The following is a 137,942-nucleotide window of genomic DNA, read 5'->3' on the forward strand; positions in this document are numbered from 1 at the left end:
GAAATATTGCACTGCTTTGCAAATACAATTTCAAGACAGGTCCTCCAGCCCTGCCCGCATCCACCAGATTGCCACCCGTAAGGCCCTCTCCCATTTAGAAAGTCCTCAGCTACTGTTGGGAAAAACTAATATCTGGGTGTCCAGTTACTACAAAATGGAATTCCATGCACCCTAAATGCTAGTAATTCATACCGTAATGCTAACCATGGTTAATCATCTAAATTGGCTTGAGTTTCACCTACTGATACTCCCTTGTGGTGAGTCCAGTTGTAGCTTGTAATTTTTTTCTCAGGTACTCATCTTCATGCTTGTTATTTCTGGGGAGTCCCCTGTGCCCTGGGGTGGGGAAGTGTTCCCAAAGAGACTATGCTTATTCTCAGGCCCCAGAGATTCAAGAGTCTTTGTGAGCTCATTTCTCAGTTTAGGATCAATATTCCAATCAGGTAATTTACAACTAAACCTGCATCCACAGGGCACAGGCTTGGGATTTACATTTCTCACAGGAGACTTTTTTTTCCACACTCATATACCAGACCCCAGACTCATAAGCCCAGTTGCATCCTGGACAGTTCCACCTGGGTGTGTCACAGGTTTCTCAAATTCATCTTGAGCCCCCAGGAATTCCCTGGCGGTCCAGTGGTTAGGACTCCACGCTTTCACTGCCCAGGGCCCGGGTTCAATCCCTGGTTGGGGAACTAAGATTCCTCAAGCCTCGCAGTGCTGCCAAAAAAAAAAAAAAGAGCTCCCCCTAGAAAACCTATACTTCTCCAGCATTCCTTATTTCAAGGGATAGCACAGGACTGGCGTGTATGGTTGTGTAAAGGGTTCATTGCATAAGGGAAAAATGGGGGCACTTTTCACAAGCTAGTGAAATCTAGCTTGCACACTGCTCACCAGGCGATGCGTCCACGGGACTGTGTCCACCAAGAAAGCATCTTTCTCTAGGTGTATGAAGCCACCACATGGGCTAGACACTACATGTTGCCCTGGCAACAGCACCACCATCCACCTATTGCTACTTTTCCTTCCCCCATACTTTCCTCCCACCCACATCCAAGTCATTCCAGAGTCTTGCCAATTTTATCTCCTAGGTAGCCCTCCAATCCACCTCCTTTGTCCACCTCTGCTGTAAGTTTCCAGATCTAGCAAATTAAAATACCAGTTAAATCCCAGTTAAATTTGAATTTCAAATAAACAGCAAGTGAATTTTAGTATAATTGTGACTTATGCATTCCTTCTGTCCTCCCTTTCCTAGAGAACCCTGGTTTTTCCTCCAGCCCACACTGCGCTCAGCCAATAGAACACATTTCTAGCCAGATGATCACTCCCATGCTCACACCATCACCACTGGAAGGTGCCCTCACACCCTCTCCGTACTTGGTAGAAACATACACATTTCCTCAGAAAACAAGCCATTGGGATTTTTGACTTCTTTTTTGATATGAGGCAGGGTCCCTCCATGTGCACCAAGAAACGTTTAATTTGCATGTATTTCTTACAAAGTCCAGGTTTGGGAGCCTCAGTGTTGACTCTTCAAGTCAGTAGTGGCCGCCCCACCCCCCAGGGAGGCTCAGGCCACAACCTCTCCTGGAGTTCCCCAGCGTTGAAGGACAGAAGGCATCTCAAATGGGCTCCCAGTCCTTCCCCAGAGTCCACTGGGAATTTGGCCAGTAGATGTGCTAAATCAGGGTAAGAGCTCCTTACTGCAAGGGATGGGGGTCTTCAGTGCGTTTCAGGCCCAGACGGGAAGAAAAGTCACAGGGCATAAAGATGTGAGAGGGGCCAAAGCAGGGGGCAATGTGTGGCCAAACCAGCCAAAGGCTGGTCAAGGGAGAGGGAATGAGTCCAAAGACCCCGTGGAGGCGGCAGCCCTGGTCTCATCAGGGGCTGGTCAGGACCAAGTGGTGCCCTGCACTCAGAGGGGCACTCCTAGATGTCCCAGATGTCAGCCCCGCACAGCTATCAGGTTCTCAGTGAACCACAAGATTACCCTTGACCTTAGGAGATACCTACTTAAGTATATAGGTATGTAGGAGTAAAGGGTTATGATGTCTGCCGCTCACTCTCAAATAATTGAGAAGGGACTTCCCTGGTGGCGCAGTGGTTAAGAATCCACCTGCCAATGCAGGGGACACGGGTTTGAGCCCTGGTCTGGGAAGATCCCACATGACGCAGAGCAACTATGCCCGTGCGCCACAACTACTGAGCCTGCACTCTAGAGCCCATGAGCCACAACTACTGAGCCCGCGTGCTACAACTACTGAAGCCCGTGTGCCTAGAGCCCGTGCTCCGCAACAAGAGAAGCCACCGCAATGAGAAGCCCGGGCACCGCGACGAAGAGCAGCCCCCGCTCCACACAACTAGAGAAAGCCCGCGCGCAGCAACGAAGACCCAACGCAGCCAAAAATAAATAAATAAATAAATTTATCAAAAATGATAGTAATAATTGAGCAAAATAATAATAGTAATAATATGAGAAAAAGAGAATGTGTACAACTTTGGACAAATGTTAATTGTAGACTCTAGGTGAAGAATATGTAGGTGTCTGTTTGTTGTACGATTCTCGCAACTTTTCTATCAGTTTGAAAGTTTTCAAAATATAAACTTAAGGGAATTCCCTGGCGGTCCAGTGGTTAGGACTCTGCACTTTCACTGCGGAGGGCCCGGGTTCAATCCCTGGTCGGGAAACTAAGATCCCACAAGCCGTGCAGCGCGGCCAATAAAAAAAAGTTAAAAGAGGCAAAACACAGTGATTCTGCATCCAAGTCAAACATTTGATTTAGAACAGTCGCACTAACAGAATCAATTAACAGGAAAAGGCTCTCCAGAGGACAGTCAGTGCCTGCTTCCTGGACCTGTTCCTGTTCAAGATTCTCTTGGAAAGTCCAAAGAACCTGTGGATAGAGGCACGGAGTTAAAGGCTGTGCTCCATTACAAGACTAACAGTTCTCAACCACACACGGTGACACACGACCATGACATCTGCCCAAGGGCCATCTCGGGGCAAAGGGCACCATCCACTCTGGAAGAGGCTCTCTGCCTCTCTCGTCTCCATTGCGAAGCCTCTCAAAAGCCTGCTCTTCTGGGCTTGCCTCCAGTTTTTATGCTACTTTTTGAAGGTTCTTTGACCCACCAGCAGGTAGCAAACTCTGTAGCAAGGGGACCGCTGGCTGCCAACTGTCAAGCTCTTCAACTTCTCTTATCTCATTCTTCAGCTCGTTGGCCTTCTCCTTCACCCAGAAAGGCAAGCTGTGGGAAGAAAACAATACCCTGAGTTAAGTTCGTCTGATGCAAAATTTACAAACACCTTCAGCAGACAAGGCACTACATCCTCCAAAAGTAAGAAGGCCTCCCATGTTGGAGACAAAGTATCAAAATCAAACACCGTGTTAGTCTTCACCATTTGCCCCTGCCCCAAACCCAGATCTCTTTTGTGTCCCTCTCTACCCAAGAAGTTGACCCCAGTAGCCTGCATCACCTTGACTCCTCCCTGCCCCCACCTTTGAGCTGGGCTTGGCTAATGCGAGGCACCAACAGGAGATCAGAAGGTGGAAAGACAGAGGTTGGGGTATGTCTTATTGAGCTCCTCGGCTCCCGCCCTATCTCCTGAGGTATCCCAGTTCTGGAGCCACTGTATTCTCCTCTGCCGCAGGTCCTTTCAGACAGCCCTTCTCCATCTCCTGCTGCTCTGTGAACCATGGGCCCTCCTCCTGCTGTTCAGACCTAGGAGTAGTAAGAGCTTCCCACTGGTGGGAGCCCCTGGGTGCTTCACCCTCCCATGTGAGTTTCCTCAACCTGCCCACACACTGGTAAACAGTCCTTTCATTAAACTGTCTTCAGAATCCCACCCGAGTGTGCCTTCTGCTTTCTGCTGGGACCTCAGCTAATACAGACACCCAGCGTCCTCCCAGGTCTGTTGAGATTTGAAAGGGCATATGCTGGGCTGCAGTGTGTGGGTTCCGAGAGGTACCAGGAAATGAGGTTCCTGGGATGAGTCAGAGCAGGAAGACGAAGAATGTTTTCATCTTTTGGCAGCTAAAATTTTCGTATTTTTAGGGAGAAATGCATCATGATTGAGAAAATACCCTGATAAACCTGCTGGAGTTTCCTGTAAGAAGGAAGAGGAGGATTACCACACATAGTAATAGGTGGGAGTAATGGTTATCATTTAAAGCTGACAACCCAATAGTAGAAGCCCAAGCAAGAAAAGCAGGACGACAGACTTCCCTGGCGATCTAGTGATTAAGACTCTGTGCTTTTACTGCAGGGGGCACAGGTTCAATCCCTGGTCAGGGAACTAAGGATCTCGCATGCTGTGAGGCAGTGGCCAAAAAGAAAAAACAGAAAAGCAGGACGAAGAGCAATATAGAAAGATATTAGCATAAAGAACCAGCAGGATAAGAACACAAGCATTCCTAAACATCAGAAGAAATAATTTTTTAACTTTGGTGAAATAATCAAAGAAAACAGTGAAAGACTCCGGGTAAATATAATACACATAATACATGTAGCATAAACTATTATGATAGAATTGAAATCAAATCTGTCAAATCAATAAATGCAAATGGCCCTAATTCACCCCTTAAAGAAAAAAATTTTCAAGTTGGCTCACAAAGCAAAATCCAATTCTTTGTCTGAGAGAAAGACCTAAAACAAAGTGATTCGAAAGTCTAAGAATGGGCAAAGGCATGTTAGTCAAATGCAAACAAAACAAAGTAAGAGTTGTAATCTTAATATCTGGCTAGGTATAACATAGGACAAATGCATTAAATGAGAAAAAGAAAGATATTTTTATAATGCTAATGGCTACAATTAACAATAAAGATAGGGCTTCCCTGGTGGCACAGCGTTTGGGAGTCCGCCTGCCAATGCAGGGGACACGGGTTCGAGCCCTGTTCTGGGAAGATCCCACATGCCGCGGAGAAGCTAAGCCGGTGCACCACAACTAGTGAGTGCGCTCTCGAGCCCGCGAGCCACAACTCCTGAAGCCCGCGTGCCTAGGCCCGTGCTCCGCAACAAGAGAAGCCACCGCAACAAGAAGCCTGCACACTGCAACAAAGAGTAGCCCCCGCTCTCTGTAACTAGAGAAAGCCCACGTGCAGCAACGAAGACCCAGCGTAGCCAAAAATAAATAAATAAATTTATTTTTTTAAGAAAAGAAATCTATTTAAAAAATAAAGATAGAAACACACTAATATTTGGACATTATAACACACCAACTCTTGGTCCGAGTGGACAAAAATGAGTAAGAAAATATAGGGACTAAACAGAATAATCAATAAGATAAATCTTCTGGGTATGTATCTAACTTCGCATCCTGATGAAATAGAATGTACTTTCAAATGCATGTGGAGAGAGTCCCAAAATCGAACGTATATTAGATCACAGGGAAAATTTTGATAAGTTCCATAAAATAAAAATAATAAAAACAATATTTTCTGATCACGAGGTGATAAAAGTAAAAATGAATTACAAAATAAAAACCAAAAAGCTCTCCTACCTGGAAATTCAGAATCTCTCTATTAAGGAATTTTTTAGTCAAAAGGAAACTACCTATGCGAAATGCAGAATTCTTCAAAAAATAAGGATAACCTACATATCAAAATGTATAAGGTTCAGAATGGAGCTGAGCTAACATATAAGATCAGAGGAATGATACTTCCCTCAAATACAGAAATACTCCAATAGCTTGCTCTCTGCCTCTTCAAACTCTAACCGTCCTCCCTGGCTGCACTCATTTAAGCATATGTCTTTCTTTTCTTTTTTTTTTTAATAAATTTATTTATTTATTTACTTATTTTTGGCTGCATTAGGTCTTCATTGCTGTGCGCGGGCTTTCTCTAATTGCGGTGAGAAGGGGCTACCCTTCGTTGCGGTGTGCAGGCTTCTCATTGCGGTGGCTTCTCTTGTTGCAGAGCACGGGCTCTAGGTGCGCGGGCTTCAGTAGTTGTGGCTCTCGGGCTCTAGAACGCAGGCTCAGTAGTTGTGGCACACGGGCTTAGTTGCTCCGTGGCATGTGGGATCTTCCCAGACCAGGGCTCGAACCCGTGTCCCCTGCATTGGCAGGCGGACTCTCAACCACTGCCCCACCAGGGAAAGCCCTGTCTTTTCTAACAAACTCTTATGTTTTGGAAAGCAGGGACCCTGACTTTTTGCTCCACATAAAACCCCTCACAGTGCACACCTAGGACTACACATGGCATCTGGTATTTGTCAAGCATATCTGTTGAAGATGTGAGCAGCCCAGCTGCCAGACTCCACAGACACTTGACCTTCAAAACCAAAAACCCTCCATTCAAACTGCTTCACCCACCTGCTGGGATTCAAAAGGTCCCTATGTGTTAGGTGTCTATGAGCTCCTCCATAGGAGAAAATAAACAATTGATATTTTCATAAAGATGGGATAATATGAAACATGCTGAGAGAACTCACTTGGGAATTTGTGGAAGAGGCTCAAGTGGAATAAATGTATCAAATATCTTTTCATAAGGCATTCTGAAAAACAGAAAAGGCAACCATAAGATTGGTATGGTTTCTATGGCAAAGAGATCAATACATCATTGTGTTCAATAAAATGTCTTATTTTCTGGTTTAAATTGTTACGTGTGGGCTTCAAAACTGTTAAGGGCCATAATTCTTATTATTTTTTTACCATTTTTAGTAAACATCATTAAAACAAACGATTAATTTTTACTGAGGTATAGTTGATTTACAGTATGTTTAAGGTGTATACATAGTGATTCACAATTTTTAAGGGTTATACTCCATTTGTAGTTCTAATAAAATGTCAGTTATATTCCCTGTACTGTACAATATGTCCTTGTAGCTTATTTATTTTATACATAGTAGTTTGTATCTCTTAACCCCCACCTCTGTCTTGCCCCTCCCACTCCCACTAGTAACTACTAGTTTTTTCTCTATATCTGTGAGTCTGTTTCTGTTTTGTTATATTTACTAGTTTGTTTTACTTTTTAGATTCCACATATAAGTGATATCATACAGTATTTGTCTTTCTCTGTCTGACTTATTTCACTAAGCATAATACCCTCCAAGTTCATCCATGTTGTTGCAAATGGCAAAAATTTCGTTCTTTTTTATGGCCGAGTAATATTCCATTGTATACATACACCACATCTTCTTTATCCATTCATCTCGTGATGGACACTTAGGTTGCTTCCATACCTTGGCTATTGTAAATAATGCTGCTATGAACATTGGGGTGCATGTATCTTTTCAAATTAGTGGTTTTGTTTTCTTTGGAACATGATTGATTTTTTAAAATATTTTTAATGTACTATACCAACTGTTTTTTCTTTTAATTTAATGACCCTCCCTTTCTCCTCAATGCTTAGTTGCAAGTACAAGTCAATCCAAATAGTAGTCACTAACCAACAATCTGATTCAGTATGAAAATTGAAGTCTTCATATTTGTTGATAATAACAGGAACAAAATTAACAACCACCTTTTTGTAGTCAAGATGCTGTGTATGATTTCAATTACACACATGTACATGTGCATACACTAAGGAACTAGGTACAGATTTTTTTAGAAATTCTCACCAAATATGTCTTGTTGAGATTCACCCCTTGTAAAATATAATTTATATGTAGTAGAAAGAAATACAATTCCTTTAAAGTTAACTAAATAACCCTAGTATTAACATACACTTACATTGAAAAATTCCCTGGTGGGAGAGTTGATCCTGCTTTGTGGAAGCCTTTACTCTGTTCTGGATACATATATGGATTATCTCCTGGAGTTACCTTTGGGATTCCATTCCTGGGGTCAATGACTGTGAATGGTGTTTGAAAACAAAATCATAAAAAGGGCTGAAGATGATCCACAGATTTGCTGTAAGAATTGACATGACGGGCTTCCCTGGTGGCGCAGTGGTTGGGAATCTGCCTGCCAATGTAGGGGACACGGGTTCGAGCCCTGGTCTGGGAGGATCCCACATGCCGTGGAGCAACTAGGCCCGTGAGCCACAACTACTGAGCCTGCGCGTCTGGAGCCTGTGCTCCGCAACAAGAGAGGCCGCGACAGTGAGAGGCCCGCGCGCTCGCCGCAACCAGAGAAAGCCCTCGCACAGAAACGAAGACCCAACACAGCCAAAAATAAATTAAATAAATAAATAAATTTATTTAAAAAAAAAAAAAGAATTGACATGACAATGGAAACAGGATAATTTAGTGTTTTACTATGAGGTGCATGTAGGTATCTTAATGTTCTGTTTGTGATTGTCTCGCCTTGAGGAGATGAAAAGTGTGAGCCTAAAATAAAATAAAATAAAAATTAAAAATAAATTTTAATAAAACAGATTAAAAAAAACAAACAAAGTGCGAGCCTATGTTTGAGACGTTTTTTAAAAGGTGTTGTTATGATTACCTCACCCTGGGAGAGAAGAATAGCTTAGGTTTGGATGGGATGTTTTGGTTTAAAATGAATGGTGAATGAAAAGTATCTGAAATGATCAGCATGAACTCTGACTTGAGATCTTTTCATTCCTGAACATTAGTGCACTTTGAATCCCTGAATCCCTCCGGGATTAGAGGCAGCTCTAATTGGGGCTCTGCCTCTCCGACTGGGTCTCAGGAGGAAATCAACTAATAAGGGTTCTGCTACTCTTTCTGACTCAAAGACTAGGGTAGTGTAGCAGTAGGAGGTGGCCTTCCTGGTGAAGAGGAGTCACGAAAAAGTCTACTGATGCTGAGCAAACACCGCTTCCTCAGCCCATGCTCTGACACCCAACCCAGCCGCTTCCAATGCCCCAGGAACAAGTAACTAACCACATGGAGTCAGCCTGGTACAGGATGGTTGTTTAAACCTGCACCTCTTACACCAGATGCATCTCCTAAGGGAATAATCCTGGACTGCAAGACTAACCACCTTGGGATCAGAAGCAAGGATGCATGGCTGGAAGCACAACCTGCTTCTTTGCTCACACACCCAATGAACAGGACCCTCTTTTTAATTTTTAAATGCTTGTTTTGATATTGCTCCATTCACCTGTACCCACAAGATGCAAGCCAAAGGGAGAGCTGGGGAAGATTTTTAATAAGCTGTTTCCTACCTGCCCAAATTTCTCTAGCTAACTCAGAAAAGCCATCTGCACAATTGGTGGAAGTACTTGAGTTACTGGAGTACTTGATTTTTTAATTTTCTATTTCTTACTCTTTCAAAACCCTTTTCAATAGCTAAGACTCTTCAGCTAAACTTTTTATTAGCTCTTAAGTGCAGGGAAATAACATCAACTACAACTGTGCATTGAGTGCTTCCTGAGGATGAAATGCTGAGGATTCAAAGCAAGGAGGGTGGAGTGACCCTATCTTTGGAAACCCAAACCAGGGTACTGACAAGTAAAGGTCAGGTGACAGCAAGAAGTGGTGAGAAGGGCTTGAACTGTGAAATCAGTCACGCCTGAGTCCAAATTCAGCTCTGCAATTTCTAGTTCTGTGCCCTTGAGCAGTTTAACTTCCCTAAGCCTTAGAATCCTCATTTATAAACTGTTTATTTCAAATGTCTACTTTGCATAGCTATCATGAGTACTGAATGAGAATAATCTGGACACATAATCAGCACTCAAGAAATGGTAGCACCCTGTTTGGGGAAAGTATCCTAGGAACTTGTTTGGAAAACCGGGGCTTTTTGAAGAATGCACTAACCATTCTGTCTCTAGACTGCTCTTCTAATCTATAGATCCTGGACTTGAGCTGTAGCATTTCCAGCATCCAGGCAACCTTTCAGACTGGCCCCCACAATCTGAATTAGCAAGAGCCAATTCCTTAATATCTACCCAGTTGCTACTGTTTGTCCTGAATTCAGTGGGTTTTGTATATTGACAGACTCCTTGGTTTGTCTCAAGTCTGAAGTCAAGGGGAGATTCTGTCAGCAACCAAGGACCTCTCTGTTCAGTCCTGAACAGGTTTTTCCTTCAATTGCATGGCTTATCCCTATACTTGTGCTACTAAATGTATAAAGATATAATCTAAGTTGTTTAATATATATTGTGCAATGTTTAGTATGTTGCACCCTTAAAGCTATCCGTCCATTTATCTTTATTTCAAAAATCTGAACATAGGGCCAGCATATACTTCTGTTCCATGTTTAATGGTGAAATTTAAACGTCAATAAATAAAAATAGTATACCCACGTAATGCTTAAAAAAAAGAAATGGGGACTTCCCTAGCGGTCCAGTGGTTAAGACTCTGCGTTTCCACTGCAGGGGGCTCGGGTTCGATCCCTGGTCAGGTAACTAAGATCCCACGTGCCACACGGCGTGGCCAAAAAAAAAAAAAAAGAAATGGTAGCAGTTGTTATTATTATTTGAAATCAGGACTAGGCTAATACCACCCACATCCCAATTTTTTTTTTTTTTTAATCTGGAAAATTCAAGGTTAGAGAATAGGGAATCTTATCTAGTTGGGGAGACAAGACAATAAAAACAGTAAAGGGAAGGAAGGAAGGGAGGGAGGGAGGGAGGGAGGGAGGAAGGAAAAGGAATAATAAACACAAAATTCAGGACAATGTTTACTTTCGAGTTAGGAGGGAAGTGATGGGTTAAGGTTAGGATTTGGATCATCATGAAAATCTCATTTACTTTTGATACGTACTTGCAGTTGGCCCAGTTCTGGCCAGTGAGACACGAGTGGAAGGAAGTCTCCCAAGGACCATATGGGAAAACTTTTCCTTCCTTCTAAAAGGGGAAGGCAACAAGAGATTTTCCTCTTTTTCATGTCTTGAATATAAAAATGATTCTTGGAACTGCAACAGTTATCTTGTGACCATAAGGTGACAAGCATCAAGACAAGAAAATCCAACACTACAAAGAATGGTAACACACACACACAAAAAATGAAACGAGCCTACATCTTTGATGACATCACTGGGCAACCAGACTATATAGGTCACCTAGATGTCAAAGCTTCTTGTTAATTACATAATAAATATCTTATGATTTAAGTCTCTGATAATTTGATTTTTCTCTTACTTGTAGCCAAGAGCATGCCTAAGCAATAGAAAGCTAAACTTAATCCCTTCTTGATTTTTCTCAGTTGTTTTCAGACATAAACCAGTTAAATAAATCCTTCCTGGGAATTCCCTGGCGGTCCGGTGGTTAGGACTGCGCTTTCACTGCTGTGGCCCAGGTTCAATCCCTAGCTGGGGAACTAAGATCCCACAAGCCGCGCAGTGTGGCCAAAATAAATTAATTAATTAAAATTAAAATTAAAAAATAAATCCTTCCTGTTCTACCCTATGGCTGCATCTCAATTAGGAGTGGGAAGTCGGGGTGTGCACAACAGGCTTACATGACATCAAGGCTTTAGTGGAAGGCTTTGGGTCCTGGGTCACTGTCTGCAAACCACATGGGTATCTGCTACTCTCTGAGAGTTGGCATCTATTTCTGTTGTCTGCTAAAATGGGTCGTCTAGTCTGATCCTTCAGAAGCCATCCCCCTCCACAATGCATCAGGTGAGGCACACATTTATTCTCAGATGACCCCTGGCTTGATGGTCGAAAGTGCACCGTACAGTGGCCTCCGGGATTCCAGCTGTAAGACCAGCTCTCCTAGCTTGCTCTCTCTCTCTCTCTCTCTCTCTCTCTCTCTCTCTCTCTCCCTCTCTCTCTCTGTCCTAACCTCCACAGTCTTTACAAGGCACAGAAATGCTGCTATTCTTCCACATCTCCTGGCTGGATGAGACCCTGAGGCTGGCTTTCCACCCAAACATTGCCCATAGCTATCACCACTCTCCTGCTCAGAGTCAGGCCAGATGCCACTTCACCTTGAAGCTCGAGGTCTTCCCGTAGCCACCCTGTGAGGCAGAAGCCCCAGCTAGATTCGCATCCGATCACCCACTAGCTTTTGATCTCAGGAGTTGGGCAGGACACAGGACTCCTCTAAGTCCCCATATCAGTGACTACTTTAGTCTGGCTTTTGGTGTATTCTCTATCCAAACAGAAGCCTTGGTCTTTTGTCTCTGCTACGAGTTTAAAAGTCTACTTTAAAACTCAAAAATGAGAGCTTTCCATTTCTTTCTCTTTGTATTCCTACTACAGCAATCTTATTCTTCCCTGAAGCAATGGCTGAATCCTGTAGGGGTATTTCTATAGAAGCATGTGCCATAAATGGTCCCTTAGTATTCAGAAACTCTTTAGGGTCTTTCAGTAAATCCACGATGGCTAGGTTGGGACAGAGGACTCACCAAGTTAAAGCTGAGGAGAGATGTATATAACTCCTCATCTCAACTACCTTTTATTAAATCAGCTGCAAAATAACAACACGTGCTTCAGGCTAAGGTTTACAGGATGTTTTTCTTGTAAAGAATCTAAAGTACGGGGACTTCCCTGGTGGCGCAGTGGTGAAGAATCTGCCTGCCAATGCGGGGGACACGGGTTCAAGCCCTGGTCCAGGAAGATCCCACACGCCGCGGAGCAACTAAGCCTGTATGCCACAACTACTGAGCCTGCGCTCTAAAGCCTGCGAGCCACAACTACTGAGCCCACGTGCCACAACTACTGAGCCCACGTACTGCAACTACTGAAGCCCGGGCACCTGGCACCCATGCTCTGCAACAAGAGAAGCCACCGCAATGAGAAGCCCGCGCACCGCAACGAAGAGTAGCCCCCGCTCGCCGCAACTAGAGAAAGCGCACGCACAGCAACGAAGACCCAACGCAGCCGAAATATAAATTAACTAATTAATTTTTTAAAAAAAGAATGCACTTTAAAAAAAAAGAGAATCTAAAGTACGATTTAAATGCATATGACAGGCAGCATTTAATTAAAACATGAATTATTTTCCTCGGACTTCAGTGGAGGTTTCTATTAATAAGTATCTGAGAGAACTTATCTGATGACTTAAATGTCACATTAGCATTTCATGAAATCCAGAGAAAAACAAAAATGTAGATCAGCATATGTTGTGAGTTCTATGCCAAAAAGTGCAGTCTGCCAACCATCCCCTTCGCTTTCCTATCTTCCTGGCTGCACTTGGGTGACCTGGTGACCCCGCAGGGCTGCCCCCAGCCACGTGATGCTGGGCCTGCAGAATCATGACTCAGGAGTATTTTTGAACATTGCACAATTAAGGTCCAGGAGGAAAACATTACCATACTTCTTCCTCCCAAAGCACTTGTCCATCGTCCTCTCTGATAGAGACCTCCTGTTGCCGAGGAAGACCCCGTTAAAGAAACATTGCTTTCCAACATGGTAGGTGTGGATGTTGCTGCTAAGCCTTGGGTAAAATGTCCACTCAGGACGCTGCCCATCTTCTGCAAGACATCAGAAATCCTTCCATCAGCACTGCTCCCAGCGTCACAATGTAGTTGGATGACAAAACACTGTGAAAACCCCCCCAGGCACTATCTGGCTATACAGCCTTTATTAACGTGTATAATTCCTTGGTTCTACATCGAGGGCAGTGTCAGACTCTGTGGAACTAGGCACAAAAGGCAGGGAAGTAGGAAGAAAGCTATCTAAGAGGGCTCTCTTTTTTTCCCTTTTTACCCTCCCCTTCAAAAATAAAGCCAGTTTTATGGTTGGAAGTGATGTAGGGGTTAGGAAGCTCAGAGACAGTTTTACAAGCACCTACAATCCAACTTTTCTCTAATAAGTGTGTAGGAAGAACAGAATGCCCATCAACCAGGGAAGGGCTGGAACACCTATGGCACCTTAACCGGATGATACATGGTGTTGGCAGCAACAGTGGCACATGCATGCACTACAGTGACACGGGGAAATGTGTACATACGATTATGACCAAGGAGAAAGTCTGCTGTGAGACCTTAGGCTAGTTACTGGACCTCTCAGTGTCTCTGTTTCCTCATTTGACCCTTTTCCTGTAAAATGGCTAAAGTGATTTTAAACAATAAAAGATCTCCTGACAGCTCTAGGGTTGCTTAAGAAACTCTTGTGCTCTTTGGTGGCCGAGAAGGAACACAGGCTTTGGAGGCAAGCAAGATTGGGTTCTAATCCCATCCCTCCATTTCCTAGGTTCGTGTACTTGTATGGGTGACTGAATCTCTCCAAGCCTCAGTTTCCTTCTGTGTAAAATGGGTAGGTCTGTATTAGCCATATAGGTCTATATGTGTTGACAAAGAAAGAGGTCCATGATCTATTTACTCTGAGTGAAAATAATTTGTGTACTATTTTCTACTAGTGAAAATATGGTGGTATATTACAAGCAATAAATATATATATACAAACATACATATATATAAACGTATACATACATATACATTTCAAAATTCTCAATGAATATATATCAGACTCTTCACAGCTATGGGGCAGAATGGGAAGATTATTGGAGAATATTGGGGTGTGGGTTTTTATACTCTACATACTTATTTATTGGTTTAGTATTTTGCTACAGTACATTTATGGTTTTTACATAAAAGCATTTTATTTTTGCAAAACACATGAAAATAGTTGCCCAGCAGAGTTGTTGTGAGAATTAGAGATGAAGTGTGTTGAATGCCTGGCACCTAATGGGCCTTCAGTGAATGGCACCCAACAGTATGGCAGCCTTCTGCAAAGACCCTGGGAGTGGAGGAGGACCTATGACTTACTCACTTGTCTGCAACTTAAGCAGGCTGAATTCCTGGGGATAGTTATCCTTTCGGGCTTCAGGCAGTGAGGTTTCAGAGGAGTGATCAGAATGTGAGGAGGAGGATTTCAGATCCAAATCTGCAGCAGGGCTGGAAAGGAAGCAGAAGGGTTAGATTCTTCAATGTGCTTAAACTGGAAGTTAGAAGCTGATCTTACACTAGAATTCCCCTCATGTATGAGAACTAAGACTACTCCTCGATAAAACTCCATGAGCATATAATTTATATATTCACAATTTGAGGGGACTGAAATATATTCAAAAGGTGCATGCTTAAAAAGTTTAGTGTCCAAAAGTTAAATATAGAATTATCGGGGAACTTCCCTGGTGGTCCAGTGGTTAAAAATCCACCTTCCAATGCAGAGGACGTGGGTTCGATCCCTGATGAGGGAACTAAGATCCCACATGCTGTGGGGCAACTAAGCCCGTGCGGCGCAACTAGAGAAGCGCATGCGCCGCAACAAAGAGCCCATGCGCTGCAACGAAAAAAAAGATCCTGCATGCTGCAACAAAGATCCCACGTGCTGCAACTAAGACCCAACGCAGCCAAATAAATAAATATTTTTTAAAAATTATCATATAACCCAGCAATTCCACTCCTGGCATATACTCAAAAGAACTGAAAACAGACCCTCAAACAGATACTTATACAAGAATGTCCATTGCACCATTACTCATAATAGCCAAAAGGTGGAAATAACCCAAATGTCCATTGATAGATGAATGGATAAATAAAATGTAGCATATACATGCAATGGAATATTATTCAGACATAAAAAGGAATGAAGCTCTGATATATTCTACGACATGGAAGAATCTTGAAAACATTATGCTAAGTGAAATAAGCCAAACACAAAAGGACAAATATTGTATTATTCCACTTATATGAAATATCTAGAATAGGTAAATTCATAGAGACAGAAAGTAGATTAGATTAGATTAGAGTAGAGTACCAGGAAATGGGGAGAGGGGAGAATGGAGAATCATTGCTTAATGGGCACAGAGTTTTCTGTTTGGGGTGATGAAAATATTTTGAAAATAGATAGTAGTGATAGTTGCACAACAGTGTGAGTATAACTTAATGCCACTGAATTGTACGCTTAAAGTGGATAAAATGGCAAATGTTCTGTTACATATTTTTTACCACAATTTTTAAAAAAATGAATGATGTGAATTCCCTGGCAGTCCAGTGGTTCGGACTCTGTGCTCTCACTGCCGAGGGCCCAGGTTCGATCTCTGGTCAGGGAACTAAGATCCCACAAGCCATGCGGTGTGGCCAAATAAATAAATATAAAAATTAAAATTAAAAATGCATGATATACTGATACATGTTACAACATGAATGAACATTGAAAACATTAGGCTGAATAAAAGAAGCCAGACACCAAAGACCAGATACTGGTGATTCCATTTATATGAAACATCCAGAACAGGTAAATCCATAGAGATAAAATATAGATTAGTGGTTTCCAGGGCTGGGGGGATAGGGGACATGGGGGTGACTGCTAAAGGGTACAGGATTCTTTTGGGGGTGACAAAAATGTTCTAAAATTGACTGTGGTAATGATTGCACAACTCTGTGAATACACTAAAAACCATTGACTTGTACACTTTAAACCGGTAAATTATATGGTATGTGAATTATGCTTCAAATAAAACTGTTACCAAAAAAGATACGTGTTCAATTAAACCATTGACTGGAAAGAAAAAATCAGTCAGTATAAAGAGAAGAGGCAGAAATAAACAAAAACAAACCTAGACTGAAATGGCTGTAATAACAGAGCATTATGTTTAGTGCCGAACTTCTTGGCAGTTAAAAAGGCCTACAGCAAACTATTGTAAGTGTCAACAGAAAAAGCAATCACTTCTGGTCTAAGTGGCCTTGCATTTGATAGATGGCCTTGGACAATGCTTTCAGATGTAGTTATGTTATCAAGTCATAGGATCTTTTTTCATAATATTACATCACTCAGATATTTGAATCGTTTCAAACCAACTTCCTACTGATAGTCTTGTTTGCTTCCTACAAACATCCTGTGATATAGGTGGGGCCAATAGAATCATTTCCATTTGCAAAGGAAATGGGCCCTCAAGGCAGCTAACGATAAAACACACCCTAGACAGAGGCAGAGCTGGATCTCCAGGTTAACTCTAGACTATGTTGCCTAAAAGTCATAAAGAACCCAAGTTCCATAACTCACAAGTCTTGTATAGCTCGATCTCTAGTTTTTTTTTTTAATTTATTTATTTTATTATTATCATTACTGTTTTTAATTTATTTTTGGCTACGTTGGGTCTTCGCTGCTGTGCACGGGCTTTCTCTAGTTGCGGCGAGCGGGGGCTACTCTTCGTTGTGGTGTGCAGGCTTCTCATTGCGGTGGCTTCTCGTTGCGAAGCACAGGCTCTAGGCACGCCGGCTTCAGTAGTTGTGGTGCGCGGGCTCAGTAGTTGCATCTCGCCGGTTCTAGAGTGCAGGCTCAGTAGTTGTGGCACACGGGCTTAGCTGCTCCGCGGCATGTGGGATCTTCCCGGACCAGGACTCGAACCCGTGTCTCCTGCATTGGCAGGCGGATTCTTTTTTTTTTTTTTAATTTTTTTTTTTAAATTAATTTATTTATTTATGGCTGTGTTGGGTCTTCGTTTCTGTGCGAGGGCTTTCTCTAGTTGCGGCGAGCGGGGGCCAATCTTCATCGCGGTGCGCAGGTCTCTCACTATCGCGGCCTCTCTTGTTGCGGAGCACAGGCTCCAGACGCGCAGGCTCAGTAATTGTGGCTCACGGGCCTAGTTGCTCCGCGGCATGTGGGATCTTCCCAGACCAGGGCTCGAACCCGTGTCTCCTGCATTGGCAGGCAGATTCTCAACCACTGCGCCACCAGGGAAGCCCTTTTTAACATCTTTATTGGAGTATAATTGCTTTACAATGGTGTGTTAGTTTCTGCTTTATAACAAAGTGAATCAGCTATACATATACATATATCCCCATATCTCCTCCCTCTTGCATCTCCCTCCCACCCTCCCTAACCCACCCCTCTAGGTGGTCACAAAGCACCGAGCTGATCTCCCTGCGCTATGTGGGGCTGCTTTCCACTAGCTATCTATTTTACATTTGGTAGTATATATAAGTCCATGCAGGGGGATTCTTAACCACTGCACCACCATGGAAGTCCTCGATCTCTAGTTTTTAATAAACATATCTACACTAATAACTGTGAACTTTTGTAGTGTGCAGATAGAGCAAAAATGCAACAACTCAGAGTCCCCCTCCCAGTTCAAAACGTATGATAATTTTGACACTGGGGTGAAATATGTCTCTTCTAAATATTTTTTATATATTTGTGTTTGCCGAACAAACTGTGTAGAAAAGATTGCAAGGATAAAGGAAACTTTCCAAAAGAACTTTAGAAATGTCCACCTACTTTGTTTTACTCAACAAACATTTATCTGAGTACATTTTGTGGCAGGCATTGCTCTAGACACTGGGGATCCAAACAGTCCCTACTCTCAGGAGCTTAGGATCAAGGGGAAGAGGACATGGACAGATAAACAGATGATTGTGGAAGAGTGGGTAAATGCAGAGTTGGAGAAAGCAGGTTTTGCAAAAAAGTAGTATAATATGATATTAATTGTGAAAAATAAATACATATTTCTATGCATAAGAAAGAAATCGATTTTTTCTCATGCATATAAAAAAATAAAATGTTAACATTGATTCTCTAAGAGATAAGATTATTGTGATTGTTATTTTTAATACTGTTTTTTATATTTTCAAAATTTCTACAACGAACTTAAATTACTTTCTTTATAACAAAAATTGTTAGAAAAAGGTTTTCAAAACATTTGACCATAAAAGAAATATAAACAGAGCAAAGTACAGAATACTTTTTTTCTAAACACAGTTTTACAAATAATTTTAAAGCCAACATCCAGGAGAAGAAATAAAGCATGGCCAGCCCTTTCCTCCCATTCCCCAAAAACCATCTGTGTGTCCCTTTCCCAGAGAGGTAACCACTATCCTGACTCTGACTGTTATGGTAATCATTTCTTTGATTTTCTTTAAGATTTACCACCTGTGTATGTATGTATGTATTCCCAAAAAGTATGTAGTTTAATTTCACCTTCATAATAGCCAGCACTTGCACAGCCTGTATTGTATGCCAGGGAGTCCTCTAATCTCTTTACAGTATATGTATTACCTCATTTAATCCTCACAACTGTGAAGTACTACCCCCATTTTGCAGATAAGAAAGCTTCACCAGGGAGGTGAAGTATTTGCCCAAATTCACTCAGATGCCAAGTGACAGAGTAAGATTTGAACCCAGTCTGGCTCCAGAATCCATGCTCTTACCAAATATGTCACACTACCTCTCAGACTGTTGGCCGCCTGGTCAGAATTGACCCCAACGTTTACAGCGCTTCCCTGGACCCTTACTTACTCTGGGTGAACAGACCCTCTGCCGGGGCTGAAAGGCCCACTGACGCTTAGACCTGTTTCAATAGAAGATGAGGGGCTGACACTTCTGCCAGAGGACATTGTGTTGGCAAAGCATCCCTTAGATTCCAGAAAATCATTGAGTTTAGTACCTGCAACACATAGATATCACCATTTGATTACATTCATGAAAATACTTCCCACTTTATCTTGTTCCCTAGATGATAAATAATTTCTTTTTAAAAAATAACATTTGTGGGAATTCCCTGGCGGTCCAGTGGTTAGGACTCAGCACTTTTACCGCCATGGCCCGGGGTCAATCCCTGGTCAGGGAACTAACATCCCACAGGCTGCATGGCGTAGCCAAAAAAAAAGTTTGAGCATTTACTGTATACTTGAGATTGTGTTAACATCTTCACACATTATCTCATTTAATTCTCATAACAATGCTCAGACAGAAGTATTACTTATCCTTCCATTTTACAGATGAGAAAACTGAGGCTCAGAATGTTGAGCAACCAAGACCACATAGAAAATAAACATGTTGGCCCAGGTTGGATCACAGCTCCTGTAACACTAAAGTCTAAAAATGCTAACTTCTGTGTTAGATTGCTTGCCACCCGGCCACATAGTTCACCTACTCTAAACTAAGTGGAAGAAAGAAGGTCTGAATTGAGCTATATATCACTGTACATTGTATTGAGCATCTCAAGAAAATTCCCCAAAGGATTTATTCATAGAAAGACTAGCGAGTATAGCTGGTGATCACAATCCAAAGAACTGTCTGCAGAACGTCTATGGGTTCCCCTCCCACTGCATCATTCTTTTATATAACATCTTCTCCACCAGACTGTGTCTTATTCATCTTAGTAGCACTTGGAGCAGTGCTTGGCACAAATAGATATTCAATAAATGCTTGAGTGAATAAATGGCAAAGCATTATAACTCCCCAACCAGCCACCGTTACAAGTCCTGAAACCCAAGGACAGTCAGATAGAGAAGCACACCCACTGTCTTCACTCTGCTGTACAATGACTCCTGTGCGAAAGTCAATCTGTTCTCTCGTCATTTTATATAGGTGTGTGCATTGTCCAGTCACTTAAAAAAAAATCAGATGACTGGATATTGCACTTCTTTATGCACACCTTCAGAGAGCACAGACGCTCCATAGATAAAATGTAAGCTCTCAGTTATAGGAAAATTTTAAGAAACAAGAGTCGGACTTCTCTGACTCTGGAGTACATTTTTAGACTGACTGCTGTTCCACCTACACAGTATCATGATTCACATGTATGTGGCATATGCCAGGCACCTGGGCAAATTCCCACCATCTGTCAGAGGAACTGACCCTTAGCCAATTCTTTATTCGTTTCCTATCAACTCCCTCTCAAATTCATCCACCAAGTAAATCATATTTTTTCCGCCTTTGTCAAGTCCCAACCCTACCACCAAACCCTTTACTCTTAAGAGGACTTTGCCTGTGACTCTACAAAGTTTAAAGGCCAGCTGAGCTACTTCCTCCCCTCACAATACCCCCATCCTGGGGTTTCTCAGGGTAAGGACTGTTGCATACAGAGTTAACAAAAAAAAAGAGGGGGGTGGGGGAAGGAAGATAAAAACAAAAACAAAATAACAAAAAATATAATAAATAATTTAAAAATACAGATTCCCAAATCCTATTACAGACCCATCAAACTGGAATCTCAAGTGGTGAAGCCTGGGAACCCACATTTTTAATAAGTCTCCCTCTACCTCTTAGGCCCATGCTTGGCAGTAAACTTCCTCCTCTTCAAGCCCAGCTCCATCACTGCCCTGCATTCTATCCTGTCCCTCTTCCTGACTCCCTATATGTGTCCAGTCATGAAAATCACCTTGAGGCACTTGTTCAACATGCAGATTCCAGGGCTCTGACCCAGACCTACAGGGGACAACCCGAGAATCAGTATGTTTAAGAAGCACCTCAGGGGACTTCCCTGGTGGCACAGTGGATAAGACTCTGCGCTCCCAATGCAGGGGGTCCGGGTTCAATCCCTGGTCAGGGAACTAGATCCCACATGTGTCCCGCAACTAAGAGTTAGCATGCCACAACTAAGGAGCCTGCGTGGCCCAACCAAGACCTGGTGCAACCAAATAAACAAATAAATATTTTAAAAAATAAAAAGAAGCACCTCAGGTGATTTTCAGAGCCAGCCAAGTGTGGGAAGAGCTGCTCTGGAACATGGCACAGAGCCTAGAGCAACCCTCGGTACATGAGGGCCAACTGGGTGCTTGAGGGGTGAGTAGCTGGGATGCAGTGGAGCCCAGTGGAGGGCAAAGCTGTGAAGAGAGAGCACAGGTCCGCAGCAGCCCTGGACACGGAACCACAAATGTGGTGTCAACAAATATAACACAGACCACACTCTCTGACCACAATGCAATACTATTAGAAATCCATAATAAAAAGACAGCCAGAAAACATCCATAAGCTTGGAAACTCAAACCACACCTCTAAATATTTCATATGATAGAAGAAAACATAACGGAACTCATGAGGTACTTAATGATCAAAGACATATGTACAATATATCAAAACTGTGGGATTCAACTAAAGCAGTAATCAGAACCTAGAACCTTAAATGCATAAACTGTATTTTACTGAATGTAAGACATTGTAATAATATTACTATTCTATGTACCACAAAGAACAGAGGCTGCCAATTAAATTACGACACACGCTTTATCACTTAGGACTTTTATTTAATACTTATTGAAATACTTATTTCAGACTTACTTAGATATAGATTTTAATCACATATCACTCATGTGCATATTTAAAGAAGGAAAATATAAGCAAAATAAATTGGTTAAGGCATTCTTAAACCTTACATTCAAAAGTCTGATTACTGAATCACTTTTCAACTCAACCCCTAATGGTCACATTTTCCACCTAAATTGACCTCACACCTGCATTATTCAGTGCTCATCCAGCAAAGTTTATGACAACTACTTCACATGGGCTACTGGGCCCACAGCACTGGTAAGACCAATCCAATTTCAGAGACACAAACTGTGAAAAATATCCATCTTACAAGTAACAGGTTATAGTGTTAAAAAACAAAGATTCCAAAATTAATGACCTAAGCTTTCAATTCAAGGGATAAGGGGCAAAAAGGCAAACATCTCAAAATGATAAGGAAAGAAATCATAAAATAAAAGCAGAAATGAATGAAATAAAGAAGATTATCAGAATTATGGCTTCATGGAAAAACTAATAATGTAGATAAAGTTCAAGAAAAAAATCTTAATACAAGTAAACAGTATAAGAAATGAAAAAGAAGCCATAATTACAAACAAAATAGAAATAACTTTACCCATAAAGAAATTGAGTACCAGAAATATCAAATAACTTGCTCAAGGTTACAGAGCAATGGAGTATAATTTATAAAATGTAGTTTAATGTTACTGACACAAACCCTGACAGATAAATCAATAGAACAAATAGCAAATGTAGATAGAATAAAATTTTATGTGATAACAGTGGCATCTTATCTCAGTGAAGAAAGGATAGATCATTCAAAAAAGATTGCTGGAACAACTAATTAATCATTTGGCATGAAAATAAAATTAAATCTCTCTTATCCCAAAATAAATTCCAAATGAATTATAAATTTGAATATAAAAATTAAAAGATATACCTGAAAAATGATAAGTGAATGTTTACATAATGTCAGAGTGGGGAAGTTATTTCTAAGAAAGATATCAAATACAGGCAAAATAAAAGAAAGATGCATAGATTTAAATACATATACATTTAAAACTTCCATAGCAAACTCTAAACTGGGAGGAAATTTATAACATACACGATAAGAAAAAGAGTTAATAATCATGACAAAGTATGAGTTTTTTAAAATTTGTAAGATGAAAATAAATACCCAAGAGAAAAAAATGGGCAAAAGACATGATTAGGTAATTCATTAAACACACACACACAAATAGCCTATGTACGTTTGGAAAAAAAGTTCATCCTTACATTAGTAAAAGAGCTGAACTTAAAATGAGATACTATTATTCACTATCACTTTGCAAATACCCACAGCTGGCACAGCTTGGAGAAATGGCATTCTTGTACATTGCTGCTAAAAATATCTCCATCTCACTGAAGAGCAATTTGGCCATTTATGTCCTCCAAAGCCTATGAGAAGTGCCCTTTTCATCCAAGGTTCTACTTCTAGAAACACATCTATGGAAAAGGTGTGAAATGTATGTATAAGGATGCAGAAGGGACCCACACATGTAGAGAAAAAATAAGATCAAGGGCAGAGATGTCTTCTAGGTTGAGACTTGTATGTCAGTTCTGAGTTACTTATCATAGCATTTACTTATGATAGTATTTGCCCAGAGGTTTTACGAGGGGCTGCCTTTTCATAGCCTGGAAATATTTTACATTGTATATTGTATCGGCCACTAGAGGACAGGAGAGCTCACCAAAGCAGGGATTGGCTGCTAGGGATGGTATCAGAGGGGGCCCCTCACAAGATTTTTGGGTTTGTTTTTTTAATTTGTGGGGCAAAATGTAAATGTATTATGCAACCTTGAGTAGCACACAGTGAAATCACATCTACAAATGTAGCCTATTTCTTTGTTTGCTTAAGAAGTTTCGTGCTGGCAACACTCTAGAAAGTGGCCTGTGGTTGCTATAAGAGCAGACTTGTCTGACCAGCCAGGGCGGGAAGAGCAGTCTCTCTGCTCAAATGGCACATTCTCCAGACCCAGCTGACTTCCGGGTCTTCCTAGCAGTAATTCAGCCTCATACTCGACCTAGAGACACTTAAGCATGACCTCAGGCTGCCCCTCCACATCTCCTCAGGTAGGAGAAGAGGACTGGAAATGCAAGTCTGAACCCACCCATTCTGATACTGATGTTCTCACTGCGTAGAGTAACACTGAGTTACTTTCAGCAAGTCAATGACCTGTCGTGCCCAGCTCCCAATGCGTATCCCACCTCTCTATCTAGCACTGTAGGCTGGGGTGAGGCACTGTAAGCTAAGGAACGTCCTTCTCGAAAGGGTCACCATTCATCTTGATAATTGTTACTCAAATGCAATAAAAATCCAGTGAGCCATAAGATAGAAAATCCTAACAAGTCGCTAAAACTCTATGAAATACGAAAAGATGGTCCAACCTTAAGGACCAAGAGAAGGTTCTGATGACTAGAAAGGAATCAGAAAAGAAAAAGAAGAAAAAGAAGAAGTTTAGAAGAAAGTCTGTTTCTGGGACTTCCTTGGTGGTGCAGTGGTTAAGAATCCACCTGCCAATGCAGGGGACACAGGTTCGAGCCCTGCTCCGGGAAGATCCCACATGCCGTGGAGCAACTAAGCCTGTGTGCCACATCTACTGAAGCCCGCGTGCCTAGAGCCCGTGCTCCGCACAACAAGAGAAGCCACTGCAATGAGAAGCCCACGCACCGCAACAGAGAGTAGCCCCCGCGCGCCAGAGTAGCCCCTGCTCACCGCAACTAGAGAAAGCCCGTGCGCAGCAAAGAAGACCCAACATAGCCAAAAATTAATTAATTAATTTTTTAAAAAAAGATAGAAAGTCTGTTTCTTCGTAACATCTGTGGAATTCACGATAATTATTTCCATTTCTTTAGGCAGGAATAACACCTTACATAACCAAGGCACTTTCACACAATTGTCATCTCAGCAGATTTACACCATAGCACTGTCTGGTGGGGAGAAAATAATACAGCAAGCCAAGTTAGCTTAATGTGGATACTCTTTAACCAAACACTCAGTTTCCCATCCCTGCTTATCTGCTCAACAAACAAACTAAAGATCTAGGATGGTGGTTTTTAACCCTTTTTTTGGATCACAGACTCCCCCAAGAATTAATGAAAGCAGTGGGCCCTCTCTGCTGGATAAATGCATATATCCCCACAGTTATGCATTCAGCCTCAGCTGGTTCATGGAGCCCCTTTCCTTCCTGAAACCCGTGGGCTCCATGTGAAGCTGAGCTCAGATGTGGTCTCCTGAGTAGACACACCTACCCAGCAGAAAAAGAAGCCATGGATCTTTGGTTAATGTGGTCTGGAGATCTCAGATGCTGGTGCCCTTCCAGTACCCCTAACTCAGAAACCTGAAGCCCCTCCACCCACCCTTAAAACAGCAGGTCCCTCCTTTATCCCTGGTCAACCTGAAAACTGCAGAAAGGTCTGGAGCTTAAAGCTAGAATCCCAGAACCTTTTTCTCCTTGCTGAACTAGCCACGTTGGGCAATGAATGGCTCAAACTCCTACTGCTCTACTGGCACCCGCTTGTAGGTGGGTAGTAAATCATACCTCCATCCTCTCCCGGCACTTACAGATTAAGAGATTACAGACCTGGAGTACAGGAGACCAGAGACCAAGCTCAGATCTGATGGGGCAGAGACAGAGCATTCTACAATCCCTTTTTGCAGCACGAAGGCCACCCACCTATATGTACTCACTCAGAGGTTTTCTGAGAGACTGGGGCTGTTCTGCTCCATGGCACTGTTCTCTGAAGGCAAATGCGCTCCCAAACATCCTCCTCAGCCTTAAGAACCAATCATGCCATCCATTATTTAATTTAAACCTCTCACTAAAGTGTTCATAATTTCCACCTGAGTTGTCCCATCCAATAAACAACGCCACAAATCTAATATATGAGCAAAGAAAAAAACAAAAAAGAAGAAGAAGAAGAAAGGGCCTGGGCTTTGCAGACCATAAGACTCATGTCAAATCCCAGTTTCATCGTTTATTGACTGAAGCACTGGGCAGGTCAAACCTCTGGCCCCCATTACTCTTTGTAATATACCTCTTGGCTGTTAGCAGATCTGGGGAGGTCATTTATGAAAGCTCTGCTTTGATGCTGCTCTCTGCCTTATCAGATCTTGAATTTGATGCTGCTCTCTGCCTTATCAGATCTTGAATTTGATGCTGCTCTCTGCCTTATCAGATCTTGGGTTAATACAGACAGTATTAGTACAAGTAGTTCTTTTTACATGCTCCCAAACTAGCCTCCTTTTAAACTTCAACAATGCCTTCTTGGGCTTCCCTGGTGGCGCAGTGGTTAAGAATCCACCTGCCAATGCAGGGAACATGGGTTCAAGCCCTGGCCCAGGAAGATCCCACATGCCGCAGAGCAACTAAGCCTGTGCGCCACAACTACTGAGCCTGCTCTCTAGAGCCCACGAGCCACAACTACTGACGCCCGCGGGCCTAGAGCCTGTGCTCCGCAACAAGAGAAGCCACCGCAATGAGAAGCCCGCGCACTGCAATGAAGAGGAGGCCCCTCTCACCACAACTAGAGAAAGCCCACGCAGCAACGAAGACCCAACGCAGCCAAAAATCAATAAATAAAATTAATTAATTAATTTTTAAAAAATGCTTTCTCACTCTAGTGTACTTGGATAGGGCAACCAAATCCCACCCAGCCCTCCTGATTTCTTAAACTCAACTGTATCTCCTCTCTCCTGTGGTCATGCCAGAGTCTCCTTTCTCTTGAACCTTCTCCAGCTCACTGCTGCAGATCGCTGTGTAGATGCGGGGGAGATGACAGCCCCGTGGACAGTTTCCAGTGTCCATGGACGCAGCTATGCATGTGTCGGTTTTAAATATTAAAAGCAACCTGGAGACAAAGAAAAGACCTTTTTAAGAAAGGCATCAGTCAAAGCAAACAGAAACTCCACGGGCCATTGAAAGTCAAGAGGGCAGGGTTGGCCTCTTAATCAGAGCTTCCCTCCCTCCCTCTGATTGGGCGTTTCCCGATTTGGATGCCCGCCGAGCTCCCCTGGGCTCTCGCCCCGCCCACCGAGATGCGCCTTCCACCCCTTCCCCCAGGGGAGGCCTGGCTCTACGCTCGGAGACCTCCAAGGAGGATGCAGCCGACATCAACGCACCAACCCCAACCGGCAGCCGAACTGTCGAACGACAGGCCGAGGAACCAAGAGCCAAGGGCAAGAGGGACGCCGCCGCCACCTGCTCCTCCAGCTGCGGCGCGTTCCGGGGTTGCCAGGACACCCGCCCAGCAACGCGCGGCAGCCGCCTCCGGCCAGGCGGGGCTTCCCGGTCCTCCTCTCTCTGTATCCCGGGGCTCTCTGGGCCTCCGCACGTGATGGAGTCATTTGAAGCGGCAGAACTAGAGTCTCCAGCCTTGGTGGGGCATCATGGGCAAGGACCGCTGGAAAAGCGGCTTAGTGTTTCTGGATTTTTTTTTCTTTTTAAGAGTTGTGGTTCTTCTCCAGATGATTTTCATTATCGGGACTGTAGCCTCTGGTGGCAGTGAAGGATAAGCCCTCCACAGAGCTTGCAGATGCCCGCTTATAATTGGCATGGATTAGACAAGATCACCTGCCACTTCAGAGTGCCTTTTCTGGGCCAGGCTCCCTGGTGGATGTTATCTTCCTTAAGCAGCCAGCTGCATTTTTCAAAATAGAAAGCTGAATTTGAGCAAGGGCTTGCTCAAGGTCACCCAGAAAGCTGAGTTTCATTTCCAAGTTTTCTTATTCCAAATCTACCACTCTCTCCATCATACCAACTTAAACTTATCGTACTAATACTTACCAGCATGTAATCAATAGTGCAGGCAAAGCTTTTCTCCAAGTCTGGTTTAAGTCCCTCAGTTCAAATTCTGGCCTAATTTCTCCCTTGGTGAAGTGAAAAAAAAAAAAATTAGACTGTGTTTTTATTTTTAATAATTTTTTAGTGACTATAAAAAATTTTTTTACTGATTATTACAAAAAAGCGGTCATTGTAGAAATCTTGAAAAATATTTAAAAATATTGTTAATACTCATAATCCCACAATCTAGATAAAACACTTATTTCTGGATATCTATTTCTGTATAACAAATTGCCCCCAAATTGCTTTAAACAACAACAATCATTATTATCTCCTGATTCTGGGGGTTGGCTAGGCTAAGCTAGGCTATTTCCATTTGGGGTCATGTGGTTGCAGTCAGAAGGTGGCTGGACTTTTCTCACTCATATGTCTGGTGACTTGTGTTGACCATAAGCTGGGACCTCAGCTGGGGCTTTAGCCATATCAGCTACGCATGGCTTTTCCATGTACTTCTTCACAGCATGGTGTCTGGGTTCCAAATAGGAGCATCCCAGGAGAATCAGGCAGAAGCATCCATAGCCATGGATGTAAGGAGAGGGAACTTTGACTACACCTCTCACTGGGAGAATCCAGGTCACATTGTATGAAGAGCCTAGGGGGTGGGGGACCTTGTTGTAACCATCTTAGAAAATACAACCTGCCACACCACTACTAATATTTAGGAGTTATTTTCTCCCTGTCCTTTTTTCTATGCACCTAAGTGTTTCTGTTTTTGTTTTTGTTTTTGTTGGGGTTGTTTGTTTGTTTGTTTTTGGCTTCGACGTGCGGCTCTGCAGGATCTTAATTCCCCGACCTGGGTTGGAACCCCGGCTGGGGCAGTGAAAGCTGAGTCCTACTGGACCACCAGGGAATTCCCAACATATATGTTAACATAAGTGGAATTTAACTACATATACAACTTTCTAGCATGCTTTTTAAAATTTCACATTATATCCTGATCATTTCCTCTTATTAAAGTTTTTTTTTAAACCACATTTTATCTGTTTAATTATCCCACGGTAGAAGAGGTAACATTTCTAATAGAAATGTTAGCTGGGCAACAGCGTAGTTATTAAAATGCTGTAATGCCAAGAAGGCAGAGATTTTTGTCTGTTTTGTTCACTGCTACATACCAAGCACCTAGCACAGTGCCTAGCACATATAGACACTCAATAACCATGTTTAATGAATGCATAAATGGGTGGATGGATTGTTGATTTAAATGGCCTGAGCTGAGCCCCTCTCCTATTTGCATCCTCCTGGAAAGAAAGAGACCAGGCCTCTAACCTGCATCACCAGGTTTCAAAACATCAAGACCTGTTGGTCCGGAGATTGTGGGGCAGGCGGGTAGATCGCAGAGCCGAAACAGTCTCTCATCCTAGGTGTCCTGCGTACTGCGGGCTCGTAAACCTTCCGTTACTCTGCAGATTTAAAGCCTCCCGGGCCACTATGCATTCATCCCTTGGGCAAGTTTTAGATGCTTCCTGCGCCTGGCCGAGGTCTGGCAGGGCACGGGAGTCACCTAAGGGGTTCTCCGGACGGCGGAGCCCCGGAAGCCTCCCACGTGCGCAGCTGGGCTGCCCGGGTTCAGCAGCAGAGGTGAGGGTTTGGGGTGCTCGATGCGTCCAGAAGCCCGAGACCTCCTGAAGCTCCCGGAAAAGCCTGCTGGTACAGCCTGGAGGGCGAGCACCATCCGGCAAGACGGGCTTCTCCAGGGTCTCCCACTGGCGTCTCCTCATTTGGCTGCGCCCCCCAAACCAAGCACGGCGTGGAGGTCACCGCGGGACCCGCGTGGGAACAGAGGGTTGACGCAGGAAGTGGGGCCGATCCCAGGCCCCCGAAATCAACTCGACCTTCTTTCAGGCTGTAGGGCCCTCCTTGCTGCTCTGCAGTCTGGGATCCTTCCGTGTCGTGAGCTGGGTCTGAATGAGACGGGGGAACTTGGGACTCCGCGGCCACCACTAGCAGAAGTAGGGTTTACGTGTCTAAGCATGATGTTTTTCTGTTCTTGTTTTTGTTTCTGTTTTGAAATTGCTGTTTTTGAGGGTCACAAGTGGTTGCATATCGGCAGTTTCAGGATCCAACCTAATCGTAGAAGGCAAACGCTTCTAGCAGGTTCCATGGCGAGGTGAGAGGAAGGTGAGCTGGACCTTAGCCCCACCGACCCCTCTGCCCTGCGGAACCCCCCTTCGCGTTTACTGATTATGGGCTCAGCTCTGAGAAGGGACAGCAGAGTGAGGCAGGTGGTGGAAGCAGGTGGACCCCGCGGGTATTGCAGGCACCGAATCGGGAGGGTCCGTTCTCGTTCTTGCTTGGCCTGCTGCGATCCCAGACCCTTTAGAGCACAGGGTGAGGCAACTGTAAGAACTAGGTGTCCGGGGATTAGAGGAAACCAGGCAGCAGAGGGCGAGTGATATCAAATAAACTCTACTCCTGTTCCTTTCGGGTCTTAACGGAACAGTGGCGAGAAACTTTGAGCCTAGAAGGATGGCATTGTTTGATAGCCGGCAGTCAGGGACACCGGTAAAAAGCCTCTTGTGTCTGGTAAACCTCAAGAGTTTCAACCTAAATTGGGGGGAGGGGGTCTTAAACATTACCTCTCCCCCCAGCTGCACTGCAAACAGCTCAAGTATGGGAGCCTCTCTTCCCCAAAGTCAAGAGTCACCACAAACCCTCATTTGACATGCTGTCCCATAAGCACACACCAGAGGGCAGTGTAATCCAGGACATGGGAAATAAAATGTGATGGTAGATTCTCTACTGATGCCTTCAGGCGGAGGCATCACAAGCCTCCTACAAAGAGGGCGCTGGGGAAATGGGTGTTGAGTGGATTACTGATGCACCATCGTCTTTGAAAACCATCAGTGGTAGGCAGAGGGGGCCTGGCAACGATGGACAAGAGGGAGCATTAGTACCTCAGAACCTGTTACCACCACCAGCTCGCAAATGCTCAAAGGGCCGCACCATCAGTTCAGGTCAGGAAACAGTTACCAAGCACCTCCTATGTGCCAGGCACTGTGCTAGGGGCAGGGATTCAAAGGTGAGTAAAACCCAGTCCCTTCCCCAGTTGAGCGCCTATGATGTGCCAATCTCTTTACATTCATTATCCCATTTAACTCTTACAATGGTAAAGTGTTGTAAGAATCATCCCCATTTTACAGATGATGAAAAACAGACTCAGAGGGGTAAAGTACTAGTCCCATTAGTAACTGGCAAAGATGGAGTTTAAACCAGCTCTCTCTAGATTCAGAGCCAGGGCCCTCACTACTGTGAGCATTCTTAGTATGTGCTCTCGCAAGGTTATTGAGAGGATTAATGAATAAACACATGTAAAGCGCTTAGCATGACATGCACGCGTTAAGAAGCCACTAAGTATGTTCTTTTGTTAAGTGCATTTCCTTCTATAACTGATTTCTCTAACTACGAAGTACCAGCTCAAATCAGATGCAAGAGGAGCTGAACAGCATCTGGCCTGTTCTGTTGTCCCCGGGAAGGGGTGAGGAGAGAAAACGGTAGATGCAATGTTCACTTTTGCAAGTTGTTGAAGAGCCAGAGACCTTTGGGAAGGGGTCAGGTCATCCCCCCTACCCTGCTCACCCTGCACTCTGTGAGGAGGGCTGCTAAACCCCCTCATGTCCCACTCCCACTCAGGTGTTGAACCAGGACCAGGGAAAAAGAACCTTCTGAAGGACCAGCTTTAGGATGCAAATGGGGAAGACTTCCTCCCGGGGTGGATGGGCTCCTCCACACAAACTCAAAGAAAAATGTAAAAATGGCTGGGTAGGGAATCCAGGCAAATCTAGGAAATTCTCCCCAGGAAAAGGAGGGTGCAAGACAGAACTGGAGCAAATGTACACAGTAAACTCGGAAAATAAATTCAAGTTAGCGTTCAGAGGGACTTCCCTGGTGGTCCAGTGGTAAAGAGTCCACCTTCCAATGCAGGGGACGCAGGTTCGATCCCTGGTTGGGGAACTACAATCCCACATGCTGCGGGGCAACTAAGCCCGCATACCACAACTACTGAGCTTGCGCGCCTCAATGAGAGAGCCCACGCGCCACAATTAGAGAGAGAAAACCTGCACGTCACAACTAGAGAGAAGCCCGTGTGTGGCAACAAAGAGACCGCGTGCCGCAATAAAGACCCGACACAGCCAAAAACAAAATAAAGATAAAAATAAATAAAATAAATATTTTTTAAAAAGAATTTAGAAGAGAAAAATCTTAAAAAAAAAAAAAAGTTAGTGTTCAGAGACCAGTGTGAGGAAAAGTACCCCAGCTGAAGTTGTGATAAAGGTCATGTGATCCATTTTATAAAACATAGGTGTGACAGAGAGGTCACCTAGCTCATGGTGGAAAAGCCAGCTAGAAAATAGTACAGCCACAGCCCAAGCTGGTGGTGAGATGGGGTGTCCTGCTCAGCTCTGCCCTCTGCTCCTTCAGGTCCACCTTTTTTTCCCTACAAGCGTAAGAATGAACAGACTTCCCTGAGAAACAGAGAAAAAATGAAAACAAAAGCTGGGAGATGGGCTGACGTGGTCTGAGGAAGAAGGTAACCAAAGGTGGGAGGGTTACTTTCTGCTTAGAGGATTGCCAGGGAGAGTCCAGGGCTTGGTCAGGTATCGTCCATTTGGTGGGACTCCTACCTTTACCAAATATCTGGGCTCAAGGAAAACAAGATATGTCCATTTCTTACTCAACACCAGATATCCGTTCTCCTTTCAAAATGGCAGTACGGTTATTGGTATTGATTTATGGAGGGCTTACCCTGGGCCAGGCATTGTGTCAGATGTTCAGTCTCACTTACCCACATGACAGTCCCGTGGGATGGGTAATATTCTTCTTTCCATTATCTCCAAATCTCAGCCCAGAGAGGTTAATTAACTTCCTCAAGGTTATAAGACCTTACAGAACCCAGCTCACACCAGGCATCTGCGTTTTGGAGGGCTGGTTCCCTGTGTTAATAACCGGTTAGAGTTAGGGAGCATCCCAGCTAATGGAGCCAAGACACACTCAGCAGAGTTCTGTCCTTAGAGCACTCATTTTTTTCTTATTCTTTTTTTTTTTGCTGGTTTTATTTTTATTTTTTATACAATTTTTAAAGGTTACACTCCATTTGCAGTTATTACAAAATATTGGCTATATTCCCCATGTTGTACAATATGTCCTTGTAGCCTATCTTACACCCAATAGTTTGTACCTCTCACTCCCCTATCCCTATATTGCCCCCGCACACTGATAACCACTAGTTTGTTCTCTGTATCTGTGAGTCTGCTTCTTTTTTGTTGTATTCACTATTGTCATATTTTTTAGATTCTTTTATTGCTCCATTGACACAATGTGACCATAAGCCCAGGTAGACCCCAAAACTGGACATCTAGACCCTGTTAGGAATCAAACTTATACTCCCTGGAAACCTCTCAGACATTGGCAACACTGAACAAAGACAGCAGAAAGGCCCAGTGCTCACCAGAGGCATAGGGGATGTGTGTGTGTGTGTGTGTGTGCCCATGCACGCGTGCGTGCACTGCTCCTTTCCCACCACCCGTCTGAGGGAGCTGCAGCTGCAGTATTCCTTTCCTCTCGTCCACCTCATTCTTCTTCTTGGAGGCCTTTCCCTACTTGCTCTATCCTCAGATCCCACCACCACTTCCTTCCTTACTCATATGTCAGCCACCTACTTCACTTACCCTTTTTCTCTCTGCTTCTGCATTTTGGTCTTTGTATGAGTCAGCTATTGCCACAATAATGCTCTGTAACAAACTTCTCCCAAACTCAGTGACCTACAACAAGCATATATTCTTATCACTCATGGGTCTAGAAGTCAGCTAAGATCAATCTGCTTCAGGTTCACGTCAGCCTGGCTCCAGGGTGTCCCTTAGATTCAGCTTCACTCCACAGGATTTGGCTCATTCTCCTGAAATCAGCAGGAGGCATCCTGCTGAACATCCCCAAGGCATGTTCTTCTCATGTCAAATGGCATAAGCACAAGACAGGTTGAGTGAATTGGCACACCGTCCTTTCCACCCATATTCTGTTGGCCAAAGCAAATTATAATACATGGGAAAACTCAAAACCATTGAAGTGAGGACATGTACTCCATCCACACCAGTGGGGGATAATACAAAGTCCCATGGTACAGGGTGTGGATGTATAATTCAAGTACAGGGAGGGTCTGATGAATTGAGAATGATCATTTCATCCAGTGAATTTCACGTCCATCCTCAAGAGTTCCACCAAAACAGCCATGGGGTTAGGAGGCTGTTGGTCCTTATTACCGTACAAGTGAAGGGAAAAACATCTTCCTCTCCAGTCATCTCCAACGCCTATGACAAACTGTGGTCCACTTTTCTGACACCTGTACTGCTCACTGGTTCACTCTATGGGGCTTTGGAAAGAGTAAGGCCTTGGCTGCAGGACTGCCCACTTCCTCCAAACCAACATGCTTGTGATGTTCATGCTCTGAAGTAAGGAATAGACATGTCCTCTCATCACACTTCCATCTTCTCAAATTCCTATTCTGCTTTTTCGTTTTCCAGAAACATTCTAAACCAGATGTGCCTTTCTCCCAGATGAAACAGGCCTTGAAGAGTTCCAGATGTTCCTTCCTCAGCTAAACAGGATTCAGATTTAGGGAAGGGGTCAGGGCAGGAAAGAGGTAGAGCTGCATACTTAACACATTTTTCTTTTAAACAGACACTCCTGGATACAAAGCCCTCAGATTCAGAAAGCAAGTCTTTCAGAGCAGAGGAAGAAACATTCAGAAATCATCATTATTGGAAGGCAGCATCCTTCAAACATGACTTAGATTTATTCTAAAAGATGGCGTTCGTATCACCGATGAGTACGTAACCGAATCCACTTATTACTGAGGCGGGCAAGGGAAATTAACTGCGAAGTTGGCAGCTCCTATTACACTGGAGGCCGTGATCTGACACTGAGACATCAGCTGCAGAGCAGTTTCTCACGGTGACGACAGAAAATCAGAGAAAAATCCATGAGAACAGTCTTCGAGGCACCATTGTTGGCTGGGGCCTGTCATCACACAGGTGGACATTAATAAACTTACACCAAATGAAAAGAAATGGGAGACACATGGTGTCTGGTCTCAGGGCCACAGCCAGTCCACTTCATATTGAAAGTCCACGGACATATAGGAGGTCCCTGGAGTGGTCAAATTTATAGAGACAGAAAGTAGAATGGTGGTAACGGGGGCTGGGGGTCAGGGGATGGGGTGCTGTTCTTTAATGGGTATAGAGTTTCAGCGTGGGATGGTGAAAAAGTTCTGGAGACAGATGGTGGTGATGGTTGCAAAACAGTGTAACTGTATTTGAGAATGGTTAAAATGGTAGATGTTATGTAATGTATATTTTACAATAAAAATAAATGTTTTTAAAGTCCATGACCACTGGAAAATCCATCTAGCAGTTCACCTAAGTGCACCTTTCTGCATCTATGTTATACTTCAGTGACTTTTAAATATTTTTTAATTTTTTACACAATTTTTAAAGGTTACTTTACAGTTACTACAAAATATTGGCTATATTCTCCGTGTTGTACGGTGCATCCTTGAGCCTATCTTATACCCAATAGTTTGTATCTTCCACTGCCCCACCCCTATATTGCCCCCCCCACCTCCCCACTGCTAACCACCAGTTTATGGTCTATATCTTCAATGACTTTTATATATATGTATATGTGGGTGTGTGTATATGTGTATATGTATTTTATATATATATATATATACATTTTTTTTTTTTTAATTTTGGCCACACCGCCCGGCTTGTGGGATCTTAGTTCCCTGACCAGGGATCGCACCCGAGCCACGGCAGTGAAAACGCCAAGTCCTAACCACCGGACCACCAGGGAATTCCCTTCAATGACTTTTATATATATGTATATGTATGTGTGTGTGTATATGTGTATATATATATTTTATATATATATATATATAATATATATATATATATATTTTTTTTTTTTTTTAGTTTTGGCCACACCGCCCGGCTTGTGGGATCTTAGTTCCCTGACCAGGGATCGCACCCAAGCCACGGCAGTGAAAACGCCAAGTCCTAACCACCGGCCCACCAGGGAATTCCCTTCAATGACTTTTTTAAACAGCAGAGAAATATGAGAATGAGAGATAGAAATAAGCGCAGTGAAGACAATGAAATCAGGTAAAACAACAGAGAATGAAGGAGAGAGAGGCAGAGCTCAGGACACACGGCTTGCTAAGGCTATGCGATGGATTTCGTTCTCTCTCCTAAGAACATCAGGAAGCAATTTTATACTTTTTTTTTTTTTTCTGGGAGAAATTAGATTAAAATTCAAGTACTTAGTGCAGCATGCCAAACAGTTACCGCTCAATATATTTATCTATTATATCAAAGAGGACAATATTAATTCATCCAGGATAAATCAAAGCCTTCTCATTTATAATTGAAATTCCATTTCAGGAAAATTCAAGGGCTTTTTGCTTAGGTATTTTATTTATTCCATTTTTAGTATCTTTTTTAAAAATCTGGGTTTTTTTGTTTGTTTGTTTTTTGCGGGGGATGGTTTGGCCACACCACTTGGCTTGCGGGATCCTAGTTCCCTGACCAGGGATCGAATCCAGCCCCTTAGCAGTGAAAGTGCTGAGTCCTAACCACTGGTCTGCCAGGGAGAGAATTCCCTAAAAAAATCTGGTCACAAAGTTTTGCATGAAAAACAAATGTGATCAATCCTTGTTAAAAGTTAAATAAAAATATTGATATATATATATATGTGTCTACATATGTGTGTATATACATTTATACATGTCTATGTATGTGTATGTACGTGTGTGTGTGAAAGAAAACAATTTTCCTTAAAATACAATTATAGGCAATTTTTTTTAAGTTCACGAGCATAAACTGCTGGATTTTGGCTTTGACTTAGGGCTCAGCTAAAATCAGGCCCAGGTCTTAACTTTGGAGACTGGAAAGGTCAGCAAAAAGTTTGGAGTGAGACCCCCAAGGAAGCCAGCCTTGAACCACCATTCAGGGAAAGACAGTTCTCATGACCGCCCTACTCCAAGTTTCCTTGCTTCTCCTCTGTGTTCTGCAACTCACCCCTCTGCCCTAACTATCATAATCTGGACTCTTTTCCGGAGTTAATACTGTCTGGGGAAAAGAAAACATCAAGTGTCTCTCAGGCATCAATATTTCTGCGAGACTGCTCTGAAGTCATTAATTACTGACTTACTTTCTCTCAGTCTGCCAAGTGCCTTCTAATACCTTTAATTTATCATCCCCAAAGTCCCCTGCTCGGGGAAGGGTAACATCATCATCCACAGAACTGACAGCCAGACTGAGATAATTGGTCCATCGTCTATCAGCCTGTCATTGAGGACGAGAAGGAGACACAGAGAGAGAGAGAGAGAGAGAGAGAGAGAGAGAGAGAGAGAGCGCTGACCATGCTTCTGTGGAAACTGTTTTAATTCCTCAGGCTCCTGGCTGCTCCTTCCACTTTTACCACTATTTAAAGATGAAAGAAAAGATACTCAGCTGAAGACCCTTCTGATTCCTGGAAGGTATATCCTAGGGAGTATCTTTTAACCCACATCCCAAGAGGGCACCATAACACCCTAAAGTTTGCTAGAATCTGGGAGGGATAAATTAGGAATTTGGGATTAACAGATACACACTATTATATATAAAATAAACAAGGACCTGCCATATAGCACAGGGAACTATATTCAGTATCTTGTGATAACCTATAATGGAAAAGAAACTGAAAAAGAATAGATAGATATATGTACATATATAACTGAATCACTTTGTTGCACACCTGAAACATTGTAAATCAACTGTACTTTAATAAATAATAATAAAGTAGAACTTAAAAGTTTGCTGGAATCTGTCCCATGGATGGGGGGGAGCTTGGAAGAAGAAGGAAAGAAGAAAGGGGGAAACTCAAGGTGTCAGTTTCATGGGTCACATTTCTCAAGGCCTCTGGATGAGCTTTTCAGCCCTAACTTCCATAAAACACAAGTACTTGTCTCTTTAAGGAAAACCTAACCCTGCCAAGAGGTGGAACAGTGGCCAGCAAAGCTTCCGAATGAAGAGTCTTCCTTGATGTCCTAACTCAGGGCAGGCTGTGTGCCCACCAGCGTTGATCACTTTTTATATCCATGTACTCATCTGTTTGTGTTCCTACACCCCCCAACCCCCAACCCCCAACCCCGACTGTCAGCTCCCTGAGGACAAGGACTCTATTGGCCTTGCCTGGCATGAAGTAGCTGTTCCATAAATATTTGTGGAACTGAACTGAATTTACATATTCTCCTTATCACATCAACCAAGTAGAGTATGCTCTTTTTTTGCCAGCATTTCGAAAGTTTCTGGGGATGTTTCCAAATAATTAAAGTTGCTCCCATTAGGCCTCAAGACTTGTTATCGTAACACTTTCTAAAATGCTTTGAATATTTCCTTGACTTGTTAACAAAATACAGCAAACGTAACGTAACCTTTCCTTGATGCCCTGGGTGTATCCATCGGCTTGTGAGTTTGGCTGCTCTAAGAGAGATTTAAAACAGCTTCAACAAGAGAGTTAGTTTCTCTCGCATGTAACAATGCAGGAATGAACAGTCCAGGGCACCCGTGGTGACTCCACAGAGTTGGAGACCCAAGCTCTTTACATCTTTTGCTATAATCCCTGGGTGTTTCCCTGTCCCCTGAGACCGTATCCCAGCCCATGGAGAGGAAAGGCAGAAGGGCAGAGCTTGTATGACCTGGTACATCTCACTTCTGCTCCTGGTCCAAGGGCTACACGGCCACACCTAGCAGTATAAGACCCAGCAGCGTGGTCCATGGAAAAGCTGAGGGTTCTATTACTAAGATAGAGAAGGGGAAATTGAATATCAGGGACAGCTTAGAGTGTCTGCCACAGTCATCTTTATAAATTGAATCATGCTACTCTACTGTGTTTGGTGGTTCCTGCAAGGACAGTTGAAATGTGCAGGACTGCCTCCTAGTAAGGACCAGACCGCTTGAGGTTACTGGTTCTCTGTTCCTCAGTCACCACCAGCCCACCAGTCTGCCTGCTGAGGTTATGCATGTGCTTGCTTCTAGTGGCCCCACTCCCTAAACTGCAGAGAATTAGAAAACCAAATATCAGAGGTTTTTAGAATTATATGTGCTAGACACACACACACACACACACACACACTCAGATGGGAGGTGAGTAGAGGTGGTTAATAAGCTAGGCCCTGGAGCCTGGTTGCATGGGTTCAAATTCCTGCTCTACCACTCACTGTCTGTGTAATCTTAACCAAGTCACTTAACCTCTCTCAGTTTCTTCATCTGTAAAATGGGAATACTAATAGTTATTTATTTCACTGGGTTGTTATGAGGATTAAATAAGTTACTACATAGAAAGCATGTTACCTGGCATACAGTAAATGCCCAGTAAGGGAGAGCTACCATTATTAATATAAAATAAGTTACTGATTCCACAGACCAAGTGAGTGTGGCAAAAACCCTCCTTTGAATTGAGCCTTTTGAGCTTTACGGCAGCACCTTCACTGCTCAGAGGCTCTCTTCCCTCACTCCCAGGCTCCGGCCTGTGTCCCAGATGGCTAAAGCCGCTGGAAGCCAGAGGACCAGAGAAATGGAGTGTCAATGTGAATTGGAATCAGCTTGAATTTTGATATGTTTTATCTCACTCACATCCTGCATGCATTTTTAATGGCATCTCAAAGACGAGGGCAGTAAGCTGATAGCAAGTGCAAATTGCATTAATGTTGGGATTCCTAATTCTGTGTTTACTTTTCCACTCTCCAGACATCCTTACAGACAGACAGTGGCCCCATTTCAGGAAGGGATAATGGAAATCTGTGTTAATTTATTAAATACTTATTGCAGAAAGGGCTTCTCATCATATGTCTGTAGACCAAAGCCAGAGTGACTATCTCCATCCCTAAAAGCCCAAACGACAAGAAAGAAGGAAGCCACAGGGAATTTGGATGCTCTCACGAGTAAGCTGATTTGATTCCCAGGAGGCACAGCCATCACAGGATGCCAGCCTTTGCAGCATGTGTTCTAGAAGCCAACACACTTCTGCATCTCCAAATCGCACATATAGGCTGGGGTCTGCCCCTATACCTTTGCGAAAGGGGAAGGGGGTGATGACAAACTTACCTGTAGAATACACGCACAAAATACCAAACAAAGCAAAGAGGGGAGTTTCCTGGTGATCTAGTGTCTAGGACTCCGTGCTTTCTCTGCCGAGGCCTCTGTTCAATCCCTGGTCGGGGAACTGAGATGCTGCAAGCCACGTGGCGTGGCCAAAATAAAAAAATAAAAATAAAAATAAATAAAAAAGCAAAGAGAAGTAAAACCAATATCAAAATAATGCACCTTGATGGCAGAGCCATGTGCAGAATACTTAGGAAGACACAGAGTCCCTGATTCTCACAGTGTAGTGCTGGTCTTTGTAACTGAAATTCTGATTAATCAGGGAATGCCAAAGCCTTAACATTTCCCATTTTGATGTGTTCCAAGGCACTGGAGAGCACTGTCTCATGTTATCCTATTTCCTCTCTTTTTACATTTTATTTATTCATTTTTCAATAAGAAATGCATTTACATAGCTTGCAAAATCAAAAACTCTAAAAAAGTATACAAGGAAAGCCTCCCTCCCACTGCATCCCTGGTTGGGACAGACCCCACCTCCACCCACTCCTGGCAGAAACCACTGTTCTTCCTTACGTATATCCCTTCCAGAGCACTACAAGCAAATATGGATGTGTGGTTTTTTTCCATCCTTTGTACACAGTAGTAACATACAATCACACTATTCTTTTCACTTTTGGAGATCTTTTCATAGCATTACATACAGAATTTCTTTAGTCCAGACTCTCTCAAGGAAGGAAAAAACACTCCACAGGAACAACTGCCCTTGGTCAACTCTAATAGGAGAATGGATTCTTTTTCTTTTTAATTGAAGGATAGTTGACTTACAATATTGTGTTAGTTTCAGGTATACAGCAAAGTGCTTCAGTTATACATATATTTTTTCAGATTATTTTCCATTATAGATTATTACAAGATATTGAATAGAGTTCCCTATGCTATACAGTAAATCCTTGTTGCTTATCTATTTTAGGTATAGTAGTTTGTTAATCCCATACTCCTAATTTATCCCTCCCCCCCTTTCCCCTTTGGTAACCGTAAGTTTGTTTTCTATGTCTGTGAGTCTGTTTCTGTTTTGTATATAGACTAATTTGTATTATTTTTTGGATTCCACATATAAGTGGTATCATATAATATTTGTCTTTCTCTGTCTGACTTACTTCACCAAGTATAATATTCTCTAGGTCCATCCATGTTGCTGCAAATGGCAATGTTTCATTCTTTTTTATGGCAGAGTAATATTCCATTGTCTACATACCACATCTTCTAAAAGACAAAAACTCTAATTCAAAAAGATACATGCACCCCAATGTTCATAGCAGCAGTATTTACAATAGCCAAGACATGGAAGCAACCCAAGTGCCCATCAACAGCTGATTGGCTTGAGAATGGATTCTTAATTGTGCAGCCCCTGGGAAAGCTACCCAGACACTTCCCCCAGTTAGCACTGTTGGCTAGTCAAGCACACTGCCGAGCCACAGGGCTGGGCTCCTTGACACACTCTCCATATGTCTTACCTGCCCTTCCCTCCCCTCACAGCACCAAAGCATCTCAGGCCCACGACACAACCCCATCACTCACAACCACGCTTAAATGAAACTACTTAATCTTCAGCTTTTTTACAATACACATGCTCTTCTTCTGAAATTAGAAAAATGTGTAATAAATACTACTTTTAAAAAAATCAGTATCTAAGTGATGGTGCTCTGTTATACATGGTCTGCAAGTTTTGAGTCCTTTTCCCCACTGTCTAAAATGAATACCTCTAAGTTCATCCTATTTCTGATGCATTTCACAGCCAGTTACAAATATCAGAACGCTTTACCCCTAAACAGTTCAGCGTGCATATCATCAACTAGATTCAATATTGCTTTAGTTTTTTTAAAATTATACACCATAAAATGTTTTTAATTGAAGTATAGTTGATTTACAATGTTGTGTCAATTTCTGCTATACAGCAAGATGATTCAATTATACATATATATACTCTTTTTCATATTCTTTTCCATTATGGTTTACTACAGGATATTGAATATAGTTCCCTGTGCTATACAGTAGGACCTTGTTGTTTATCCATTCTACATATACTAGGTTGCATCTGCTAATCCCAAACTCCCAATCTATCCCTCCCCCACTCCCCTTCCCCCTTGGCAACCACAAGTCTGTTTTCTATGTCTGTGAGTCTGTTTCTGTTCACCATGAAATGTTTTGACATGAGTTTTGACAAACACCTACAATACCTCGGTTAGCCAAGGTAGTGATGTTGTACACTTTTCTTTCTGCCAATCAGGTAAAGAATGCTCTGCTAGGGGCTGCAGCTGAGATGATGAGAGAAGATCCCATCAGATTCAACATTAGTAGTAAGTAGAGTCTTGCTTTAGCTGAAACCAAAAATGCATTTGTAGGAACAGAGTGCACAGAAAAATGCCACTCTCCAAGGTATCAGAAATGGTTCCAGGACTTCCCTGGTGGCACAGTGGTTAAGAATCTGCCTGCCAGTGCAGGGGACATGGGTTCAAGCCCTGGTCTGGGAAGATCCCACATGCCGCAGAGCAACTAAGCCCGTGCACTACAACTACTGGCCTGCGCTCTAGAGCCCGCGAGTCACAACTGCTGAGCCCACGTGCCACAACTCCTGAAGCCCACGTGCCTAGAGTCTGTGCTCTGCAACAAGAGAAGCCACCGCAATGAGAAGCCCGCACACCGCAACAAAGAGTAGCCCCCGCTTGACGCAACTAGAGAAAAGCCTGCGCGCAGCAACAAAGACCCAATGCAGCCAAATCAATCAATCAATAAATAAATTTATTTTAAAAATTAAAAAATAAAATGAAGGGGAAGGAGGAGGAAGCATTCTTTAAAAAAAAAAAAAAAAGGTTCCATGTACCAGCTGGGAAGGGTAAGTGAGAGGCATGAAAAACTCATAGGATTAAAATCCAAACAGAACCCATAGAGATCAGAAATCCTGAAAAGGGTCTGACTTAAATAGTCTGGGGTACTTAACAGGTTATTTATCTCTACCATCACCTTTTCTACTTTCTTAGCACCTCCTGCCCCCCAACCACAGGTTATTTTATGTACCTCTGACTCTTGCTACAGGTGGCATGCAAAGGTGTGGTTAAGAAGTCATGGAAGGACTTCCCTGGTGGTGCAGTGGTTAAGAATCCGCCTGCCAATGCAGGGGACACGGGTTCGAGCCCTGGTCCAGGAAGATCCCACATGCCACGGAGCAACTAAGCCTGTGCACCACAACTACTGAGCCCGTGTGCCACAACTACTGAAGCCTGCGTGCCTAGAGCCTGTGCTCCACAACAAGAGAAGCCACCACAATGAGAAGCCCGCGCACTGCAACGAAGAGTAGTCCCAGCTTGCTGCAACTAGAGGAAGCCCACACGCAGCAACAAAGACCCAACGCAGCCAAAAATAAAATAAATTTAAATTTTAAAAAAAGTCATGGAAAATAGCCATGGGATAATTACTTGAGATGTCACAACCTAATCCATTGTGTCATATGAAGAAAAGATCTGTTAATAGAAGATGCATGGAGTCTAGAAGCATAGGGTCTAGAAAGGAGAAGACCAAGGGTCAAGAAAGCAAGAGTTGGGACTTCCCTGGTGGTCCAGTGGTTAAGACTTCACCTTCCAATGCAGGGAGTGTGGGCTTGATCCCTGGTTAGGGAGCTAAGATCCCACATGCCTCGCAGCCAAAAAACCAAAAACATAAAACAGAAGCAGTATTGTAACAAATTCAATAAAAAAAAATGAAAAAAAGAATGCACGAGTGTGTCTCCAGCCCTGTCCAGGGGATAGTATATGCTAAGTTTGGCCCAGGTGAACATTCCAGTTGGATTTGCAGGCATGCATCTGGCCACCCTAGGTCAGTGATGTCAGCCACTAAGCCATCATCCTACTCACTCCCCCTTGCTACCTTGTTCTGCTCACCAAGGACGCTTCTAAGACATTTGTTCTCATGCCCACGGGAGACAGAATGCAATGGCCATCTGCCTCAAGTGTCTGATCCACTTGGCAGTTCCATGTCTCCTCATTCTGGCTTGTGTAGTAATCGCCTGTGAAGTGGGCTAGCATGATCCGGGCACACTGGGGCACTCAGTTTTTTTTTTCTTTTTGGCCATACCACATGCCTTGCAGAATCTCAGTTCCCCAACCAGGGATTGAACCCGTGCCTCCACAGTGAAAGCCTTGAATCCTAACCACTAGGCCACCAGGGAACTACCCAGATATTATAGTTTCTGGATTTGCAATCCTGAGAACCAAACTGTAAGCCCTGGTACTATCATGTCATTTGGAAATCCTGCCCAATCGGCCAGCTGACTTCCGCTAGCTCACATTGCTATCTTGACTCTCTATAGCTTTAAGTGCCTAAAACAACAGGAAAACCAGTAACATATGTAATCTCCTTGTCCAGATGGAAATTCAAACGTGGATTCTAATTGCCCTCCCTCTTTCCCACTCTCCATACCTGGTCCCCTTGATCCTTTTACTCTCTCCCCCTCCCACCCCAAAACACATATATACCTCCAGGGTCCGAATTCCAGGCCAGTTGGTTCTACACAGTTTCCCCTTGAGGCCTCGGCATTACGGAAGGGGGTCCTTTCAGCCCTTCGCGTCCCACATTCACTAAAGGAATCTCAGTCCTTCAGAGCAAAACTTCTCCAAGACAAAGAAAATTTCATCCCCAAAAAAAGATTTATTACAAAAATTTCAAACATAAAGAAAAGTTGAAAGAATTTTACAGTAAGCACTCATATACACACCACTTAGATTCTACAATTGTTAACATTTTCCTATATTTGCCTTATCACCTTATTACACATCTATCCCATCCATCAATCCAATGCATCCAATTTTTGGTGCATTTCAAAGTAAGGTGCAAATATCAGGACACTTCACCCCTAAATATTTCAGTATGCATATCATCAACTAGACTCTGTATTTGTTTAGGGTTTTTTTTTTTCCTAGCATTTTCTACCCTTACTCTTGTTAACAAAAATAGTTCAACTCTTCTTGCATGTTTAGTTGTTGTTGTTGTTTGTAAAATATATCTTTGGCAGCACATATACTAAAACTGGGATGAAACAGAGAAAATTAGCACGGCCACTGCACAAGGACAACATGCAAATTCTGTGAAATGCTCCATGTTAAAAAAAAAAAATACTGTGATAACACCTCACACCCACTAGGATGGCTACTATCAGAAAAACAGAAAATAACAAGTATTGACAAGGATATGGGGACCCTGGTGGGAATGTAAAATGGTACAGCCATACTGTGGAGAACAGTATGGTCGTTCCTCAAAAAATTAAAAATAGAACTACCATATGATCCAGCAATTCCACTTCTGGGTACATACCCAGAAGAAGTGAAAACAGGGTCACAAAGAGATATTTGTATGCCCACGTTCATAGCAGCATTATTCACAATAATTAAAACGTGGAAGCAACCCAAGCATCCATCAACAGATGAATGGAGAAGCAAAATGTGGTCTATACATACAATGTAATATTACTCAGCCCTTAAAAGGAAGGAAATTCTGACATATGCTACAACGTGGATGAACCTTGAGGACATTATGCTACAGTGTGGATGAATCTTGAGGACATTATGCTAAGTGAAATCAACCAATCACAAAAAGACAAATACTGTATGATTCTATTTATATGTGCTACTTAGAGTAGCCAAAATCATAGAGATGGAAAATAGAATGGTGGTTGCCAGGGGCTGGAGGGAATGGGGGAACAGGGAATTATTGTTTAACAGGTACAGAGTTTCAGTTTTGTAAGAGGAAGAGTTTTGAATATGGATGGTGGTGATGGTTGCACAACATGAATATACTTAATACCACTGAACCGTACATGTAAAAATGGTTAAGACGGTAATTTTTATGTGTTTTTTAACCACATTAAAAAAAAACTGGAAAAATTACATACTGGGAAATGTTTTGACATGAATTTTGACAGATGCATACAATAGCATAACCCAACTCCTATGAGGAAAGAACATTTCCATCATGCCAGAAAGTTCCCTCAAGTCCTTCCTAAGTCTATGTCTGCCCCTACCCTCAGAGGCAACCACTTTTTAAAAAATCAGATTTAAAAAATCAGATGAGGGAATTCCCTGGCGGTCCAGTGGTCAGGACTCGGTGCTTTCACTGCCTGGGGCCGGGTTCCATCCCTGGTCAGGGAACTAAGATCCCACAAGCCTCATAGCACCACCAAAAAAAAAATCAGGTTAAAAAATTATTTTCCCTGTTCTAAAACTTTGTAAAAATGGATTCATGAAGTACATATTCTGTGGAAGTCTTCTTTTTTTTTCTTTTTTTTAAATATCTTGATCTAATTTATTTTATTTATTTATTTTTATTTATTTTATTTATTTATTTTTGGCTGCTTTGGGTCTTCGTTGCTGCGTGCGGGCTTTCTCTAGTTGCAGTGAGCAGGGGCTACTCTTCGTTGTGGTGCGCGGGCTTCTCATTGCGGTGGCTTCTCTTGTTGAGAAGCATGGGCTCTAGGCATACAGGCTTCAGTAGTTGTGGCACGAGGGCTCAGTAGTTGTGGCTCACGGGCTCTAGAGCACAGGCTCAGGAGTTGTGGCACACGGGCTTAGTTGCTCCGTGGCATGTGGGATCTTCCCGGACCAGGGCTCAAACCCGTGTCCGCTGCCTTGGCAGGTGGATTCTTAACCACCGCGCCACCAGGGAAGCCCTGTGGAACGCTTCTTTCATTCAGCATGTTTTTGAGATTTATCCATGTTGCATATATCAGTAGTTTGTTCTTTTACTGTGCTAAGTTGTATTTCATCACGTGACCATACCACAATTTTCCTGTTGATGGACACCCGGACGGTTTCAAGTTCTTGGCTAATCCAAGTAAAGTTGTTATGAACATCTATGTACAAGTCTTTTTGAAAATACATGTTTTCATTTCTTTTGGTAAATATCTAGAAGAGGAATTGCTAGGTCATGGGATGATGTGATTTTTTTTTAATATTTATTTATTTATTTGGTTGCACTGGGTCTTAGTTGCGGCAGGCAGGCTCGTTAGTTGTGGCATGTGAACACTAAGTTGCAGCATGCATGTGGGATCTAGTTCCCTGACCAGGTATCAAAACTGGGCCCCCTGCATTGGGAGCGCGGAGTCTTAACCACTGTGCCACCAGAGAAGTCCCGATGATGTAACTCTTGATAAGGTTGGATTTAGGTCTACCATTCTGCTATTTGTTTTCTCTCTGTCTCATATGTTTGTTGTTCCTCTATTCTTCCTTTCCTATCTTCTTTTTCCATTTTAACTTCTTTATTGGCTTTTTAACTATACTTTGTCCCCTTTTTTTTGAGGTAAAATTTACATAACAAAATTAACTGTTTTAAAATGTTCAATTTGGTGGCATTTAGTACATTCACAATGTTGTGCAACCATCACCTCTGCCTACTTCTAAAACATTTCCATCATCGCAAAATAAAACTCCATACTCATTAAGCAGTCACTACCTATTCTCCCCTCCCTCAGTGCCTGGCTACTGCCAATCTACACTACCTCTACGGATTTACCTATTCTGGACATTGTATATAAATGGAATCATACAACATGTGGCCTTTTGGTTTAGCTTCTTTCAGTTAACAGAATGTTTTCGAGGTTCATCCACATTGTAGCATGTATCAGTACTTCATTCATTTTTAAGCCTGAGTAATATTCCATTGGATGTATATACCACATTTTGTTTTGCCATTCTTCTGTTGATGGACATTTGGGTTGTTTTCACTTTTTGGCTATTGTGAATAGTGCTTCTCATTGCATTATTTTTGAGTGTTTGCTCTACAGCAGCTATTTTCAAGTGTTTTGGTTTCAGGACCCCTTTACACTCCTAAAAAGTATTGAAGACCCCCCCAAAGAGGGGTCTTTTATGTGGGAGATATAGATAGATAAAATTAAACTAAAAATTTTATTTATTTTTAATTAAAATAAACATGAAAACATTACATGTTTGCATAAACAACATATTTTTATGAAAAATTTATTTTCAAAAATATATTGAGAAGAGAGGCAATGTTTTACATTTTTGCAACTCTTTAACGGCTGGCTTAATAAAAGACAGATGGATGCTCAGATCTACTTCTGTGTTCAATCTGCTGTGATACGTTGTTTGGGTTGGCATATATGAAGAAAATACACCTTACAAACATACGTAGTTGGGAAAAGGAGGACCTTGCAGACCTCCTGAATGTGTTTTGGGGACCCCCAAAGTCTGTACCACACTTTAAGAACCACTACTCTAGGCATTATGACATATATCCTTAACTTCCCAGAGTCTACCTAGAGTAAATATTATACCACCTCATGTAAAATATAAGAACTTTGCAACTGTAAAATTCTTAGTCATATATATTACATAACATAAAGAACAGGAGCAATTAAAAAAAACTATACAATTGCAAAATTCCTTTGCTTTAAACAGTTAAATGTGTTTTAAATAAACTGAGGGAAAAAGATATTTATTCACAGTCACCATCCCCAGTGTTCTCCATTCACCTGAAGACTCGACTTTCCGTCTGGTAATACTGCCCTTCAGCCTGAAGAATTTCCTTGTGGTGCAGCTGGCTGACAATAAACTCTCTTAGTTTTTTGGTTTTGTTTTTGTTTTGTTTGTTTTTTGGCCCCGACGCACGGCTTGCAGGATCTTAGTTCTCCGACCAAGGATCAAACCCAAGCCCGGCAGTGAAATCGTCAAGTCCTAACAACTGGACATCCAGGGAATTGCCACACTCTCATTTTTGTCTTTATCCTTAAAAGATATTCATCTGGGCTTCCCTGGTGGCGCAGTGGTTGAGAGTCTGCCTGCCAATGCAGGGGACACGGGTTCGAGCCCTGGTCTGGGAAGATCCCACGTGCCGCGGAGCAACTGGGTCCGTGAGCCACAACTACTGAGCCTGCGCGTCTGGAGCCTGTGCTCCGCAACAAGAGAGGCCGCGATAGTGAGAGGCCCGCGCACCGCGATGAAGAGTGGCCCCCACTCACCGCAACTAGAGAAAGCCCTCGCACAGAAACGAAGACCCAACACAGCCAAAAATAAATAAATAATTTAAAAAAAAAAAAGATATTCATCTGAAGTAAAGCATTGTTCCATCAAAAAAACAAAAACAAAAACAAAAGGGCCTCCCTGGTGGCGCAGTGGTTAATAATCCTCCTGCCAATTCAGGGGACATGGGTTCGAGCCCTGGTCCAGGAAGATCCCACATGCTGCAGAGCAACTAAGCCCATGTACCACAACTACTGAGCCTGTGCTCTACAGCCCGCGAGCCACAACTACTGAGCCTGCACGCCACAACTACTGAAGCCTGCACACCTAGAGCCCGTGCTCCACAACAAGAGAAGCCACCGCAATGAGATGCCTGCACATCACAATGAACAGTAGCCCCCGCTCGCTGCAACTAGAGAAAGCCCGCGCGCAGCAACAAAGACCCAACACAGTCAAAAATAAATAAAACAAATTTTTTTTAAAAAGTAAACACAACAGGAAAAAAAAAAGATATTTATGCTGGATATGGCATTCTGGGTTGATAGGTTTTTTCTTTCAGCACTTTAAAGATGACTTTCCAATGTCTTCTGGCCTCTATTGTGACTATCTCTTTAACATAATTTTAAAATGTTATAGGCTAACACTCTCTTGTCTCTTTCTCCACCTTAAACAACAAAGCTTCCGAAGGAGGGAGGGTGGGAGGAGCCATATATACATACATATATTTATCATTATGTTTTTGTTTAAGGTTTGAGTTTTAAGATTTGAGCCATGATACTAACTAAGGCTGTTAGATGAGATGAGGGCCTGTATGGATAGTGCTTAGCATTCAAATACGGGCCAAGGTTCAGGACTTCAAACATTTCCCTGCAAACACCCTTACTCATGCTTGCCCCCTCCCTCCATCACACTCAGATGGCAGAACTGCAGCCCTAATTACACCCGATAATCCATCCGCTCTGTGCTTGCACCTGAGCGGTTAAGCATGGATGGAGAAAATCCCATTGTGCTGATCAGTCTCAGTTTAAATCGAAGACCTCAAATCTTAAATGAGCAGCCAATGCTCCCAGCTAATCCTACCGCACTTCCCTAGTAAATCTTCTCTCTTTCAAGACAGCAATTTCACCTCTTCACCTCACTGCATATTCATTAAGGAAACAGATGCTTGAAGGTGAGTCCTCCTTGCCTTCCCAGCCCTAGATCCACTGACCTATTGCATTTGTATCCAGATCTCCTCCTCTTATTGTAATGGAAGGAGTGTCCTCGCTGTGGCTGCAGACTATCCCTCCACTTTGTACTGAATTTTTCAATCCCTTCAAGTACTTAAAAACTTGGCTACTGAAATGATCCTCTCATTCTCTTGCTTTGTCAGTTTCTTCTCCATACTGGATCATACCCATCTGCATACAAACAAGACTTAATGTTGCAGTTCTTAAAAATAAATATGCTGGGGACTTCCCTGGAGGTCCAGTAGGTAAGACTCTGTGCTGCCAATGCAGGGGGCCCGGGTTCGTTCCCTCGTCGGGGAACTAGATCTCACATGCATGCTGCAACTAAGAGTTCACAGCTAAGAGTCCGCATGCCGCAACTAAGAAGTCCTCATGCCGCAACTAAGAAGCTTGCATGCTGCAACTAAGATCCGGCACAGCCTAATAAACATGCTCCCTAGAGCCCATAGCCCCTTCCAGACTCTACTTTTTTTTTTCTGCTTCTCTTTTTCTGCAAAATCCCTCCAAAGTTGTCTCTATTTCCTGTCTCCACCTTCTCACCTCCCCTTCTCACTCCAGTTGGGCTTTCCGTCCAACCATCCCACTGAAACTTCTCCCACTTTGCCCAATCCATTCATCAGGTCTCTGCTCTTATCTTGTTCAGCCCTCAGCAGCACTTGATACAGCTACTCCCTCCTACCTGAACATCATCTTCTCTTCCAGTTTTCCTCCTGACCCCCATGGCTTTCTCAGGCTTCCCTGCAGGGGTCTTTTCTTCCAGCTCCCCAGAATACAGGCCAGGACATGACTCTCCTCTCTTCTCCTCCATCCTGCTCTTCCACTAGGTGCTCTCATCCAGGACCACCAATGTACCAGTGACTCCCAAATCTATAGCTATAACCCTGATCTTGCTTCTGCACTCCTGACTTTTATATCCAACATTGAGTGACATCTCCACTTGGATGTCTAAACTTAATGTGTCCAAAACAAACTCTTGATTTCCCTTCCACGGACCTGCTTCCCCAGGCTTTCTGAGGTCAGTGAATGGAAACACCACCTACCTAGTTTCAGGTCAGAACTTAGAAATTGGTCTTTTCTCTTTCCCTGCATCCTATCCATCAGCTACATACATATACATATGCATGTATGTGTGTATATATGTATATATATATATAAATGGGAGCTCTATCTCCACATATAGCCTGAATCCAACCACTTCTTGTCTCCACTGCTGCAGTCCTATCACTTCTTTCTTGGAAAACAACATCCTAATATGCATTCCTGCTTCCCCTCTTGTCCCCATAGTTCATTCTCTCCCAGGGGAAAGATCTTTCAAAAGCGTAAATCAGATCATGTTGCTCCCTTACTTAAAACCCTCTAATGGAACATTTTATCTGTAAATATATATTCTCCCTGTCTGTGTCCTCTATAAAAACCTAGAAACAATGATTAAACCAGTAGCAATGAGCATCCCCAGCACCCAGTTTGTAGTTCTGAACTATGGTTTCCCACTAAAAGTACCCAGGATTTTTGGAAATGGCTGATTCCAAGTCTGGGGTAAGAAATGTCTTGGGTTGGCAAACTTTTTTCAAAGGGTCAGACAGTATTTTAGATTTTGCAGGCCAAGAAGCAAACTCAAGGATATCATGTAGGTACTTATATAACCATTTAAATGTAACCATTTAAAAATGCGTAAGGACAAACCCGAGCATTGCGACCCGACCCTCGAAGGTCCACTAATCCTTGAATTTCCGATCCCAGGAGGCTCCGACCTCTTCCAGCCCCGCCATCTGCTCTCCCAACTCTAGCTGGGTTCCCGAGAGCGCCGGGCGCCGCTCCCCTCCCCCGCCGCTGGTCCTCACCACCTTCGCGTCTCTTAGCAACAGGCCGACGCAACCTCCACCCTCCCTAGACTCCGGGTGGGGAGGAGGAGAGCGAGCACGCATGCGCCCAAGGAGCTCCCGGCTCCACCCACCCCCTCCGGGAGAAAGAGGAGATCACTGGAGCACCGAAGCCCAAGGGCCTGGTCCCAAGCCAAAGTCTGTGTCCACACTCTTCCCACAAGTCCTCTACCATACCCTTGGCCTGGTAGAGGAGAGGCAGCAACAGCACCACCATGGAACCTGGTAGAAATACAGAATTTCAACCTCACCCCAGACCTACTGAATCAGTGTCTGCATTTGTAACAAGATCCCGGGAGATTCCTATGCATATTAACGTTTGACAAGCGTTGCTTTCACAATAAAGGGTTGCTTTATTTATGGCAAAGCCATAAATAAATATATCGGGGGCTTCCCTGGCGGCACAGTGGTTAAGAATCTGCCTGCCAATTCAGGGGACATCCCTGAAGCCGATCCCTGGTCTGGGAAGATTCCACATGCCGTGGAGCAACTAAGCCCGTGTGCCACAACTACTGAGCCCGTGTGCCACAACTACCATAACCCGCGCGCCTAGAGCCCGTGCACCACAACAAAGAGTACCCCCCACTCCCCACAACTAGGGAGAAGCCCGCGCACAGCAATGAAGACCCAAAGTAGCCAAAAATAAATTTATTAAAAAATTAATAATAAATAAATACATCAAAATAGGAACACCTCTTGTAGGTTGAACTTTTAACCTAGACCCTAAAAAACAGCCTTTACGATTTACAAGCGGAAGTTCTCACAGCCGAGTTCCTTATGCTTAGCAAGGGTGAAAATCCCCTCGTGTCTCCTCTGACCATCCGTCCAGGATGGAATGCATCACTGACCTCAGGTTCCTGCTCTCAAAGTCAATGGGGAAATCAGGAAGGCCAATTTCCATTCCCAGTGTAAAGGCATTACTTCTTATGAATAAGGTGGAAAGAGAAGGCTCAAAGAATGGGCTCCTTGGACTTGCCAAGATAAGTAAGTCAGACAGCAACATAAGGGCAATTCCAGCCCCAGGGAAGGCAGTACCCAAACCCTGCTGAACAGGTCCCAGGAGACAGACCCCATTTCCATTTTAAACCCCCAAACGAAATTTCTATGATTATTAAGACATATGAGAACTCCTAAGAGAAGTTCTGAGGTCAGTAACTTCTCACTCTGGTGAGTTGTCTCCATATTCATCTATCTTGGGAAACTGCAGAACTTAAATTTAACTTCCTCATCAGATGACAGTGGCAAATCAGAATAAGCACATCCCAATCCTAGAAGAACCACTTTGCTTCACTGGTGAATATCAAAAAGAAGAGACTGACTTACCAGAGGACACCACATTCCAAAAAAAAAAAAATCATTTTTAATGGCAAGGACAAAATAACAAGATGGGGGGAAAAAAACGTTCTTCAAACAGAAAACAACCCAAAATACCCATTTCTAAAAATCCATGATACATACTACAACACGGATAAGCCTTGAAAACATTATGCTAAGTGAAAGGAGCCAGTCACATAGGACCACATATTGTATGATTCAATTTATATGAAATGTTCAGAATAGGCAAATCTTTAGAGATAGAAAGTAATTAGTGATTGCCTAGGGCTGGGAGGGATGCGGGAATTGGGGGTTAATAGCTAAAGGGTATGGGGTTTCTTTTGGAGGTGATGAAAATGATCTCAATATTCTAAAAGTTAGATAACAACTCTGCGAATGTACTAAAAGCCATTTGAATTGTGCACTTTAAGTGGGTGAATTGTATGGTATGTGAATCATATTTCATTAAAGCTGTTTGGAAAAAAAAAAATCCATGGCTCCACTCTAGATCCACAATAGTCTAAAAACATGGAGTTCCTACTATAATGCAAAGACTTTCTGGGCAAAATCTGAAGGGGAAAAAAAAAAAGGTGATGTCAGTACTGGGTAGAGGCCCTTACTAGATTTCTCTAGCAAAACACTCCCATCTCAATTTGGGGAAGAATTCCACAGTCTCGTCTCAAGATCATGAATCTCACAGAAATCCCCATCTGGCTTTAGGTTCCTGTTCCAAAAATACTGGAAAAACCAACAGGCAAAACACACTTTCAAAACACCACCTTTAATCTACGTGGGAAAGGGAAGAAACAGAGGATCACAGGATAGATGCCATGGGTTCTGTCAGAATACAAAGTCGAGAATTCATTATCACTATAGAAACTCAAGTCCAAAAAAAGACTACACATTTCCCAAGGAAACTGTCTTCAAAGTCCCTGAAAAACATAACTCACAAAGAATGGTGGCCAAAAGAGCTCAGCTGGATGGCTGAAGCCTTAGAGGTGATCACACTGACCTCAGTTCTGCTGCCCCTATTGGGCTTTAACCTTATCAAATTCTCTTCTCTACCTGCTTAATTTCCCACACCAAGAGCAGAGGGTATCAAGAGAAGCCCGTGAGGAATCTGGCTCCACCCACAAATGCTTGTGTTGGCCTCATGGTCACAGCTGTTACCATGGAGAGTAAGACAGAAAGGGAGGTGGAACAGGTATCTCTCTTACCCTAAAGCAAAACACACAAAACCCTAGGGCATTGGGAGGCTGAGAGAGAGAGAGAGAGAGAGAGAGAGAGAGAGAGAGAGAGAGAATCTCTTCAGCTATCATCCAACAGCTTCGACCTGCCCTGACGACCTGGAGTCTCTCTAATCCCCAGGCACATTAAAAGACCAAATGTTATTAAGCAATTAATAATGGAACAGATGCTGCTTGGCTTCTGTGTCTCCGCTAAACTCCTGCTCCAAAGGGCCTGCTTCACTCCCTAAGAACAAAATGGCCATTTCCAATGCCAAGGGCAAAAAGAACCCGGAAGTACCCAGCACACTGTCTGACACATAGTAGGTATCAATAAATATTAGTTGAATGACTCTTGAATGAATGCTGATATCACCTCCCTTGGCCATCTCTGCCTTCTTCCCTCAGCCTGGAAACACACACACACACACACACACACACACACACACACACACATACACCACACAGAGTTGAATCCACACCTTTTCACTGCAACTGTATTTGTAACCTTGCAAAATTAATAAACATAATTGGATAAACAACAAGGTCCTACTGTATAGCACAGGGAACTATATTCAGTATCCTGTGATAAACCACAACGGAAAAGAATATGAAAAAGAATGTATACATATGTATAACTGAGGCACTTTGCTGTACAGCAGGAATTAACACAACACTGTAATTCAACTATACTTCAATAAAAAATAAAGAAAAATAAAAGTAACATGTAAACGAAAAAATTAAACATAATTATCACTGCTATAATATAGATTTCTGAAGGGCAGGGACTTTTGTCAATTTTTTTTTTTTTTTTTTTCTGTCTGTGCCTTGTGGCTTGCGGGATCTTAGTTTCCCCACCAGGGATCCAACCCCGCCCCAGCAATGAAAGCTCCAGAATCCTAACCACTGGACCACCAGGTAATTCCCTGTCAGTTTTGTTACTAATGTACCTTAAGCGCCTAAAATAATGCCTCGCACACAGTAGCCTCTCAATTAATATTTGCTGAATGCCAAATGAATTAAGGGCCTACTGTGTTCCAGGCCGCTTGTGTTAGATGGACTCTGGCAGGCGCCTCCTTCCCAATCACCTCCACCCGGAGGCAGAAGCTGCTTTGACGCCTCCTGTAGCCAGGGGTCGCTGTAGGAAACGCCTGGCCTCCTTCTCAAGTTACCTTCTATCTCCGCACTGCCCTTTGACCCCGTGAAGTCATTGCCCCGAGTTAAGATGGCGGCGTCGGTGGCAGCTGCAGCCGGGCGACTTCGGCGGGCCATTCGAAGGTCGCCGCAATGGCGGGGCCCCAGCCGTCGGGCGTTCTCATCCGAGGCCCCTCCAACCCAGGCCGCGGCCGTGCGGGACGCCTTCCTGAGCTTCTTTCGGGACCGCCATGGCCACCGCCTGGTGCCATCCGCTTCCGTGAGGCCCCGCGGCGACCCCAGCTTGCTTTTCGTCAACGCGGGCATGAACCAGGTAGGGGCTGAGCCACGCTGATCCGGGCGGAGTTTGTGATTTTTTCCTGAGAGAAAGGCGTTGCGGGATTGGGCAAAAGAAGCGAAGGGCGGAGCTCCTAGCTTTTGGGGGAAAGAGGGCTGTGCGTGGTTAGGCTTAGCGATTGGGGCACAAATTAGGGCTTGGAGAGGGCTCTGCCGGGCAACTTCTGAGTTGAGGTTGAGTTTTAGGTCCAGGAATGGCGGGTGTGGAGTCCCGTGGGGGAAGTCTGGCTTCATTTATTAGTTCTTTAAATAAAGATAAGTCATTCATTAAAATAAATGTTGAGCACATGCTATGTGCTAGACGGTGTTCTCTAAGCTTTTGACTTTGAGCACCACTTACCCTCTCTAGACTTGCTCTGCTTCCAGCCACCAACACTTTCCTCCTTTTACCTTGCTTATTTTACTAGCAGAGTCTCTGTTTCATGATTTATTTACCCCTTGTCTGCCCAGACACACCAGAGATGGGTGCCCCCACGCTCCCAATCTGCCCCCCTGGCTTTTCAGGGGCTCGGTCAGCCTTCACTCTGAACTACCATCTCTCTCCACACCCTCCACGTTTCCCTTTTGCTGAGGGTCTGGGATATCTCTCTCGCCCTTCATGTGTTTCCAGTTCAAGCCAATCTTCCTGGGCACTGTGGATCCACGAAGCGAGATGGCAGGCTTCCGACGTGTGGCCAACAGCCAGAAATGTGTGAGGGCTGGAGGACGCCACAGCGACCTGGAGGATGTGGGCCGAGACCTTTCCCATCATACTTTCTTTGAGATGCTCGGCAATTGGGCCTTTCGGGGGGTATATTTTAAGGTGAGTCTCCAGGAAGCCCTGGAGTTAGGAAAGGGTCAGTGGTCAGCCAAGAAAGGGGTCAAGGTTAGTCCTGTCTCCACTCTTAGAGTCTGCTTAGGGAGGGCTTCAGACCAGACACAGAGGCAAAGTGCTAGATGAACACGTATAATAGGAATGTGTCTCGTTTCCCTGATTGGGTTGTAAACTCCTTGAGGGCCAGGACTATGCCTCCTGCCTAATGGCTGGTCAATAATTATTGTATGAGTAAATGGTGAGACAGCAATACTAAAGTGCAGGAGTTAAAAATCATCCCAGGCTAGGGTGGATAGAGGATTTCATGGAGAAGGTGGGACTTGAAAGAAAGTAGGATTCAGAAGAGGGAGGAAGCTTTCTATGCAGGAAAAACTCTCATGGCTTGTTCTGGAAACAACGTGGGCAGTGGAAATGGTTTTGTCTTAAGCCGAGGGCTGAACTCATGTGGCTTGATTGGAACTTCAGTGGGGCCTTCTTCCCACCCATTTTCCTCTTCCCAATGGGTTTGCACTGCAGGAGGAGGCTTGCAGCATGGCCTGGGAACTGCTGACTCAGGTCTATGGGATCCCTGAGGACAGGCTCTGGGTCTCCTACTTTGGTGGTGACCCCAAGACTGGGCTGGGCCCGGACCTGGAGAGCAGGGACATCTGGCTCAACTTAGGGTGAGTCCACCCCCACTTATGTCCACTCCTGGAGCACAAGAGGACTGGAAAATAGAGATTACCAGAGAGTCTCAGCATATACCGGGATACTGTAGGGTCAGCCCTGTTCCTCCTCCTGCTGAGCTTAATGGAAGGGTTCTCCTGGCAGAGGGGATCCCAGATTCTGCCTTTGTCTCCCCACCACCCATCTGGCTTCCTTCCCAGGGTGCCTGCCAGTCGCATGCTCTCCTTTGGACCACAGGAGAACTTCTGGGAGATGGGGGATACTGGCCCTTGTGGGCCCTGTACTGAGATCCACTATGACCTGGCTGGTGGGGTGGGAGCCCCCCAGCTGGTGGAGCTTTGGAATCTGGTCTTCATGCAGCACAACAGGTAATGGGGTGCAAGAGCAGGAGGGAAATCCCTGACTGGAAGTGAAAAAGTCGGCAATCAGGACACTTGGATCCATTTTTTATAAAAACAAACACTTAAATGGCATTTACAATGTGCCAGGCATATTTCTAAACACTTTTCAGATAATAATTGATTTAATCCTCGTCTTTGCCCATGACAGTTGAAACTAGTCACTGCTGCTCTCCAGAGTCTGCTCTCTTATATATGGAGTTGAACTTGATGATCTCTTAAGATTTTCTACCAGCCTTGACATGTCTCTTTCTAAAGCAAAGAATTGTGTCCCAGAAAGGGGATGCCTGGGTCCAGGCAAGGGCCCAAGCAGAGGGTGAAGGTGGAGATCACTCTTTATGAGAAAGGACGAGACCCAAGGCCATCGTCATCTGCTTTTGGGGGTGGCGGTGGGGGGATGATACTGCCCTCTGGTTCCTCCCATTGTCAGCCCCCCAGGACCCTCCCCCATCCCTTTATGCCACTTGAGCGTCTGCCTCATACCTGTAATCCTGTGGGGGGGGGGGCCTCACCTTGCACACCTTTCCTGGCCAGAGAGGCAGATGGAAGCCTGCAGCCCCTGCCCCAGCGGCACGTGGACACAGGAATGGGCCTGGAAAGGCTGCTGGCCGTGTTGCAAGGCAGACGCTCCACCTACGACACCGACCTCTTTTCCCCACTGCTCAATGCCATACACCAGGTGAGCCTGCCTCTTCCCTTCCAGAAGCCCCTCTGACCTGCTCTCACCAGTGCTCACTGCCATTGCTTTCCATCTTTGTTGAGAACTCAGAATATTTTCTTGCCTGTGGGGACAGTGACCAGCCAAGGATACAAAGGTGTCAGACGTGAGGCTCCGATTCATATTTACTGCCTGATATTGCTCCTAGCTCCTTCCTTCCTTCATTTACTCAAAAAATACATGTTGAGTGCCTACTTTGTGTTAAATCTTTGTGCTTGGTTCAGGAGATACAGCAGTAAAGAGAAAATAGATCATGGAGATTACATTCTAGCCTAAGAAATAGGTAATAAATAAATGTATTAAAGAACAAGATAGCAGTTTACAGATTGTGAATAGGCAGTAAACCTGGGTGATAGTAATTGGCAGGGGACAGGGGGTAGAGAAGAATCTTAGATGATATGTTTGGGGAAGGCTCATCAAGGAGATATCTCTGAGCTGAAACCTGAAAGAGGAATCAGCCACAGGAAACTCACTCCAGGCAGAGGCAACAGCGAATACCAAGGCCCTGATGCAGGAGAGGAACAGAGTGGCCAGCCAGCTGAAGTAGAATCACGTGGGTTACAGTTGGAGTGTGTGTGGGTTCGCTCTTGCTGTATAATAAACCACCTAACATTTTGTGGCTGAAAGCAACAACCATTTATATAGCGTATGAGAATGCGGACAAGCAATGTAGGCTGGTCTCAGCTGGGTCACTCTTGGTCCTGTATGAGCTCACTCATACATCTGTGGTCAGCTGCTAGGCAGCTCTACTTCTGGGAGTTGGCTGGCTGTCAGTTTGGGGCTATGGCGATGACTGGGTTGTATGTCTGTCATCCAGCAGGCTAGCTCGGGCCTGTTCACATGACAGCTTGGCAAGGTTCCAAGAAGGAGAGTGGAAGCACATGAGGCCTCTTGAGGCCTGGGCTCAGAACAGTGTCATTTCCACCACATTCTGTTGGCCAAAGCAAGTCACAAGTCTAGCCCAGATCCAAGGGATGGAGAAATAAATTCTATTCCTTGATAGGAAGCACCTGTAAAGTCACATTGCAAAGTGGCATGCACACAGGAAAGGGAAGGATTGTGGCCAATTTTGCAAACAATCTACCACAGAGAGGAAGGCAGGAGTCAGATCTTGTGGGGCCTTGAAATCCAAAGTGAGTCTTTTATTCTAAATGTGGTGAGATGGGCTCCAAGGCAGTAGGGGCACCATCTGATTGACACTTTTAAAAGGCCACTCCTGTTGCTGTGTGAAGGATAGGCTGGAAGGAGACCAGAGTAGAAGCTGAGAAACCAATTGGGAGCCTATTTCATAGTTCAGGAAAGATAATAGGGTGTGGCTTAGGTTGGTAGCAGTGGAAGTGGAGAAAAGTAGATTGATTTGAGAGATCTCATAGAGGTAGACACAAAAGGCCCCACTAATGGATTGGATGGGGAGAGGAAAGAAGGTCAAGGCTGGCTCCCGAGTTTTTGACTTGAGTAATGTGGTGAATGGCAGGACTTTATTGAGAGGGGGAAGCTTGGGGAAGAGACAGGTTTGGAGCTGGATGAATCAAGCACTCTGCTTTGGAGCACAGCTTAATGTATTCACAGCTCACACACTCCTTCCCTGCGCCCATAGAGGCTGTAGAGCCCGGTGTGGGGAATGAAGAGCACCTGGGTGGGACGGGCCTGGTTCAAATCTCGGATCTGCTCTTGAATTGTGTGCCCTTGTAGAACTTAGCTCCTCTCAGTCTCACTTTCCTCTTTTTCTGTTTGTTTTTATTTTTTTCCACCTTTTTTTGGTCTTGTCTTTTTTTTTTTTTTTTTTTTTTCTTCTCCACTTTCCATTTTAACACCTCCCAGAACAGGAAGTTTTAGGGATTAGATTAGACACCGTATCATTCAAGTACCCACCCGGTTCTGATAATAGAAATGCAGTAAATGATCACAGCTGTGCTCGTTGTCTGTGCTGAATGTGGGCCCCAGGAGGCAGGGACTCACCTTTGAAGCTTCTCTGGCCCAGGCCATTCCAGATGCGGTCAGCTTTAGGGGTGAGGGCAGATGCTCCAGGAGTGATGGAGAGTGTCCCTCCTGGGCCAGGGCATGCAGGGTCGGCAGCCATGTCTCCTCTCCTGCTTCCCAGGGTTGCGGGGCACCCCCTTACTCGGGCCGGGTCGGGGCAGCAGACGAGGGGCACACAGACACAGCGTACCGTGTGGTGGCTGACCACATCCGCACACTCAGCGTCTGCATCGCTGACGGCGTCTCTCCTGGGATGTCTGGTGCACCGTGAGTCTGGAAGGGCTACAGCAGGGGCAGGGGCTGCTGGGGGTTGCAGGGGAGAGGAGGGAGGAGATGGAGAGGTGGGTCCGGTTGAGATGGCAGGAGGAGGGGGAAGCGAGCACACACTCTGGACCTTGCCCTCCCCTCTCCCCTCCCTGCTGACCGGGGGCTGCTGGGGGCTCATCTGGGCTCTGAATCCTTCTAGGCTGGTACTTCGTCAGATCCTCCGTCGAGCTGTGCGGTTCTCTACAGAGTTGTTGCGGGCACCACCTGGCTTCCTGGGCAGCCTGGTGCCTGTAGTGGTGGAGACGCTGGTAGGGGCAGAGCTTCCTCACTTCCCTGGGCCTCCCTGGGGTCTCACGGAGCCTGTCGCTGAGCCCATACAGTGCCCCGGCCTGAGTTCCCCACCCTAAATGTCCAGCCCAACGTCCTCTCAGTGGGCTAACAAGAAGCAGGGAGCCTTCAGGAGGCCTTCTGGCCCAGGCTGCTGAGCCTTTGACCTCGGGACCCCCTTCTGCCCATATCAGTCCCCCTCCCCCCAGAGAAACTGATTCCCCATTTGGATCCCTCCCCCGTCCATCAGCCTCTCTGAGTCTCCAAGGCAGGTGTCCCCAGGGAGGCCCAGGGTGGAGGTGCAGAGTGGGCTGGTTGCTTTTAACACCTCCTCAGCCCTGTCTGCCGCCCCCAGGGAGGTGCTTATCCGGAACTGCAGAGGAACTCAGCCCAGGTACTGGATTTGGATGGGGGAGGGAGGGGCTCCCTCTCAGGAGACCCAGCTCCAGCCCTGCCCTGCCCCCATTCAGATAGCCAGCCTGGTGTCAGAGGGTGAGGCGGCCTTCCTGGCCTCCCTGCAGCGGGGTCGGCGGATCATCGAGCGGACCCTGAGGCGCCTGGGGCCTTCCGATGTGTTCCCCGGTGAGCAGGGCACCTGGCTGAGGTGTGAGGGACCCACTTAGGCGAGCCAGGCCCAGGCCTCACATCCCCCCTCCTCCCCCACGTCCCTCTCCCCGTACTCTCTCTCCAGCACCTCCCTGCTTCTCCTCACTTCCGTACTGCCCAGCTGGCCCTGCCTGTGGTCTCTGCTTTCCAAGGCTGGCTTCATGCTGAGAATGAGCTTCTCACCTCCTTTGAAATGACATATGCCAAGGGGAGGACCCTGGGCTACCCCCAGCTCTGGCTTTGGGGCCTGAAGGTGACCCCTCTCCCGGGCCTGCCCGGTGTGGGGAGGGGGCACTTGTGCTTGGCACCCAGTGGCTTCTGTGTGGTCAGAAAAGCCCTGGCCCTTACTTCTCCCTCACTTCTTCTCCCTCCCTCCATCCTGCCCCTCCTCCCTCAACACCCCTTATGTCCCTCGTCTTCCTTTCTCATAGCCGAAGTGGCCTGGTCCTTGTCACTGTCTGGGAACCTGGGGCTCCCCCTGGACCTGGTGGAACTGATGCTGGAGGAGAAAGGGGTGCAGCTGGACTCTGCGGGACTGGAGCGGCTGGCTCAGGAGGAGGCCCAGGTACAGGCTGGGGCACTCCCACACAGGGCTCTGTTGGGACACGTCGGCCCCTTCCCCAGCCCTGAGTTCTTGTGGGAGGAGCTGCAGCTATTGAGGGAAACAGGAGTCTGAGGTAGGGTCTGTCTCCTCACTCAGGCCCTGCCCACAGTCCGTGGAGGGGAACGCTAGTTCAGTGGGCCACACTGAGTAGCAGAAGGGGAGAGGCCAGCACAAGGGCCTAGAGAGGGGCCGTCGGGGGCAGCAGTGGGTGAGGGAGGCCTGGTCCTGAGACCCCCGCACGAGGGGTGGTTCACCAGCCAGCCCAGGGTCTCTAGCAGCCAGCCCAGCCTGAGGGCTTATTCCAGACGGGGTGCAGCGTTCACACAACTGTGTGGCAGAGACAGGGTTCTCCGGAGACTCAAGTCCCATTGCACTCTCCGTGCACCCCTTCCGTGCACACACGCCTGTCCCGCAGCACCGGGCACGGCAGGCCGAGCCAGTTCAGGAGCAGGGACTGCGGCTTGACGTCCACGCGCTGGGGGAGCTACAGCGCCAAGGGGTGCCCCCAACTGATGACAGCCCCAAGTACAACTACTCCCTGCGACCCAGTGGTGGTTATGGTGAGAGCCTGGACTGAGGTGGGTGGCCACGGGCTTGCCTGACCATGATTGGGAAGGACATCAGAGACCAGCTACCAGTCCTATGCCTTCCCCAGGGTAGCCACCGGGGTTCTCTGGGGGCCCCGGCTGGAAGTGCCCCCCAGCCCCGTGCCTGTTGACTTCAAGGAAGGCACAGACCCACATCCTGCATCCCAAGCCCCTGCCTAGCACTGATAACCATTCTTGGCCCTGGCAGAGTTCAGCACCTGTGAGGCCCAGGTGCTCCAGCTGTATACAGAGGACGGAACAGCCGTGGCCTCCGTGGGGGAAGGCCAGCGCTGTGGCCTCCTCCTGGACAAAACCAACTTCTACGCCGAACAGGGAGGTCAGGCTTCCGACCGAGGCTACCTGGTGCGGGTGGGACTGCAGGTGAGCCCCCCCAGCCCCCCCAACACACACACAGAGGCTCCTGCAGGAGGCAGACCTGAGCCAGAAGGGAACCAAGGGGAGGGAGAGGCTGCAAGCACTCAGTGCCTTGGCCCTGCCCTCCCCCAGGACGTGCTGTTCCCAGTGGCCCGGGCCCAGGTCTGCGGAGGCTTCATCCTGCATGAGGTGGTGGCCCCTGAGTGCCTAAAGGTGGGGGACCAGGTACAGCTGCACGTGGATGAGGTGAGGACCCCACCCCTGCTGTTCGTGCCATCCTGCAGCCCCTTTTCTCTCCCCACCCCCACCTACACCCAGGACCCTGGGTGACAGAAGTGTTTCAGGCCTGGCGTCTGAGCTGCATGGAGAAGCACACAGCCGTCCACCTACTAAACTGGGCGCTGCGGCAGGCCCTGGGCCCCAGCACAGAGCAGCGAGGGTCCCATCTCAATCCTGAGTGGCTGCGCTTTGACGTGGCCACGCAGGTGAGCAGGGCATAGAGGGGCAGCCTTCAAGTGAGGCGACGGGCTTAGAGGGAGTCTGGTAGTGTGGGAGTTTGGCCAATAAGGGGACCTGGGCTGCCTCTCGTTCAGTCACTGGGGGGCCTTGGGCGGGGGGCTTCCCATCAGGCTCCTCCTGCACCAGTGAGGGTTAGGCTAACCAGTGTGTGGAGCCATCCCTTCACCTCCAGCCACCCAGCTTCCTTGTCCCTGCTGTCACCCAGGCCATTCTTGCTCAAGCTGAGCTGCCCTCTCCCTTTACTGCCATCCTGTCTCCTTGTACCTCTGGCTCAAATCCTCTGGGAAGTGCTCACTGACTAAATCTCGTTCCACCTGATTACTCCTTGCTCCTGCGTCTCCCCCATCCTGTACTTCTCTTCCACTGGCTGACCCTTGTTGTAAGCTCCCTGAGTCCAGAGCCTCCATTTTCTGTCTCTTCATCAACTTTCAGTGCCTAGTGAAAGGCCTGCAGCTTCCGATAGGCCCAACCCCCAGGTAGCTTTCTAAAGAAGAGAATTGTTAGCTCCACAAATGTGTACTGAGCACATGTTATGTACTAACCCCTGTTCTAGAACCTGGGGGTAGTTCAGTGAACACTGACTGCTTCTTCATGCATCACTCCCAGGCATGGGGCTGACTGCCTGTTGGTCTGTCTGTTTCCCCCCAATGCCCCCAGGCCGCATTGACCCCAGAGCAGCTCCGGGCAGTGGAGGGCACTGTGCAGAAGGCCGTGGGGCAGGATGAGGCCGTGTACATGGAGGAGGTGGCCCTGGCACGCACTGCCTGTGTCCCCGGCCTGCGCTCTCTGGATGAGGTGTGCTGGGGGAGCCCACGGGGTGGAGGTTGCCTGCCCGCCCCCCACCCTCCCCTCCCCTCCCCTCTGGCCCCTTAACAGACCTGTGCCCTCTCACTGTCAGGTATACCCAGACCCTGTGCGGGTGGTGTCTGTGGGTGTGCCTGTGGCCCAGGCGCTGAACCCAGCCTCCCAGGCCGCACTGCAGACTTCTGTGGAGCTGTGCTGTGGGACGTGAGTCACTCCTCTCTGCCTGCTCTGGCCTGGGGCCCTGGACCTTCTCCCCTCCCTGGTCTTTGGAGCCACCAGCCCCTGGTTTGGAGCTCAGGCTGCTCTTTTCTCTCCCATTGTCACCCGGGCTTCCTCCTCCCTCCCTCTGCCCACAGGCACCTGCTACGCACAGGGGCTATAGGGGACCTGGTCATCTTCGGGGAGCGCCAGCTCACCAAAGGCACCACCCGCCTGCTGGCCATCACTGGGGAGCAGGCCCAGCAGGTCAGCACGCCAGCAGGGCCTGGGAGGCTTCTGGGTGTGGGTGGGGGCCAGAGAACACACAGCTGATGCTCTCAGGCCGGGGGATGCCCAGCAGCAGAACCAGTGTTCATACCTGAGCACCAGTATGGCCCTACCAGCTGCTGGCAACCGGCATCTGTTGTGATTATTTGGTACCTTGATGGGTCCCGATTGTTCAGTGTTTCTAACTTGGCCTTGCCCAGCAATGGGTTGAGAGTGCCTGTCTTGGAGAGGGAAAGTAAGCCAAGCAGTCCTGACCATCCGGTTCCCTCCCTGCAGGCCCGAGAGGTGGGCCAGAGCCTGGCCCAGGAGGTAGAAGCAGCCGCAGCGCGGCTGAGTCAGGGCAGCCAGGATGTGGTGGAGGCTCAGCGGCTGTCCAAGGACATGGGACGACTCACTGATGTGAGGGCCACCCCCAGCATGGAGCTGTCCCCTCCCTCTCCTGGCCATGTTCCCTTCCCCGTGCATTCCTGGACCCTGCCCGTCTCTCCCCAGCATTCCTGTTAGACTTCAGCTGGCCCAGGTGTTTGTCGGTTGTCTGCAGGGTGGGATGTGGTGGGTGTGGTCTCTTCCCTGGCCTTGCTGGTGGTCCCTGCCTCAGAGACCGTGGCTCAGGGAGGGCAGGGATTGTTGTACTGCTTCTGACCATAGGCCGTGGACACTGCCGTGATGCCCCAGTGGCAGCGGCGGGAGCTTCAGGCCACACTGAAGGCGCTACAGCGGCGTGCCAACACTGCCGTCCGGAAACTGGAAATGGGGCAGGTAAGAGGAGGTCCAGCTGCACCCAGGAGGGCCGATACCAGGCACACCCAGCAAGGGTCAGAGATGCTCTAGCACGCACGCTGAGAAGCCTCAAGGCCTGGCAGGGGGGTGGGGGTGGGTGGCAGCTCCTCGCTCTCCTGCCAGCTGAGTGCCATCATCAGGCCATTTCCCCACTTCTCTCTCTGCCAAACTGGGTCTCTCCCCGCAACTCCCAAGTCTGGCTCAGACTCTCCCTCCAGGAAGCTGACTTGATTGCGCCATTCAGCCCTAATTGCTCCTTGACTGTGGATCCTCCCCCCTCTGCCCCCTCTCACCCATCTGTGCTCCAGCCTTAGTCCTTTCACCTTCAGCGGCCTATTTGTAGGGGCCTGGAGCTATGATGAAAGGGAGGAGGTGAGGGGGGAGAGGAAGGACACAGGGGGGACCCAAAAGAAGGAGGCCATTCTAGGCAGAACCCCTGGCACCTTTGCTGGGGGAAGGGGGCCGTGGGAGGGGATTTCTGGACTGGGGCTCAGTTCAGAAGTGGGGGCTGATTGCCTCCCAGCCCGACCCCCGTGCTGTCCTTCCTGCCTCACAGGCTGCACAGAAAACCCAGGAGCTGCTACAGCAGCACTCGGAGGGGCCCCTGATTGTGGACACAGTTTATGCTGAGTCTCTCTCAGTAAGTGTTGCAATTGGGGGTGGCCCCAGGGTCTGGGGAGGGGACAGTCCTGGCAGGGAGGAAGCTGGGAGTCCGGGGAGCTGTGAGGTCGCCATCTCCCCTCCCTTGTGCAGGTGCTGGTGAAGGTGGTCCGGCAGCTGTGTAAGCAGGCGCCCAACACGTCCGTGCTGCTGCTCAGCCCCCAGCCTCTGGGGCAGGTGCTGTGTGCCTGTCAGGTGGCCCAGGTAAGGAAAGAGGGAGGGCAGCTCCCACCCCGCCCGTCTCCTGGTCCAGCTCTCTGATTCCACACCTTTTATTCCTCCCACACGAGGGAGCCACAGCTGGGTAGAGGCCGTCTCTGCAGATACCCCAGGGTGGGGATAGGACCACCTCCTTCTCCCTAACCCACCCCCTTCTCCCTAACCCACCCCCTCCCCCACCCCACCCACGAAGGCACCGAAAGATTCCCTAATTCCCACCACGCCACCTCCAGGCTGCACATTTCTTGCAAACAGGTAGCAGCCATTCATCAACCTCCACTCACGCATTCCTAGCCCGTCCCTCTCCTGTCTCCTCGCCTGATTACCCCCACCATGTGCCCGGCTCGGGAGAGGGTTCTAATCACCGTGACTCCACTCTCAAAGGTACATTGAGTGGATGGTGGCAGGGAGGGCTGCTCTGCATCACTGCCCCTTCTGTTTCTGTCCCCAGAGTGCCATGCCAGCCTTCACAGCAGAGGCCTGGGCGCTGGCTGTGTGCAGCCACATGGGGGGCAAGGCCTGGGGCTCTCGAGTGGTGGCCCAGGGCACCGGAAGCACTGCTGACCTGGAAGCTGCCCTCAGTACAGCCCGAGCCTATGCCCTCAACAAGCTCTGATCCAGGCTCACTCAGGGACTCACAGAGACTAAAGAGACAACAGACAGGCCAGTGCCTGGAGCCCTGAAGGAGCCAGCAGAACCTCCCCGGAAGCTAAGCAGAGGACTAGAGGCTGGAGGCCAAGCAGCTGAGCCGAAGAGGACCGCCCTGGGCTGGGCTCTGAGTGGACACAAGAAGATGTGGGCTGGGGAAGGCAGAAGTGGGCACGGCAAAAGGCCCCCGCTAGTTGAATGTGAAGACATGGCTGTCCTGGCTGTGATTGTTCATTAAAAAGTATTTCACAGAGGATAGGAAGCTCCAGAAGGTTCTTTCGCCTAAAAAAGAGCAGCCTTTCCCCTCCCAGCAACCTGGAATGGGTGCCCCATGACTAGTCTGACCCCTCACACTGGGCTGAAAGGCCACCCGGCATCCAGATCAGAACTCTCCTCATCGCCACAAGTGCTTGGACAGGCCCTCTATGCCAGCCTGTTCTGGGCACCCACAAAGGCCTCCCTGGCCACCAAGATCCATTAACTGTCACATAAAAGTCATGAGAGCCAGGTAGATCCTCTCTGGTGTCACTTATTTCATTAACAACAACTTCTCGTTTTAATGAAGTCTCTGGTGATTTGTTGATAAAATGAGCTAACAGGTACTGGTCAGTTGCTGAGAATGTGGCAAGAACCAACCAGACTTCCTGCCCTTGTGGAGTTTGCTTCCAGTGGGGAAACAGCAATGAAGAGAAAGAAGAGGGTGTCAGATGGGGATGAGGTCTGCAGAGAGAGCAGAACTGGGGAGTGGGAGGGTGGGGATGGCATCTGGGGGAGGGTGTGAGCCACGTGGACCTCCAAGGGAAGAGCCAGTGCAGGGGCCTGAGTGGGTAGTGAACAGGCAGGTGGCAGGCCTTGGGGTCAGAAGGGAGCGGAGCCAGAGCAAGCCTACTCTTTTAAAACAAGTTGCACAGCACCTGCCCCAAGCCTGAGGTGAAGCTGAAGCTGAAATTGGCAGCTCAGAGCCAGAGGAAGCCAAGGGATGGAGGGTAGCCCTCCTCCCCTACCAACGTGAATCCACCCAGGACCAAGCCAGACACGGGAGCTCCACGTCTGTTTGCAGATCTCTGTTGCAGGATGAAAGAAGGGGCCTCAGGGGACCCATCTCCAAGTCAGAGGCTCCCTGGCTGCGAAGTTCTGTGGCCATTTAGTCAAAATTATTAGAGCAGAGCCTAAAAAAGAGCAGCCTCCTGACATCATTTCCTGCATGATTTCTTATTCTAAGTGAGGCACCAGTGATTCGTTGGTAAATCACTGATGAGGGCTCGAAAGGGACCTGAATTCTTGGCCCCTGGCTGCTTGCAGCCCTGAGGAGTTGCAAAGCTTTCCCTTGGGTTTTTGGCAACTGGAGCAGTGGCCACTGTTCACTGGTGCTCAGCAAAGGCCTATCTCTTTACATGTGGACACCAAGGTGAGGAGTTGGGGGTACCCATTTTATTAATGAGTTAACTGAACTTCTAAGGTGCTAACTTGTCCAGGGTAACCACCTAGTAATCATCAGCAGAGCTGAAATTAAAGCTAAGCTCTGTCTCCAGTGAAACTTCCCACCACTCTTGGTTGCTCTTCCCCTCTTGAAGTACAATTTCCTTTTCTAACTAGCCAGCCCCCATGAAGTTGGTCATTCCTGGTATCAGGCTTGGGGCTGTGGGAGGGAGCACTGTGGAGGCCTGGGCCTTCCTGCCTGGTGCCACTCTTCAGCCTTGCTGACACCCTGAAGAAAGGCCAAGGGTCCCTCTGCAGGGATGCCGCAGCCCACTGCTCCCCTGCAGGGCCTGGAGTCAACCGGGGGCCTCAGGGGAGTTCAGGAACGCCTACAGGTGCCCTTCCACCCTTCTCCTCTTCCAGAAAAGACTGGCTGCTGATGCTTTTCCGAGACCCTCTTTCCATTTGTCATGCCCACCTCCATTTCCACACAAAAGGCTCCGAGAAGGAAGAGCACTGTAGCGGTCCAGGAGCCCTGCCGCCATCCCCCACTCCCCACCTTCCCCCTCAAAAGCCCACCCCTTCCTAAACATGTCCCCAAGACGCACAAAGCGTGCCGCACCGCCAGGGTTCCCGCTGCCTGCTTGGCGGCCCCACAGAGCGCCTCAGACGGACACTTCTTTGCGTCGACCCTGGGCCAAGTCATGCTGCGACAACCTTCCAAGAGCAGAGCCCGGCTTGCACAAGCGCGCACGCGCACCCGTCGTCTAGGACCCGCCCCCTAGCGACACAGGGCGTCCCTAACGACCTGAGCCGCGAGGGACCTGCTAGAAGGTGAGCGCCCAGGTCTCGGAAGCGGTGAGGCGACCTCGACCCCGGTCTGCCCTAGCGGGCTGAGCTCTCCCTGCCCCGACTCCCACCGACGGCGCACGGGAACCCCTCCAGCATCCTCCCACCCGGCCGAAGTCTGCAGGCTGCCGCAGCCTTGGCTCCACATTTCGCGTGGGGAGGAAGGGCCGGTCTGTACCTACGAGAGGCCCCCAACCCCACCCCCATTTGAAGTGGGATCCGTGCCTCCTAACCCGCTACAGCCACTGCAAACTGGCCCAGGGTCTGCGAGTCAGGGGAGGGGGTCCGTGAGATGGAGAAAGGGGAAAGTGGAGCAAGAATAGGTCGTGGGGGAAAGCAGTCCCAAGCCCCTGGGCCCCAGTCTTCCCATAAAGGCCGACCCCTATTCCCAGCTCCTGCTGGCTGAAGTCCCTCAAGACAACAGACATAAGTGGGCCTGGCCCAGGGGTGTGATAAGTGTGCAAACTGTTTAACCGGCCAGAGACCAAGGGTGGTGGGCCAGAGCTGTCAGAGAAACTTTTGTGCCCCTCTTTTGTGATTCTGCAAACTGTGAATTCCCAAATGCGAATGTGCCAGTGACTTGGCCTGAGGTAGGGTCTGATACAGTACGCATGAAAGGGATCGGGGGAAATGTAGACAAAAGCCCAGGGCCCTGAGGAGAAGCTGGCTGAGAAGGCAGAGGAAGCACCATCAGAGAAGGTGGGGGGGTGAGGGGGCATCAAAGCCCAGCCAGCCCAGAGGGGGCGTCCAAAGCCACAGAGGTGCTCACGGGCCTAAAGAAGGCCAGGTGCTTCTGCCTCTCAGTTCTGAGGGAGGGAGGTGAGGACCAGGGATGTGGTGAGCAGGAAGGGAAGAGGGCACCCCCTCCCCTAGCATCTTCAACTTTCCCATTTGGGCAGGCAGGAGGAGCCTCTGCACAAAGTGGTTGGATTTAACCGGGGACTTGAGAAGGATGGAGAAGGTCTGAGAACTTTCTGAGAAGAGGGAATGTGCTGGAGAGTCAAGCATTGAATCTTAGGTGTGGGAGGAGCATGGAGGGTCTGGTGTGGACCATGGGGCAGGAGAGCACAGCTCTGCAGTATATCTTGGGTCCTCGTGGGGCCTCAAAAGCTTAAGGATACAGGTGATAATCCAGTTTTGCAGAAGGACCCTGTGCCTGGAAGTGACTTAGGGGGTGAGGGAGCCTGGGCTGTTTAGGTTAGCAGCAACAAGGGTAACCCTGGCCTCCACGCTGGAGAGAGTGGAAGGCCCACTGGAAAAGTGCTGTGACGACTGAGTCTAGGGCAATTTAGGAAGCAATCCCAACATCTCATGATTTGTCTCTGCTTTTGTGCAGAGAAGTAAGGGAGAGCTTTGGACAGACATCAGCTCAAAGCTCAGCTTCTCCACTTACTCGCTGTGTGATGCTTAGCAAGTTACTTAAGTTCTCTAAGCCTCTGTTTTCTTTGTTTTCCTGTTTGTGAAATGAGGATAATAGAGTTATCATAATAATAATCCTCAATAATAAAATTGAAGATTTCATAGGCTTACGTAGGTACAACATCTAACATCTTCGTCGTAATATCTAACACAACTACTGAAGCCCGTGAGCCACAACGAATGAAACCCGCACGCCTAGAGCCCATGCTCCGCAACAAGAGAAGCCACCGCAATGAGAAGCCCGCGCATCTCAACAAAGAGTAGCCCCTGCTCGCCACAACTAGGGGAAGCCCGAGCGCAGCAATGAAGACCCAATGCAGCCAAAAATAAATAATGAGGACACTCCTGGCCAAACTGAGGCATCTCATCACTTTTTTTTTTAATTTATTATTTTTTTGGCTGTGTTGGGTCTTTGTTGCGCGCGGGCTTTCTTTTTAGCTGCTGTGAGCGGGGGCTACTCTTTGTCGCGGTGCTCGGGCTTCTCATTGCGGTGGCTTCTCTTTGCTGCGGAGCACGGGCTCTAGGTGTGCGGGCTTCAGTAGTTGTGGCTCGCAAGCTCTAGAGTGCAGGCTCAGTAGTTGTGGCGCATGGGCTTAGTTGCTCTGCGGCATGTGGGATCTTCCCAGACCAGGGCTTGAACCCATGTCCCCTGCATTGGCAGGTGGATTCTCAACCACTGCACCACCAAGGAAGCCCCTCATCACTTTCTGTTGCCTGTGCTTGGACATGTAGAGAGCAGACCTTAACACCTAACCCTTTGAGTTACGGGTTGAATGTGATTTCAGGACCCTGGACGCTGGTCCTGAGGACACAGGGTTGGGACCAGGGAAGGAGGAGGAGGATTTACCTTTCTTCAGGGATTGTGGCCCTGGGTTGGCAGGGTTGATGTTGGAGACATAGCATGTGAGGCCCCACAGGCCCATGAGACAGGTGTCAGGAGATGAAAGATCACTGGCTTGTCCCCACTTTCCCATCTGAGGGCAGGGTGTGCCCTTAGAGGGGGACACAGATGGTGGCACAAGAGGCACTCACTCTCGGTGGCACTCACCTTTCTGGAACGTCAAGAGGATTCCTGCCCCAGAGGACAGAGTCTTGGACACCCTTCCAGTCTTCAAACTCTGGGATTCTCTGACAGCCCCACTGGCTCCCCAGGGAGAGAAGTCTCCAGAAGGGAAGGTACCCACTCTGCCACTTCTGGGGCTGTCCTCTATGCGCCCTTGAGGGCTGTGGGAGGCTGGCTAATGGGTGTCTACCCATCCACAGGCTTCTAGGGAAGATAGTGTCACTAGAACCACCCCCAGCAGCAGACTGGTGATGCCCAGGCCAGACTAAGGCTGCCCTGGGAAGTAGGAGGAGTTACCTCAGTTCTCCTGGCTTCTCATTCTCCTGTGAGCCCTCCCCACTCCCCCCAACTCAGCGGTGCATTCTCCTTGACCCCTTCCCAACTTTGCTTTTTGGACCTGAAACTTATTCACACTGAGGTGTGGACGACTGATAAGAGGGGAGATATATCTATATCCCCTTTCTGACTTAAACTGTCAGATAGGATAATATATTGCATGACCTACATTTTTTTAAAGTTTGCTACATTAATATCAGTATATATTTCATAATTTACTATGCTTTTGTTTGACCTAAAACGATGAGTTCAGTGAATACCCTGACGGTCCAGTGGTTAGGACTCAGCGCTTTCACTGCCGTGGCCCAGGTTCAATCCCTGGTCGGGGAACTAAGATTACGCAAGCAGCATGGCCCGGCCAAAAAATAAAATAAATAAATAAGTAAGTAAATAGCAGTTCAAGGTTAACATAGGGATATATACACACGCATGTATGGACTGTTAAGATTTCATTTCATTAGGGAGGAAATGCATTTTAATATAACAGGGATGAAAGCCTTATGTTAGGGACCTGAAATTCCCATAGTGGGAATTTCCAGCCAACACCCAGCCTGGGGAGACCCTCCCTGACAGATTCCTGGGATGCCTGCTTCCCAGGGAACAAGAACAGGCTTTTTCTTTCCTAGTGGAGGGGGGGGAAGTGAGTGGAAGAGCAGGGCACTGTGGATAGAGGCAGCCAAGCCCCTGACCCTGGCCCCAGCCCTCCTAGATATCCGGGGGCCCATTACTTCCTGGTCTGGTCTTCAGTTTCTTCATCCATAAAATGGGGGTGAGAAGCCTGCCCTGACTCCAGTGTAGAGTGGTTGGTTGTAAGACTCCAATGAGAGAAGCGTTCTGAAAGAAACTTGTAACTGTTAAGTGCTGATACTGTCCTGTGGCTGGAGAGATGGGAGATGAGGTCGGAGGCTCGGGTGGTCGGGAGAGGAACAGGCCTCCGGAGTTAGACATCAGGCCAGGTGAGTAATAGCCTGGCGGCCCCTGGCCAACCCATTGAACTAGTTCATCTACCGATTTAGGATTTTTCCTGTAATTTCATTCACCAAATGGTGAGCCACCCAAATGGTCAGGACCCTTTGGTCACAAAGGGGCAGAAACCCAACTCTTAGCTTCAGCAAAAGGGACTTGTCAGAAGGCTGTCGAGTTAGGTCTCAGAACTGAAGGAAGCCCTCAGAGGGCCCTCGGGGACGAGGCCTGGGGACCAGAGGTGCCCAGCGTGCTCTGTCCACCTCCCATTCCTACTGGTCTCCACCAGGCAGCATTTCCTCCTGCCTCAGACAGGCCTTTTCCGTGTGAAGGGAAACAGCTTCCAGCAGCAGGGGATCCGTATCCTTCAAGGACATATGTCCTTTTGTCTACCTCCATTTGGACAAATCCCAAGAAGGACTCCGATTGGCTTATATCAGGTGCACCCCTGAACCAATCACTGTGACCATTACAGGGCGCTCCAATTGGCCAGAATCTATGATCAGAAGGAGGTGGGGCAGCCCCAAACACCAGCTGCCTCCCCAGCAGACCTGACACTGGGTTAGGGATTAGAGACGAAAATGAGTAAGAAATTGTCCCCACACCTGGAGGAGCCCACAGTCTAGTGTGGGTGAGGGGAGAGGGAGGTCAGTCACCACCAAAGTGACACAGGTACTGGGGTGGGGGGGGTCTGACAAAGGGAAGGTGGGGCGCAAGAGAAGCTAAAAGGCTCCAGAGGGAAAATGGTGCTTGAGCTCAGGCTCACAAGACCAGTGAGGGTCCGTTTCCCAGGCCGAGACCGTGGGAAAGGCATTCCAGGAAGAAGGAGCAGCTTGAACAAAGGCTGGGCGGCATAGACTAGTCTGCGGTGTTCCAGATGCAGAGAGGAGTTTATTTCAAACAGAGCGTCTGGTCACGGAGGGCCTTCTACACGGAGTTGAGGAAGCTGGGCTGCACCGCATGAGTGGCGGGCTTACATGGAGGCCTGCCACGGCAGCTGTGGGAAGGCTAGATGCTGGATGACACACCCAGTGCTGGGCAGCTGCAGCTACAATCCAGGTGGACAACGAGGCCCTGAGCTAAGGCTGCAGCAGGAAGGGAGCGGAGGGACCCTGGGGCGGGAGAAGCAGAACTGAGGGGAAACAGCAGTAACCAGGTGGGGGGCCTGAAGGAGAGAGGTGGTTCCCAGCTTCGGGCTTCAGGCACCTGGAGGGCTCCCGGTACCCCTGGCCGAGGTAGGGAGCCCGGAGGAGCGGCAGCTCGCAGGAGGCACTGAGTTCTCTTGGGGGGCAGATTGAATCTGCGGGAGCCGGGAGGCAGGCCGGTGGCCCTGAGTACGGAGCTCAGAGGAGACGGGAGAGCTGCAGCCCAGCAAGAGGACGAAGTGAGGCCGGGCAGCCGCAGCTAAACCCTGAGGGGCGGGCGGAGTCAGAGGAGCCTGCGACGGAGGCTTCTGGAGAATGATCCAGAGGCCCCGAGGAGAGTTGAGAGTGGCAGCCGCGCAGTGGTTGAGAAGGGCAAGGTCGGGCATGCGACTTGATGTCATCTTTGTAACATTAGTTACTGGGAGGCAAGGAGTTCATCTTGCTCATTATCCTTTGAAACATACTTTGTTTTATATTTGATTGGTTCTTTTAAGTATTTTTTTAAAGCAACTTTTGGAACTAAAATCCTTCTTAGAAGAATCCTCTGTCTGGTAACAATTTGCTTGCCAAAAATATTTTTGTAATGTCGACTTTTAAAAAATAAATCAGGAAGTGATAAGTGAAAACTATCAACTCTGACCTAATTATGAGGTTAATGTTGTCAATATTTGCCTTAAAAAATGACATCAGACATCATGTATGGAGGTCTCTGTAAATGTTGCAGGACAATAGGGGCTCTTTTTTTCTACCAGTGAAGCCTGCTGAACACATGGAGGGCCGCCCTGCCCCTTCTTTCTGAGGAGGTGGCTCAGGGCCCTGGACCAGCCCTGGGGGGTGTCCTGCAGCATCCTGCCCGGAGAAGGCTGCAGGCTCCAAACAGCAGCCAGAGCGGTTAGGACCAGACCTTAGGAAGGGTTGCCAGGTCCTAATGCCTAAGGCAATAGGCAGTGAGAGCAGAGCCACCCCGTTCCAGAGAGCACCCCACCAGGCCCCAGGTGGGGTCTCCCAACATGTGGCTTCCTGAGAGGAAGAAGGGACCACCAACCAGGATGGTGAGGCCCGGCAGTGCTGTGAGAAATGCCTGGAGAGCCAGCTCCCCCGGCCAAGCTGGGTTCTGCTCCCTTGGGCATGGCCCGCAGGGTGTCCTGGGATGCATCTGGGACCAAGGGGAATACCGGCATGTCTTAGGCCAGAACTGTGGAGGGAGCCCCAGGCGTCCAGGTGCGGAGCTGGCAGGAGCAGGGCTGGCCTGTTGTCCCTTTCCTCCTCCTCTTGCCCAGACTACCAGGCCCCTCATCCTTCTATCCAGACCCGAACACCACCACCACCTTGCCCTTCACGTGTCCCCTGGAGACAGGGAAGGGCCTCACTCAAAGACACCATCTGAGGTCGGCACTCAAGAAGCAGGTCTCCAGGGCTTTCCCTCCCCAGCCCAAGACCCCTGTCCCTCAGAACGCCTTTATCTCCACGCACCCCCTCCAGTACTCTTGTCAAATATTATCAGTATGATTCAAATACCTCGGGGGAATCTCCACCACAGCCTGCATAGGAAGATATTACTATCCCCTTTTACAGATAAGGAAACTGGAGCTCAGATAAACTAAGTAACTTGGCCGAGGTCACACAGCAAGTCACTGGCAAAGCCAGAAATGCAAAGTCATCTGGTGCCTCCAAGCAGCACCCCCTCCCAGCCACACCCTCTGAAGGACCATTAGTCAAAAAGCACCAGCTGCTTATTCCACAATTCTGGACCCAATCTGTTTGTCAATTTGCATTTGATTTGCATAAGTGTGCCACAAAAATACATAGATATCTTCCTTACACTGCCCCCTCCTGCCTCTCTCTCTCTCCCTCCTCTCTCTCTCTCTCTTTCTCTCTCTCTCTCTCTCTCTCTCTCTCTCTCTCACACACACACACACACACACACACACACACACACACAGAGCCAGGCTCTTCCTCCTTGAGATGCCTGGAGGACCAGGGAGCACCATCTGGTCCCCTCCATCTGCCAAGGACACCTTTGCTGGTTCAGATTGTTCCTTCCCACTGGCCACTACACAGTGCATCGAGTCAGGGAGCAAACCCAGAGCACGAGCTGTGTGCCGGGCCGAGCAGCCCCTGTTCCGCCTGCAGTCTCAGGGCAGGGACACCTGCAGCAAGGGTGCAGAAATGGACAAATGGAGGGGCGGGGGCAGCCCCGGACACATTCTCTGTCTTCTGACTTCAGCCCCAGATTTAGCTGCCTTGTCGCCTCCCACTCCTTCCCGCTGCCGTCTGGAATGCCCAGAGGCTGGGAGAACTAGGAAGACTGGGATGGGGAGATTGAAGGGAGGGGGCCGAGCTGGAGCCCTCAGAGGGAAGAGGAAAAGGTGCTGGCACCCTGGGCAGGGCATGAGTCCAGTTCCCCTTCTCCTTCCCCTCTCTCCTGTACCACCCAGAACAGTTAGCCACTAGCCATCAGATTTTGAAGCCTTAATATAAATATATATATAATATCTCATTAATAATTCTATATTGATTACATATTTAAACGACAATATTTTGTTCATATTGGGTTAAACATAAAACTAATTTCACTTGTTTTCTCTTTCCTTTTTTAATGTCTGTACGAGAAATTTTTAAATAGTATATGTGGCTTGCATTTTGGCATTCATTATATTTCTATTTCTGTGTTTCTATTGGCCAGTGCTGTTCTCGACCCCATCCTCCTGGTCAGGCAGTTGCTGTTCTGTAAAATACTTAGTGCAGGGAGCTGTTTTGAACTAAATGGTTCTTTATCATACCTCAGTCTTTTGGCCGAACTTGATAGACTGAGTTTAAATCCACCTGTGTTATTTATAAGCTTTGTGACATTGGGCAAGTCAGTTAACCTCTCTGTGCTTCAGTTTCACATCAGAAAAATGAGTCTATCAGTGCCTATTTCAAAAAGGCTTTTGTGAGAATCAAATGAGCTGATATGCATAAAAAACTAAAAAAAGGGTCCAGCATACAGCAATTGCTTGTAATTGCTGTGTAGCTATTACTGTCTAAAATGTGGGGCTGTTGCTTGCTACAGTTTTGTGTGTCACAGTATGCTATGCCTCCTTGGATGCATTATTTTTATTCACTCTTCCCAATCATCTTATTGGTAATTGTTATCCTCATTTCACAGAGGAAGCGTCTGAAACTCAGAAAGTTTCAGTAACTGGCCCAAGGCCGCCCAGCTAGTGGGGTTTGCACCTGGATTTGCTCTAATCCAGAGATTGACCCTTAAGAACCACCCCTGCTACATCTCTTGGTACAAGCCCACCGAGACCCTCCAAAGTAACAACTCCATCCCTTCCTCTTGCTCCAGGTTCCCACCGGCATCCAGGACCCGCCTGTCTGAGAAACTCCCTGTCACGAGGCCATCACCAAGAGGCCACTTGTCCCTGTGTTGTCAGCCCCCAGCATGGAGGAAACCCAGATAACACCCTCACTGTCGGTCCCCAGCTGGTCCTCAATCTCCACCCAGGACCAGTCCTCCATCTCCACCCAGGACCAGTCCTCCACTGCCGGCCAAGCTTCGAGCAGAGGCCCACAGCCCTCAAAGCTCTCTGTCATCCCACCCCCAGTGAAGTCCAAGGGCCCGAGTTCCGGGGCTGGGGTACGTCGGATGCGCAGGATCATCGCTGAGGATGCTGAGTGGTCAGTGGCCATTGTGCCCCTCCTCACAGAACTCTGCATTCAGCACATTGTCAAGAACTTCCAGAGTGAGTCTGTCCCTGCCTCGGTCGGGAGAGAAGGCCAGGAGTGGGGCCCAGTGGGCGGGGACTGCCTGGAGGTGAGGCCTCAGAGCTGGGTCCTGGGGCAGCCCCTACCCTCCCACACAGCATCCTCATCCCCACTCAGCACTTCCCTTCCCCCTGCCCCAGAGGCCAGGACAGTTTCTCTGGCCGTCCCCACTTCCAGGTCCCACCAGGCTCCCCCACACACTGTGCCCTCCATGCCTATGCCTGTTCCTCACCTTTCCCACTCTCTCCAACAAAGCCCAGCCCAAGCCAGATCTACCTCCTCCTCCAGAAAGCCCTCCCTGGTTGACCATCCTCCACTCTCTCAGAGTCTTCCATGGCGTGTATATGTTCTTGGTTTGTTCTGTACTTTAGTCTCTGTAAATGTTCATCCTTTTCAAAGATGAGTTGCCAACCTCTCTTACCAGATGGGGAGCTCTCTGAGGACAGGGCCATCATTTTGTCTACAGCACTTGTCACCACCAGACCTACAATATATTCATTTGACTTGTTTATAGTCTGCCTCTGCTCATAAGATGGAGCAGCTTCCTCTGTTTTGTTCACTCTTGTATCCTCAGCACTTAGAACAGTGTGTGGTGCATAGTAGGTGCTCAAAAAAACATTTTGTTTTGAAATGAATGAATCAAATCAAACTGGGAGCCTCTGAAGTCAGGGATTGTCTTCTCTACTAGATTAAGGAATAACTGAGGGCTGGACCTGAGATTCTGCCTCAGACTGGGAGCTCCCTGAGACCAGATGCTAAGACATCTACCTTCAACCAGGAACAACCCAGAGTCACGGGTGATGTCTCCCTCCTCAGATTGAGCCTCCCTGAGAATAAAGTCTGCCTCCTCTCTCAAACTGGGCTTCCCTAAAGGCAGGGGAGGGTCTTCCCTTTCCTGGGTGCCCCCAGACAGGCTCAGCTCAGGGTATCATGTGCAGCGTCCCCAACACTGTGACTCCTACTTTCCTATTTCTGTTCCCAAAGACAACCCTATCCTGAAGCAGCTGCCCCCAGAGCATCAGAAGAAGGTCCTGAACCACCTGTCCCCCGACCTGCCGCTGGCTGTGACCGCCAACCTGATAGAGGATGAGAGCTACTGGCGCCGCTGCTGCACGCAACGCTGGCCCGTGTGCCACGTGGACGAGCACGGCGGCAGCTGGAAGCGCACGTTCTTCGAGCTGCACCTGGAGAACCTGCTGAAGCACTTCATCCCAAGCACCACGGACCCCGAGGTGATCCTCAACCTGCTGCCGCTCTGCAGGAACTACGTGCACACGATCCGGGTGGATCAGTTCCTTCCGCCCGTGCAGCTCCCTGCCCCACTTCGGGGCGGGGATCAGTCCGACTCCGGCAGCGAAGGAGAGATGGAGGAGCCGGCCACGGACCACTACCAACTGGGCGACCTGGTGGCTGGCCTGAGCCACCTGGAGGAGCTGGACCTGGTATACGGTGTCAAGGACTGTGGCATGAACTTCGAGTGGAACCTCTTCCTCTTCACCTACCGCGACTGCCACTCCCTGGCAGCCGCAGTCAAGGCATGCCACACCCTCAAGGTACCACCTGCCATTCTCAGCATCTCTCTGATTCCCTCTTCCCTTCCCTTCCTCTTGTATCCCCACCTTCTTCTCCTATTTCCTTCTCGCTCATTGACCAAGTGTCCTTTTTCTTTTTTCTTTTTCTTTTTTTTTGGCTGCGTTGGGTCTTCGTCGCTGGGCATGGGCTTTCTCTAGTTGCAGTGAGCAGGGGCTACTCTTCGTTGCGGTGCGTGGGCTTCTCATTGCGGTGGCATTTTTTGTTGCAGAACACAGGCTCTAGGCGCGCAGGCTTCAGTAGTTGCAGCACTCGGGCTCAGTAGTTGCGACACGCGGGCCCTAGTGCTCAGGCTCAGTAGTTGTGGCGCACGGGCTTAGTTGCTCCGTGGCATGTGGGATCTTCCCAGACCAGGGCTCAAACCCGTGTCCCCTGCATTGGCAGGCGGATTCTTAACCACTGCGCCACCAGGGAAGTCCCTGACCAAGTGTCCTTTTATGCACTCTGCACCAAGCTGGGTTCTGGGGATGCAGAGATGCCCAAGGCACTGCCCTGCCCATTCACCAGCCATTTAGTCATCCAACACACATCTGCACTCCAGGCCCTGTCCTAGGTGCTGAAGATTCAATCATGAGCACAATTATACCATTTGTGCCCTCCAGCTAACAGTCTGGTGGGAATAAAAGGCAGTAATCAGCAATCATATAAATGTAAAATTGCAACTCGAACAGAGTTGCCAGATTTACCAAATAAAAATATAGGACATCCAGTTAAATTTGAATTTCAGATACACAATGATATTTTTTTAGTTTAAGTACGTCCCAAATATTCTGGTTGGAAGAGGGAGAGCCTGCCAAGAAATCAGAGGTGGGAGAGAAGAAGGACACAGCACTGTGTCACAGAGCCGAGGGAGGGATGCTTTTCAAGAAGAGCGGTGAGCAGCAGGGAAGTGGGATGGAGCTGAGGACCAGATTTAGCAAACTTGGAGGTCACTGGGCGGAAGCTGTGTCAATGGAGTGCCAGGAGCAGAGGCCAGATTGGAGTGGTTTATGGAGAGAGTGGGAAGTGAGGAAACGGAATGACCATGATCAGCTTTTTCAAGAACTTGGCTGTGAATGGGGGAGAAAGGTAGAACAGTAACAGATGAGGGGGTTAGGTTTTCTTAAGAAGAAATTTGCACGTGTTTAAAACCAATGTATAAAAACAAAAATAAACAAATGGAACCTAATCAAACGTATAAGCTTTTGAACAGCAAAGGAAACCATAAACAAAATGAAAAGACAACCTACAGACTGGGAGAAAATATCTGCAAATGACGCAACCAACAAGGGCTTAATTTCCAAAATATACAAACAGCTCATACAACTTAATAACCAAAAAACAACCCAATCAAAAAATGGGCAGAAGACCTAAAAAGACATTTCTCCAAAGAAGACATACAGATGGCCAACAGACACATGAAAATATGCTCAACTTTGCTAATTATTAGAGAAATGAAATCAAAACTACAGTGAGGTGTCACCTCACACCAGTCAGCATGGCCATCATTTAAAAGTCTACAAATAATAAATGCTGGAGAGGGTATGAAGAAAAGGGAACCCTCCTACATTCATTGCTGGTGGGAATGTAAACTGGTACAGCCACGGTGGAGAACAGTATGGAGGTTCCTTTAAAAACTAAAAACACAGTTACCATATGATTCAGCAATCCCACTCTTGGGCATATATCCAGAGAAAACTCTAATTCGAAAAGATAGATGCACCCCAGTGTTCACAGTTGCATTATCTACAATAGCCAAGACATGGAAGCAACCTAAATGAATGAATAAAGAAGATGTGGTATATATAAACAATGGAATACTACTTAGCCATAAAAAAGAATAAAATAATGCCATTTGCAGCTACATGGATGGACCTAGAGATTATCATGCTAAGTGAAGTAAGTCAAACAAAGACAAATACCATATGATATCACTTATATGTGGAATCTAAAATATGATACAAGATATTTACAAGACAGAAATAGACTCACAGACATTGAAAACAAACTTATGGTTACCAAAGGAGAAGGGGTGGGGGAGGGATAAATTAGGAGTTTGGGATTAACAGATACACACTATTAAATATAAAATAGATAAGGTCCTACTGTATAGCTCAGGGAACTGTATTCAGTATCCTGTAACAAACCATAATGGAAAAGAATATGAAAAAGAATCACTTTGCTGTACACCAGAAACTAACACAACATTGTAAATCAACTATACTTCAATAAAATAATAAAAAATTAAAAATAAAAAAAAAAAAGTAAAAAATGAAACCAATGTAAAGCTCCACCCAGTTGCAAGAAAGGAGCTGAGTACAGGAGAGAGGCACAGGTTCACTGACCAAGGAAGGTTCCTGAGAAGACAGGAAGAATGGGGTTTAGGGATGAGGTAGGGCGGTTGGCTCCAGGCAGAGGGGAGAGTGGATGTGGTGGGTTGCAGTGGATTTATGTTTGGGATTAGGAAAAGGAAGGGTTTCTACTCAATGGCTGAGGAGACCCACCTCAGGCTGTAGGGTGAGGGGCTGGAGAAGGTTGAAATCGTTGTTGTTGTAGATTATGAGAGAGTATATTGTCCAGAGAAGCAGAGTTGAGTTGGCACTCAGCACTGAGGGCCTATTGGTGGTTCCAGTGATACGAACCAGTCCTCTGATGTGACATTTTCCATCATGTCAGTTGCTTGGGCCCAGACATACAGAAAATAGAGAGTGGGGTTGATCCACAGTTGGAGCTTTGCCAGATACAGGCAATAAAAAAGAGGAACAAAAGATTCTGAGCTGGCTAAGAGGGATGTAGACAGAGGAGAGGACTGAAGGATGGGGAGGCCAGCCACTCAGAGGTCTCAAGGCAGAGGGAGCAGCGGGCCAAGCCAGTGAGAAGGAAAGGGACAGGGGTCCCACCTCCGATATTCATAATGCTAGTCCCACCCCCTTTCTTTTATCTTTTTTCTTCATCCCATCCATTTACTGTTTCTCAACGTTTCCCACTTTCTCCCTGGTTCTTACCCTGGCACTCTCCTTCAAAGAGTTCCTCTCCTTGCCACGGTGGAGCTTAGCTGGCTGAGGAGGGTGCAGTGAGGGGCTGCCGCATCCAACAGACCTGGATTCAAAACCTGCCTCCGCAGCTTAATCATTGTGTGACTCTGGGCAAATGATGTATCCGCTCAAAGCCTCCATTTTCTACTGTAAAATGGAGAGAACTTGTTCCATCTCACTGGGATGCTGAGGGTTAGAGATATGGCTATGGAATGTTCTAGCAGCATGCCCAGCACATAGTCATTTCTCAATAAGTGGTAGTCTTTTCCCCCTACTAGCTGCCACCAATTCTGCACCACTGTGTCATGCTGGGTAGGCCTGCCCTGCCCAAGAGCCAGCCAGGTGGCCAAACCCCTCATCCATTACCGCTCTACCTTTCTCCCCCTTCCCAGCCAAGTTCCTGAAAGAGCAGAACTCCTCCTCCCTGGGGCTCCCTCCTCTACCTGCAGGAGGTAGGTAGGCAGGCAGATTATTCCTGGTTGCCCGGTGCTGTGGCCCCTCTACCTGCCCACAGATCTTCAGGCTGACCCGAAGCAAGGTGGACGACGACAAGGCCCGCATCCTAATCTGCAGCCTCCTGGACCACGCGGCCCTAGAGGAGCTGGACCTGTCACACAACCTCATTGGAGACCGGGGCGCGCGCGCCGCCGCCAAGCTGCTGGGCCACAGCCGCCTGCGCGTGCTCAACCTCGCCAACAACCAGGTGCGCGCGCCTGGCGCCCAGTCGCTGGCTCACGCCCTGGCGCACAACAGCGACCTCGTCTCCCTCAACCTGCGCCTCAACTGCATCGAGGATGAGGGCGGCCAGGCGCTCGCCCACGCCCTGCAGACCAACAAGTGCCTCACCACACTGCACCTCGGGGGCAACGAGCTGTCCGAGCCCACGGCCACGCTCCTCTCCCAGGTCCTGTCCATCAACACCACGCTCACTAGCATCAACCTGTCCTGCAACCACATCGGGCTGGTGAGCCGCCGCTTCCGGGACAGGCAGGGCCAAGGGGAGGCCCTGGGGCCTTGGGAGGCGGGAGTGGAATCCGATTGCTGCGCGGTACTTAGGGGATAATTGGGGTACGTAGGGGATAATTGTTAGGATCACAGCCTTTACCCGGTTCTCACCCCAGCTCTGCCATTTAGCACTTGGTTAAGTTACTTAACCTTTTGGGGCCTCCATCTCCTCCTCTGTAAAATGGGAATAATAATAGCATCTACTTCTAAGTGTTGTTACTGGGAGGATTAAATGAGTTATGCTTGTAAAGCAGTTATCCATTGCAGGCACTGGCTAGGTCCTCAGTAATTGCTAGCTGTTACTATTACTCGGGGTTCTATAGTATGGATACTGGGTGCCTATGCTAGGCACCCAGTATCCATTCGTTATTCTTTAACCCTCGCAGTTATCTAGTAAAATGTGTATTCTTAACCCCACTTTACAGATGGAAAACTGAACCTCAGAGAGGTTAGTGAGTTGTCCAAGAGCATCCAGTCAGGTTGAAAGCCTGGATCCTTTCCAGCAGACAATGTCTTTCAAATCTTGACCAAGTCTTAGAGTAAGAAATGCAATTTTCATGAACACCTAGTGAACGTATACATCAATATAACATAACTGAAAGTTACTTGTACTGCTTGTGATATATACTGATGATTTCCTTTATAATGTACACAGATTCATTAAAAAAAAAATGCTTCTGTGACCCACTGAATTGACTTTGCAACACGCTGTTGGATCACAACCTTAGAACAGCAGCATTCTGCCTCCCAATGTGGCATTTTTCACATTAGGCCTGGCCCACCCAACCCAGAAGGGGCTGGAGCTGTAGGAACTAGCGAGGACAGCCCTCCATGTACTCCAGTTAGGGCCCTGCACCCTCTACCAAACCTCCCCAGAGGACAGTCTTGCTCACATAGACTCTGTCTCCAGAGGGGGTGCTCTTGGCTACAAGTAACAGAAAGCTTAACTGGGAAATGGCTTAAACAAGAGGAATATTCATTGTGTCCCATAATCAGAAGCCCAGGGGAAGGGGGTTCTGGGGTTGGTGAGGTCCTTGGCTCAGCGCCATCCTCTGCTCTGCCCAGCCAGCCACACAGCCACGTCCTCTCTTGTGCGACTCGCATGAGCCCAAGATGGTGGCTGCATTTTCCATTGGGCCACGCTCAGAGGCAGAAAAAGGGAGACCACTACTCTCTTTTGTTCTCTTTTATGAGGAGAAACTTCCCAGAAGTCACTCCCTCCAAACTTCCTCCTCATATCTCACGAGCCGGATTTGTCTCACATGCTCATGGCTGAACCAGAGGAGAGGAATCACCATCACTGACATAGCGCCATGTTTTTCAAACCATTGGGGTTGAAAAATCAATTTAGTGAACTTTGAGCACCATTTTTCTCAGGGAATAGGATGGAACAGGATAGAATAGGATAGAAAATGTCAGTGCCACACAAATAGGTTAAGAATTGTTTTGTGAAACTGTTGTTTTAGTCACATCTATATAAATATGTGTATGTGTGTACACACCCACCTGTGTGTGTGATCCTGGGTAGTGGCGGAAAGTGACGCTTTCCTTTGTATTCCTGACCCAGGATGGTGGGAAGCAGCTTCTAGAAGGCATGTCAGACAACAAGACCCTCCTGGAGTTTGATTTGCGCCTGTCAGATATCGCCCAGGAGAGCGAGTATCTCATCGGCCAGGCCCTCTGTGCCAACCGCGAAGCAGCCCGCCAGCGGGCCCTGAGTCCCAGCCACTTCATGTCACCAGCCACTGCCAAGGGCCCTGAGAACCCTGCGGGATAAGATGGGGACAGGGCTGGGGCAGTGACCAGACTGCCCTGCCATGCCTGCTGCAGAGTGTCACACTGGTCTGGAGGGAGGGGGGAGGGAGACCAAGAATATCCTTGGGATGAGTGATCAAGGGTTGTGCAGATAAAGATGTGAGGAGAGGAAGGGGCCTGGGATGGGGGTAGGAAATGGGACTTAGCCCTGGTACCCAGGGAGAGGATATTACCGGACTCACTGAAATGACTGACTTCTCCCAAGAATAGGGAAGGCAAAGCAGACTCTAAGGGACTGTGCCTGCCCAGACTTTCCCACAGGGGTCGCCCATCTCCCTGACCACCCTCCTCCCCACTATTTTTCTCTCTACCAAACAGATCCTTGACCTCTTGACCTTCAAACACACTCACTCTCTCGCCACCCCCCGCCCCCCACAGGCTACAGCATAGCTTTGCCTGGCTCTTCCACCATCACCCCTGCGGACGCCACCTCCCTCTTACTTAACTCCGCTTAAGTCATCCAGTTCTACAAGCCACGCCATCCCTAATCCATTCCCCCCAACCTGGGAAGGGGGAAACAGAGGTGACAGGAGGGGCTCAGACCCATCGGCCTCCCCAGATTGCTGCTCACGGACAGGGAGATGGCGAGAGAGGTGCGACACTGGGAAGGGAAGTCAGTGAGTCATCTGCAACTTTATTATCCACCAGTTTGATTTATACAATCTTTGCGCTTGGAAATCCACGACAGAAAGGCCACAGTGTGATGCACCCAGTTGACAGAGACCTGTCTTCTCCCCAGCCAGGCCCAGCCCACCCCACAAGCCCTTGTCCCCAGGACACATGAAACCTTCCAGGCATCCTCCATGAGTCCCCGTCACTCTGTGGCCGCCCGCCTTGGGGCCACACCCACGGGAATCACATCTGCCCACAGGGCCACAAGAGGGCCTGACGATGGATTCAGGCTGAGCCCCATCTCCCATCCTCCTTGGGCTGAACCTCCAGCCCTGTGTTTCCAAAGGGTGTGTCATGGGCTGCACCCACAGCCTTGGGGCGCTTTCCAGGGACTCCTTCCAACAAGCAGAGCACCAAAGGGGGCTTGGGAGTGACCGCACATGTGTGCCTGTCTGGGCAACCTTGAGTCTGTCTGTGCCTGACACCCTCTGACAGTTCCGAGTGCAAACGTGTAGGTGTGAGGGTGTGTGTGTGTGTGTGAGTGTACATAGCCACAGCTGCTAGCAGAGGGTCTAATTAGAGAAACAAGAACATTCAGTGTAAAGTTTAATTTTAGAGATTAGTTAATTTTCTGGTTTTGTTTTCCCTGGCAGTCAATAAACCTACCAAGAAAATAGACCAAAGAATTGGTTTCTCTCTAAGTCTGTGCATATGTGGGAGGTGTGAGGCTGTCTGTGTGAGAAGACCTAGGCAGAAATGGTCAATACAGGCAAAAATAATAACAGCCCCCCCCCCTTTCCCCCTCTTCCCAGCTCAGGTTCTGTCTCAGGAATGGGCCTGAGGCAGGAGGAGCTGAGTTCCTCCCTCCTTGGAGCCATGAGGTGGCCAAGGTGCCCCACACAAGGGCGTGACATCCGGGTGCCAGCTGGCCAAGAACTGGGTCCTGAGGCCACAGCTCACCACCTGTACCTTGAAGATGTCCATTCAGAGGAAAGGGGTGCTCCAACCCCCAGGCCCCTGGAGAGCACAGTGCTGGCGGGTAGGTGGCACTGCTGCCCAGGGAAACCTAGTGGGCAGCTGTTCCCTCCTCCCCAAGCCTCCTCTTCTCCGGCCTCCTCTCTCTTCCCACTCAGCCATCTCCACCTGAAAGTTAGGCTCAACCCTGATGGGCCACAGGCCGTGGTGTCCCCACGATCTGTGCCCCCCAGTCCCCCAGGAAAAGAGGTTAGGGGAGCCAGAGGAGATGTTGCATAGGTGGAGGCCATGCCCTTGGGGGGTGCAGGCCTGGCTAGGCTGGAGGAAGAGGGGAGAGGCTGGAGGAGGGAAAGGAGCAGCTCTGATGGCTCAGGTGACATGAGAAGCATCAGGGGTGAGCCATGTCGGAGGCCTGAGGGTTTTCCTCTCCAGCTGGAAATGTGAGCTCAATCCCTGGGCACTATGTCAGCTGGGAAAACATTAGCCAGGGGATTTGGGAGGGCAGGGGGTTTGTACACAGACATGCACACGGAAGCACATCAGGGTAGGAGTAGTGGGGGAACAGGACACAGGGCCAGCGCCCTGGGGTGGTGGCAGTTTGCCCCTTTGAAGACCCTGGGACACACAGCAGGGCTTCAGCTCATGGGCTAGGGGAGGACAGAGGGGTTGGGCAAGAGTTAGAGAATTCCTGCCTCTGACCCTGCCACTGGAAATGAGTCTTTCTCCAGCTGGGGCTCGTGACAAGGTCCTCAGCCCTGCAGAGGCTCTGCTTGCAGACGACCATTCTCCACTCCTCCCCACAAGTTTGGGGGAGGCAAGGGCCATCCCCCACAGACACCCCGACCTTTGGGGGGTCTTTTCACGACGCTCTCCTCTTTGAATTCCACTAGCTTCCTGAGTTCCCCCTTGCCACCCAGGCCTATCTCCTGCTCTCCCCACTTAGTCATTCACCTTGGTCAGCTTGAAGGAATGCTGCCTGGGTGGGCTCCCACCCTCTCTGAAGGGAGTGCCCTCCCAGAACCCAGGTGACGAGGCTGAGGCTGCAGTTTAAAGGACTGAGGTGCACTGCCCTCCACAGTCTGCCTTGCCCCTCACCCCTGGCAACAGCTCTTCAGAGCCAGGGAGCAGGAGGGGAGGAAGAGGTGTGAAATCTGCGTGGTGAGTACAGTCCCCCCCAGGACCCAGCCTCCCAGGGCCCAGTGAGATAACAGCAGAGGGAGTGGCAGAAAGGAAACCCCGATCTTTGGATCTTCGGGGCCAGCGCCAAGAAGAAGAGAGCAACATTTCCACGGCTTTGAGGCTTTGAGATTGGAGTATCGCGGCTGACACCTGCCCCAGCCTCAGACCCACTGAATTCATTAGCTTGGATGGAAGCCAGCCCTGCTGTTCTCCAAACCACTGCCCCCTCGGTAGAGAGAGGCCCCAGCGGGGCCAGGCTGCGGAGGAAGGAAAGCCCCAATTGCCCTTCCCCTGGCCTGTAAACCTCCCCAGCTGCATAGCGAGGGCCTCTCCCTTGAGGCGAGGCCCAACGCGGGTCCCTCGGCACAGTCGCCACATAACAGTCATTAGATCCGTTGAAAGGCGGGACTGGAAATTCTGAGTGTGCGAGTGTGCGTGTGGGAAGTGGAGGTGTCCCCCTAGGAACTCAGGGGCGGGACTGGAAGAGACGACTCTGCCGGGGTGGGACCCTCTCCCCTCCCCACAGCTGTCTCTTTATGTACAGGAAAGGCGGGGGGAGGGGGGGTGCTCGAATCGGCCCCTTCGGGGTCTGTCCCTTGCCCCCTCGCCTCCCTCCACCCCACCCGCACCGTGCCCAGCACAGCCTCGGCCACATTCCTGACTCCCCCTGCTACACGCAGGGACCACCATCCGGCGAGGGGCAGGGAGGAGGCCGGCGGGCCGGTCCAGGGCCCCGGGGTCACAGTGAGGTCTCTACGCAGGAGCCGTGGCGGTGCAGCGGCCGGTGGCCGTGGCCCAGACATCCCTCCTGCCGGTGCACGATGAGCACCGGGAAGTAGAGGGCGTCGTGGTAGGGCGGCGGCGGCCCGGCCTCCTCCTCGTCTTCGTCGTCCTCGTCGTCCCCCATGCTGGCCTGGCTGGACAGCCGCGTCTGCTCGGTGGGGCAGCTCGCCTCGTTGACGCTCCCGCTCCGGCTGCGCCACAGGCAGCTGCGCCGGGAGCCGTACAGGCGGCCTAGGGAGAAGCGGCTGCCCCCGCAGCCCGCCCCGCCGCCGGGCCCCGGTCCGGCCCGAGGGCTGGCGCAGACGCTCAGAGCGCTGCGCGAGAAGATGGACGAGCTGCTGACGGCGCGCTGGCAGTGCTCGCAGCTGCGCCGGTACGGGGCCAGGCCCGCTGCGCCTGGGCCACCCACCCCACCGTAGCGGCACGTGGGCGCGTAGCCGCCCGCCGCGCCCCCAGCACAGCGCGCGCCCAGCCCCGCCAGGTCCATGAGCACCGCCTCCGAGTAGCTGGGCACCAGCTGCTGGTTGGAGCGGATGTGCCACTCGAGCTCCGTGCTGTCCACCGTGTTGACCCGCGGCAGGCGGTGCGTGAGCGGGGGCAGCAGCTCGTCGCTGGGGCTGAGGCCGCCGCCCGCGCTGCCGCCGGCCGAGCTCGGGCCCTCCATGCCGAAAAGCTTCTCCACGTGGTAGTGCGCGTAGGCCGTGCGGTACTCGGCCAGCACGCGCAGCGGCCACGACAGCGTGAGCAGCGCCGCAGCCCAGAAGACGGACGAGCAGGCGTACCAGGGCGGCCTGGCCGGGTCGGGGAAGGCCACCATGAACTCGCGGAAGTCCACGTTCTTGAGGTGCATGCCCTCGCGTGCCTCCATGTAGTCATCCAGGCCCTCGTTCTCGGCGAAGAAGCGCGCGCGCTGGCACAGGTACGCGTTCTCGGCCTCCACGCTGGCGAAGCTGAAGCACTTGGTGAAGCGCAGCCGCGTGGCCGGCGCGCCCTCCAGCCCCACCAGCGCCTTGGACACGTCGCGGACGCCACAGCGCTCGTAGTCGAACTCGGCCTCGGCCACGTGCGTGTTGACGCGCTCATGGTAGACCTGTGGCGCCGGAGAAGGCGGCGGGAGTCTCTTCTGTCCGCTTACCCTCCTCCGCCCCATCACTGCTCTTGGCGCCTGATCAAACCGTCAGCCTGTCCTGGTTTAGCTCTCGGTTGGAGCCAGGTAAGATCTTATCATTGGGTTTATAGAGACATTGAGGCCCTCAGCTTCATCAGTGAATTAGAGATGAGGGCGGGGCTAGGAACTCATCCCTACTTATGTGCCTTCTCATTTTAACTAAGCCCTGCTCCGTCTAGGGGTCAGTCCCAGGCCCTGAATTGTCCCTCTGACTTGCCTGATCCTTTTGCCACTGCATCCTTTGTCCCACGCTGCCCCCTCATCACCCCAAACAGCCTACCCATCTTCCCTTTTACAAGTGTGTTTCCAAATGGGCCCCCCAGAGGAGCTCCCTGTGGACCCCCTTTGTCTCTGGTCTCCCTGCTGCCACCTTAGCTAGTACCCGGCCTCCTTCCTGATCCTCACAGGGCCCAAGCTTTGTTTACCCAGCCCAATACTGAGACAGTGGAGAGATCCCCCTTATCTGGGAAAATCTCCTCTTCCACCAGGGCTCTAATATGCCTAATCCCAGCAGGTATACGGAGTGCTGCTTGACACCCCCTCTGTGCCTCCCAGGCCTACCTCCACCTTTTTGCCAGCTGACTCCCACCTCTGGGAGCCTCACACTTGGGATCCACAGCCCTGGGTTTGAGTCTAGCACTACCACTTAGAAGCTGCAGAACTTGGGCAAGTCACTAAGCTCAGGTCTCTTTACCTGTGAAAGAGGACTCGGTAGCAGGCACCTCACTGATCAGCCTGTGAGGCTGTGCATGTGAAACACCTGCAACCATTAAGCACTAAACCATACAGACCCTGGAGCCAGGCTGCCGGGGTTCAAATCCCAGCTTCACCACACACTAGCTGTTTGACCTTAGGTAAGTTACTGAACCTCTCCAAGCCTCAGTTTCCTCATCTGTAAAATGGGGGTAATAGTTACCTACCTCATAGGGTTATCCTGAGGGTTAAATAAATGATTTGATATTTGTAAAGTAGTTACAGCAGACCCTGGCTGCTAGTAAGTGTTTGCTGTTATAATTATGGTGGGTGTTATTGTCCTCCTGTTGCAGTGCCCACAAGAGCTCACTGCTGTCTGTGCTCCTCCCCCTGAGGACAGTCGGGCAGGGTCCCAGCACCCCCTCCCATCTGGACTGGCCTGTGCTCCCCTCCAGCTCCTCACCTGGGTGGTGGTGTAGGCGTCTCCATTGCGGTATCGGGTGACCTGGCGGGTGCGGCGGACATAGTGGTAGCTGATGGCCTTCCACCAGATACAGGGCGTGGCCTGCTGCATGCGGCCAACGCGCTCCCGCACGCTGCTCACATCCACGCGGTGCTGCAGCTCGTGGCGGGCTTGGCAATGCCAGCACTCCACCAGGTAGACAGCGTACAGCATGAGCAGGAAGGCCAGGGGGATGTAGACATAGCCGTTGGAGCAGGGGCTGTCGTGGTACATGAGGCTGTTGCCCTGGTAGGCGCTGCTGAAGGTGAGGCGGGTCACCGTGGTGACGTGGCACCAGGCCACGGCCCCCAGGCAGCCGTACATGAGCAGCGAGAGCAGCAGGCACTTCCAGTGGGACTCACGGCAGAGGGACTTGGTGAAAGAGGGCTGGATGGGACGCTGCTGCTCAGATGGGCAGGCAAAGGGGCCAAGATGAGTGGGGAGTGAGACGGAGTGGCAAGGCCCAGCACAGAGATGGATGGCGGGCCAGAGGCCGACACCAGAGATGACAGGCAGAGACAGACAGGAATGTGCAGAGAAGAGTCAGACCAAGATGGGAGGCCAGGACCAGAGATAAACACAGAAGTAACCCAGAGTGAGCCATGAGGACAGGAAAGAGGGATGGAATGCCAGTATAGGGAAGTGCAGAGGCAGAGGGATCAGAGCCAGAGATGGAGGGAGAAGGCCCAGGTGGCAGAGAAGACACAGATGGATAGGATGGCACCCAGAGAAACAGAGTCCAAAGACAGACACGGAGATGGCAATGAAACAGGAGAAGGTGTGCATAGGGAAGACAGGGAGGACAGATAGGCATCAGAGAAGGCAGGTCCCCAGCCCGGACCCCTTCCAGGTATTCCAGGAAAGGGGAGAGGGGCCCACTGACATCACCTTCCCACTTCACAGGTGGGGCCCTCCCTTCTTCCAGAACCTAGGAGGAGCCACTTCCTCTGACCCATCCACCTCCCTGTCCCTCACAGACAATTAGCCTCATACCTCCCAGGAAACCCCAAGCCCTGTCTCTTTCCCCATACTCTGGACCCCAGGTCCCCTGTGAGTCTCCCTAACATCTACCCCTGTTCTAAGATAAAAGGCAGGGGGGTTTGTGTCCCTGAGTAGCAAGTGGTCCAGGAGGATATATCCAGAAGGGCAGAGGCATGTGGCTGGGGAGAGGGGATGTGGGACGGGGGTTGGGGGGCAGGGAGGGAGATGTTCACAGCCCAGCCATTTGTCAAGAGAAAACGACTTTTGGTACGGGGGCCTATTAAAGCACTTATCACGTTCTAGCCCACAGTTGTCCCGGTGAGTTGTTTACATGTGTGGCTCCTCCACTAGACTGGGTGCTCCTGAGGGCAGGGCCTCATTCCCTTTGCATCCTGGGTGCTGGCACCCACAGCCGCTCAATGATGAGTACTGAGTAGGATTTCTGGTGGCAGCCTGGGCTTTCCCTCTCCTCCCCCCACTGTCTAGCTTTAGGAACCCTCCACACACCCTCCTGCTGAGATCCTGACTTATTCTTTCAATTCCCCAGGCCGGACCTGGAGGCTAGCCAAGGGAAGGGAGAGAAAGGTGGAGAGGAAGGGCACAGTAACAGACAGCAGGCCCTGGACCCGGTGTGAATTCCGAGGAAAGATCTGGAAGTACAGATAGGTAGGTGGGCTGGGAAATAGTACTCAGCATATGCAAACAAGATTAGGGTACATGTGCCTTTCAGGGAGCCTTGTCCTGCGAGGGGAGCATATGTGCCCCTTGGTGTGCCTGAGTGTGCACTTGTCCCAGTGAGAGGGCGTGTGGAAGGGGCTCTGCCTGCGGGTCCTGCCTGTGTGCTTCTGCCCCAGCGCCGTGTGCAACGTGTGCACAAGTGTGCATGGGAGATGGAGGAGCCCCTGGTACTTTCCTCCATTTCTTTTGTCTCCAGGTTCAGAGGACTGAAGAGTAGGACCCCCAACAAGGGATGTGCTGGGTACCAAAACTGGGAAGAATTCCTGGGCTCAGGGCCCCCTGGAGGGGGGCCTGCATGGTTATGGGGAGAGAGAGGCGCACATCCCCCACGCACACACTCCCAGTGACTCCAGGGGGGATCGCCTCTGCACATATTCGACCTTTTTAGGACCCCAACTCACGTTAACACTACCATTTCCCCCGTGGAACTGGTAGGTACTCTTCTGCCTCCGCAGCCCCTACAAGTCACCCTGCCTGGCCTTCAAGATAGCATCCCCTCCGCGAGATGGGATCCCGGACACCATCCCCACCCCCACCAGCCCGGGATCCGCGAGGCTCCGCCCCTAGGCCCCTCCCCCTGCCCGGGACCCCCCGAGCCCCGCCCCCGGCGCGGCCCCTTCCCTGCCACCGCGGACAGCTCCGGCCGCCGGGTTGGGGCAGCGAGGCGGGACTGCGGCTGCGGCGGCCGGCTCGGGGTGCAGGGCGCCGGCCGCGTTGCGGGGAAACCGGCGGGGGCCGCGCGCGGCGGGGGATGGGGGCCAGGCTGCGGCCGCGCCCGGGGAAGGGGCGCCGCCGGCTCTCACCTCCTCTCGGGCGGGGCCCTCGTCCGCCGCTGCCGCCGCCGTGGGCTCCTCCGGGACCCCGGGGCCGCCACCGCCGCCGCCGCCGCCGCCGCTCTCTCCCGCGGCCGAGCCAGGGGGGGACATGGCGTAGAGGGGGCGCGTCGAGCTCAGGGCCTCCCGGGGGGCTGCCGGGGGCCGGGGGCATCCTGTGCCGGCTCTGGGGAAGGGGCGGGAGGGGGCGGGGCCCTCGCTGCTCCCCACCCCCCGCCGGGGGGAGGGGGGCCTGGAAAGGGCACCACGGGTAAGGGGCTAGGGGATGGGGATGGGGAGGCGGGCTGGGGGGCCGGGCCGGGGGGGGCCGGGGCCGGGGGTGGGTGTCACCTTGAGGCCCTCGCGGCGCCGCTCCGCCTCCCGCCCGCTCCCGCCGCCGCCTTTTGTCTGAGCCGAGCTGGAGCCAGCGCGCCCCCCCTCTTCCTCCCAGCGCAGGAGCCCCGCCCCCGGCCCCCCAAACTCCGCCTTCCCCAAGCCTACCTAATGGCCACCCCAAAGGGGAAAAGCAACAGGGGCTCCCCGCACCCCTTCCCCACTCCCAGCCCTGCTCACCACACGCACCCGCACCATCCCAGGAAGATCTAAAGCGAAACTCCTCTCGGTCAATTTGTGGAGGGGGCGCCAGCGGTTCAACCAACATCCCTCCCCATCTTTGGTTCCCGCAAGTTCCCGGGGCTGAGAGTGGGGAAAGGAAATTGAGTCTTGGAACCCTAGGGAAGAGCCTTATTCCCAGTTGGATGGTAAAGGGTTAAGGCAGGAGCCAGACTTCAGAGGCCAGACCCATCTGAACAAGGATGGGATAGGGTGAAAAGGAAAGGATTAGAGCTAGCTGTGAGAAAGGACTAACACAGGGCAGAAGAGGGGACATTGAAACCAGCCTTCACTGAATCATCTTCCTACCCTAGGACAACAGCCCCAGAGAAGCAATGAAGTGTGTACATAGCCCTAGGCTGGAGATCAGGAAACCTGAGTACAGATTCTTAATCCTGGCTCTCTCATTAGCTGTGTGAACTTGTGCAAGTGCCTTCCCCTTTCTGAGCCTTAGTTTCCTCATCTGGGCAGTGAGAAAGTTGACTGGACAATCTCTAAGGCTCTGACTTTCTTCTGTGGGTGTAGGAGGCAAAGTCACAGGCCACAGGCCAGGCTGAGTGACTGCAGGTCACCTGTCCCTTCATGCCATCCACCCACAGTGCTTTTCCCTGTCCCGCTTAGGGGCAGAAAGGAAACTGCCATTCATTCATTCCTGAATGCATCCATTCAATAAACAGGTATTAAGGGAATTCCCCAGTGGTCCAATGGGTAAGACTCCATGCTCCCAATGCAGGGGGTCTGGGTTCGATCCCTAGTCTGGGAACTAGATCCCACATGCATGCCACAACTAATAGTACACATGCCTCAACTAAAGATCCCGTATGCCCTGACGAAGACCCGGCGCAGCCTCAATTAATAAAATAATTTTTTTTAAAAAAATCACATTTAACTTAAAAAAAAAAAGGTATTAAATACCTACTGTGTGCCCTGTACAGAAATGCAAAAATACAATTTCCTGTCCTCAAGGAGCACAAAGTCTAATGGGGAAGGAGGACATGGAAACCAATCATTATGATAGAATAAGATAAAGGCTACACTTGATCAATCTGTGTGTGTACAGTCACTGCGGAATCCTGTTGTGTGTCATGTGTTACATTAGAGTCTTTGACATATAGTGACTTTCCCCATTTACCCACAAGAAACCAAGGCAGAGGGAGGGTTAGTGACTTATTCAAGGTCACTTGCTAGTACTCACAGAGTGGTCCTAGAATCCAGACCTTTCCATGGGGATCTTTGGGGGTCAGAAGTCAGCTTGAGGCAAAGCCTGGATATCTGATCTTTGGGAATAGAGGAAAAGCCCACTGATGCTCCTGCCCCTCATCTGGGACAGAAGAGCCTCTGCCTCCACCCACACACCCACCTCCCACTCCTGGTCCTGCCTCCATTTTCCTACTCTTCCCTTTCCAGGGAAGGTGAAGGGGGCTCTCAGCCTGCCTGTCACTTCAGAACTATCCAGCCTACATGATCCTCCCCAGGTCAGTGAGTCCATCCTCCCTGCCAAAACAGAGGAAGGGTGTGGTCCCAAAAGGCATGGTTCTCCTTCATCCCTATGACAGAGGAAGAATCTCACTTGGTGGCTCATTCCAGTGTCTCTCTCCTACCCATGATTTTTGGGAAGTCCTGCCTACAGCTAACTCCAACCCTTCTTCTTCTGGTATCAGTTCACTCCACCTAGTTCAGTGCTTACTGCAGATGGAGAGCAGAGGTCCTAACCCTGGCCTTTCCTAACCCAGATAGGATCTTCACTTTCCCCATGTAGTTGTTCTAATCTTCCTCCTGTCCCCCAGCCCCACTGCCTTCCTGACTCCATTTCAGGGGGCTTTGGAAGAGAGGTAACCCAACTTCTTTTGGCCAACCCCAGAGCTCCCAAGAGATAAAAGACCACCTCCCCTTTCTCCATACACACACATGCCCCCTCCTTGGAAGCCCAGAGAAAAGAGGGGTTAAAGGAGGGGGCTGTGGAAGGAGCCAGCTAACCGGCTGGTCACCTTGGCGACTGGGCCTGTTTCCTGAAGATGAGCCTGGCTGGAGGGGGCATAGAAGGGAAGTGGGAGCACAACAGAGGGAAGCAGAAAACAGAGAAGAGGACTGGAGGGGCCCAGACTTGAAGATTGGAGCTGAGGGAGTGAAGTCAGGACCCTGACCATGCTGTGACCTGAGTCAAAGTCCCTAGGTCATCTTTCCAGATGACACTGCCATGGTCCCTGTTCCCATTCCTAAATTTTCCCCAGAAGGGCTTCCTGTCCGAGTGCAGGCTAGATTCTGGAAGTAGTCAGTGACTCAATGCTGACCTCATGTGGCCAGAAAAGGGGCTGCCACACACCTGTTACGGTTTAGAGCCAGACACTGGACTGGATTGGGGTAGGTTTTTCCTTAAAATCAGACTCTGTACGTATGAGAGAGGCGGTCCCTGCACACTCCTGAGTTCTTGTGTCCTTGCAGAGAGCTCAGATGTCCCCAACCCCTTAGACCTTCAAAAAGGAAAGAAAGTTTCACTGAAAACATTTTTAAAGTTTTGGATTAGGAACAGGAAAACCCAGCTCTACACTTTCAGATTGTTTGACCTTGGGCAAGCCAACTCACCTCTCTGGGACTCAGCTTGCAACTTTAAAATGGAGGTGATTTTGAACCCAAGTGGTTAGGGTTTGTACTTTTTGCTCCAGCCTTTGAGGTTGGGAGAGGAACAGGTCAGGGGAGGAAGTTGAGAACATCTGAAGTCACACTGACTCCAAGGGAAGGAGATGCCTCAATTTCCTTGGGCTTTCCCCTCATGGCTCCTCACTGCCTCATGCTCAACACATCCTCCCCACTCTGGTCGCCAGTGGGGATGGAGAGCAGTGGGTCATCTCCTCCCTTCTGCCCTTTCCCCTCTCTTCTCCATCCACTCACCCCCTCCCCAAACAGAGACTAGGTACTTCTCCCAACCCTCTTCCCTTCCCATCTCCAGTTCAAATGGAACCTCCCCTTCCTCTCACCCCACTGGGTAGTTGGCCCCATGCTGTGCCTCTCTAGCACCCTGTTTTCACTCCTATCTTAGCCCAATCACTCTGTGTTGTAACTTTGAGGGGGCTTTTTGAAGGCTGGAACCATGGGACAATTTTTTTGTGGAGGAGGGTGGATGTTGGTTATTACTGTTACTGTGATACTCGGTTTTGCTTCCAGCAGAGAGAACAATGTCAGGCATTTAGGAGAATCTCCATACATGTTTTTCAAATGAATGAATAAAATGAGGTTTCATGGGGATGGTGGTAGGGAAGCTGCTTAGTAGATGCCCGTGCACACCCCAGCTTCCTTCCCCCAATGCCAGAGATGGAAAAGGGAGATGTTTTCTTGAGGATGACCTTCTAAGCGCATTGCTGGAACTTGGGGTAGGGGATAAATCATGGGGCAATGATTTGGGGCTCACCACGTGAGTGGGGTTTGCCTACAGCCTCCTTAGCCCCAGGGAAAGTAGGGATGGGGAAGGAGGAAAGATGTGCTGGGACTGGGGCTGCCGAGGGAACCTCAGCAGAGTGCTGCCCAGCATATCTCGGGCCTCCCCATCCTGGTCCCACCATGAGGAACTAAACTTCCCTAACCATATGTCACCACCCGAGGCCACTGTTTCATCCCTGTGAGGAATGACCCCTCTGCTTTTTTAGACAACAGTCTTCCTGAGAAAAACCACTTTCAAAAAGCACATCCTGGGCTTTCCTGGTGGCGCAGTGGTTAAGAGTCCGCCTGCCAATGCAGGGGACACGGGTTCGAGCCCTGGTCGGGGAAGATCCCACATGCCCCGGCGCAACTAAGCCCGTGCACCACAACTACTGAGCCTGCGCTCTAGAGCCCAGTGCTCCACAAGAGAAGCCACCGCAATGAGAGGCCTGCGCACCGCACCGCAACGAAGAGTAGCCCCTGCTCGCTGCAACTAGAAAGAAAGCCTGCGTGCAACAACCAAGACACAACGCAGCCGAAAATAAATAAGTAATTAAAAAAAAAAAAAAAGCACATCCTCATGTCCAATTCTATGTGGCCTGGGAAGTTGACACAGGAGACTCTCTATCCAGGACCCAAAGGGAGAAGTTCTCCTTTAAAGACATGAGTGTCCCTTTTGTCTCCTGGAAAAGCAAGAGAAATTGAGAGCAAGGTCAGCAGACAGGTAGCAACGCTTCCCCTTCCCACCTCCCACGTGCCCTCCCCAGAAGACGCCCAGCTTGTGCAGACGATTAATAAATATTCCTTTAAAAACAAACTAATGGGGACTTCCCTGGTGGTCCAGTGGGTAAGACTATGTGCTCCTAATGCAGGGGGCCCAGTTCGATCCCTGCTCGGGGAACTAGATCCCGCATGCATGCCTCAACTAAGAAGCCCACATAGAGTCGGCATGCCCCAACTAAGAGTCCGCATGTTGCAACTAAGAGTCTGCATGCTGCAACTAAAGACCCCGAGTGCCACAACGAAGATCCCGCGCACCGCAACTAAGACCCGGTGCAGCCTAAATAAATAATTAATTTTTAAAAAAAGATCCTAGGAAGCATTAAAAAAAAAAAAAAGAATGAATGGGAAAAATGAATGAAGAAACAGGAAGTGAAGGAAAGAAAGAATGCACGGAATTAATAAATGGAATGAAGAAGGAAGGGGGAAAGAATGAATGGATGGTTGGATGAATGAATGAATGAATGAATGGGTGAGTTAACGCACCAGTGAGTCAGGACCGGGGAACCCCTGACTCGGAGCCAACGCAGAGGGCGGGGTAAGGGGGATTCCGAAGGGCTGGGCCTCGGTCCGGAAGCGCGGCGCCTGCCGGGGGCGGGGCCTGAGGGCGGGGCGAGGGAGCGCATCAGACTGGGCTACCCAGCTGCCCGGAGTAGCGGATGCCGAGGACCCCGCCAGCGTTCCGAGCCTCTCTACGCTTCTCGCCGACCCCTCGGGCCCCCGAAGCCGGGGAAGGAGGCCACTCCGGGCCCAGCACCCGCTCTACAAGGCGGACCTGCAACCCGGAAAGGCGGCGCGGAGTCGGATCCTGCTCGGACCGGGCCCCGGCGGGCCGGCGCCGCGGGGATGTCGGAGGCGCGGAAGGGGCCGGACGAGACGGATGAGAGCCAGTATGACTCGGGCATCGAGTCTCTGCGCTCTCTGCGCTCCCTGCCCGAGCCCACCCCGGCCCCAGCCTCTGGGCCCTCAGACCGAGGGGGCCCCCAGCCCTGGACTCATCCTCCGGGAATCGCCAAGGAGCCAGAGGAGAAGGAAGACACAGACGGGGAGCGGGCTGACTCTACCTATGGCTCCTCATCGCTCACTGAGCCCCTGTCCTTGTTGGGGGACCCCAAGACCGAGGACCCAGCCCCAGACTCGCCGCTTCCCGCCGCGGGGGCGCTGAGCCCTCAGCAGCTGGAAGCACTCACTTACATCTCCGAGGACGGAGACACGTGAGTATGGGGGCTAGGCTAAGACAGGATCCCTTACTCCCTCCCAATGCTAACTCGGGGCCTCCCCCAGGAGCCGCAACCCCCTATGTGAGAATCCCTCAAGGCACCAGCTCTGGAAGGGGCCGTCCCCACTCTCTCTTTCAAACTTAACTCTCAACCCACTTTTGAGCTGTAGCCAGGACCAGTCCAGAGGACCTGGCATCATCTGCCTGCCCCACCTTTTGGCAGGGCCCTTACCAGGCACCTGGAAACCCAGCTAGCATCTTGGAAATCTACCAGTAACCCATCCCTAGGAAGAGAAAATTCCCCTGACCAGCCCAGTTTTGTTTTGTTTTGTTTTTTCCTTGCTGGGGGACAGGGCATCCTTGTTTGCTCAATATCTGGGATTCCCGGCCTCTGACCTCAGAATGCCCTGTCTCAAGGAACAAGAGGGGCCAGTGACAGGCTGCCAGTGGGCCCAGGAAGCTGGGGTTGGGGGTGCTGCCAGGGTGCATTGCTGAGACTGGCCCTAAGGAGGAGGAGGTGAGCCAGGCTGGGGCACTCTTGCCCCAGAAGACAGACAGGCGACTGGCTGCCCCAGCTAACTTCCTCCTCTGCTGAGAAAGGGGAAGTGAGGGCTAGAGTCAGCCTTACCGACACTCTCCACCTCCTGAGCCCCACAAGTCCCCCTCACTGTCCTATGTGACCCCTTCACTTCATCCTTCCTCCCCAGGCCCAGGTGGAGCTTGGTGGAGACTGGGCTGGGGGGCAGTTGAAGTAAGAGACAGTTATGTGGCAGGGACTGGCCAGTTGAGGATTTGCCCCTCAGGAAGAAGAAAACACCGACAGGAGAGGGGGTGGCTGGGATTTGTGGGGTGAGAAAGAGTGGAGGGGGGCTGGGGTCCCAGATCTGGGATGCTGGAATGAACGGGGCTGAGGAGGCAGGAGATATCTGTCTTGACCTGCTTTTTTGGAGATGCAAGGGTCCTGGGTGGCCTTTGACAAAGATAGTCTCTGGACCCAGTGGGTGACCCTAGGCCTTTTTGTACTCTGTGCCCAGATCACCAGCCCTCAGGCCCACAACCAAGATTGTGCGGGCTCCGTGCAGAATACCTATGGCTGACCTTTGACCCAGGGAGTGGCGGCTTCTGAGCCTGCCCTCCTTTGTTAAACTCCCAGCCCCTGCCTTGACCATCTCTAGTTAGAGACAGATGTGGTGTCTAGACCCAAGAGGGGTTGGGGGGAGAGGTGTCAAGACTCCCCTGGGGGTTCCCTGAGAGGAGGGGGCACCTTCTTCCCTCCGGAGGTGTCTGGGCTGTGGGACATATGGAAATGGGAAGAGGAAGTGGGAGGAGGGGAGACTGAGGGAGAGAGGGAGGTGGCTGCAGGAATGTGACCAGAGAGCAGGCCCTGGCCGAGGGGATTTCCAGCACGGTTCCTCCCTCCCTCCGTCACTCTCTCCTGGGCCTCGCCTGCCACCAAAGCCAGCGCCCCTCCCGCCCGAGCAGCCCCCTCCCCAGCCCAGACGGGCCTTTCAGCCAAGCTACCCCCCTGTCGAATGCCCCGAGGCAGCTGTCCCTGGCCTAGACCCTCCAGCTCTGGCTTTCATTTTCCCCACCTGATGTGGGGAAACCCCAGGGCTGGAACTTCCCCTCCTAGCCACCCCCTGCCCCCCAGGTTACGGCTCTTTATCCCCCACCAAGCACACATTTTCTGCACTGCCAGACCTCCCCTCGGAGGCGCGCAGGCAGCGGGGGCCCTAGGTCAGGCCCCTCCCACGCCCTGCTGTCTGAAGAGTGGCCCTCTGGCCGCCCCGTGGAGGGCAGCAGGACGGGGTGCTGCCCTGCTTCCTGCTCCTCTTCCAAGGGCTTCTGTCTCCTCTCTCTCGGAATGTGTTTCTGAGGGGGGAGGGGAGTGATCCCACCCCTGTCCTCTCTGTCCTCCCCACTGAGGCGGGCAGAGATGGGGAGCCCAGCCCTGGAAACCACCTCTGCACTACCCCAGCAGCTTTCAGTTTGGCTTTGAGCCTGCAGCTGCCTGGCAGGGCCCTGGGGCCAGAGGCGAGCGGGGTGTGGGCAGGCTGGACAGGAAGGACCTTGTCCCGTCAGCACCCTGCCCGCACTCTCGCTCAGCCAAGGCCCTCCTGAAGGCCAGAGATGGGAACTTGGAGCTCCCACCTCCAGGATCCTGGCTTCCCGCACCAACCCTCACTTCCTGGCCCAAACTCTCACTTCCCGCACCTACTGTACGGGTGGCAGCTTAGACGTTGATGTGTTCCTTCTAACCCCAGGACCCCAGCCCACTCTCTCTGGCCTGGGCCCTGACCCCAAACCTTGCCTCTTCCTCCCAGGCTGATCCACCTGGCGGTGATTCACGAGGCCCCGGCTGTGCTGCTCTATTGCCTGGCTTTGCTGCCTCAGGAGGTCCTGGACATTCAGAACAACCTTTACCAGGTGGGTGGAGAGAGTGGGCTGAGCCCAGATACCTATGTCTGTCCCAGCAGCCATCCCCAGCAGCAGCACAGCATTCTCAGGCTGCTCCCTCAGGAAATCATATGCCAGACACTGGGCTAGAAGCTGAGGATGCAGAGAGGAGTAAGAAACAGCCTCTGCCCACAAGGTGCTCAAGCCTGGGCTAGGGGACTCGTGTCAATACCTAATTACACAGCATGGTGACAAGAGTTGTGATGGAGATGCATGCCAGGTGCTGTGGGAACCAATGTCTGTGGGAAGCAGCCAGGGAAGGCTTAATACGGGAGGTGACTCTGCATGGAGCATTCAAGGAGGAGTTTGCCAGGTGGAGACTGCCTGGTGCCTCTGTCTCCTCCCCCTAACCTCTCCCCATCACCTAAGGTAACAGAGGTCTCCCCAGAAGGTGAGATGCTAAACCCTGCCCCCCACTCCATCCTTTCTCCAGGGGCTTAGGCGACCTGAAAGGAGAGCAGGGGGCCACTTCCCTCACCTTGCCTCCAGAATTGGGGTCCCGAGAACTTGGTGGGGGATAACAGAAGGAAGACCAGGACCATAGCCTTTATAAGCAGTCCTCAAAGAAGGTGCTGGCCTCTGGCAGTTTCTGTGCCCACGCTAGCATGTTCCTGGAAGTGGGAGCACACTGCAGTGGCCCTGTGACCCTCTCTTTGTGCCTGCAGACAGCACTCCATCTGGCCGTACATCTGGACCAGCCAGGTGCAGTTCGGGCCCTGGTGCTGAAGGGGGCCAGCCGGGTGCTACAGGACCGACACGGTGACACGGCCCTGCATGTGGCCTGCCAGCGCCAGCACCTGGCCTGCGCCCGCTGCCTGCTGGAAGGGCAGCCAGAGCCAGGCAGAGGACCACCTCATTCCCTGGACCTCCAGCTGCAAAACTGGCAAGGTGCGGGCAGCCTCAGGGCCCATGAGATGAGGAGGGGACAGGAGACAGGGACCCCACTCTTAGGGAAGGGAGGGTCACAGCTTGTCCATTGATGATGCATCTCCAGTTCTAAGCACATAGGTACTCAGAATACCTTTGCTTAAAGAAAGAATGAATGGATGAATGAATGAATGAATGGGTTCTATTTAGAATTTATTGAGAACTTACTGTATGCTAAGCAGAGAGCTAAACTTTTCCCTCAAGATATTCAGTTTAATAGAGATTAGATGAACTCATTAATTCATTCAACAAAAATATACTGAGGGCTTTCTATGTGCCAGACACTATTGTAGGAGCCAGGCTTGCATCTGTGAGCAAAACAGAGAATGTGTGAGTCAAACAATAAACATAAGAAGTGAGTCCTCTAGGAGGTTAACGGGCAGTCACTGCTGTGGAGACAGCAGAGCCGAGTGAGAGGACTGGAGTGTGTGTGGGGGGAGGTGATGTGATTTTTAAACAGGGTGGTCAGGGAAACCCTCGTGGAGCCCAGACATTTGAGCAGAGATTTGAAAGAGGTGAGGGGAATTTGAATCTAGTTCTCTAAGCAGAGAGGGGCAGAGAGGGGCCCAGGCCAGAAAGGAGCTAGCAAAAAGGCTAGGGGAGCTCATGGGAGGAGGTGGCCCCTGGGGAGGGGCTGGGGGCCTGAGGATCCAGAGAGCTCTGAAGAAGGTGGCTTTTGGATGGGGCCTGAAGGCAGGTTGAGTTTTAGAAAAAGAGTGAGTGTGTGTGTGTGTGTGTGTGTGTGTGTGTGTGCGCGCGCGCATGGGGGAGGGTGTGTGTATGGGGGAGGGGGTGTGTTGGGGGAGGGGTGTGTATGGAGAGGGGAGTATGTGTTGGGGGAGTGTGTGTGTGTGTATGGGGGAGGGGGTGTGTTGGGGGAGGGGTGTGTGTATGGGGGAGGGGAGTGTATGTAGGGGGAGTGTGTGTGTGTGCATGGGGGAGGGTGTATGTGTTGGGGGAGGGTGTGTGTGTTGGGGGAGGGTGTGTGTGTGCATGGGGGAGGGTGTGTGTGTTGGGGGAGGGTGTGTGTGTGCATGGGGGAGGGTGTGTGTATTGGGGGACGGTGTGTGTGGGGGGGGTGTCACTCAGCAACCTGACCCCTGAAGCGTGAAAGTTTCAATAACATGACTCTGAAAAGGTGGAAACTTTGAGTTCCTTTCCCCCCAGACTTTTGAGGGGGTTTTTGGGTTTGTGTTTTAACAGTCCTGTGATCAGAGGCACTGAGTGGGCAGGGGGTCCCTTGGGACTGAGGGGTAAGGGAGGCCCCTGAAAAAAGGGAGAGAGCGCGAGCTGGTGGATGCAGCCCCCATCCTCACCCCATCCCAGGTCTGGCCTGTCTCCACGTCGCCACCCTGCAGAGGAACTGGCCACTCATGGAACTGCTGCTGCAGAACGGAGCTGACATCAACGCACAGGTGAGGCAGCCAATCAAGGTGCTGCCCAGCCCAGGGCCCAGGCCCGGGATGCTTTCTCTTGAGGGCCTTGGCTGATACCCTTCTTCCCCCCCAGGAGGGCACGAGCGGGAAGACGGCGCTGCATCTGGCCGTGGAGACCCACGAGCGGGGTCTGGTGCAGTTCCTCCTCCAGGCTGGGGCCCGGGTGGACGCCCGCATGCTCAACGGGTGCACACCCCTGCACCTCGCCGCGGGCCGGGGCCTCAGCAGCATCTCATCCACCCTGTGCGAGGCAGGTGCCGACTCCCTGCTGAGAAACGTGGAGGACGAGACTCCCCAGGACCTGGCCGAGGATGTAAGAGGCGGACACTCAGCTCTGCTGTCCAGGACCTCCCTCGCGGAGACAGGCGCTTTAATAGCTGAAAGGGCCAAGGAGTTAGGAGCCCAGGGTGTAAACCACGACTCTGCCGCTCACCAGCTGTGGGACCTTGGGCAAGCCTCTGCCTCTCTCGCAGCCTGTGTTCTTAACTGGTCAGGACCAGGGGCCCAAACTTGGACTCCTACAGGAGCCATGCAGCTAAAGCGCATCAGAGAAGCAGGCTGGGTGTAAGAGAGCCAGGCGGTGGGGCCTGCGGGAGACCAGACAGTCTTTTGTCTGAAGGTCACTCTACTCAGCTCCAGCAGATACTTGCAGAGGAGGAATGTGGGCCCAGTATGCCCAGGTCTTGGAATTTTTTAAGAGAGTTGAAACCTAGATTTTCTGTAGACTCTTTCCCATTTTTAAAGGTTTGATGTAAAAAAATATTCAAAATGTTTTGTGAGTACCCTTTCCCAACACCCTCCTCCCAAAACAAAAACAAAAACAGGCCCTAGAAGCCTTGGGGGACCACTGTTTTGGGGATTAGTAGGAAGATTTGTTCCCTGATGTCCTTCAACGACACTTGGTGGGGAGGAAAGGGCCCGATAGGTCTCCCAGCCCCCTTCCCCCACCGCTGCCTTTGTCCACGGGCCCTGATCTTGCTTCTCTCCATCCTCTTCCTCAGCCCTTTGCCCTTTTGCCCTTTGATGACCTGAAGATCTCCGGGAAGCCACTGCTGTGTGCTGACTGAAGCCGGGACAGACTCTAGGGCCCCGGACGCTCCACCTCTTCCCATCTGAAAGCTGGAGCCACAGCTGCTACAGTCTGGGCCCAGGCCATGTGCCCTGGGGACTGCTGAGGCCAGAGCCTGGGGCCAGCACAGTCCCGAGCTGAGAGGAGGGACCGCAAATAAGAGAGCCAGTCTGGAAGGAAGAGCTTCCAGGTGGATGGAAGGACCCCCAAAGCCCCAGGCAGCCTGGGCGAAGCCTGTTTACCTCTGTTGAAGATGGCGGGGCTCTTGTCTCTACCCATGTGGGGTCAGCCTGAAGCTGCCAGCCGGTAGGCAACATGGACTCTCCTGAGTGAGGAGAGACACTGAACTGTGAGTGAGCAGGGCCCTGAAGGGCTCCATCTCACTGCTGAGGAGGACTTTGAAACACTGTTGTTTAAGGACTTCACACAGAAGGCCCTGAACTGAGCCTTTTGGGGATGGGGAAGTTTCAATAACATGACACTAAAACAGCAGAGGCTTTTAAACACCCCCCCACCCCACTCCCGCCCCGAGTTGTTTTGTGCGTGTGCCTGTTTGTGTGCATTGGGGATTTTGAGACAGGCCTGCCCTCTGACCTTGTGGTGGAGGCAGAGAGAAGGAAATTGTCACTTGAGCAGGGTAGGGCCTTGCAGGGAGGGTAGGGAGGCTAATGGTCCTCAGGCCTCTCTGTCCAGCACAGACCCTTGCCCTTTCTGTGGAAATGCAGATGGATGGAGGAAGAGAAAGAGGAGTGAGAAGATGCAAGTGGGAGGCCTCACCACGGCCCTGGAGGAGCCTGGAGAGAAGGGCTAGCCTGTGGAGGGTGACACGAGGGAGCGTGGCTTCGTATGTTGTTTTCTCTCATTCCACATCTGTTTGAGGCACCTGTTAGGTCAGGCCTATGCTGGGATAGAATGTGGGAATAAAACAGTTTCTGGCCACTTGGAGACTTAGTCTAGTGAGGCAGCTATTAAAATCATAAACATCCAAATAAATATGTAATTGCACGTCGCGATGGAAGGAAAAGAATCGTGGGAGGGAGAGCAGTGGAGTGGGTGTAGGGCCATACTTTGGGTGGTCAGGGGAGACCTGAGTAGGGGCTAGGGGGAGAGCTTTCAGGGGAAGGCTTTTGGTGAATTAGAAGAACTGAGAGCAGGCCAGGGGGGCTCTGCAGGGGGGTGGGTGAGTGGGCGAGGTAGACGGGGGCCAGGTCACGCAGAACCTCCGAAGGTCATGAGGATGCGGGGACAGAACTGCTGGTCCAGTCCCCGAAGGAAGGAGACATCTTCCTGCCAGAAAACGGGGAAATGGTAACATAAGGGGATGTGCCTGGGATGCAGAACTTCAGTGTCCCCGTCCCTAGGATGGCAGTGGTCACCATCACCTCCGGGCCGGTGGTGAGGGCTAAGGGCGATGACGAAGCGGGGGCGGCACCGGAATGGAGCTCCCGCTCCCCCCCCTCGGGCCCACCCCACCCCACCCCACCCGCCCACAGAGGCAGCCAGCCTCCCGCGCGCCGAGCCGCGTCTCCCGCCAGGCCGCGAGGGGGCGCTGTGGCCCGGCGGCGGCCCGGGGCGCTGCGTGGTCGCGGCCCGGGGCGGAGGGGCGGCCGCTGGGAGGGAGGCGGGAAGAGTGTGGCACTTCCGCTAGTCGGCCCCTCGGCTGCTGCTCCTGGTGGCGACAGCGGGAGTGGTGGGAGCGCGCGGCCTGGGGACCCGCATTCCCCGGCCCCGCTCCGCCCCACGCGGCCGGGACCATGGACGCCAGGTGGGAGACTAGGGGGAACGGTGAGCCCACGTGACCGAGCCCCGCGCCACGTGACCGCCGCTCCTCAGCGCGAGGGGACGGGTGGGGTCCCATCTGCCCGGCTGGAGGCCAGCCTAGCGCTGCCCGGAGCCGGCGGTGGGGGGGGGGGGGGCGGGGAGCTGGGGTGGGGGGGGAGAGGCGGGCGCCGTAGCGTTGTGCTCCTCGGGGGCTCCGGGAGTGTCGGGCGGAGAAATCGGGGAACCCTGGCGCTCTGGGAGCCCCGAGGGCGGGGTCAGGGAGCGCTGGAGGGAACAGAGAGAACCTATGTGGTCGGAGGGGCGGGTCCGCTCTCGGGGATGGAGGGAGCCCTGCCTGGCCCGCGTCGGCCACCCCAGGAGAGAGAGAGGCTCTTTGTCCGCGCTGGGCTGCAGCTGAGGGGGGCGGGGAGGAACTCCGGGCCCTTCTCCAGTGTCGTCCCCTCCGGAGGGCCCAGAGGGTGAGGAGCTGGACCCTGATCCTTCTGCCCGCGGTCCCCGCAGGTGGTGGGCAGTGGTGCTGCTGGCTGCGCTCCCCTCCCTCGGGGCAGGTGGAGAGAACCCCGAAGGCCCTTTGGAGTCATGGACCCAGCTATGGTTCTTCCGCTTTTTGGTGAACGCGGCTGGCTATGCGAGCTTTATGGTACCTGGTTACCTGCTGGTGCAGTACTTCAGGCGGAAGAACTACCTGGAGACAGGTGTGTGGGGAAAGGGTGGGGAAGTTTGCTCAGTCTGTATTACGAGTGTTGGCCAGCAGTGCAAAGGGGACGTGGCGGCCAGCAGGGCGAGCTGGCAGCTGTGGGGGAGATGAGGTGCTACGGAGAAGTTTGGGGTTTCACCTTGTGTGCTTTCTCCAGGCAGGGGTCTCTGCTTCCCCCTGGTGAAAACTTGTGTGTTTGGCAACGAGCCCAAGGCCCCGGATGAGGTTCCTCTGGCTCCCCGGGCAGAGCCAGCAGAGACCAGTCCCACTTGGCAAGCCCTGAAGCTGCTCTTCTGTGCTGCGGGGCTGCAGGTAAGTAGGCAGGCTCTGCGGCTCTTCCTGGGTCGGTCCCCGCGGACAGGGGCTCTGTGGAACCAGAGCTTTCACCCCACCGGTCCCAACAGTTTGCTGGTGGTTGTGTTGTGTGTCCTTCTCCTCCCAGAGGCACACCATCTTCTTGGGGGTGGTTGGAGGAAACGCTGTCTTTCCTGTCCTCCTGTCTCTGCCCTCTGTGATTTCTCCCATCCCCTTGTAATGATGTGTCATATACCGTAAACCCACTGTTAAAAGTTTCAGCCTTACCCACTACTGCGTGTGAGAGGGGTGCTGAGATGCTGACCTCATGGCATTTTGGAGTGGGCACTTCTGGTTCCACCTAGTATACCATGTTGAACTAACACGTGTGCAGTCTTCTTTAAGAACTCTTCCTCCCACAGTTGGTTGAAAATAGAGAAGAAAATACTTGGGATGGAGTCGGCGCTAACATACCCTACTGTGGGAACAAACAGGGTCTGGTCAGTCCTAAAGCATTTGTTGTTGTGTTTCACACACACTTGATTGCCTGCAAGGTGAATCCAGATTTGGGAGAGAAGAAGAGGAAAGTAACTGCTAGTTACTGCAGATATTTATGCTGTCCCTCCTCATCATTTTCGGTATCATCCTGAGGAAGGAGGAGGTTGTTGCGCTCTCTGGCCTGCCTTTTCCTTCTCTTGCTTATCTCCTCTCCCTCCGCTCTTCCCCATCCAGGTGTCTTATCTGACGTGGGGAGTGCTGCAGGAAAGAGTGATGACCCGCAGCTACGGGGCCACGGCCACATTGCCAGGTGAGCGCTTCTCGGACTCACAGTTCCTGGTGCTAATGAACCGCGTCCTGGCATTGATGGTGGCTGGCTTCTACTGCATCTTATGCAAGCAGCCCCGGCATGGGGCACCCATGTACCGGTACTCCTTTGCCAGCCTGTCGAATGTGCTCAGCAGCTGGTGCCAATATGAAGCTCTCAAGTTCGTCAGCTTCCCCACCCAGGTGCTGGCCAAGGCCTCCAAGGTGATCCCTGTTATGCTGATGGGAAAATTGGTGTCTCGGCGCAGCTATGAGCACTGGGAATATCTGACCGCCGGCCTCATCTCCATCGGGGTCAGCATGTTTCTGCTGTCCAGCGGACCGGAGCCCCACAGCTCCCCGGCCACCACGCTCTCAGGCCTCATCCTGTTGGCAGGTTACATTGCCTTTGACAGCTTCACCTCCAACTGGCAGGATGCCCTGTTTGCCTATAAGATGTCATCGGTGCAGATGATGTTTGGGGTCAACTTTTTCTCCTGCCTCTTCACAGTGGGCTCCCTGCTAGAGCAGGGGGCTCTCCTGGAGGGCATCCGCTTCATGGGGCGACACAGTGAGTTTGCCGCCCACACCCTGCTGCTGTCCATCTGCTCTGCGTGCGGCCAGCTCTTCATCTTCTACACCATTGGGCAGTTTGGGGCTGCCGTCTTCACCATCATCATGACCCTCCGCCAGGCTTTTGCCATCCTCCTCTCCTGCCTTCTCTACGGCCACACTGTCACTGTGGTGGGGGGCCTGGGGGTGGCTGTGGTCTTTGCTGCCCTCCTGCTCCGAGTCTACGCCCGGGGCCGTCTAAAGCAGCGGGGAAAGAAGGTCGTGCCAGTCGAGTCATCTGTGCAGAAGGTTTGAGAAGCCTGAGCGATGAAGTGAATAGGACCCTCTCACTGTACCAGTTTTCCTGTCCTACTGTAACTTCTCGGAGGCGGCAGGCTCCAGGGCAAAATGCAGGTTTCTCAGTATCACAGACCAGCTCTGCAGTTGGGGGTAGGGAGCCCAGGAGGCAGCCTTCCCCTTTGCCTTAAGTCCCCCATCCTCTAGTGGGCAGGATTCTTCCCAGGGTGGAAATGACAGTGGGAAGGGGCAGGGGGCAGTGTTGAGAAGGCAGAGGCACCTTCCAGAGCCCCTCCCTCCTCCAATTCCCTGAAGTCTTGCCCTGTAGGCTCTGCCAACGCCTCACCTGTGCTTGTCCCCTACCTTGAATACCCACCCTTTCAGACTCCGAGAGACCTGCATTTCTTACTCTGGCGAGAGAAGCACAAGTGTTGTAGGCTCCAAATGCTGCTTTCCCAGGAGAGTAAGTGAAAGACGGTGCTGTGCTGTGGGAGGGTGTTGGGAGTCCCGCCCAGCACCACCACCCGCTCTGCTCCTGGATCCCTAGGCTCTGCTCCATGAGCCAGTTGCAGGTTTTGGTACTTTGGAAATGTAACTTTTGCTCTTATAATTTTATTTTATTAAATTAAATTGCTGCAGCGGGCTCGGTCCTGTGTTTTGGTTGACTGAAGTACAGACTTTCAACTTCAGATGGGTTATGTCCGATAAACCCATCAGAAGTTGAAAATGTGTTTAATACACCTGACATAGCTTACCCTACCTAAAACTTCCATCAGCTCAAAACATCCTACAGTTGCTGTTTTACAGGTGTCAAATATCTCATTTAACTTGTTTAATACTGAAAACGAAAAGACAGTGGTGGTTACGTGTACCACTTGTTTGTGGCCAGGTGGCTGGGAACTGCAGCTCAGTGCCCAGCAGCACCAGTGAAGGTACCTCATACTGTCAGCCCATGAAAAGATCAAAACTCAGAAGTAGTTCCTACTGCATGTGTGTGCTTTCGTATCAGCACAGCAAAGTCAAAAAATTTTGAGTGGAAGACCCTCTGTATGTGCTGTAGGAAAGGGACTTTTTAAAGTGTTATATGGTAGTTCAAACATACCATTTATACCTTCGATGTTTTTCTTTTAATCATTTTTTAAAATTGAAGTATAGTTGATTTACAGTGTTGATTTCTGCTGTACAGCAAAGTGATTGTTACATATTTAAAGTACTGTTTTTCATTATGGTTTATCATAAGATACTGAATATAATTATGTGCTATACAGTAGGACCTTGTTGTTCATCCATTCTTGTGCGTATAAAAGCTTCCATCTGCTAACCCCAACCTCCCATTCCATCCCTCCCCCATCCCCCTCGGCAACCACCCGTCTGTTCTCTGTCCATTTGTTTCTGATTCAGAGGTTTGTGTCATATTTTACATTCCACATGTGATATCATATAGTATTGCTTTCTCTTTTACTTAGCATGGTAATCTCTAATTGCATCCATGTCGCTGCAAATGGCATTTCATTCTTTTTTATGGCTGAGTAGTATTCCCTTGTATATATGTACATCTTCTTTATCATCTGTCAACAGACGTGTTTCCATGTCTTGGCTATTGTTAGTGCTGCTGCAGACATAGGGGTGCATCTGTTTGAATTAGTTTTGTCTGGATATATGCCCAGGAGTGGATTACTGGATATGGTAATTCTAGTCTTAGTTTTCTGAGGAACCTCCATACTGTTTTCCATGGTGGCTGCACCAACCTACATTCCCACCAACAGTGTAGGAGGATTCCCTTTTCCCCACACCCTCTCCAGCTTGTTATTTGCAGACTTTTTTGTTTGGTTTTTTTTTGACCACGCAGCATGCAAGGATCTTTAGTTCCTGAACCTGCGCCCACTGCAGTGGAAGCAGTCTTAATCACTGGACCGCCAGGGAAGTCCTGTTATTTGCTTACTTTTTAACGTGAGGTGGTACCTCATCATCATTTTGATTTGCATTTCTCTAGTAACTAGCTATGTTGAACATCTTTTCATGTGTCTATTGGCCATGTGTATGTCCTCTTTGGAGAGATGTCTATTTAGGTCTTCTGCCCATTTTTTAATTGGATTGTTTTTGTTATTAACTTGTATGAGCTGTTGGTATTATTTTGGAAATTAAGACCTTGTCAGTCGCATCATTTGCATATCTTTTCTCCCATTCTGTAGGTTTTCTTTTTGTTTTATGGTTTCAAGTTTGATTAGATCCCATTTTGGTGACTTCTAAACTTATCAGTGACCTTTTAAAAACTTTTAAAGTCCTACTATGTATCACGTTATCTATACTCAGGATGATGGCAGGTTAAGACTTGGGAAACAAACTAGGGAATCTCCAAAGGCAGCATTATACATACTTGGTGGGGGGGGGGTCCACATGATTTGAGAGAGAAGTGTATAAAAAACCTGCATCATCTTTATTTTGCATACTTTAATTTCAGAACAAAACAAACAAAAAAACACAATACACAACATTCAAACCCCATGTCAAATGTGGACAAGGAATAGGGCTTGAGGCCCTTATATCCTGCCTTGGACAGAGGAACAGAAATAAAACCACTAGACATCAGCAGAAAGAACCAAGTGCGCCAAGGCCACTGGGGCTGCTGCTGGGGGAGCCATGGGGACACTATACAGAGGGAACAAAGTCTGCAGGTAGAAATTCCTAATCTACTTCTTCCATGCGAGAGGCATCCTCATCACCCTCAAGGGGGGGGATCTCATCAGGAACAGCAGTACTGGGCTCCTCTGCTGTCACTTCATCTTCATCAATGCCTAAAAGTAGGAAAGAATGCCACTTGAGATCTGACCCAAAAAGCACTCAGTCCAATCTGCCCACCAGACCAGTTCCTCACCTCCTCGCCACACTCAAGAGGACAAGAGTACTCACCCAAGCCTAGCTTGATCATGCGGTAGATGCGGTTGGAGTGGGTCTGGGGATCCTCAAGCGAGAAGCCAGAAGAGAGCAGTGCAGTTTCGAACAGCAGCACCACCAGGTCCTTGACAGCCTTGTCATTCTTGTCTGCCTCTGCCTTCTGCCGCAGGGTCTCCACAATGGGGTGGTCAGGATTGATCTCCAGGTGCTTTTTGGCCATCATGTAGCCCATGGTCGAGTTGTCCCGAAGTGCCTGGGCTTTCATGATGCGCTCCATGTTGGCAGTCCAGCCATAGGTGCTCGTCACGATGCAGCACGGTGAAGACACAAGCCTATTGGAGATTGTCACCTGTGGACAGTCACAAAAACCTTGGGTTCATATTAAATCAAATTGCCACCTCGAGGCAAAAGTGACACTTGAAGTTCTGTTCTCGGGGGAAAAAAAAATACCTCATCTTTGGTAAGTTTAATAGAAACAGCAACCTTAAAACCTGCCTGGTTAAGAAAACAAAAGGGTCAGATTGGCGCTGAACAAATTAGGCTGCCCCAAACCACTAATTGTATAGCAACCAGAGACTGAGAGAAATAGCCCTGAAGGCATCTGTTACAAATAACTTAGCTCCAGAGTTGCCTACCTTCTCCACCTTCTTATCCAAGATCTCTTTCATGAGTTTGCAGAGGTTCTCAAACTTAGCCTTGCTCTCCTCCATCTTCTTCTTCTCCTCCTCATCCTCAGGCAGCTCCAGGCCCTCCTTGGTAACTGAGACCAGACTCTTCCCATCAAACTCCTTGAGCTGCTGCACACAGTACTCATCGATCGGCTCTGTCATGTACACCACCTCGAAGCCCCGCTTCCGCACTCGCTCCACAAATGCAGAGTTGGCAACCTGCTCTTTGCTCTCACCTGCGGGATTACTCAGTGTGACTCAAGGGCCAGAATGCCTCAACCTGCCAGTTCCCAGGCACCCTTGAGTGTCCTCCCCTTCTCCCCACACCTCTAAGGAGAGGCTTTGATCAGACCCAGGCTCCAACGCACCAGTGATGTAATAGATGGACTTCTGGGTCTCCTTCATGCGAGACACATATTCCGAGAGAGAAGTCATCTCATCTCCAGACTGGGAGGTGTGATAGCGCAGCAGCTCAGACAGGCGTCGCCGGTTAGTGGAGTCCTCGTGGATTCCAAGCTTTAAGAGTGGAAAGAAAACAATCTTGCTAAGAAATAATTTATCCTCTATGTGAGTAAAAAATAATCCATCATAATTATTACGCAAGAAAGTACTTGCTGCCTCTTTACCTTTAGATTTTTAGAGAACGCCTCATAGAACTTCTTGTAGTTCTCCTTGTCTTCTGCCAGCTCCGAGAAGAGCTCAAGGCACTTCTTAACAATGTTTTTGCGAATGACCTTCAAGATTTTGCTCTGCTGGAGCATTTCTCGGGAGATGTTCAGGGGAAGGTCTTCAGAGTCAACCACACCACGGATGAAGTCTGAAATCAAGTACGTAAGCTCAGTTAAAAAAAGGTAGGGGAGTGAAGAGGATAAAAATAAAGGTATACACAGGGTTATCTGGATTCAACAGGACCAATTTTCTCACTGAACCTTCACTTGTTATGTTGCAGAGGATCCTTAATCTAAGATAAAGACTTCAGTCCCCTTGAGAATGCTGAACGCAAGTACGTTAGGCCAAAAAGATACTCACTGAGATATTCTGGTATTAATTCATCACAGCTGTCCATGATGAACACACGGCGGACGTAGAGTTTAATGTTGTTCTTCTTCTTTTTGTTCTCAAAGAGGTCAAAAGGAGCCCGACGAGGGATGAACAGCAATGCTCTGAATTCCAACTGACCTTCCACAGAGAAGTGCTGAAAGAAATCCAAGATAATCCCACTGTGTATTTCAAAATAAGAGTGGCTTTTTGTCCCAACCCCAAATTACCCAATATTTGGAACTAAAATCTTCCCCCTAAGCACCAGGAATAGAGTAGACGCTAAGGCAACTGTTGAGAAAATTTAAGCTCTAACGCCCTAAATGAACCCAACATGGTACAAGCGGTGTATAATCCTTGGGTCAATGAGGAAATCGTCACATCAGGACCCCGGATGGGTAAAGCTGCCACAGAACAAGTGAGGTAACTGGGGAAAATATCATTTCTCCACCCTGGAAGGGTCCATTAGCAAGTGAACTCATGGCATTCACAGCTCCCAGCTACCAACCAGTTGGGTAAGTTCCATTTGCCCATTATTGGCTCCCCCTATTGAGACAACAAGTAAGGCTTCTTACCTTCACTGCCAAGTGATCTTCCCAGTCATTGGTAAGGCTCTTATAGAACTCTCCATATTCCTCCTGGGTGATGTCATCAGGGTTTCTGGTCCAAATGGGCTTGGTCTTGTTCAGTTCTTCCTGATCAATGTATTTCTCCTTGATCTTCTTTGTCTTCTTTTTCTTATCTTTGCCACTATCATCCTCCTCATCTGAGCCCACATCTTCAATCTTAGGCTTCTCCTCATCATCTTTATCTTCCTCTTCTTTCTCACCTTTCTCTTCCTCTGCCTCATCATCACTGATTTCCTTCTCACGTTCCTTCTCCAGCTAAAAGTATCAAAGACGATAAATGCAGAATACAGAAAGCAAAGAACCAAAGGTCCATTTAGATTCTCTAAAGCATCTTCACTTGAGTTACCAGTCCATACTTACATAGAGTGTGATGGGATAACCTATGAACTGTGAGTGCTTCTTCACCACTTCTTTGACCCGCCTTTCTTCTAAGTACTCTGTCTGGTCTTCCTTAAGGTGGAGAATGACTTTGGTACCCCGCCCAATGGGCTCACCTAGAACAAGTCAATCAAAACGGAGTAAAAAATGAAACTAAATGCAAAACTGTAAATATAACTGCTTTACAGATAAAATGCTCAAGATCTTTATTACTGTTTCCCCAGAATTCTCACCCAGACACCTTAAGAGGAAAGCCAACTTACCATGGTCAGCACGTACAGTGAAGGAACCCCCAGCAGAAGACTCCCAGGCATACTGTTCATCATCATTGTGTTTTGTGATCACAACCACTTTCTCTGCCACTAGGTAGGCAGAATAGAAGCCAACACCAAATTGCCCAATCATGGAAATGTCTGCACCAGCCTGCCAAAAAGTTTAAGGAAGTCGAACGCAAGTTTCAAAGAAACAGCAAACCAAACACCAAAAAATACGAACGGTGTGTGCCTAGCTAAAATACCACATACCTGAAGAGCCTCCATAAATGCTTTAGTACCAGACTTGGCAATGGTTCCCAAATTATTTACAAGATCAGCTTTGGTCATGCCAATGCCTGTGTCTACCAGAGTCAGGGTGCGCTCCTGGGGGTTGGGGATGATGTCAATTTTCAGCTCTTTACCACTGTCCAATTTGGAAGGGTCTGTCAGGCTCTCATAACGAATCTTGTCCAAGGCCTGGAAATACAAATTGCAATTTTACAATTCTGCTTCCTTAAAGCCCATTTCACCCAAAAGAAAAAACTTTTTTTTTTAATCCCCAAATACCCTCAATTCTGATTACCTGTTTAACGTGTAGTTTGAGAACCACATCCAACTATAGTCTCTATCCACATCTATCCACCTACCCACCATGAAATAAAGCAAACCTTTTTGTAACTGCAGCAAGTTTATATCCCCTTCAACAATGAACATCACAAAATGCCAAACCACCCCTTCTCCCTTTTTTGGAGTACTTGAAAAACAAAAAACAAACGCCAATGAAAACACCCAAGGCACTCACATCAGAAGCATTACTGATCAACTCCCGAAGAAAAATTTCCTTGTTGGAGTAGAAGGTATTGATAATAAGAGACATGAGTTGGGCAATTTCTGCCTGGAAAGCAAAAGTCTCCACCTCCTCCTCTCCATGGTGCACTTCCTCAGGCATCTAAAATAAGAAAACTCAAGAATTTAAGACTACTAGAGTTCACCCTGGTTACAATAAAGACATTAAGAGATTCAGTTCAAACTGTTTTGAGCTGTGTACTGAGACAAAATCCTTTCCTGTAAAAATTTCAGGCTGCATCCTTAGACAGAAAACACTGGGGAGAGGGGGTGCGCCTAACATACTCAATGAAACGCGTTAAGGTTTCTTGTACTTTGGAATCAAACTACTGTTACAATGATCCATGGATCAGCATCACCTGGTAATTTGTTAGGCATGCAGAGTATCGCCCCTAACCCAGGTATCTCGAATGCAAGTAATAACCCCGGTTAGTTCACACACATTTAAATATGCAAATCACTACAGTTCCACCATTTTGAGTGGGGGGACCTCCAATATGACTAGTTTTACGTTAAAGGGCAATGACTTTAAACTGCTCTCCCATGAGGCATCTCCAAGCAGATGTGGGATTACTGCCTCATGTGGTAGGGGAAGCTGACTCGAGAGATCGGTGGGATGCCCTCCCAGGATGGCTATTAAGACAAAGAACCGATAAAGCAAGAGCTCCACCGTAACCCCTGAGCACACGTGACTGAGATGCAGGTCCAAACCAAACACAACTAAGATGGTGGCCGTAGTCTGCTGGGCCGACTCTCGTCCTTGCCAGACATGCGTCGGCCAGGACCACGCGAGAAGGGGGCGCCACCGCGCAGCCTCCCTTCGCCCCAGCATCCGGGCACCAGGGCGGGGCACCGGGCTCCAGAAGCTTCCAGAACAATCTCAGCTCTCGAGAAGGGGCGGGGGAGGAATAAACCCATGAATCCCAGAGCCTGCCCCCTCCCCTCTCCCGTTCCTCCTCCTGCACCAAGACCGCAGGCCAGAGGCGACCGAAAGCATCCCTCGCCGCAGACCCTTCCGGAAAACACCCGAAAAAACTTAAAAACCGCGTTCAATAGAAGAGATGGCAAAACCTGATCAGGACCGGGCTGTGCTGAGTCACACCGAGCGCGCACACCCACAACCCTTGGGGACCCTCCGGCGCCCCGTAGCCGCGTCCGGAAGTGGAGAGGCAAACATGGCAGCATCCCGGGCCGGCGCGGCCACCACGTGCAGCTGCCCACTAGCCCAGACCCACTCCGCGGCCCACCTCGCCCATGGCTAATAGCTGCCTAGAAACAGCCCCGCCACCAAGCACAGAAAAGAAGCTGAACTCAAGAGCTCCCTCCCACCCCCAACAGAAAATGGCAGCGTTATCCCAAAAGCCGCCCCAACACAACAAAATATGGGAGTCGAAAAGGACGCGAGAGACGAAAACAACTCGGAAGAGCAATCTAACCTGAAAAGCCCGGAGAAGACTGCAGCCTTACCTTAAAGAATAAGCGCAGATACGAGAGAGCTGAGCGGGCAAGGACTGCCTCAATCTCACTCGCCGCAACAGGGGTGCACGGGGGTGACTCAAGAGAACGGCTGTGTGCCCCCAGTCGCCTTATATAAGACGAAGCACAGCCTAGCTGCCCGCTCCCGGATCCCTCCGCCTTAAAGGAGGATGCCTGTCAGCACCGCACCTGCCGCCGCCCGCCCACCTTGACGTCATGGTCCAAAATAGGGGAGGGGGCGGTGAAGAACGGGAGGGGGCGGTGAAGAACTGGAGCAGCCGGCCTCAGTCTGCACCGGGAGCGCACGTATTTACTCGTTTTCATAGCCCCGTCTCTGCGCTTCCAAGACAGGACACCCTCAGAAATAGATGTTGGTGAATGCTCTCATGACGTAAGCGGCGGATCAGGGGCGAGGATCCCCACTGACCTCCGTAGAAACCTCTAGGGCAGGCGTCTCCACACCCAAGAGTCCCGGCCTCGAAGGACGCCTAAAAAGTGGCCAACCGCTCCCACCTACGCTCCCAGGCTCGATCTCCCTTTAGAATCTTCGCTACACATTCCAACAGCCCGATAAGGGGAAGGGGTCTTTTCCGCGGGCGGTGCGGAATCGGAACCCCAACTCTGAGCAGCCCGGGGAATCCCTGGCCCTCCCAGGGGGAGGGCCAGCGTTTCGCCGCGAGGCGTGGCTCCGGCTGCGGGAAGGGTGCCGGCTCCGGCTGGCGGGGGACTCTTTGCCTGCATGCGGCGGAAGGAGCCACGGCGGCGGTACTGCGATGCTTCCAGCAGGTTCCAGGCCCGCCTAGGCGGTCCCGCCCCGCCCCCTTCCCTCGAGGCTCCGCCCCGCCCTCTGCGGCCTGGGCTGTGCCTCTGCGGCGGCTCCGCCCCGCGACCGTTCTGCTAGGATCCTGGGGTTGAAGTGGGCTGCCCTAATCCCGTTTACTGTAGGAAACTGCAGGGGGCACCCTTTACCCCACCTGCCAGGCCCAGCTAGCCCAGCACTGCGTCTGGGGTTGGGATTGACCCCACTTCTCCCCCATCAATCACACGGGCTGTTGGGGCAGCTCTAAGGGCGCCGCCTTCAGAGAGCGGAAACTGGGCATGGGGGTCGCGACGCGATGGACCCTCCCCAGCGTCTGCAGCCTCCCACAGGTGTGGAGCGCAGAGACATGCACATCGAGTTGTTTCTCAGTCTGGTTTCTTTTTTTTTTTTTTTCCCACCCTCTTCTCTCTTTCTGCAGCTGTCTAGATCTGGGGAGGGCCGGGTCTCCAAGGACCCCTGCAGGGTGGCAGAAGTTCTTGGAGGCAGCATGAGGACTCTGGCCAGAGTGTAGCCCGCTCCAGGCGGCTGGAACCACGTCGTTCCCCTTCAGCGGTGGCGCCGGAGGCTCCAAGCCATGGGCCTGCCCAGCGAGCTGCGGGACGCCGTGCCTCTTCTGGCTCTGTCCCTTTTGCGTGCCCTACGGCTGGTGAGCTGTCCTTGCCTTTCCAAGGCCTCATCTTGGAAGCCTACTGGACCCACAGACGCTCCAGGAGAGAATGGCCACTCCCTACGCTGTGACCTTGTGGATGTCCAGCAACTCCCTTCGTGGCCCACTTTGTCGGCCCCTGGCGTGCTGGGGAGGGCCTCCCCCACCACCACCCGCGGACCTCCCTCAGCAGCCCTGGTGCCCAGTCTTATTCTTTCATATCTTCTTGGTTTATGTGTTCGGTTTCAAGGAACAAAGGACCCTTGCTTTCCTTTTCCTCGCCCCACACTCCAGACCTCATCAACCCTGCCATCACTACCTCAATTTCATCTCTCCTTACACTTCCACTCACTCCCCTTCTTTATGGTCTCGGAGGAGTCAGTGAGTGGGGGAAGGGCCGTGGTGCTGCTGCTAGGAGGCCCCCCGGATGCTGTGTTCCTGATGGAAACCTCAAACCAGGAGCGTCACCCCCCAGCACACCCTCCCTCCCCCTGGGCAGAAGGGGCCTAGTTAATTAAACACCTGCTCCCTGGTTCACAAAGAGAATTCACAACATCTCACAGTCCTGTGAAGAGGTGGGCGTGAATCTGCACATTCTAGAAACTGGGCGAGGAAGACTTCAATGAGTACCCCAGGGTGGGTCAGCTCAGAGCCTTTGCTCCGCTAACTCCCTTGCTCCCTGCTCCAGAAATGGAGTGGGGATGCTGTTTCTTCTCCCAGGACTCAAGCCCAAAGCAGAGCAAGAATCACTCCAGTGGACCAGTGTCGGGACCAGAGATTCCTCGGGGGTTGCCTAATGGGAAAATCTCAAATCTCGCACCAGCACAGAAATTCTGCTTCCTCTTCCAGAAATCTTCAGGATGACTTCTCCAGCTCATTGACACACTAATCCCCTGTGAGCCTTGTCTGAGGATACAGAGATGCATAAACAGGACAAGGAGCCCTTAGCCCACTAGGGGGAGCTGCAGCAGGCCAAGTGTGAATCAGAGCAGCTGGCAGCAAGGGAGAAGCCTCAGTTTCCCAGCTCCGCCTGGGTAAGGGGGCAGGCTCAGGGCTACGTGGCACAGGTCTACTCCCCAGCAAAGGGAAAGCATGGGAAAGGCACAGCCCTGCCAGAGGGACCACAGCCCAGGAACCCTCGAGGGAGGCAGGAGTCACTGAAAGTGGCCCTGCAGGCAGGGGTTAGGTCACAGAGGGCCACAATGCCATGCTAAGTAGTTCTGACCTTAACTTAGGGTCAGGGAAGCCACTGAAGGCTATTAAAGATGACTTAAACCCCCCTGGATCCCCAGAAGCCTATTCCCAGCAGCATTTGCAACCCCTGATGTTCCCAAGATACCCTTTATTCCCGACCAGGCCTCAAAGACCCAGCCCAACCTTCTGCTGTTTGGAGGGCAGCCAGATGAAGCAAGGACTGATAAACTATGGCCTGCAGTTGGTGGGCTTATCACTTGTTTTTGTATGGCCTGTGGATAAGGATGGTTTTTACATTGTTTAATGGTTGAAAAAAAATCAAAGGGAAGATAATATTTTGGCATGTGAAAAGTATAGGAAATTTGAATTTATGTCCGTAAAGTTTTACTGAAACAAGCTCTACTTATTTGTTTACATGTTGTCTTTGGCTAGTTTCACACTGTAATGAGGGAGTTGATAGTTGTGACAGAGACCGTATAGCTTGCAAAGTCTAAAATATTTACCCCCTTACCTTTTACAGAAAAGTTTTGCAGACCCCTGATCTAGCTAAAGCTAAGTAGGGCCTCGGAGGGAGCACAGACTCAGCCTGGGCAGAGGCCTCCGGCTGCTGCTCGGACTGGGACTTCTCCTAGTTAGGAAGCACCACTGGCCTTTCAAGGAGGTCAGGGGGCCACTGAGGGGAGCTTAAATAAGGGGCCATGGATGAATCAAGCAACCGGAGGCATCAGGACGTCAGGGACTATTTAAGCATGGGGAGTAGCTCTGGCTCCTTAACCCCCAGAACAAGCAGCCTCCCAAGCTCAGCGCCTGCCAGGCGTGCCCTGTCAGTTCTGGTCTTCCCAGTTCCACCAGGCTTACATCTCTGAATTCCTGAGCTGACATCCTCCTGGGCCAACAGACCTGACATTCAGATATGTTGGACAGCTGAGCAGGTCTGCATGGCCAACCAGGGCTCCATCTCTTTGCCTCAGTTTCCATGTTCTGCGGGGACATGTCTCTTTGCACCACTTTTGCTCATTTGATTGTTAGTATGTTATTTTTTGATGCAATGGCAAATGGAAATTTGCCTTCATTTTCTGTTTCCTGGAGAGTTTGAAAAACGATCGTTGTGTATTGATCCCACAACTTGGTAAGTTACCTTATTAATTTGTAATTTGTCTGTCAGTCTTTTGTTGTTTTCTAGTACAACCCTAGCTATCATCTGAGAACAATGATAGTTTGGTTTCTGCCTTTCTAACCCTTGTATCTCGTATTTCTTGTTACACTGCACCAGCTAGGACCAGCAGAACGATCATGTGTGGAAACAGTGATTCTGGGCATCCCTGTCTCCTTTCTGATCAGAAAAGGAACACTTCATCATTGAGCATATTTTCTCTTTCTGCTCCTAACTTGTTATACATCTTAATCTGAATGGGTATCAAAATTATTTTTCTGCATCTATTGAGAATATTGTTTTTAAAATTTTCTTAATCTATTTATATGTTTAATTTGTTAGTAGACTTACTAACATTAGACTGAAATTATCCATTTAAAGTTTTGTAGAACTCACCTATAAAAATGCCTGTTGTTTCTATTGTTTCCTATATGAAAATATTTTAACTAGGAACTCAAATTTTTTAATGGCATAGGTCTATTCAGGTTTTCTACTACTCGAGTGAATTTTGTTTAATAATTTTTCTGGATGTTTCTTGAAAGCTTTAAAGATTATGGCATACTGTTTCCTTTGACTATCTTTTTAGTCTCTGTTCTATCTCAAGTATATCCCCATTTTCACTCCTAAAATTGTTTTTCATGTCTTTTCCCTTTTTTTCATGATCAGTTTCACCAGCGATTTATCTATTTTATTTACATAATTTGTTTTCTGCTTCTTTAATTCTTTAATTTCTTTACTTTATTCCTTTATTTTTTAAAATTTCTGCTAAACTTTTTCTCATTCTTTCTAGTTTTTGAGGGTCAGGTCTGTTGTTCTTTTTCTATTTTCTTAACTTTAATACTTAGCACATTAAATTTCATCCTTTCCCCTTTTCAGACATAAGGATTTAAGACTATAAATTTCTTTTCAAGTACTATTTTAGCTATATCCCACAAGTTTCAATATGTAGAATTTTTTATTATAATTCAGTTTTAAGGATTTTGATTCCCCTTATGGTATCTCTGTTGATCAGAGATCAGTGGTATCTGTTTAAAATGTTCAATTATTTTTATATTATCTTTTCATTATGTTGTAGACATACAATGGTGTGTATGATACTGAACTTTTGTATTTGAGACTTCCTTTGTAATCTAGGATGTGGTTAATATTTATAAACACTCCATGTGTGCTTGAGAAAAATATCTATTGATATTACCTAGTTGTTGGATAGGTCTAAATATGTTAAATCTATTAAATCAAGCCAGTTAATTGTGTTGTTCCAAACAAACAAAAATCCCACTTGGAGATTCCCCGGGACGTAGCTTGGAGAAGGGAGAGGCTGGAGTGTGGAGCTCACACAGGGGTGGGGAGGAGGCACGGTGTACACCTTCTCTGAGGTAGGATGATAAAAGTGGGGCTGTGGGGAGGGGAGGACCACTCTGGGCTGGAGGGGTCAAGAAGTCTGTTTTAGGCATTGTGGGGCACCAAGGAGAGATGTCCAGGAGGCAGAGGCTGATGGCTGAAGTCATGGGCAAGAACAAAATCTCTCAGGGGAGTGGGGTGAGAAAGCCAGAAATTGTGGTCTAAGCCATTCTGGAATTGTAAATGGAGCATCTTTGGTAACCTCCTCTTTAATACCCATATCAGCGTGTCTTGACTCTCTAAGGGCACAGTATCTGTGGCCTGGGGGTGTGACTGAGTCCTGCCTACCTGCTGTTGTCAGCCCAGCCCAAAAATGTCTGTCCTCCTCCTGCCGTCACACCCACCAGGCCTCGCTTTCTGTCTTGGGCGTTATTTAGTGTTCCAGGCCCCCTTTGACTAAGAAGCTAAAACGTAACCCTAAATTGGTTCAGCCCAGAGCAGATTATAGGCAGAGAAAGGTGCAGGGGGCGGGTGACACCACAAACAACCCTGACCTACTTAACTGTTCTGCCTGCCACCTGTCCTGCCCGAGGCACAAGTCACTGCTCAATGTGCAGGTCTCAACTGGCTGGATTTCTAGGTCATCCACTGGGCCCAGTGCCTGCCTGGCCCACCTGCACCAGATAAGGGACCAGTAGGGCTGTGGTACTGCTGGTGGGTGGTGAGGAACTCACAAACAGGAGGGACTGAGGTTACACATCAGGAAGGACCTTGCTGGTTTCAGCTGGGAAGGATGTCATGCGAGTTCAGGATCCTAGGAGGCTTAGGATCCCTGGGATGTGAAAAGAGAAGACGCCTTTCTGGAATGTTTTGGAGGCTGGGAGGAAGGTGCACCAAGCCTGCATTACATGCCACCCTATCTCATGAGGCCGTGTACCTTTCCATGCTCTTCACTGCCTGGGAAGTCGTGTGTGTGTGTGTGTGTGTGTGTGTGTGTGTGTGTGTGTGTGTGTGAGAGAGAGAGAGAGAGAGAGGGAGGGAGGGAGAGGGAGAGGGAGAGAGACGAGGACTGAGAGACACAGAGATAGAGAAACAGAGACTTAAACTTACCTGGTGCTTTGCAGTTTACAAAATATTTTTCCATCCTTTAAACTTTTCAGCCTCGGTTTTCTGGCGTAAAACAGGCATGGCAATAGTCAGCACTCCATAGGATTATTAGATCATCGGAGTCAATATATGTACGAGGAGCGGCAGGTGAACGTTATTCATTAACTCAGTGGAGTTTCACAACCGGGAGAGGTAGGCAAGGCAAGTAGTATTACCCCTGCTTTACAGTTGAGCGGCTCCGAGATGGAAAGTGCCTGGCTCAAGGTCACCCGGACTTAAGGGGCAGTAGAGTCTGGACCCCCATCTGCCAGGGGTCAGATGAGAGGGGCTGCGTGGACAGAGGCCGCGCTCCCGCCAGGGGGCGCGCGCGTCACGGGTGACATCACTTCCCCCTCTAGCGGCGGGCGGGGCTGAGCAGAACCCAGGGTCCCCTCGTTCGCGCCCCGGCCCTGCGGTTCTCGGCTGTCTCGCCCGAAGGCAGTGGCCGTTCGCACTTGGCTGGGGTGAAGGAAATGAGGCCTGGTTCTCGAAGCTTCGGGGGCTGAAGATGCGGGGGAGGGGGCCGAACGGCATGCAGGGGGAGCAGCGAGCCCACCAGGCTGAGGTCATCCTAATGACTCTTGGCACCACGTGTCTCTAGGGTCCTCACCTCCTGCACCCAGGCTCTGCCGCAGACCCCCTTAATTTCCTTAGCAAGCCGTACATGTTACCCCGTTTAAAGAACAAGGGATCTGGGCCACAGAGGATAGGTGGCTTGTGCAAGGTGACACAACTGGTACTTGGCAGGCCCAAAATGGAATCCTAGGCTCTGAATCTGAACCATCACCCAACCCGTAGGAAGGCATGGGAGGGGGTAGCTGTCAGGAGCAGAAGCCCCTGCTTTGTGGGGTCTTCCTGACTCATTTAGCACTTGCCCTGCTGTCCGGAGCCAGAACGCCAGGGGCTGACTGGCAGGGAGCACCAGGACCGCCGAGGCTGTGAGGGGCTCTAGTGAGCACATGCTCTCCCAGAGAGGGACCCGTGCAGGAAGCCAGGTCGGGCGGAGATGAGCTGGAGGAGCCAAGCTGCGACAAAGGCCCCTGATGCGCTGGGGGGCGGAACGGGGGAACGCCGGCTCTGCCCATCTCCACACTCACTGCCGACCTGCCCCAAGAACCAGCCTAGCCCCTCTCCCTCAGACTGCCACTCTTCCAGTGTGTCAGGACTTGGGTTTCAGGCGGGGCCTGCTGGCCACAGCCGGGCTATCTCTTTAAGGTGACTGTGCACTTCTCTGCTCACATCCATTTTGAATCCCTATTAGAGTTTAACATCCTGAGGATAATTTTCCCAATAATTGGGGGTTTCCTGTCAAGCACCTGCCCCCATCATACTGCCCCCCCCACCATACTCTTTCCATGTTCACCCCAAAGATCACAAACACAGGTATGTTGCAATTCATCCGTTATACCCGACGCTTCACTTCTACTTTTAAGGACTGCTAATTTTACTGGGGCTCTTAGCTTTTCAAAAGTTTGAAGCCGCAACAATTCACCATATAAGATTAAACAAGAGGGAAATTTTTGTGTTGCAGTGGCAGCCACCCCAGGGAATACAGCAGCCTAATACACAGACCACCGCTTGGGGCAGAAATGTCGCAGGGAAGGAAAGGGACGACCAGCACAAGCTCAGCCCTTGCCCACCTGACAGGAAGCAAAGTGCTAGGAGGAAAGGTGGTGAGGCCCCAGAGCGGCCTGCCTCCCACAGGCGGTGTTGTCTGCAGAGCGCCCACCTGTGGCCGGGGGCTATCACTGCAGTTGGGTCGGCAGGAGCTACCTTTCCTAACCCCCCAGAGCTCCCCATTCTCAGGTGAGGACACTGAGGACATGAGTGAAATGAGTGAGACTCTCATTTTTTGGCATTTGCATTAGAAAAAGTTTTGGAAAAAAGAGTCTAGTCATTTTCTTCATCAATTCCAGTTCAGAAAGATGTGACTGTAATCTAAATGTTTGTGCTTCAAGCCATTGCTGGAGCTCTGAGAAACCTACTTAACACCCATCTCTATCTCATGGGAACAGGCATTGAAATGAGTGCTACCACACAGCTGGAGTCTGGCCTGTGAAGACGGCGAGGCTGGACAAGCAGATGCAAGGAAGCCAACATTTCGGAGTACCTCTGGGAGCTTAAAGAGTGAAAACAGAATGTAGACCCAAAACTGAAAAACATGACAGTCTGTAACTGGAGTAAGAGCATAGTCACAGTTAGAAAAGTTCTGAGGTGCACAGGGAGAAGGAATTGCAGAAACTGGCTGTTGCTGGTGGTGGTAATCAGGAAATGTTTGGCGTGCCCAGGGAGAGACCGGCCTGTGACTAAATGTGTTTTCAGATTATTCTGCGGCCATTGTGTGGGATGGGCTGCAGGAGACCTGGCAGGAGTCCTGAAAGGCCAGGCAGGAGGCAAGAAGGGACCCAGGGAAGAAGCACAGGGTCCCTGAGGGGCTGTGGTGCTGAGGAAGGAACCCAGTAGGACTCTCGGAAGTTGAGATGGAGTGAGAGGGAGCCAGAGCAAGGGTGCAGTTTTCTCTCGGCCTCGTGGCCAAAGGGCACCACAGGAACGAAAGAACACTCAGGGCACCCTTTGCTTTTGAAACTGATAGGAAAGGAACACCTTGTTTCCCACCAACCTCAGATTCTGTACCCTGGTTTGGCGTGTACCCTGGGGTATTTCTGTGGACTCCAGTTCCCCCTGTGATGATATATTTAACTCCCCCTGTTAGGACTTCAGAGCTCATCAAAAGCCCTTAAAAATGTGCTAACAGCCCTTAATGAAGCCTGAAGCCTTCAATTAAATTAAACTGTCAGAGATAAAGCCCTGACAGCAGTGCCAAGGGCGTGGGGGGTGGGGGCAGTGGCAGCTCAGAGGCCAGGGCTCTGGTTTCACTTCCTATCTGGAAGAGTCCTTTTTGAGAAGGGGGACCCAGCAGTATGGCCCCCTCCGCCGACGCCTCTCATGGTCCCGAGCCACCGCACGCCTCCCTTGGCCAAAGTTTGGGAAGAGAAAGGGGGCCCAGCTTCATTGCGGACACACAGGCCCCTTGTTCGCCAAGAAGTCTGCCTTGACTTCGGTGTCAGGGCCGAGTGCCAGGCAGGGCAGAACCCTTGGGCTGCAGCCTCTTCCTGCTGGGAGGGTGGGAGTGCAGCCAGGAGCGTGGGGGGACAGGGTGGTGGAGCTGGTGATTTTGAGAGAACTCAGTCCCCGGGCTGCAGGGTGAGGACAGAGTGGAGGGGGTGACAGTGAAGACAAAAGAAAGATGGGGCACTGTCTCCACCCCCAGGCCTATGAAAGAAGGGATGAAACGGCAAAGGAAAATGGCCTTTCTCCGTCTCGGCCAACAGTCTGGGTGTCCTGGCTCCAGGCCTGTCCCTCCTCTGTGGCCCCAGCAGGAGGTACTGTAGTCACTCTGAGACTAAGAGGACCAACACCCACCCCCACCCCCCATCTTGGACCCCAGCCCAGTGCTGGCCAAGGCCCATCTGGGTCATACTCATCCCCCCAGACTCAGGCTGCCATCCCTCCAGCCTCTCCAGGGCATGAAGCCATGGCTGGAGCACACAGGGAGCCATGGAGGGGGGAAAAAAAAAAAAAAAAAAGTTTATTTAATCAGAGAGCCTTTGAAGGCACCTGGTTTGAGTATTAAAAAAAAAGGCAGTAAAATGGCAACTGTACAGAGTTCATGATGGGCAAGAACATGGAGAGGTAGGGGGAAGAGGCACGTAGGGAGAAGGGGGCAGAAATACCAGATAAGACTTCAGAACAAGCAGTCCTGGCCCCTAGCCACCCCTGGTACAGGCAAACAGGTAGACACATGACACACACTCTCTGAGACTAGGAGCCTCTGCTGCTCTGCCAGGCAGGGATCAATCATAGCCAAGTGGGGGGTGGGGGGACATGAGCAGACACAGAGGCCGTGTCCCCTCCCTCAACTGACCCTCAGGCCCACAATGTCCCCACCATCCATCCTCAGAGGCTCTCTCCTCCAGGCCTGGATGCTGGGCCCAGCACAGGCCGTGAGACAGCAGAAGTCGGCTAGAAGAGAAAACCTCCAGAGGACCCCAGCCCATCTCTGAAGGAGAAGGCAGGCAGGAGCAGGCGGCCGGTGCCATCCTTCCATCCATCCTCGGTCACACGATTGCCCGGAACAGGAAGGAGAAGATAGCCCCCAGCGCCAGGCCCAGAGACAGAAAGAAGGCCATGATGGCTCCAGCTGTCTCTGCCTCGGCTGGCTTCACTTTCCTAAAGGAGGGAGGGCAAGCCTACCTTAGGATGGCCCCTACCCCAACTCTACCCAGAGCATCTAATTCTGCTTACCCACCTGTCATACTTCCCCTCTTGGGGGGATGTGTACTGGGGCTGTCTCTACCTTTCCCTGGGAGCCCCTCCCTCACCCTACCCCTCTCCCACCCACCACTGCCTGGGACCCTAGGGCCAGCGGGCTCCTCTCTCAGCCTGGGAACCCTGAGCTCCAGGATCAGGAATCTTCTTTTGCCCTCTCTCCCTCTACTGAGTGTCCCCCACTGGAGCACTAGCGCCCTCCTGAGACCACCACACTCCCCACTCACTTGGGCCCAAAGCACATGCAGAGACTGGCGAGATAGCCGTTGGAGAAGGCGAAGGCAGCCATGAAGAAGATGAACCAGGCATCGTGCTCAAAGACCACAGCCAGGTTGTGGCGGGGATGGACGTTACACAGCAGCAGCAGGGGCACGAAGGCCAGCCGGGCCAGCACCAGGATCGGCAGCCAGCGGCTGTCCTTCCCAGGCTGCAGGGACCAGGCAGTGTCTCAGTCAGGCTGCGCCAGCCCCCAGGGCACACCCAGGCCCCCAGGGCTCCAACCAAGGCCCCCAGAGCTCCATTTGGGGTCCCTCAGGATCTGAATTGAAATCTCAAAGCCTAGTTACCCTTCAGGGGTACTGATTGGGAGGGGGCATGATAGAGTCTTCTGGAGTGCTGGCCATGTTCTATATCTTGACCTGGGCGGTGCTTATCAGGGGGGTGTGTATGTCTACTTGTGTGTGTATATACAGTCATTAAGCTGTACACCTACAACTTGTACGCCTTACTATACATAGATTGTGTCTTGGTTTTTAAAAAAGCATGGTCGCCTTTCCACCATACTTTCTTGGTTCCCTCTCTGGGTCTCAGGCTGGACTCACCCCTCTCACAGGGTCTTGGTGCCCCCTTCCTTCACTTACCCACATGGTGAAGGCTGTGAGGCTCCGGCCCAGCCAGTCAAAGATATTGAAAGTCAAGAAACAGGACACAGGAATGAAGTAGTCTCCTGGAAGAGAAAGAGTAGATTAGGGAACGGTTAGCAGGTCCAAGAGAGGCAGAATCTACAACCCTGACCCTCACTGGGACTCGGTTTTCCCAGCTATAAAATGGAGAAGATGCTTCTAGCCCAGGGAAGGGCAAATGAACCAGGAGAGTCTGGCTGGGGAGACAGCAGTCCAGGCTCCCCTCCCCTGGAGTCCTAGCCCTGCTGGAGCCTCTGTCCTTCCCCATCCTGGGAACCCATGGGGTCCTCACTCCAGGCGCTGGTGCCCGCAATGCTGGACTTGACCTCAGCAGCCACGGCAGGAAACATCCCAATGGTGATGGTGAAGACGAAGCAGACGGAGAGCGCCGGGACTAAGATCTGGAGGACAGGGACTCAGGTCTGTGTCTTCATGGCGGTTGTGCATCATTAAAGCACCAAGATTCCCCAACACACACACACACACACACACACAAACACGAGAATCCAGGAAAGTGGCCAGTCTCCAGTCAGAAAGGGAAGGGATGGGGTCTTCCCCGGTGGTCCAGTGGGTAAGACTCCGCGCTCCCAATGCAGGGGGCCCAGGTTCCATCCCTGGTCGGGGAACTAGATCCCGCATGCATGATGCAACTAAGAAGCCTGCCTGCTGCAACAAAGATCCCATGTGCCGCAACTAAGACCCGGAGCACCCAAAATAAATAAGTAAATAATAATAAAAAAAAAAAAAAAAAAAGAAAGGAAGAGGATGGGCAGTGCCGGGAAGGGGGAGGGTGGGGGTGGGGAAAGGAACAAAAGGAGAGAAAGAGGGTGAGGGGTAGAAGGCAGGATGCCCAAGCCCCACATACATTTCTGAGGATGGCGCAGACAGAGTGGCTTTTGTTGGTGGGCTGAGAGTTGGGGGCTGAAACTCCAGCCTCCTCTTGGCCTGCTTTTGACTCCTCTCCTGGGGGGTGACAGGTTGTGGAAGGATCTTCAAGTTGTGGGGAGGACAGAGCAACAGATGACACAATCCCCAAAAGGGCTGGGGTCAACTGGGGGTGGACATTCCCTTAACCAGTGCACAGCCGCGCCCTGACACTTAGCCCAGACGGCCTCCGAACTCCCACTGTGCAAGTCCCCTGACCTCTCCCAGGAGCCTCAGGTCAGTTTACGCCCTGTCCAAGAATCTGAAATTGCTTCCCACTGTCCTCAGGCATTCAAGGCCACCCAGGATCTCCCCCCAGCTTCTCTATCCCAGCCCCTATTTACTATTGTTACCCCTCACCCCATCCCTGGTCCCTCTCGCCTCTGGCATCACTGCAGCACGCTCATTCTTGCCCTCAGCTCATGCTGCCTCCCTGCTGGGCAGACTCTCCTCCACCCCAGCTTCCTCAGGCTCTTCAGACCTTTGCTAATGAGGTCCAGCTTGGTCTCCTGCTCCCCAGGCCCTTCGAGCTTGAGTTGCTGGTAATAGCGGTAGAATTCCTATCAAGTGAGGGAGACCAGGAAGGTGGATTCAGAAGCAGAATCTCCAGAATTTCCACCTCCCCCAGGTTTCATACTCAGAACACCCTTGACCTGGAGTCCTGGACCCACCCTAGACCCCAAACCCGGTGTTCTCCAAGAGCTCACCAGCCTCGGCAGGCCCAGATAACAGGCGATCGTCAAAATGATAACCCCACAGGCTGTGATAAAATAGCCGAAGGCACTTTCCGACAGCTCTGAGCCACCTGGGGTGGAGGGTGTCAGCGATCAGAGACAGGCCCCGTCCCCTTCTCCCCACAACAACCAGGGTGACAGGCGGACAGATGGCAAGACTTACTGGCGATGGCGCAGATCATGGCCACAGAGGCAAAGAAGCCTGCCAGGCCCTGACCACTCATGATGGGGGCTGTGTAGCTGGCGGGCAGGAGGCCGGCCAGGCCAAACAGGCTGCCCTGCAGGATGGCACCGAACGCTGGGAAACAGGGTGGGCATCAGCAGGGGAGGGAAGAGCAGGGTGGGTGGCCGGGGCCCCTGTAATTCCTGCTTTACTCCCAGTTAGTCTTGACGCTGAGCGGCCCTTTTCTCCCCACTTCCAGGGCCCCCTCTCCCACACCTGGTCCATGCCCGCTCAGGCTTCTGAATCCTGACCACCCAGAGGGAGGAAGAGATTTCTCTCTGGCCAACTGTGGGTGTGAAAGAAAGGGGCAGGTATGTGGGAAGATCTCTGCCCCAGGTCCCCACCCAGCCCCGCTTACAGTTAATGAACATGATCTTGATCATGGTGATGACAAAGAAGGGCGGAGCATCCAGGGGCACCTTCACCAGGATGGCAGTGATCAGGAACACCAACAGGATGGCCACCAGGCTGCCCAGGATCCGCACAGACTGGGGGATCCTGCCAGAGAGGCCACGACAGCAGAGACGGGTGGTAAAGCCAGGGGCTCAGCCCAGGGAGGGCAGGAGGCAGTGAGGGGTCAGGGTGGAGGCCCGGGCACTCACCTCTGATGCAGGAAGGAGTTTAGGCAGGTGAACAGCAGTAGGGGCAGCATGGCACATAAGGTCATGACGTTGTTGAAGATGGCGCTGAGATAGTTCCGCTCTGGCGAGGGTGCTGAGGGGCTGGCCGAGGCCTGGATGTCCTTGCTCGGTTCAGCAGGGACCAAGGACGCATTGTGGGACATGTCCAGGCGGTTTGTGAAATACTGTGAGGGTTGCACAGAGGAGTGTTAGAACCTCTCTCCCCGTGCCCACAGCACAGATCCAGGCCCTACGTGCCCAGTGGACATGCCCCCGGGAGCCCATCCCCACATCTCACCGCAGTGGCTGTCATGAAAAAATTCCAGGGCAGCAGCGTCCCCAGACCCAGCATGAAGAAGATAAGCCAGACGGCTTTGTACCTGGGATGGGAGAGGAAAGTGAGGCCAGGTGACTCACCATCCCACCCTCCTTCCCAAATCAAACCTGGGGCAGCCCCCTCCCCTTCTCTCTCTCCAGCTGTCCCAGGGCACAGGGCATGCGTCCTCCTATTTGTGTATGTGGAGGGAGAGGTGGCCTGGGATGGGGGAGAGGGCACAGATGAGTCCCGAGGGGGAAGGGGACCAGGGACATAGGACCGAAGGGCATGGCCAAAAGGACCATTCTTAGCCCCAAAGACTCAGGGGACGCTGCAGGCTTGGGAACCAGTGTGACCCACACATCCGGAGGTGGTTTTGGAAATCTTGCTAAAGGCTGGGGCTGGGAGGGTGAGTGAGAAAGCAAACAAAAGTCTTCCACCCCCGCCAGGCAGGCTGGAAGTGATTACACTGTCAGGGCAGGGCTGTGTGGCTCTCCAAAGAGTATTCTGAGGTCAGGAAACTCCCAGACCATTCTGGATCTAGGAGGGCAGGCAGGCAGGGAGCCTTGGGACATCTGGGAAGTGAGGGAGCTGTTTTTTCCTGGCCTAGACAGAACCAGCTTTGTAGGTTGCACCACGTAGGGGAGGCCAGGAGGGACCAGGCCACTGGACATCATCTGGGCCCCAGAGTGTAAATAAGCGCCACCCAGCCTGGGCCAGGTCACTGCCCCAAGCCCTACACCTCAGGGCCTGTCTGGGATGGGACAGCTTCCCCCAGGTAGCCCTGGGCCCTCCCACTGTGGTCTCCAGATGTGTCTGCCATACTTTCCCCAGAGCCCACACCTGCTTTCTTCACAGAGCTGGCAGGGACAAGCCCAAGGCAATGAGGAGACGGGTCTAGCCAGAGCGCAGGGCCTGGCCGCACCGGGTGGAAGCCTGGGTAAGCACCCCAAGTGGGCAGGTCTGAGCCCTGACAAGTGCAGCCCCCCCATCTCCCTCATGTATTCCCCACCTTGAGGAAGAGAGGTGAGGCCTTGATCGAGAGGCCCAAAGGAAGGGAGAATTCCCAGCCGAGGTCCCACAGGACAGAGGGCCAGAGTGGGGCTGGGTGAGTGCCACAAGGCCAATGGAGAAGGGGAAGGGGTTCAGAGAGCTGCCACCAGATGGGGGTGCTGGGATAGGGCAGCAGGCAGCCTGGGAACAAAAGACACGGCGGAGGGAACCAACCAAACAGCTTGGGGCCTGTACTTACTATGTGTCCTTAAATTCCCTCCCACCCAAGTAAACCTCACATCTATTTTATAGGTGGGAGATGGTCTCAGAGAGATAAAGCTAAGTGCCCAAGGTCCCACAGCTAGAAGTGGCCTAGTTCCATGGCCTTTGGCACAGGGGGACAGGATGGGCAGGGGAGCGGTGATGGGATTGGGGGGCCTGGGTGGAAGGCTGTTTTGGACCCCAGGCATGGCTTCATCAACTTTCTTGGGGCCTAGACTCCTGGGAGAACTTGAATCCAGCTACAACCTCTTCCCCCAAAACACACATGCGTGATCATGGATGCAGGTCTAACTGGAGGGAACTCCTAGGCTCCGGAGGTGGGGAAGTGAAAGGGAGGTCAGAGTGAAGATCAAGGTGAGCCAGAGTCATCTGAGGCAGAGGCCAGCCCTGCCAGCCGGCCAGCTCAGATACGAGGTGTGCTGCCAGATGTCTCCCCACGGTGGTGGCAGGAGCTGGAAGCTGCTGAAGAGCAACACTGGAAACTCTGACAGGCCAGGGAGAGCCTGCTGCCCACCACCCTGGGCCTCACCGGAGACACCCCCATCGGCACCCAGCCACAGCACAAAGGGCCCCAACCCCTGATGCAGATCTGACTCACAGCTACCACACAGCTGGAAGGCCCGTCAGCGGTGGCAACCCCAAATTCCAAAGGATACGGCACCCAGCCTCCTGGAGACCCATTTCCACTCCCCTGGATTCACAGCCCAGATTCCCCAGTACCTGTCCTGAGGCTGGTGACTGGTTGTCATGGTGATGGCGTTCTTGGTTATGCCTGGCTGATAGCTTCCTCCCTCCGGTGCTTGCTGGGGGCAGAAGCAGTGTGAGGGCCTGTCTTGGCCCTGCTTCCCCACAGGCCTCTTCCGCCTCTTGGTGTGGGGGTGAGGAGGGCAGGACAGACAGAACGGGCAGGCTGAAGAGTCCAGAAGGCCCCACTCCCGGCCCTGCCTCTCAGGACTGCTCCCTCTGACCCCTTGGGCCTGGCCTGCTGGGCCCCCCTGCCTGCTCAGGCTCTACCTGGCTCCCGGCCTGGCCTGGCCACTGCCACCGCTATTTTTATCCAGCAGTTGAAGCAGTTTGTAAGCAGGGAAAACAGGAGGGTGGAGAGCAGGAGGGAAAGAGGAGGGGGTATGGTTGAGAGGAAGAGAAAAACAGTTAAAGGCAGGGGAAACAGCGAGAGGGGTCAGGGACAGTGATGACAATGGAAGTGGGGACAGAAGAAGGGAAACAGAAAGGAGATAAGAGCAAGAGGGTAGGGGAAGGGGGGAGGGGGGAGGGAGGAGGGAGGACACAAAACAAACAGATCCGCAGGAGCAGCAGCCTCAGGGGTGATGCGAGGCCTCCCTCCCCAGCTCTCTCTGCAAGTCTGACCTCTCTGCACTCCCAGGGAACCCCTGGGCTCATGGCTAGGGTGGGCTTTGGAGAGCCTGTCCCCTCCTGGGGGCACCCCAGACTCCAGCCTCTCTGCTGGTGGCACCCTAACCATCCTTTCCAGCCACTGCCCAGAGGCTCCCTGGTTCCTGGCCAGTCTTCCAGGAACATACTTCAGGATGAGTGTGGGGACCCAGCCTCTCCCCTGACCCCTAGTCCTGGCCACAGGGTCATCCCATCCCCCCTGGATTCCTCTCTGACTCACTCCCAGGCCCCTGTCCTCTTCCCCTTTCTCAGAACAAAGTTGGAGGGAAGACTGGAGGGATGGGAGCAGAGGCTGCCTAGTCCCCAGGCACCCAGACCCCTCACTCAGTATCCCTTCCCTGCTCAGGCAGGGAGAGGCTCCCTGGAACCAGCAGAGGAAACAGCTTTCCCTCGGATAGCATAGAAGGCCAGGCAGGCGTGTGCTGGCGTGTCCCCAACGTGTGGGCCTAGCTCTGGAGCCAGCTCTACCGTTTTGGGCGAGGACTGGCTTCCTTGCCCACCTGGACCAGCACTCAGACTTGCCCAGACTTGCCAGCAGAAGGGTGGGGGCAGAGGGGGCTCGGGCAGTCCGCGGGAGGTGGTCCTAGCTCAGGCTCAGGCAGCAGGCCTTGTCCATGGGCTCCTCCTGAGTAAGGGTCCAGAATGACCCTTACTGGACCCTTGAAGGTAGTGGCACAGGGCATATCAGGAGAGAACCCCCCAGGCCTCACTGTGGGAGGGAGCAGCCCCATTCTGAGAAGCCTCCGCACAAGCACAACCAGGGAGATAAAACCCAGCCCTGTAGCTTGGGAGATAAGACAGCCAGCAGTCTCAGCAGGGAGCTGAGGGGGTAGGTCAACTCACAGGTGCAGCCAGTGCTCCAGGCCCCAGCCTGAGACCACAGCCCTGGGGATGCCAAGAAAGGACCTTGATGGGCCTTTCTACCCACCCCCCCACAATAATTCCTCTCAACCCCTCCCTGGGTAAACTCCAGCCTCTCCAAGGCCTTCCTCAGCCCCCCAGCCCACATCTGGGCCATAGGACAGGGAGGGGAGGAGCAGACCCACATAGCTCCAGATGGAGGCACTCTTCCTTTCCACAAATATTTACCGAAGACCTCTGCATGCCAGCCAGGCACTGTTCTAGGCACTTGGGACAGTGGTGAATGACAGTTTATACATTTTCTAGAAGGATGGGGGCGAGAGGGCTCTACCCTGGGGTGTGGTGTAGCTTCAATGCAGGCGGGAGACCTGGGGGAGGGGGGGAGCGGAGAATAGAGTATCTCCCCTTCCTCAGTAAAATCTCTCTTAGGCTCAGAGGAGTATTTCTTTCTGCCTTCCCCCCTGCCCCAGCTACAACCCTGCTCTCTGCTCTCAACTGCCCCCACCCCAGTCCTGGGCACAATTCAACTCCAGGGGCAGCCCACTCCCCCTGGCCACATCCTGACGTTCAGCCAACCAGCCCAGGTATTTTGTTTTTGTCTGCCTTTGCCCAGCAGCAATCAGGGATTTGATACCAGCTCAGAGCATCTGGTGTTCCTCAGCCATGCCTTGGCCTGCCGAGATGAGGCCTTGAAAGCAGCCACCAAACCTCCCCAACCCCAGGCCCCAAACACCTCTCATGCACCGCAGCTTCTAGAGACACCCCTGCGGTAGCATCAAATTCACCACTTCCTTGGATCTCACATGGGGCCAGCCACTACCTGCAGATACCTTCTCCTGCCCTTGGTTGCCCTCGCAACCACCATAAGCTAGTACAAAACTGTCTCCACTAGAACAGATGAGGACAGCTGAAGTTCAGAGAGGTTGAGTCATTTGCCAAAGGTAACAGAGCTAGTGAATGGGTGAGCTGGAATTCAAACTCAATGTGCAGCTTACTCTAGGCTCCTTCCGGGGTGGGGAGGGAGGTATAAAGGCTGCTTCCCAGCCAGCCTCCTATACTGGGAGATAGGGTAACTCTACTCCAACTAAGGGGTTAAAAATAAGGTAGGGGTCGAGGTCACCTCCAGCCTGAACTAAGTGTCAGCTGTAAGGCACTCCCCCACCCCATTACACACACATCCTGGCAAGGAGGGCTCACACAGGCAGGAGGACAAGGCAGGAAGGTCTGGAGGTGATCGAGAGGAATGGGCAAAGGGGCAGCCCCAAGAGGGGTGAGGGGCAGGGGTGGGACCAGCCCTCATCCAT

At 50.1% G+C, this 137,942-nt stretch overlaps 8 protein-coding genes, 1 long non-coding RNA gene and 1 other non-coding gene across 18 annotated transcripts in view; 5 read left to right on the forward strand and 5 right to left on the reverse strand.

Annotated features, from left to right (window-relative positions):
* Positions 1 to 2,543: 2,543 nt before the first annotated feature.
* SPATS1 (spermatogenesis associated serine rich 1) lies at positions 2,544 to 29,320 on the reverse strand. Its single transcript, XM_061197435.1, has 9 exons — positions 29,192 to 29,320; positions 27,592 to 27,674; positions 26,487 to 26,656; positions 19,037 to 19,184; positions 14,570 to 14,694; positions 13,108 to 13,269; positions 7,673 to 7,793; positions 6,433 to 6,495; positions 2,544 to 3,249 (listed from the first exon to the last, which is right to left on the reverse strand). The coding sequence occupies exons 1-9, from the start codon at positions 29,318 to 29,320 to the stop codon at positions 3,102 to 3,104; spliced, it is 1,149 nt and encodes a 382-aa protein (XP_061053418.1). The 3' UTR covers positions 2,544 to 3,101.
* Positions 29,321 to 34,486: 5,166 nt separating this feature from the next.
* Positions 34,487 to 55,911, reverse strand: LOC133095170 (uncharacterized). Its single transcript, XR_009701558.1, has 3 exons — positions 55,627 to 55,911; positions 39,786 to 39,911; positions 34,487 to 34,659 (listed from the first exon to the last, which is right to left on the reverse strand). It is a non-coding gene; the product is annotated as an uncharacterized LOC133095170 (long non-coding RNA).
* On the forward strand, positions 44,835 to 44,939 carry LOC133095800 (U6 spliceosomal RNA). The gene has a single exon (XR_009701663.1). It is a non-coding gene; the product is annotated as a U6 spliceosomal RNA (small nuclear RNA).
* AARS2 (alanyl-tRNA synthetase 2, mitochondrial) lies at positions 55,667 to 67,938 on the forward strand. Of its 2 annotated transcripts, XM_061196130.1 has the most exons (22): positions 55,667 to 55,922; positions 56,556 to 56,747; positions 57,276 to 57,421; positions 57,626 to 57,793; positions 58,358 to 58,502; positions 60,643 to 60,788; positions 60,988 to 61,096; positions 61,471 to 61,509; positions 61,586 to 61,697; positions 62,153 to 62,286; positions 62,741 to 62,885; positions 63,121 to 63,293; positions 63,420 to 63,533; positions 63,632 to 63,772; positions 64,464 to 64,601; positions 64,705 to 64,814; positions 64,967 to 65,075; positions 65,373 to 65,495; positions 65,745 to 65,855; positions 66,433 to 66,516; positions 66,630 to 66,740; positions 67,207 to 67,938. In XM_061196130.1, the coding sequence occupies exons 1-22, from the start codon at positions 55,680 to 55,682 to the stop codon at positions 67,369 to 67,371; spliced, it is 2,958 nt and encodes a 985-aa protein (XP_061052113.1). In that variant the 5' UTR covers positions 55,667 to 55,679; the 3' UTR covers positions 67,372 to 67,938. The 2 variants fall into 2 exon arrangements, with proteins under 2 accessions (XP_061052113.1, XP_061052114.1); XM_061196131.1 differs by lacking the exon at positions 63,632 to 63,772.
* An 8,624-nt stretch (positions 67,939 to 76,562) lies between these two features.
* TCTE1 (t-complex-associated-testis-expressed 1) lies at positions 76,563 to 85,736 on the forward strand. The gene is made up of 5 exons (XM_061197436.1): positions 76,563 to 76,758; positions 78,020 to 78,328; positions 79,335 to 79,903; positions 83,469 to 83,918; positions 85,527 to 85,736. The coding sequence occupies exons 1-5, from the start codon at positions 76,563 to 76,565 to the stop codon at positions 85,734 to 85,736; spliced, it is 1,734 nt and encodes a 577-aa protein (XP_061053419.1).
* A 3,543-nt stretch (positions 85,737 to 89,279) lies between these two features.
* TMEM151B (transmembrane protein 151B) lies at positions 89,280 to 94,331 on the reverse strand. The gene is made up of 3 exons (XM_061195031.1): positions 94,209 to 94,331; positions 91,648 to 92,088; positions 89,280 to 90,413 (listed from the first exon to the last, which is right to left on the reverse strand). The coding sequence occupies exons 1-3, from the start codon at positions 94,329 to 94,331 to the stop codon at positions 89,280 to 89,282; spliced, it is 1,698 nt and encodes a 565-aa protein (XP_061051014.1).
* A 5,301-nt stretch (positions 94,332 to 99,632) lies between these two features.
* On the forward strand, positions 99,633 to 107,076 carry NFKBIE (NFKB inhibitor epsilon). Of its 3 annotated transcripts, XR_009701468.1 has the most exons (7): positions 99,717 to 100,237; positions 102,567 to 102,669; positions 103,365 to 103,587; positions 104,953 to 105,041; positions 105,136 to 105,375; positions 106,064 to 106,437; positions 106,857 to 107,076. XR_009701468.1 is itself a non-coding variant. In XM_061195033.1 (6 exons), the coding sequence occupies exons 1-6, from the start codon at positions 99,870 to 99,872 to the stop codon at positions 106,127 to 106,129; spliced, it is 1,089 nt and encodes a 362-aa protein (XP_061051016.1). In that variant the 5' UTR covers positions 99,633 to 99,869; the 3' UTR covers positions 106,130 to 107,076. The 3 variants fall into 3 exon arrangements, 2 of the variants coding, with proteins under 2 accessions (XP_061051016.1, XP_061051015.1); XM_061195033.1 differs by having other exon boundaries at positions 99,633 to 100,237; positions 106,064 to 107,076; XM_061195032.1 differs by having other exon boundaries at positions 105,136 to 105,312; positions 106,064 to 107,076.
* Positions 107,077 to 107,737: 661 nt separating this feature from the next.
* Positions 107,738 to 111,196, forward strand: SLC35B2 (solute carrier family 35 member B2). Its single transcript, XM_061195034.1, has 4 exons — positions 107,738 to 107,896; positions 108,415 to 108,608; positions 108,768 to 108,922; positions 109,637 to 111,196. The coding sequence occupies exons 1-4, from the start codon at positions 107,886 to 107,888 to the stop codon at positions 110,573 to 110,575; spliced, it is 1,299 nt and encodes a 432-aa protein (XP_061051017.1). The 5' UTR covers positions 107,738 to 107,885; the 3' UTR covers positions 110,576 to 111,196.
* A 1,797-nt stretch (positions 111,197 to 112,993) lies between these two features.
* HSP90AB1 (heat shock protein 90 alpha family class B member 1) lies at positions 112,994 to 118,841 on the reverse strand. The gene is made up of 12 exons (XM_061196132.1): positions 118,733 to 118,841; positions 117,222 to 117,368; positions 116,690 to 116,896; positions 116,429 to 116,588; positions 116,148 to 116,281; positions 115,734 to 116,042; positions 115,150 to 115,315; positions 114,747 to 114,937; positions 114,489 to 114,636; positions 114,088 to 114,356; positions 113,468 to 113,801; positions 112,994 to 113,352 (listed from the first exon to the last, which is right to left on the reverse strand). Exons 2-12 carry the CDS (start codon positions 117,366 to 117,368, stop codon positions 113,243 to 113,245), a joined length of 2,175 nt encoding a protein of 724 aa, XP_061052115.1. The 5' UTR covers positions 118,733 to 118,841; the 3' UTR covers positions 112,994 to 113,242.
* A 9,768-nt stretch (positions 118,842 to 128,609) lies between these two features.
* Positions 128,610 to 137,942, reverse strand: part of SLC29A1 (solute carrier family 29 member 1 (Augustine blood group)) — a 12,821-nt gene continuing 3,488 nt past the window's right edge. For 5 of the 6 annotated variants that reach the window (XM_061196134.1, XM_061196139.1, XM_061196138.1 and 2 more), the window contains exons 2-13: positions 135,085 to 135,167; positions 133,072 to 133,153; positions 132,756 to 132,958; positions 132,512 to 132,651; positions 132,094 to 132,228; positions 131,904 to 132,001; positions 131,678 to 131,756; positions 131,138 to 131,262; positions 130,565 to 130,673; positions 130,231 to 130,316; positions 129,598 to 129,797; positions 128,610 to 129,271 (exon numbers count right to left, since the gene is read on the reverse strand). In XM_061196134.1, the coding sequence (XP_061052117.1) occupies positions 129,160 to 129,271; positions 129,598 to 129,797; positions 130,231 to 130,316; positions 130,565 to 130,673; positions 131,138 to 131,262; positions 131,678 to 131,756; positions 131,904 to 132,001; positions 132,094 to 132,228; positions 132,512 to 132,651; positions 132,756 to 132,958; positions 133,072 to 133,153; positions 135,085 to 135,167 (1,452 nt within the window). In that variant the 3' untranslated portion in view covers positions 128,610 to 129,159. The remainder of the gene's footprint in view (positions 129,272 to 129,597; positions 129,798 to 130,230; positions 130,317 to 130,564; positions 130,674 to 131,137; positions 131,263 to 131,677; positions 131,757 to 131,903; positions 132,002 to 132,093; positions 132,229 to 132,511; positions 132,652 to 132,755; positions 132,959 to 133,071; positions 133,154 to 135,084; positions 135,168 to 137,942) is intronic. The other variant, XM_061196135.1, reaches the window with a different exon arrangement.

Source organism: Eubalaena glacialis, chromosome 7 (assembly GCF_028564815.1).
Source record: "Eubalaena glacialis isolate mEubGla1 chromosome 7, mEubGla1.1.hap2.+ XY, whole genome shotgun sequence".
Taxonomy (NCBI): Eukaryota; Metazoa; Chordata; class Mammalia; order Artiodactyla; family Balaenidae; genus Eubalaena; species Eubalaena glacialis.

What these genes read in the sequence shown, in the direction of transcription:
- SPATS1 (XM_061197435.1), bottom strand. Translation starts at nt 29,320, where the DNA reads ATGGTGCTCGCCCTCCAGGCTGTACCAGCAGGCTTTTCCGGGAGCTTC. An exon ending in CACAGGAGAGAGGAGATACA is followed by an intron (nt 19,185 to 26,486) that starts GTTGAGTTTAAG and finishes TATGTGTTGCAG; the next exon opens with GTACTAAACTCAATGATTTT. An exon ending in CCTCTTCCACAAATTCCCAA is followed by an intron (nt 3,250 to 6,432) that starts GTGAGTTCTCTC and finishes TTCTTCCCACAG; the next exon opens with CTTGCCTTTCTGGGTGAAGG.
- AARS2 (XM_061196130.1), top strand. Translation starts at nt 55,680, where the DNA reads ATGGCGGCGTCGGTGGCAGCTGCAGCCGGGCGACTTCGGCGGGCCATT. An exon ending in TCAACGCGGGCATGAACCAG is followed by an intron (nt 55,923 to 56,555) that starts GTAGGGGCTGAG and finishes ATGTGTTTCCAG; the next exon opens with TTCAAGCCAATCTTCCTGGG. An exon ending in CCTGGGATGTCTGGTGCACC is followed by an intron (nt 60,789 to 60,987) that starts GTGAGTCTGGAA and finishes GAATCCTTCTAG; the next exon opens with GCTGGTACTTCGTCAGATCC.
- TCTE1 (XM_061197436.1), top strand. Translation starts at nt 76,563, where the DNA reads ATGCCTGGAGGACCAGGGAGCACCATCTGGTCCCCTCCATCTGCCAAG. An exon ending in CAGGGACACCTGCAGCAAGG is followed by an intron (nt 76,759 to 78,019) that starts GTGCAGAAATGG and finishes CTGTGTTGTCAG; the next exon opens with CCCCCAGCATGGAGGAAACC. An exon ending in AGGCATGCCACACCCTCAAG is followed by an intron (nt 79,904 to 83,468) that starts GTACCACCTGCC and finishes ACCTGCCCACAG; the next exon opens with ATCTTCAGGCTGACCCGAAG.
- TMEM151B (XM_061195031.1), bottom strand. Translation starts at nt 94,331, where the DNA reads ATGTCCCCCCCTGGCTCGGCCGCGGGAGAGAGCGGCGGCGGCGGCGGC. An exon ending in AGGGCCCCGCCCGAGAGGAG is followed by an intron (nt 92,089 to 94,208) that starts GTGAGAGCCGGC and finishes CCATCTGAGCAG; the next exon opens with CAGCGTCCCATCCAGCCCTC. An exon ending in ACGCCTACACCACCACCCAG is followed by an intron (nt 90,414 to 91,647) that starts GTGAGGAGCTGG and finishes CCGGCGCCACAG; the next exon opens with GTCTACCATGAGCGCGTCAA.
- NFKBIE (XM_061195033.1), top strand. Translation starts at nt 99,870, where the DNA reads ATGTCGGAGGCGCGGAAGGGGCCGGACGAGACGGATGAGAGCCAGTAT. An exon ending in ATCTCCGAGGACGGAGACAC is followed by an intron (nt 100,238 to 102,566) that starts GTGAGTATGGGG and finishes TCTTCCTCCCAG; the next exon opens with GCTGATCCACCTGGCGGTGA. An exon ending in TTCAGAACAACCTTTACCAG is followed by an intron (nt 102,670 to 103,364) that starts GTGGGTGGAGAG and finishes TTGTGCCTGCAG; the next exon opens with ACAGCACTCCATCTGGCCGT.
- SLC35B2 (XM_061195034.1), top strand. An exon ending in GAAGAACTACCTGGAGACAG is followed by an intron (nt 108,609 to 108,767) that starts GTGTGTGGGGAA and finishes TGCTTTCTCCAG; the next exon opens with GCAGGGGTCTCTGCTTCCCC. An exon ending in TCTGTGCTGCGGGGCTGCAG is followed by an intron (nt 108,923 to 109,636) that starts GTAAGTAGGCAG and finishes TTCCCCATCCAG; the next exon opens with GTGTCTTATCTGACGTGGGG.
- HSP90AB1 (XM_061196132.1), bottom strand. Translation starts at nt 117,368, where the DNA reads ATGCCTGAGGAAGTGCACCATGGAGAGGAGGAGGTGGAGACTTTTGCT. An exon ending in GTTATCCCATCACACTCTAT is followed by an intron (nt 116,043 to 116,147) that starts GTAAGTATGGAC and finishes TGATACTTTTAG; the next exon opens with CTGGAGAAGGAACGTGAGAA. An exon ending in TGGATAAGAAGGTGGAGAAG is followed by an intron (nt 113,802 to 114,087) that starts GTAGGCAACTCT and finishes GACTGTCCACAG; the next exon opens with GTGACAATCTCCAATAGGCT.